Genomic DNA, 134,582 nt, shown 5'->3' with positions numbered 1-134,582 from the left:
GCTCTTCATTATTTTGACCTGATGGTGGCGCTAGAGGATCAAGGTCATTGCAACACTTGGTTAGGGTTAATAGGGTTAATCTCCCAGGAATCATGAATGCACTGATCAAGTTTCATGACAATCTGTCCATTACATTTTGACACATCTTGTGTCCAAGTGGAGAGTTTGGCCAAAAGATGGGGATTAATCTCTGCAGCATTAAAGTATTTTTATCTCTCTACTCGGATAGTAATTGTCTTCATGTCTGACGTCTTCCTCCAGAAACACATTGCTACAGAAAGGAAAAGGACCATATAAGGTTGTGTTTGCTGTTACTTAATTAGTTCCCAGTTAGTTAGTGTGAGTGGGGTTGTTTTTAAGGACAGGATGGTCCCCAGACTCTGCCTGGGTTTTGGGCTGGTGTCGTCTGGGACCTGGGAGAGTGAATACCAGGAGAGTCACCAGAAAGAAACTCACCTGGGCTGATTGATTGATTGATTGATTGATTGATTGATTGATTGATTGATTGATTGAGGTATTTATTAGAGGTTTTGGATAGGAAAAGGTACAGTTTCATGACAGTACAGTTCACTGATACAATGTCAACTAAAAGGAAACTTGGGTAAAGCAAGGCTTATTTGTTATTTTCCATTGAGATCCTTAATATCCTTATATACCTCTGTAAACTATGCCTAAACAGTTAAACCTAACCCTATTCCTATCTTAACCTCAGAAAGATATGTGTAATCCTCAAGTTTATTTCTAACCTTATTCTCAGTAAAACAAACAGAAGAAGGCGACTACCGGTTACTGGGACAGCAACCACACTCTGTTAGTGTGGTTGTTGTGCTTTTAACCAAAACATAAAACTTAAACAGCAGTGGTTTCCAAACCTTTCAGCTCAAGACCCAAAAGAAACATTAGACGTTTTCCCAGGACCCATACTAGTGAAAATAGCCGATCTACAAGCTCACAAAGTGGAGCGAAGCGACGCTTTGTGAGCTTGTAGATCTGCTAATTTCACTACTACTTAACTATATATTTTTAAGATGTGTTTCATTAGAGGTTTGCATAAGAAAAGGTACAGTTCTGTTCACTGGTACAAGGTCAACTAAAAGGATACACCTTAACACCTTAAAAAACCTATGGCTTGTTTCCATTGAGATCCTTTCTTCTTTTCTTTTTTTTAACTCATATCAGCCTACAATAGAAAGGTGTGTGGAGGTAAGGATAGGCTTTGTTTTCATTCAGCAGTTTCGAGCAGCAGCCTCCTCTAAGTGTCTTTTCAGTGCTGATATAATATTATATTGTCAGTGCATAATTATATGACAACAACAAAAAGGAAAATAAAACAACAAAAACAACATTACCTTCTCCCAGAATGTCTCCTGGTAGAAAACACACTTTCACTCTCTTTCGACAGACTGTTGTGCAACGACTCTCTCTCCTCCACAAAGCTTTGTGAGTGAAAAGCTCTATTATTGTATTTATAACTCAGTGAAAAGCTCTATTATTGTATTTATAACACAGTGAAAAGCTCTATTATTGTATTTATAACACAGTGTTCGTTCGTTCGCTCTCTGCTCTGTTTACGCTGTGTTTCAACCCGGACGAGAGAGAGGGACGGAAACGCTTCCCGTCCTCCCCTCTATCTTGTCCGGGTTGAAACACAGTGCACAGCCCCGGAGTTCCCCGCAGAAGTAGACCTAGCAGAAATGCTGCTTTAGATCATAAACAAACTGGAAACATTATTTTAACCAAACACAAACAAACTCCCAATGAATTATAATGTAGTAGACCTGAATATCACACTTTATGTAAACTAATTGCGACCGTAGGTCGCATTTACTACCAAAACCTCCCCGGGCTGTCTGTCTGTCAGTGAGTGAGTGAGTCAGTGAGTCACACTTTTGCCCTGCTCATATCTCCACAACCGTTGCCTCCATCCATGCCAAATTTTGCACACACACTCCTTGACTGCCAAACTACAACCTCCAAGGACCCCCGGAGCCCCAGGGACCCCCAGGTCCCTGGGGGACCCCCAGATGTAAAAAATGACCAAATGTGCTCACACGTCACACTTTTTCCCTGCTTATATCTCTGCACCCGTTGACCCGATCCATGCCAGATTTTACACACACACTCCTTGCCTGCCAAACTACAACCTCCAAGGACCCCCGGAGCCCCAGGGACCCCCAGGTCCCTGGGGGACCCCCAGATGTAAAAAATGACCAAATGTGCAAAAATGACCAAATGACCACCCCAACGGGGCTGCTCACGGGGAATTCCCGGGGACCACCGACTCCTGGTGCTCCAGAACGGATGCAAAAGTGGTGGCGCCCCCAGTGGAGGACCCCCTGCCACTGCAGCGCACATAAAATGCCGTACCTCGGGCTAGGAGCGTCCGGGAGAGCCGGGGCCGGTACCTATTCGTCCGCCAAGGCAACACGGAGACCCCACCCCTCATTTCTCACATGGCCCTATTCTATCGCCACCTTCAGGCCGATTTTTAAAACACATTTTTGGACACTACTCCTACAGTTTTTGCCCTAAAATCACGAATATCACTACACAGCATGTCTACACTCATGTCATCAACATGGATCAGGAAGATTTGGGCAAAACAAATTTTTGCCCTATTTGTGGAGATAAGCCACCTACGGTCGCTTATCTCCCGATTAGGGAGTCTTACTGGTATACAATGAATTATAATGTAGTAGACCTGCCATGAATATCACACTTTATGTAAACTAATATACAATGAATTATAATGTAGTAGACCTGCCATGAACATCACACTTTATGTAAACTAATATACAATGAATTATAATGTAGTAGACCTGAATATCACACTTTATGTAGTGTCACGTAGCCAGACAACTATTCCACAATCTCTGAATGCTATATAGAGTATGTAAACGGGCATTACCGTTCAAGAAAATATATTTTAAAATGTCATTTCTGCTAAGAAGCAAGCTAAACATGCTTATATGATTTTTATTTTTATAATGATAAATGTGTGCGATGTGAGACTGAAACGGAAGTGACAAGGGGGCTTCACTTCCGCTTCATCTCGCACTCATCGTTTCTATTTCCCTTTACCAGACTGTATGACTGGAGCATTTGACCAAATCTCAGAGGCAACAGTCTGGCCACGCAAGACTACACTTTATGTAAACTAATATACAATGAATTATAATGTAGTAGATCTGAATGTCACACTTTATGTAAACTAATATTCAATGAATTATAATGTAGTAGACCTGCCATGAATATCACACTTTATGTAAACTAATAGCCTTGGATCCAGAAAGGCTATCGTTGATTGATTGATTGATTGATTGATTGATTGATTGATTGATTGATTGATTGATTGATTGAAGAATTAATTAGAAGTTTGCAATAGGAAAAAGTACAGTTTCATAACAGCACAAACCACCATAGTACAAGGTCAACTAAAAGGGCATCCTAGTAAAGCTTTACAGCTTATTTACACAGGAACCACTTTATGTATCTCATATAACATTGAGTGTCTAATAAACACTTACAGGTCCTTGAGGGTCCTCTCAACAAAATTAAATGTTTTTTTTTTATATATTTTATTAATAATGTAATTTAAATTATTATTTTACTGTCTTTAAGTCAATGGTTCTCACACAGGACCCCCACCTGAACGTACGTAGGCCTACTGTACAGGACCTGTAAGGTATGTCAATAATACCCTGTAAAAGTAAAATTTCTTCTGTAATTAATCATAATATTCCTGGAAACGTAAAGAAAGGATGGCTCACACTTTTAGTAAACCTATGAAACGAGCTCAGTGCGGTGCTTCTCAAACTGGGGTCCAGGGACCCCCAGGGTTCCTCCAGTGGGTTCTAAATGGACCCTCACAGGTCCATGTGTTTCCATTTATTCATTCTCCAGAACCAACCGTCTCAGTTCAGTCAGTGTGTTGGTGTTTGCATGACTTTTATTATTGACATATTATCATTGTGGTCACTGAAGTGCAGATACCCAACTTGACCAACAGGTGGCATCTCAGTGCAGCATCGTGTGGCAACAAAAACAGATAGTTATTGTAGAAGAGGCATATTTGTCATCAGTAGTAATACTGTGGTGCCATAGGTTTGTGTGTTGTTGTTTTTTTCCCCCCAGTTTTGTATCTCTCTATATGGTAGGGGTCTTCAACGTTTTCAGGCCAAGGACCCCTTAGTTGAGATAGAAATGAAGCAGGGACCCCCACAACCTGTTCATAGATTCCATATAGGTCTAGTTATATTGTTTGACAGCACAATCATCAGTGTATTTTGGATTCATGTCAATTTGTGTTTTCAGATATTTAACCACTTGAATCGTCAACACTTAGTAAACTTGACCTTTCACTCAGTACTAGTCTGCTCTTTTTCCCCTCCAAAGATATTTGCAGAAAATAGTTGATCTACAAGCTCACAACGCCGTTATGAGCTTGTAGAACTGCTATTTTTGGCCAAAGTTCTCAGAATATGGACAAGGGTTCAAGTGGTTAATATAAAAAAGGATGAAAAAGCTTATATCACACAAAGATTTGGAGGACCCCCTGTTGAAGACCCCTGGTCTATGGAGTTAACATTACTCTAACAGACCCCCAGGTGTGGTTATAATATGTTTTGTATGTGTCTATGGAGTTAACATTACTCTAATAGAACCCCAGGTGTGGTTATAATGTTTTGTGTGTGTCTATGGAGTTAACATTACTCTAACAGACCCCCAGGTGTGGTTATAATATGTTTTGTATGTGTCTATGGAGTTAACATTTCATAGACCCCCAGCCAGGTGTGGTTATAATATGCAAATATGTCTTCTCTGTGCGTGTTTGGTTTCTTCCTGAAAGCTGAAAGCCTCTGAGTCAAAAGGCCCAATCAGAATACACCTCTTCACTGAGAGAGAGACGGTGTAGGAGAGACAGACACTACCAAAAAAGGCCGCACCTGTGTGTGTGTGTGTGTGTGTGTGTGTGTGTGTGTGTGTGTGTGTGTGTGTGTGTGTGTGTGTGTGTGTGTGTGTGTGTGTACTTCCTCTCTGTCTCAGCTTTACCGCACAGGAAGTGAGAGCCGTTGCAAACAGGAAGTCTCCCTGCATCTTGTATCTTGCATTTAAGGGGAAAATGGTGCTTTATAAAACACCTTATTGGATTGTGTTCATCAAATGGTGCATTATAAAACACCTTATTGGATTGTGTTCATCAAATGGTGCTTTATAAAACACCTTATTGGATTGTGTTCATCAAATGGTGCATTATAAAACACCTTATTGGATTGTGTTCATCAAATGGTGCTTTATAAAACACCTTATTGGATTGTGTTCATCAAATGGTGCTTTATAAAACACCTTATTGGATTGTGTTCATCAAATGGTGCTTTATAAAACACCTTATTGGATTGTGTTCATCAAATGGTGCTTTATAAAACACCTTATTGGATTGTGTTCATCAAATGGTGCTTTATAAAACACCTTATTGGATTGTGTTCATCAAATGGTGCTTTATAAAACACCTTATTGGATTGTGTTCATCAAATGGTGCATTATAAAACACATTATTGGATTGTGTTCATCTTTGTGAAAAAACGCACAGCGTTTACTCACTGAGCGAGTGTGTTTGTGTCTCACTGCGGCACGGCCGCCTCTGATCCTAGGGAGGAGTGAGAGAGAGAGAGAGAGAGAGAGAGAGAGACAGACAGACAGACAGACAGACAGACAGACAGACAGACAGACAGACAGACAGACAGAGCGAGAGAGAGGGATAGGGAGAGCGGGAGGGAGGGAGGGAGGGAGAAAGAGAGAGACAGAGGCAGAGACGGAGACAGAGAGAGGGAGGGAGAAAGATAGAGACGGAGAGAGGGAGAGGACACCAGACTAAAATGCATATAAAACATGAGTAATTAACCTATAATTAAACACAAGTTGGACACATTATATAAAGTAGGGCAATCACACACACAGAGTAGAGATGACCTGTGATGGGACCCTAGAATCCCATTCCAATGTTGTCAGACCAACTCAAATGGACTGACTGTTAATGTCATGTGTGTTCCTGAACTTTGTTGTAATGATTGTAACTGTTAATGTCATCTGTGTTCCTGTATTTCATAACGTGTGGAGGACTCCCCTCATTATGAACTGTGGGTAATTCTCTCATAGCGGGAGAGACAGACAGACAGACAGACAGACAGACAGACAGACAGACAGACAGACAGACAGACAGACAGACAGACAGACAGACAGACAGACAGACAGACACCCTCTCAGACTTCACATGAACGCGTTCCTAAGTCAGTGAGTCACTAAAGGGAGCGGTTTGGAATTGGGCCAGAGACTGCAGAGCGCTGCAAGGGCTGCAATTGTGTATGAATGTTAAAAGAATAAAGAATAATGGTGTGGCATATTGAGCTCATGGATGCATGCATTTTCCTTATGGTTCTGTCTTCTGTGACTGGAGCTGATTACTGTTGATGATGATGTGATGTATGGACAGTCTGTTGATGATGATGTGTTGTATGGTCAGTCTGTTGATGATGATGTGATGTATGGACAGTGTGTTGTTGAAGATGTGATGTATGGACAGCCTGTTGATGATGATTTGATGTATGGACAGTGTGTTACTGTTGATGTACCTAAACGTACCAAAATATTATGCACAATGTCCCATTTCAATTTATTATTATTATTATGATTATTATTGTATTTTTAAAGATTTGTTTCTGGGCTTTTAAGCCTTGACTGATAGGACAGTAGACTGACAGGAAATGGGGAGAGAGATGGGGAGTGACACACAGCAAAGGTTGTCGGCATCACGGGTCAAATGGACATATTTTAGTAAAGTTAAAGTTCCTCATAATTGTACTTAAGTACAGTAATTACTTAAGTAAATGTAGTTACTGTAGGTGCTTTCCACCCCTGGAGTCAGTAATAGAAAACAGAAGTGTTTGCCAAAGAACTGGTTTAGCTGGTAGAACATGATCCTGTACAGTATGTCCTCAAGTGACCTGGATTCACCACACTTTGAGCACCAGCAGGTCTGTCTGGTTGAATTTCACCCTACCATGAACAATGTGGCTTTGATCCTTACATTTTCCCACTCAAACTTTCCATGGTTATTGAAGTTGTCTGCAGTTTGGAGATTTGCATTCTATAGCTGAGACTGAGAGAGATGAAGCAGGGGCCCCTTAGCTGAGAGAGAGATGAAGCAGGGACCCCTTAGCTGAGATAGATGATGAAGCAGGGACCCCTTAGCTGAGAGAGAGAGATGAAGTGTAGCAAAGTGACTCACTTCCTTGGCCTGATGGCCTCAAAAGTGTAGTATCTCCCTTAGTACAAAGGGATATCCTTTTGGATCAATGGTTAAGATGTTGGACTTTAATGCGGGAGACCAGGTTCGAAGATAGAGAGAGAGAGAGAGAGAGAGAGAGAGAGAGAGAGAGAGAGAGAGAGAGAGATACTGCAATGCAAATGAACCTTAGCCTAATGGCTGTGTCTGCATATCTGTGAGCAGGAGAGTTGGCAGGTAGTAGGGTTGCCAACTCCCAGAGTTTCAAATACGGGACACTTTATAAGGAAACATGCGCCGCCGAAGGCGGCGCCGAAAAATCGCATATTTTCTGTTATAAAGTTGGCTAAAACGGGCATTTTCCTATATTAAATCATATTTTTCCTTTCACAATATTAATTCGGGTGTCTTTGGGCCGAAAAATCGCATATTTTCGGTTATAAAGTTGGCTAAAACGGGTATTTTCCTATATTAAATCATATGTTTCCTTTCACAATATTAATTCGGGTGTCTCTCAATTTTCCAAAACATATCGCCTAGGTCTACCTGGTCCTTATGTGCCCACTCTCTGGTACCCAACACTAGTTTAATCATATTGGCATACAGCAATAACCATTAGGTTTTAAAAACAAAATCAACGCATGCTTATGTTATTTCACATACCAGCCTGTCTGGGGTCGCTTTAGTTGGCAGACAAGATTACTGTAGTGCTCCCAGGAATACCAATATCCATGGCTTATTTTCTGTTGCTTGCCTGCTTTTTCACCTTTTTGTTTAGCCTATCACCTATCATGGATTCATGTCTAATATGTTTGTACACAATCTTCTGTCACACGTTTTTTTAAGACATTAAACAATGTTCTGAGCCGAGCACTGTCGTATCGTATGGTCGCTCGCACGCACTCGTATCGTCTCTCGCAGGCAACTTGTGGAGTGAACCTACAGCCCATGCTTGGGAAGGGAGTGTGTAGGGGGCGGAGACTGTGTCTTAGCAACACTCAGAGCCGTATGTTAATAAGCCAATCAGCTGCTTACAAACAGCGCAGCGCCTCTCACAGCAATGGGATGCAGCACTTATCGTCTCAGAGGAGAGCAGAGTGGAAGTGGAAGCTCTCTGACAGGCAGAATCGCTGTCATTTCTCAATTAAATCATCCCGTCATTCATATTTATCCCCCAACCTTAAAATACGGGACAAAGAGCGTCCCGTTTCAGTTCACTACGGGACACGTCTTTTAGTTTCCAAAAAAGGGACGATCCCGTATTTTACGGGACGGTTGGTAACCCTAGCAGGTAGCCTAGATACAGTACACTTGTTTCACTGCCTTACCTGTGGAGGAGGCGGGGCGACAAGGTGTACAGTCTATAAAAGAAACACAGTGCGTGAGGCAGGCAACCATTTTGATCCAGACACAATAACTGAACTTAACATCTGGACAGGCTGGACAACATAGGCCTAGTGGGATTACACAACAAAACAGAACGGCTAAAACTTTTGTAAAGTAAGTGTTGTTTTAATATCACTATCTAGCCTAATATACAACCATTTAGTTTTACACAGAACGAGAAGCAGTTTCTAAAAACTGTTTCTAGTCTACCATGGTTTCTACTACAAAATAATAATACCTCTCTCTGTGTAGTTTGCTTGTCTTTATTTGCTCTTTAGGGTTATGATGCATCATGTCACCAACAGTCAGAGCAGAACATAAGCGTAGAGCATTCTGAAAATAATGATCTCTATGTTTTAATGCTAAATGACACGTGGATTTGCTATAACGATGACATTTACATTTTATGACAGTTATGGTAAATTAACCCGCGGCAGATTTCCACTAAACACTGATCTTTCTAAACGGCTGAAACCTGATTGGTTTCCATTGTGAGTTAACAGTAACATCCGGTCTAGAGCCCGCCTACTGTATCCGGCCATTTGCACACAGACACATGCATACATGCAGTGTTTCCGTTCCATACCGGATCTTTATCCCCTCCTCTATGGTGGAACTACTTCACCAGTTTACTGTAAACCACGTGATTTAGGAGGAGATGTGTCGTTGTCAGTAGGGTGTGGTTTACTTTGAGTATTAAGTGTTTGTGAATGTAGCATCTTACAAAGAAAAGTTTTAGGCTACAATCAAACTAATCCGACCATGAAATTAATTAATAAGCCTATATTAAAGTAATTAAAATTGAATTACTTTAATACAGGCTTATTCAGCAGTTTAATTATTAAACTGCTGAACCATTCAACATCTCAAAGCTGCAGTCCATAACTTTGTTTAGTAGAATAAAACGTCATTTTAACCAGAGTATGTTAATTAATAGTATTATTAACACGAGAGAACTATTCCACCGCTGGTAGTTCTGTTGTTGCAACAGCTGTCTCCCCCTGCTCTTCTACTCTGTGGTCTAGTAGGACCCCTGCTGGTTGACAAGAGCTACTGCATGCATCTGCATCTACTGTAGTCTCAGCATTATGTTGGTGATATTGTTGTCTCATAGCGCGCAAAATGGCTGAAAGGCTACACTAAAGGATGCTGATGGTTAATGTCATGCATCTCTAGTATGTTGTGTTTTCTGATGTGTTTTATTGACAGGTTTAATAAAGAGCAACATGGAGAGCAAGAAGGAGAAAGCTGACAAACATCCCATCCACAGAGCAGAGTCTCCAACACCCAGCTGTGTGTTTGTGAAGAGTGACTGGTCTAAAGGAGAACCTCCTCTCTTCAGTGATCAACCTGGACCTCCACACACACAGTATGTCAATCCTCCTATACAATATATGGGTGCATCTCTCCATCCCGACATGTCTCTTTCCGACAGACACTAACCCTATCTCTTACCCGAACCCTAACTTTAACCTCCATGGAAGTGTCGCCACTCCGACAATAAGAAGTCACTGTCGGAATGGAGAGTGCCCCCCACAATATATACCACTATGTGTGCAGTTTGTGAATGAAGTTGTACAAATCACAATGTGGTGTTCAGTGGTGAAGCTGCACTCTACAGACTGACTGCTTGTGTACACGACCTATCTACAGTTTGTTATATCTATATTTATTACCCGGCTCGTTTGAATGCTTGATTCTGATTGGTCAATCGCTGAAATCAGAGGTCTGATATTCCCTGATAACAAACCACTCCACACAATAACAGACCGCTGCTAATCATAGACTCAGAACACCTGCTGCAGTCCAGCTGCACTGCATGAATCTTGTGTTGTATCCAACATGTCAGCCATGTAAACAAACACACAGCAACATTTACAACTAAACGTTGCTCTCAAGAATGTTTTAAGTGAGAAATAGACAACGTAGTATCAGAAAATGGATTTCTATCTAATGAGCACTTCCTTGTTTTCCAAGGCGACCGTATCACGCTCACATCACATCGTTGTGACATCAAATTGTGATCACATTCAGTCCATGTCCCTTGTATGCCCATTGTATGCCCATATATGGAGATCCCAGATATCCATATACGGTACTTATATTTCTATAGCTGACCTATATGACGTCACATTGTTGTGACATCACATTCTGTCTGTGTCCCTTGTATGCCCATATATGGAGATCCCTGATGTCATCAATATTAAGCCCATAGCTTGGAATGCCCATATGTGAACATATTTTAAGTCTCTTGTGGTCTATAACATAAAACAATCTATGATGTCATATGTCAATTGTGAGTCTCTTGTGGTCTATAACATAAGACAATCTATGATGTCAGATGTCAGTCATATCCATATTTGGGAAAATATTTTGTACACATTTTGTCCAACTTAAAAAAACAACCACAACTCGAATCACACTTGCAAATGAATTCTGTCCTGTGTGAATTCCATCCTTTTCGCCCTTAGGGGTCTTACTGGTATCTATCAGGTATATCTATGTAACAAACCATGTTATATCTAACTGGAATATATCTATGTAATAAACTATGTTACATAGGTCATGTACACAAGCAAAACCACCAAAATGACTTTTTCTTTCTTTTCAAATCTTTTTATTATATTTTCACATAGAAATAGCCCAGAGGCAGGTAGACAATCTCAATTAAAAAAAAAACATCATCACATGTAGATATCTGAGTACATCATTATGAGAGAGACCAAAACCCGACCCCTATCCCCCCTCCCCCCACCCTCAATCCCCAGGACGGTTGCACACCAGATTCAATAAAACAAGAAATAAGATAAAAATTAGTACAGAGAAAAGAGAGAAAGTAAGAAGAAAGCGGAATAGATATTCAGAACTTGCTACGTGTTGGGTTGGTCAGAGCAGGTAAGCGCCACACTACGCCATTTGGGTATTACGGTAGAACATCATAAAAGGGCTCCAAGTCTTATAGAATTTCTTTTCAGAGCCAGCAATTGAGAACCTCAGCATCTCCAGCTCCAGACAGGACATCACAGTGCAAAGCCACTGATTAAGCCAGGCGGGGCAGCATCTTTCCATTTAAGCAGAATGGCACGTCTAGCAATCAATAACGTGAAGTCAACCATACGACTCTCTGTCCGTGTTAGGGGAAGACCCTCAGTTCCGACTGTACCGAACAGAGCCAATAGGGGGTCCGGGTCTAGATCACGGTCTAAAATGTTGGACAGTGTATCGAATACGCCACTCCAGAACAACTGTAGCCGTGGGCACGACCAATATTGGTGTATAAGCGTGGCTTCACCATTACATTTGTCACATCTAGAGCTCACGTCAGGGTATATGCTTGCAAGTTTGGCTTTAGAGATGTGGGCCCTGTGAACTATTTTGAACTGTATTAGACAGTGGCGGGCACAGAGGAAGGATTTATGTATAGAGGAAAAAATTGAATCCCACTTTTCTTCCGATAAAGCGAGCCCAAGATCCCGTTCCCAGTCAGCTCTTATCTTGTCCAATGGCGCGGATTTCAGATTGGAGATGGTGTCATATAGGATTGATATAGCGCCTTTTGTCGTCGGATCGAAAGATAAAAAGGTATCTATGGGATTGGTTCAGGGAAGTCGGGTATTACAGGTATTACAGATTCCACATAATGTCTAACTTGGAAGAACCTAAAAAGGTCCGATCTAGGCAGGCCGTATTTCCTTGTCAATTGTTCGAAAGAGGCAAAACCCCTATCTATAAACAGGTTCTTGAAATTTCTGATGCCTTTTCCAAAATGACTTTTTCCATTCAAATGATAAATGTATAATTTGTATGATTCCAGAAGTCACAGAGCAGAGTCTCCAACACCCAGCTGTGTGTCTATGAAGAGTGACTGGTCTAAAGGAGAACCTCCTCTCTTTAGTGATCAACCTGGACCTCCACACACACAGTATGTTAATCCTTCTACAACACTATAACATGACAAGGTTATCTGTCTGTCTGGCTTGCTGTCTGTCTGTCTGTCTGTCTGTCTGTCTGTCTGTCTGTCTGTCTGGATGGATGGATGTGGCTAATCTAGCAAGCTACTTGAGAAGATACACATTTATTGTGCACACTGCTAATAGGCCAAGAAAGCCATTCCTTACAATATGTTTATATTTTTCATGGTGGCGCTATAACAGCACACTTTACATTTTGGCCTATACGTCTTGAACCACTGGTCAAAAACAGAAGCTGTAGCCAACCCGGCCTGGTGGAGATATGCTCTCTGTTCTACTTATTCTCATGCCATTTTGGACAGTCATGGTGTCACATGTCATTTACATGGGTTCTGTTCCCAGTCTGGTTCTGTACAAACATTATGGACACAAGCAGGCCTAGAATTTCGTCATTTTAGGGGCAAGGCCAGTTGGCCTTTAGTGTTGTCAAATATTTGAGGGCACAAAGGCCAAGTGCCAGGGCAAGAAGGCCATCAATTAAAACAGTGATTTTAAGTCCACGCCTCGACAGTCATAATTAATTTTGCTTAAAGATTAAGTACAAACAAAAACTGTTGACATTTTAGACTAGTTTTAGTCATCATGACAATTATTTTACCCCTTTATTTACCCCTTAATTGGACAAAGATTGCCATGTAATCATAATTATTTCACACAACATTAACTCTCATCCTTTTGATGAAAAAAACTATTTTAGGAATACAGTACAAGAGAACACAGAACACCTGTCCTGGTTATATAACCAATGTCTATTCAACCAACTGATCTCAGTACATTACAGTAGTACATTACATACAGTACAGTACAGTACAGTACAGTACAGTACAGTACAGTAAGACAATACCAGCTAGTAGACAATGTCCAGTTCATCCAACTGAACCCACAACCCAGTAGCCACAGCCTAACATTACTAAACAACACCTGCAGAAATTGCAGAACCACCAGTCCAGTAGCCTATAGGTAAATAAGCATGTACACCACACACACACACACACACACACACACACACACACCTGCGCGTGCACGTGCATACACGTGAGCGTCGCACGCAAACAAGGGGGCTAGTCGTTTGAGTTTGTGTTTGTTGTTGCTACACGCTAGGCTAACAGTAGACCAACATGGATTTAACATTTTTGTATGGATTCTTTTTTTTTGGCCTAATGCTAGAGTTCAGGTACGTGTACACAGCCGTTCACTCACATTCTCTCTGTCTCCACACATCTGCGCAGGGGGATTATTTCCATCACATCAGCTGGTTCCCTGTTCTAGCCTTATATATTCCTTTATTTTGTCGCGTGTTGGACGTATGGCTTGAATTTAGGGTTACCAACCGTCCCGTAAAATACGGGATCGTCCCTTTTTTGGAAACTAAAAGACGTGTCCCGTATTGAACTGAAACGGGACGCTCTTTGTCCCGTATTTTAAGGTTGGGGGATAAATATGAATGACGGGATGATTTAATTGAGAAATGACAGCGATTCTGCCTGTCAGAGAGCTTCCACTTCCACTCTGCTCTCTCTCCTCTGAGTAGAGATGCAACGTTCGCGAACGAATCGAATCTTTTGAACGGCTCTTTGAAGTGAACGATGGGATCCGGTTCGCGGAGTAGGGAGCCGTTCATTTGGCTGAATTGGCTCGCGACGCGGTGCGGCGACGCCGGCGCAGCGTTGCGCGGTGCGGCGCGGCAATGTGCAGCTATCTAGGAAGCAAATTAAGACACTACAGTTTGATTTGATCATGGCTTAGACAATTATTAAGCGATTTCTATAATTAAAACATCTCCATATTGCTTGGGAAGTCCACTTCCATGACAAATGACTGTATTATGTCCCTGTAAATATTTAAATGTTTGCTATTTTAAAATAGCCGATGTACAAGCTCACATTGTGCCAGGCCTAGCCAGTTGGTAAATCCTGGCTATACACCGCTAGGGAGGAGCGAGTTGATTGTTGCCTGCTTGGTTTTTTTAAGGTGTTGCATGAATAACATTAGTCAAGGTAGCTTAATTTACACACACATGTTTTATAAAAAGGGTAAATACAAAATTGTGATCTCAACTGTCAGCAGAGGAATGTGGTGCCAGACCGTGCCACCTTGTGGATTCATGTTTCAACGAAAATATTTTAAATATGCATTGAGCCAAAAGAGCCAAATGAGCCATTCTTTTGAACGGCTCTTTTAAGTGAGCCAGAGCCATGGCTCTGGCTCACTTCAAAGAGCCATAAATTGCATCTCTACCTCTGAGACAAGTGCTGCATCCCATTGCTGTGAGAGGCGCTGCGCTGTTTGTAAGCAGCTGATTGGCTTATTAACATACGGCTCTGAGTGTTGCTAAGACACAGTCTCCGCCCCCTACACACTACCTTCCCAAGCATGGGCTGTAGGTTCACTCCACACAAGTTGCCTGCGAGAGACGAAACGAGTGCGTGCGAGCGACCATACGACAGTGCTCGGCTCAGAACATTGTTTAATGTCTTAAAAAAACGTGTGACAGAAGATTGTGTACAAACATATTAGACATGAATCCATGATAGGTGATAGGCTAAACAAAAAGGTGAAAAAGCAGGCAAGCAACAGAAAATAAGCCATGGATATTGGTATTCCTGGGAACACTACAGTAATCTTGTCTGCCAACTAAAGCGACCCCAGACAGGCTGGTATGTGAAATAACATAAGCATGCGTTGATTTTGTTTTTAAAACCTAATGGTTATTGTTGTATGCCAATATGATTAAACTAGTGTTGGGTAACCAGAGAGTGGGCACATAAGGACCAGCTAGACCTAGGCGATATGTTTTGGAAAATTGAGAGACACCCGAATTAATATTGTGAAAGGAAAAATATGATTTAATAGAGGAAAATACACATTTTAGCCAACTTTATAACCGAAAATATCCGATTTTTCGGCCCAAAGACACCCGAATTAATATTGTGAAAGGAAAAATATGATTTAATATAGGAAAATGCCCGTTTTAGCCAACTTTATAACCGAAAATATGCGATTTTTCGGCGCCGCCTTTGGCGGCGCATGTTTCCTTAGAAAGTGTCCCGTATTTGAAACTCTGGGAGTTGGCAACCCTAGGCTTGATAACGTTGGAACATGTTGCAAACATCCTCCATGCCTCTGTGACAGATAAACATTGTCGCTTAGTAGTTTTGTAACTTTTACTGCTGTGTCCATTCAACTCTCTCTCTCTCTCTCTCTCTCTCTCTCTCTCTCTCTCTCTCTCTCTCTCTCTCTCTCTCTCTCTCTCTCCAGTGGCAGAGCTGCTTGCCTGGTTAAAACCAGACTGCACTCAACACAACCCCCTAGTGGTAGTGGTGTTCTCTTCCCAAAACGAAGTGTGTGATAGAGTCTGATAGTCCGGGAGCCGTGGGGGTGAACGTGGATTCGCCTGTAAAAGTTTTTTTCTCAACTGATTCTTGTAGCTTGGGGTCACCTCTTAAGGATTCAAGATGATGACCAGTGATATCCATTGAGATTTTTTTTTTATTATTAACCCCTTAATGCCTGAAACACAAGAAATCCACCCAGGAGGAAAATACCCAGAAAAAGATTTTTTTTCTGGGTATTTAAGGAGGATCTGAGGGGTCTAACTAGGGGTTTGTCATGATGCTGAATCCATTGCAGGCATTTGTTTTGCACAAAAAACATTCTGTGGGCAAGAAATGGCCTCAGAAAAGAATACACGTATGGGTGAGTATTCATGTTAGTCGAAGGCCTTAGGGTTTTTTTTTCTCGTGCTAATCAGTCTAAAAGTGCAAAATTTTGCACAGATGTAGCTCTACATGAATAACTAACATGAATACTCACCCATACATGTATTGTTTTCTGAGGCCATTTCTAGCCCACGGAATGTTTTTTGTGCAAAACAAATGCCTGCAATGGATTCAGAATCATGACAAACCCCTAGTTAGACCCCTCAGATCCTCCTTAAATACCCAGAAAAAAAATCTTATTTTCCTCCTGGGTGGATTTCTTGTGTTTCAGGCATTAAGGGGTTAATAATAAAAAATGCTCAATGGATATCACTGGTCATCATCGTGAATCCTTAAGAGGACCCCAAGCTACAAGAATCAGTTGAGAAAAAAACTTTTACAGGCGAATCCACGTTCAGCCAAAAATCACCATTTGGCTCCCGACTATGACGCTTGCAGTCAGGCTAGCGCTCTGCCACTGGAGATGGGATTTATGGCTCTTTGAAGTGAGCCGGATCTCTAGGATCCGTTCATTTCAAAGAGCCGTTCAAAAGACTGGCTCATTCTAGTCACTAGTTGTAGTTACTTTGTAGATTTTGATTATAATTATCACTTCAACCCTATATACATTTATTTCGGACATAATAGGTACATAGGCCTACCTGCCATTTGAAAATAGCCGATCTACAAGCTGTGAGCTTGTAGATCTGCTATTTTCAAATGTTTTTTCCCCCTACATTTTATTCATTGGAAAAATTGTGAAATGGGACATTTTGCATAATAAGTACTTTCTACTTTAACTACATTTTGATACCAATACTTTGATATTTTTACTCAAGTAGTCTACATTTTTTATTCCAAACTTCAACTTGTGGCAGAGTATTTCTACATTGTTGTACTTTTCCCACCACTGTTGTTCATTAAAGGAACGGCTCCCTATACTGCGATTGCGAACCGGATCCCATCGTTCATATCAAAGAGCCGTTCAAAAGACTCGATTCGTTCGCGAACGTCCCGCCTCTATCTGCCACTGCATGTCAGAAAGCAGCAGGTGTTAGTTTGACCGTAATGCGCATCGCAGGACATATTTCGTACTCTCTTTGTTCGGGAACTAAAATGAAGACAGATTTTAGCCCAGTCTTTATTTTGTAGTTAGGGTTACATTTTCGTCTCCTCTTTATTCCTCAATGAAATTGTGAACTGCTGTGGGCGCTGGGCACTGCATGGGACAGCAGGGGCACCACGGCCACTGTGGCCGTTTGAGCATGTCATTTTTCGAGGGGGCACACGGCCAAAGAGAGGGGCAACGACGGCCATGGCCGTCGTGGCCGCCGTGAAATTCCTGCCCTGGACACAAGACTTTAACTAATCAGCATTGTAAACATTTCCTCGCACGCATGCACACACGCATGCACACATTGCACGCACGCACACGCACATGCACGCACGCAAAATAATCAATCACAATTGATTGATTGATATTATGTCATTTAGACAGATCCTAGGTGATCTACTGGTATCCTATAGTTCACATTTATTTTGGATAGTATATTGTTTATAATAGTGATGCTAGGTTGATAAATAAGTCTATTTTAATCCTATTTTGCAGCCATGCAGTAAACTACCGTGAGGAATATCTCTGCAGAAAACTGTCTTCCAACTCAAATAATAATTTCATAAACATGTGTGTGATTCCAGAAGTCTTCACCACAGAGCAGAGTCTCCAACACCCAGCTGTGTGTCTATGAAGAGTGACCAGTCTATGGGTTTCCCTATGAACTTCAGTAATGAACCTGGACCTTCAGACACAAAGTAAGATCACTGATCTATGTACCGGTATGTGATCTTGAAACTGGAAAGACACAAATAATGAATCTACCGTAATTTCTGGACTATAAGCCGCACCTGAATATAAGCCGCACCAGCTAAATTTAGAACAAAAAACAATTGTTTACATATATAAGCCGCACCTGACTATAAGCCGCAGGTGTCCTTCCTGCTTCCCGCTAGAACGCCCCTGGTGGCCGTTAGCTGTAAAAATCTATATATAAATCCTTGTTAAAGACCATTGTAAAACGAACTAACTGGCCGTTGGCTGTAAAAATCTTTATACAAGCCGCACCATTGTATAAGCCGCAGGGTTCAAAACATGGGAAAAAAGCCGCGGCTTATAGTCCGGCAATTACAGGTACATGGAATTAATGAAAAATAGTTCTACATTATTTTCCTATTTTTAATTGATGATAAAAAAGAAAAGACCCCCCGGCTCCACTGCAGCCATCGAGCATAGCATCATCGTCAACGCAGGGAACGTTCCCTTTTTAATCAATGAAGGGTGCTCTATTGCCAACGTTGCGCTGCGTTCGGTGCCGGACACCCAATCGGTGGGAACGTTCCCTTTTTAATCAATGAAGGGTGCTCTATTGCCAACGTTGCGCTGCGTTTGGTGCCGGACGCCCAATCGGTGCCGGCGCCGGATGCCCCCGGCTCCACTGCAGCCATCGAGCATAGCATCAGCAACAACGCTGGGAACGTTCCCTTTTTAATTAATGAAGGGTGACAATACATTCCGTCCTTGTCCCTTGTATAGACCTACCCTTTGTATGCCCATATATGGAGATCCCGGATATCCATTATATGTCTATAGCTGACCTATGACGTCACATTGTTCTGACATCACATTCTGTTCTTGTCCCTTGTATGTCCATATATGGAGATCCCTGGTGTCATCAATATTAAGCCCATAGCTTGGAATACCCATTTATGAACATATTGTGTGAGTCTCTTGTGGTCTATAACATAAGACATCTATAATGTCAGTCAGTCATATCCATATTTGGGAAAATATTTGGTCCACATTTTGTCCAACTTAAACAACCAACCACAACTCGAATCACACTTGCAAATTAATTCTGTCCTGTGCGAATTCCATCCTTTTCGCCCTTAGGCGTCTTACTGGTATCTATCAGATATATCTATGTAAAAAAAACATGTTACATAGGTTGTGTACACAAGCAAAACCACCAAAATAACTTTTTTCATTCAAATGATAAATGTATAATTTGTATGATTCCAGAAGTCACAGAGCAGAGTCTCCAACACCCAGCTGTGTGTCTATGAAGAGTGACTGGTCTAAAGGAGAACCTCCTCTCTTCAGTGATCAACCTGGACCTCCACACACACAGTATGTCAATCCTCCTATACAATATACTGTATAACACTATAACATGACAAAGTGATCTGTCTGTCTGGATAGATGGATGGATGTGTCTAATCTAAGAGCCACATTTCTTGTGCATACTGCTAATAGGCCAAGAAAGCCAATCCTTGCAATATGTTTATATATTCATGGTGGCGCTATAACAGCACACTTTACATTTTGGCCTAGATACGTCTTGAACCACTGGTTAAAAATAGAAACTGTATCCAACCCGGCCTGGTGGAGATATGCTCTCTGTTCTACTTATTCTCATGTCATGTTGGACAGTCATGGTGTCACATGTCATTTACATGGGTTCTGTTCCCAGTCTGGTTCTGTACAAACATTATGGACACAAGACATTAACTATTAGCATCCTTTATTGTAAACATTTCCACGCACGCACGCGCACGCACGCACGCACGCACGCACGCACGCACGCACGCACGCACGCACGCACGCACGCACGCACACACACACACACACACACACACACACACACACACACACACACACACACACACACACACACACACACACACACACACACACACACACACACACACAGCAAATATAGACAAACATTAGATGAAATGTGAGCTTGTAGATAGGCTAGACTCATTATGGAAGCAAATTAGAACATTTTGATGAGGTTGCAGCTGATGTTGCATGTTGACATTGCATAACTGGAATGTGTTTATTAGCTGGGGAGGAATTGGTAAAGTTTGTGCACTTGGTGAGTAGTTAGGTATGGGCATAAGGTTTTCAAAAACCATCACAAACAAGTTGGGCTCGCCCCCTAGTGGTCTGTTTGCAATGAATCAAATATTAGATAGATCAGTATATGGTTGAAACCCCAAATGTTTCAATGGATTCTGTTACTATTGGGTATGCAAAATAATCAATTACGATTGACTGATGATAATTTCATAAACATTTGTGTGATTCCAGAAGTCTTCACCACAGAGCAGAGTCTCCAACACCCAGCTGTGTGTCTATGAAGAGTGATCAGTCAATGGGTTTCCCTTTGAACTTCAGTAATGAACCTGGACCTTCAAACACAAAGTAAGATCACTGATCTATGTATGTGATCTTGAAACTGGAAAGACACAAATAATTAATCTACATGGAATTATTTAAAAAAGAGTTCTACATTGTTTTCCTATTTTTATTTGATGTTAAAACATTTTATGAGAGATTACACTGAATAGAGCCATATTTATTCTAGCAGCATCTACATGGTGAGGTCTGCATAATGTACAGTAATGTACAGTATAAATACAGTCACATGTACAGTATAAATATACAGTAGTAAAGTAGCTGCCCACCACCACCACCACAGAGTCTGGGGGTTTGAATTCAACATGGAGTTTCACTTTAATTTCACAAGGTATTTCACTATTTCAAAAGTAGCCTCACTGTAATCCTTTACTAGGAGTATCTGTGCAGCAAACTGTATTTCAACTCAAATGATAATTTCATAAACATTTGTGTGATTCCAGAAGATACTGGTCTTGCCTTTCAGCGAGCCCACAATAATAATAATAATTTGTGTGATTCCAGAAGTCTTCACCACAGAGCAGAGTCTCCAACACCCAGCTGTGTGTCTATGAAGAGTGATCAGTCTATGGGTTTCCCTTTGAACTTCAGTAATGAACCTGGACCTTCAAACACAAAGTAAGATCACTGAACTCTGTGAACTTTAACTGGAAAAACAAAATAACTAATCCACAAGGAAATAATGAAATATATTTACTTTGGCTGTACTAATAAAAGGGGAGAAAATAACTTAAAAAATGTGAACATGAACGATCACCAAAAGCAGCACAATGTGTCGCAAATCAGCTACAAGCAGTTAGGCTATGCATTAGCTGATGAAACCTGTGACAGAAACAAGTTCATTTTACTTGGAAAAACCTCTAAAATGACTGTTCAAGCCTCTCCTATCTATGTTCAACAACAACCTCATGTATACTGTCCATCCTTCGTTCATTACAAGCAGTGTTGTGTTGGTGATTGTTTAGCCTCGGGATAAGGCTTTTAGTGATTGTTTGATGGGATGCACGTTATTGCGACCGTTAGGGAGCAGTTTACTACCAAAACCTCCACCGGCCGTCCGTCCGTCCGTCCGTCGGTCACACGTCACACGTCACACCTTTGCCCTGCTCATATCTCCGCATCAGTATGACATCACACCACATGTGTACACAAACCTTTGTGTACGTTGCTGTGGCAACAGTCTGTTGTTGCTGGTCTGTTAGTGTACGTTAGCAACCACCTTAGCAACCATGGTTTTACCCTAGCAACCAACTGTTTACCCTAGCAACCAACTGTTTACCATAGCAACCATGTTTTTTTACCCTAGCAACCAACTGGGCATAAAAGGGATTCTGTTAGGGATCTCCATATATGGGCATAAAAGGGATTCTGTTAGGGATCTCCATATATGGGCATAAAAGGGATTCTGTTAGGGATCTCCATATACCGTATGGGCATAAAAGGGATTCTGTTAGGGATCTCCATATATGGGCATAAAAGGGATTCTGTTAGCTGTTAGTGATCTCCATATATGGGCATAAAAGGGATGCTGTTAGGGATCTCCATATATGGGCATAAAAGGGATTCTGTTAGGGATCTCCATATATGGGCATGAAAGGGATTATGTTAGGGATCTCCATATATGGGCATAAAAGGGATTGTATCCCAGATGATGCCCTGTTAGGAGATCCACACTAACAGAATCCATATATGGTCCTACCGACAGCTGCTATAAGCCAACCCTGGCGATAAGGTCTGAGTCGAAGAAATGCTTCTTTCCTGGCAAGAATTGACCAACGGTCGCTTATCTCCCGATTAGGGAGTCTTACTGGTGTTAATGACTTCACATGCATGTCGTTAACACCTATGCTACTTAACAGATCACAAGACTTTCAATGTTAATGAAAGCTGGTGTGATTCAGCCGATATACAACAGACAAGGCTAAGATGCATTATGATTACATGCTATGCAGTATAATTATGTAACACAAAAGCTTTAAAAGATCATCAATTCCACTCCAATCCGTGTCATGAAATCATAAATAAAACGCTGGACGCGTCACGCGTGTACCTTTGGATAAGATAAGACAAAGTTGAATATGAAGCATGACATCAACACAAGTTGCGGTGATGCGCTGTCCGCAAGAGCTACTACTGTAACGTGAAGAGTGTCCTCTAAACTTTAAGTATCACACACTTTTGTCAGCAATGAGCATTGAGCTTGACTTTTCTGGAGCTCTGGAGTGCCCCTCCCCTCCTACACTCACTGAGTGACTGTGCCACATCTATGGTGATGGGCCGGCCGTGTATATGACGGCACATCATTACATAGGCTACAGTGTGATATGATTGACAACAATCAACCATGAATGGATTAGGAGAAATACAAACACCAGAGCTCACGGCTGCATGTCTGCTGTAGAAATATTGTCACGGCTTAGAGAGAGAGAAAAAAAAAAGAAAGCAAAAATAATATAAAAACGTATTTTGGCGAATACTCGACTTTGATGTACGGTACTCGAATAGTGATTTGGTATTCGAATGCTCGAATACTTGAGTATTCTGTGAATGCCCTAGTGTGAACATATCAATGATGTTATGTCATATTATAATATTAACATATTACATACTATTATACAGTAATATAATGTCGTAATGTCTCCACAGAGAGAGGAAGGGGATTGGTTGTGTTGTGACAGAGCAGGCTTCCAAGGAATCCAGAACCACACCTGGACTGAAGACACTCAGTCACACCAGCAGTGGACAAAGTAAGACTGGACACAATGTACATTAATTAACACAGTTAATAACTGAAATGTTTGAAATGACAGAAGACATTGTCAGACTAAATGTCCACAATGTGTCATCACAGTATCCATGTTTAAATAATGATGCTAAACATGTATCAACTCTGTATGAAAACCAGTGATCCAATGTTTCTTTAGCCTGTTTTTCTTAGTTTTATTAAACACTTAAACCCCTTATGTCAGGGGTCGGCAATAGGCGGCCCGCGGGCCAAAACTGGCCCCTTGGAAATGATTTCTGGCCCCTCAGATTATTTTGAGATTTTCTTTTTTTTTTATTAATATTTCTTTTTTTTTACAATACTGGACTGCCAGTATCAGGCCCGGGGAAAAAACCCGGCCTCAGCACTAACAGGCTGAGGGAAAAAACAACCCAAAAAATATTCACTAAAAGAGTGGTAGGTAACCCAGGTGCAGAGGCCCAATAATAATAATCCAATTCCAGAATTGAACAAAGGCTTTAATCTCAAAATCCCAAAAGTTCACAGTTCTCCAAAACTTGGTTCAAAAACACACAGAAGGCTACAAGCCAATAAGTCCAAAACTCTCATGAAAGGTATGGGAGCACAAAGACCAAACACAGTGTTGATAACTCAAAGACTAAGCACTGTGCAGAGGAGAAGGCAGGGTTTAAATACTCCTGCAAACAATAAGCAATCAAGGGCACAGGTGAGGTGGGAAACAAGGAGGAGGGGCAATCAATAATGAGGCAGGCAAAAATAAACCACAGTAAATAACAGAGAAAAGTCCTCAAAACCCCCCAAACCATGACAGGACCCCCCCCTCTAGGAACGGCCCCTGACGTTCCCAGGACTGTCAGGGTGAGCACGCCGAAAGTCTCTGATAAGGTCCTTATCCACAATGTCCCGGGCCGTAACCCAGGAGCGCTCTTCTGGGCCGTAGCCCTCCCAGTCTACTAGATACTGGACGTGTCCGCGAGCACGGCGGGAATCCAGCAAACGGTGCACAGTGAAAGTCTGATGTCCGTCAATGACACGAGGAGGGGGCGGGGGCGTGGGGGCGGGAGCCAGGGGGGAAGTATGCAGTGGCCGCAAGAGGGACACATGGAAGGTAGGGTTGATCCAGAGGGTGCGGGGCAACTGGAGGCGATAGGACACAGGGTTGACCCGCCGGAGAATCTTAAAAGGGCCAACGTAGCGAGGAGCCAGCTTGGGTGACTCCACACGTAGGGGAAGGTCCTTGGCAGCCAACCAGACCTTCTGCCCGGGGCGAAAACTAGGAGCAGGTCTGCGACGGCGGTTGGCCTGAAGCTGGTTCTGTTCAGAGGTCCGCAGAAGGGACCGCCGAACCTGTTTCCAGGTCCTCTTGCACCGCCTCACGAAGTGGAGAACAGAGGGCACCCTCACGTCCTCCTCCTCCTCCGGAAACAATGGCGGCTGGAACCCGAACTGGCACTGGAACGGGGACATACCAGTAGAAGAGGATAGAAGAGTGTTGTGGGCATACTCCACCCACAGCAGTCGGGAGCTCCAGGTCGATGGATTATCAGCCACCAGACTCCTCAGGGCAGCCTCCAGCTCCTGGTTGACCCTCTCCATCTGCCCATTAGATTGGGGTGGAACCCAGAGGAGAGACTTGCCGTGGCCCCAATGAGTTTGCAGAAGGCCCGCCACAGCCGGGAGGTGAACTGGGGACCCCTATCGGACACGATATCCTGGGGAAGACCAAAGACTCTAAAAACATGGTCAAACACCAGCTTAGCAGTCTCTAAAGCTGAAGGTAATTTAGGCAAAGGTATAAAGCGACAGGCCTTCGAAAACCTGTCTACTGCTAATAAAATAACACTATTACCTTCCGAAGGTGGCAGGCCCACGATGAAGTCCATGGAGAGAAGGGACCACGGGCGAGCAGGAATTGGGAGGGGGTGGAGCAACCCCTGGGGGCGTTGATGTTGGCTTTTACTCTGGACGCACACCGAGCAGGCTGCCACAAACAACCTGGTGTCCTTCTCCATTTCTGGCCACCAGAAACGCCTTCTCAGGAACTCAAGGGTCCTCTTGGATCCAGGATGTGCCGTGAGGTGTGACGAGTGCCCCCACTGAAGCACTTGAGACCTCACACCTTGTGGAACAAAGAGACGGTTTGCAGGACCTGTGCCTGGCCCTGGGTCTTGTTGGAGTGCCTGTCTGACCACCGTCTCAATACCCCAGCGAACCGGAGCTATAATTCGGGAGCTTGGGATTATAGGCCCCGAATCCTCCACAGGGTCAGTGACCTGGAACTGCCTGGAGAGAGCATCTGGCTTTTTGTTCTTAGTGCCTGGCCGATAAGAGAGGACAAAGTCAAAACGGCTAAAGAAAAGCGCCCACCGCGCCTGCCGAGGGTTCAAGCGTCTAGCTTGTTGGATATATTCCAAGTTCTTGTGGTCAGTCCATACTAAGAACGGATGTTGAGCCCCCTCAAGCCAATGCCTCCACTCTTTAAGTGCCAATTTGACAGCCAGCAATTCCTTGTCCCCAACATCATATCTGGTCTGTGCAGGGGATAGACGTTTAGAGAAGAAGGCACAAGGATGTAACTTGCCACTCTCTGAATGTTGGGACAGGATAGCGCCAACACCCACATCCGATGCATCCACCTCGACAATGAATGGGCGTGAAGAGTCAGGCAACACCAGGATGGGGCGGAAGAAAAGCGCTCCTTGAGGAACTGAAAAGCACTCTCTGCTTTAGGGGCCCAGTTAAAGCGGACCCCACTCTTGGTCAAAGCAGATATGGGGGCTGCCACAGAACTGAAGTTCCTTATGAACTTCCTGTAAAAATTAGAAAACCCCAAGAAACGCTGAACATCTTTAACTGACTTAGGGGCAGGCCAGTCAAAAACTGCACAGGTCTTTCTAGGATCCATCTTAACCTGACCTTCTCTCAGGATAAAACCAAGAAAAGACACCTCAGTGACGTGAAATTCGCACTTCTCTGGTTTGGCAAAGAGGTGGTTCTTCAGTAACCTCTGGAGGACTTGGCGGACATGATGACGGTGCTCCTCAAGGGACTGGGAGAAAATCAATATGTCATCAAGGTAGACAAAGACGAAATGGTTAATCATATCCCTGAGGACATCGATAATGAGTGCCTGAAACACTGCGGGTGCGTTAGTGAGTCCAAAGGGCATGACTTGGTACTCATAGTGTCCTGTGGGGGTGTTGAAGGCGGTTTTCCATTCGTCACCTTGTTTGATGCGAATGAGGTGGTAGGCATTTCTTAAGTCTAGCTTAGTGAAGATTGTGGCGCCCTGAAGCAGATCAAAAGCAGTAGCCATTAACGGAAGGGGGTAGCGGTTGCGAACAGTTATCTTGTTTAGGCCCCGATAATCAATGCATGGCCGGAGCCCGCCATCCTTTTTTCCCACGAAGAAAAAACCAGCGCCAGCTGGAGAGGTGGAAGGTCGGATGAAACCAGTGGCCAGTGCTTCCTTAACACTTGGGTGACTGAACTGAAAAAACTACCCCTCCGCCTGCATTTACCGTTCATTTAGACCGTTAGATTTTCTCCCTTTTGGCCGAGCTGCGCAACACCTCCTCCCCCTGCTGCCGGCGGGGGTTCTATTGTCTTCCAAATGTGAATTAGCATTTCAATTGACCTCTCAAAATACGACGGGACAACAAGCTCACCAAAGCCACACAGTTTGTGAGCTTATATAATTAAACATTTGTTTGGCAAAGCTTTCATATATGTCCCGACTTTATTATTATTATTACTAGAAATTGATATAAGTTAGTTAATTATAAAGAGAACGTTGATCAGTAGGCTCACTAGAGCGAAGCCGTGGCGAGCGAAGCCGTGGCCCAACACAAAGTTAACAAAGAAATTACATAAACAAGGGAAATAACAAATAAAGAATGGTCTAAACACAACTTATAAAGCAACGAAAATAATAAGCTAAATAAGAGGAAACGAAAAATACAATAACTTAGCCAAACAGAACCTTTCCGAAGCGTTCAGAACTCAACAAAAACTCAACACATCTTAAAAATAAATAAATAAATAAATCCCGTCCTGTCCCACTCCTGTACAAGGACTCCTCATACCTGGAGTTGTTGTCTTATGTCTTTCTCTGCTTTACTGTAGCCTACTCACTACTCAGGGATTAGACACAAGTTCATAGGACTACTCTTCTCGGACCCCGAAAACTTTAAAGGTAGAAATGTATTTTATTCACGGCTTTTATGCGCAACTCTATTGTTGCGCTGACGGCGCCTGGTTTGTGCTGCGTCAGCCTGCGTGCATCTCTTAGTTTTCACTTGAGTTGAGAAACAAACCACTTCAATATGATGGACGTTATGTAACATTTTGTCAACAATCTCTGCACCTTTGGAGTAATATAAAAGTTCACTTTGAGTCTTTGACACTTATTTATATCCATCGCGCTGTTCAACTCTGCACAACGCGGCACAAAGCGTTGCAGCGTGATGCGATCTATAGGCCTATATAGAGAGAAAGAGAGAGAGAGAGAGAGATAATTCACATTCTCTTCACTCTGTAAAATGTTCACGTAGTGTTTTTTGCTTAGGCATGTAACAATAAAAAGCAAATGATTATCCATTAGAAATTAAACGTGCAGGACACAAGTGTCGGGTGCCTATACTGTTTGATCGCACCCATGTCACCGTGACATGCGTGCCGTCTAAAAGCCGTCTCCACTCGGACAGAACAGGCGCAGCGTGTGCGCAGCGTGTGCCGTGTAAGCATATCTATACAAGATATTCATTTTGGCCGATAACTTATAGATCACCCAGTTGTTCTTTATATGTATTATTAGCTGAAATGATGCTTAGCTTTTAGAAACACGCTGTGCAGTGGCAGCAGCGTCGCACTTCTCCCGGTCAGCAAGAGCATCATCTCCCCGCAAATGATTGCTCCTGCACGGCTAAAATAATAATAGGCCTACATTATATACACCATAGCGATTCTCATAATTAATATTATATTGATACTATTTATGAAATAAAACATTTCCAGGTAGTGGTTTTAATGTCTTTGCTAAGCTGACAGTGAAATGCAAATGATCCATTACCTTGAACAAAGGCGCACAACGGGAGCGCTAAACGTGTGAATTCTCTTAGGAGGGGGAGAATGGGGGAGAGCGGTCTATTCTGCCGATAATTACCGTCAGAGTGGTATAATTGTATTTTATTTCATAATTAGGAAACGTTTCAGAAGGGGAAAAAAAACGAGAACATATATCTTGAGTATTTAGGAAAAGTCATGGAAGGGGAAATTTCTGAGACCTTCACAGGGAGAGTTATTGCACTTTGAAATCTCAAAATCGGCCTAAAGGACCGGTTAGTCACCCGTGTGTTAATGTACTTGTCCATAGCTTCTCGTTCAGGCCGTGACAACGAGAAAATATGCCCTCTCGGAGGGCTAGTTCCAGGCAATAACTCAATACTGCAATCATAAGGCCTGTGTGGAGGAAGTGCAGAGGCCCTTTTCTTGCTGAAAACCTCTTTAATATCCAGATACTCAGTGGGGACACTGGATAAATCAGAAGGTTCAAGAGACTCTGCAGGTTGCAGGGAGGGGCTAGAAAAGAGGCAGGTAGCGTGACAAGTAGGGCCCCACTCTAAAATGGTGCCGGTGACCCAATCTATGTGAGGGTTATGGCGGTTAAGCCAGGGAAACCCCAGAACTACAGGAAAATCGGGAGAGTCAATCAAAGGAAATTAAATTTCTTCCTGATGAAGCTCCGCTTGAAGGCGCAAAGGAATGGTGGTTAAAGTCACTTTGCCCTTCCCCAGAGGGCGACCATCAAGGGCAATGACGGGAAGAGGTGGCTCGAGCGCTACTTGAGGGACCTGCAGTCCATGAGCAACATTAATGTCCATGAAATTATTAGCGGCGCCCGAATCAACAAAAGCTTGAAAAGTGTGTGGCTTCTCACCCCAGGTTAAAGTGACTGGCAAAAAGAAACCTGCACCAGGGGAGGTTGGAGAATGAATGGCCCCGGTTACAACCCCCTCCCTGGTTGCCGGGGCTCGCCTTTTCCCTGAAGCTGAGGACATGCGGCCAGGAAATGGTCCTTCTTACCGCAGTAGTGGCAGCAGCCCTCCCTCCTGCGGCGATCCCGCTCCGCCTGAGCCAAACGAGTGCCTCCAATCTGCATCGGCTCGGGTCCCTCAGAAGGTGCCTGGTTAGAACGCCAGGGCAAAGCAGGGGGTTCTGGTACTGCCTGGGATTGGGCCCGGTCACGGCGACGCTCACGGAGGCGATTATCCATCTGTATTGCCAGGGAGACGAGTGATTCGAAATTATCGGGATAGCCCACAGAGGCCAAACCGTCCTTCAGAGCCTCGGACAAGCCGTTGAGGAAGGTAGAGGTGAGGGCTGCCTGGTTCCACCCACTCTCAGCGGCCAAGGTCCTAAAGGTAATAGCATAGTCTGCTACACTGCTCTTTCCCTGGCGGAGTTGGAGAAGCTGTTTGGCGGCCTCAGGGCCTGCAGCTGACTGATCAAAAATACACAGCATATCTGCGGTAAAAAGCTTGTAATCCAAGCACACTGGAGACTGTTGGTTCCATATAGCAGTAGCCCAGGCGAGGGCCTTGTCAGTCAGTAGAGAGATAATGTAGGCAATGCGGGCACGGTCAGATGGGTAGAAGGAAGGTTGCAGCTCAAAATCCCAAAAGTTCACAGTTCTCCAAAACTTGGTTCAAAAACACACAGAAGGCTACAAGCCAATAAGTCCAAAACTCTCATGAAAGGTATGGGAGCACAAAGACCAAACACAGTGTTGATAACTCAAAGACAAAGCACTGTGCAGAGGAGAAGGCAGGGTTTAAATACTCCTGCAAACAATAAGCAATCAAGGGCACAGGTGAGGTGGGAAACAAGGAGGAGGGGCAATCAATAATGAGGCAGGCAAAAATAAACCACAGTAAATAACAGAGAAAAGTCCTCAAAACCCCCCAAACCATGACAGCCAGTCCACTATACGCTATCGTATAATGTCCAAACAGAGAACACATTCCCACCCAAAGGATCAGATGCTTTTAATATTCAACGTAATCATGCTGAGAGTGAATAGCACAGGGAGCACGCAGTGACGGCGGTGCTGCTGCTGCTGCTTGCTGCTGCTGTGAGCTTTTACCTGTGGTCAAAGTACGTGGAAACTAACTTTGGAGGTGCCATCCATGCTTCATCTTGGTGCTGTCTAAAATGATTTCCTTTCAAGCAGCCAAAAAATGTCACGGCAAAGCCGTTGTGCTTCTTAATTTAAGGGGCTTTGCATTGATGATTCCAGGTAGGATAAACGCATACGTTTTCTGTCCATATTCCTCTATAAACACCCCTTTCCAATGTCTCCTCTTCTTTATGCTTTTGCATTGTGTTCATGTGTCATTTCTTTTGCCTACTTGTGGGATAAGGAGATAAGGCTGATGTTTAGCGTTCTCTAGCAGTCTGTCTGTCTTTCTGCACAAGTAGCCGAGCAGCTGCGATCACTTTACATAACGACCAATTCTTCAACGTGCAGCGGTGTTGCGCAATTTGCGCACAGCATATTGAATCTACTAACTCACAACGTGCTGCACAGAATTGTGAGATGTGCAAAGTGATTTATTATGAATCATGCTTAATTTATGTGATGTTGTATTCTACGACTGGCAGCAGAGAAGAAGGAAATAATTATGAACTTAAAGGCTAATTAACTAAGGCATTAAAAGTAAAGGCTCCTTTACATCAGTCCATCAATAGGCCTATTTGCAAATAGAAAGGGGGGAAAACCGCTCGTTTTTCCACATATATATTATTTTCTTTTTATCACAGATGCCTATGTCTTGTAAGGCAGTCTGTCTTGGGGTTCCAGTAACATTGTTTAACTATGAATTTCTCAAATTAGCCTTTTATTATTATGTCTGGCCCGCCATCTAACGGCTTAGAAAAAAATTGGCCTGAGGCCAAATCTAATTGCCGACCCCTGCCTTATGTTGTTTAGACCCTCAGGGCTCTATACTAGTGTATTTTCTGCTTTCACACAACATGAAATATATTCGCTGAAAATAGCAGATCTACAAGTTTACAGATCAGCTTGTAAGCTTGTAGATCTGCTATTTTTTGTAAAGGATTTTCCCAGAATACGGAAGCTGCTGTTTAAGTGGTTAAATTAATAATGTGCATACACAGATATAAGGATGTAAAGTTATAAATTCAACTGAATGTTTAAAATGTCTTCATTGTCTTCTCATAGCAGGTGTCAGTCCGCAGGAGGTTCTAAAGGTTTATAAGGTCGGCTTGAACCGTCTTGATCGTGTGACATACGTCACTGAAGTGCCCTCCCTCAGCAGCATCTACACAGAGCTCTACATCTCAGCGGGAGAGAGTGAAGGGGTTAATACCCAACATGAGGTCTGGCAGCTTGAGACAGCTTCCAAGAAGAAGACCCTCCATGATGATCCAATCAAATGCTGTGACATCTTTAAGCCCCTCCTCCTTGGCAGAGACAAACCAATCAGAAGAGTTCTGACCAAAGGCATCGCTGGCATTGGAAAAACATTCTCTGTGCGTAAGTTCACTCTGGACTGGGCAAAGGGTTTGGAAAATCAAGATATCATTCTCCTGATTCCCTTCTCATTCCGGGAGCTGAACTTGGTAAGAAATGAGCAGCACAGTCTTCTCTCTCTGATCCATCGTTTCCACCCAGAATTAAAGAAGGTCACAGCAGAGCAGCTCGCTGTCTGGAAGGTTGGCTTCATCTTTGATGGTCTGGATGAAAGCAGGTTTCCGCTGAAATTCCAGAACATTCGCATTGGTTCTCGTGTCTTCCAAGAGAATGAAATTGTTTCTGATGTCACAGTGACATCATCAGTGGACTTGCTGTTAACAAACCTCATTGAGGGGAATCTGCTCCCCTCAGCCCTCCTCTGGATAACTACCAGACCTGCAGCAGCCAATCAGATCCCTCCTGATTGTGTTGACATGGAGACAGAAGTACGAGGGTTCACAGACCCCCAGAAGGAGGAGTTCTTCAGGAAGAGATTCAGTGATGAGAAGCTGGCCAGCAAAATCATCTCACACATGAAGACATCAAAGAGCCTCCACATCATGTGTCACATTCCAGTCTTCTGTTCCATCACCGCTACCGTCCTGGAGGACATGTTGAAGACAGACAAGAGAAAAAAGCTGCCCACGACCCAGACTCAGATGTACAGTCACTTCCTGTCGGTCCAGACAAAGAGGAAATGGAAGAAGTATGATGACAGTCATGATATGAATCAACAGCAGCTCATGGAGAAGGACAAGGAGGGTCTTCTGAAGCTGGGCAGGCTGGCATTTGAACATCTGGAGAAAGGCAGTGTCATGTTCTACCAAGAAGACCTGGAAGAGTGTGGCCTTGATGTGAAAGAAGCCTCACTGTACTCAGGAGTGTGCACAGAGATCTTCAAAGAAGAGACTGTTCAGTCTGAGAGAAAGGTCTACAGCTTTGTTCATCTGAGCATCCAGGAGTTTATGGCCGCAGTCTACCTGTTCCACTGTTACACACAGAAGAACATGACGGTACTGAAGACATTCCTGGGAGAAGAAGACAAATGGGAGAAGATGACGAGGAGGAGGGTGATGGGAGGAGGAGGAGGAGGTCAAGAAGAAGAAATGACCCTGGAAGTCTTCCTGTACAGAGTCATGGTAAAATCCCAGGAGAGTAAAAATGGACACCTGGACCTCTTTGTCCGCTTCCTTCATGGCCTCTTACTGGAGTCCAACCAGAGTCTGTTAGGAGGCCTACTGGTTCAGAAAGAGAACTGTCCAGAGACCATCCAGAGAGTCATTAACAACCTGAAGAAGATGACCACTGAAGAAGAACACTCTCCTGAGAGAATCATCAACATCTTCCACTGTTTGATGGAAATGAACGACCACTCAGTACTTCAGGAGATCCAAAAGTACCTGGAGTCAGGGGACAGTCTGACTCCATCCCAGTGTTCAGCTCTGGCCGCCATGCTGCTGATGTCAGAGGAGGTTCTGGATGAGTTGGACCTGGACAAATACAAAGCATCAGAGGAGGGGCGATGGAGACTGATCCCAGCTGTGAGGAACTGCAGAAAGGCTCGGTTAGTAGTCATGTGAATAGAAACATATAATTTGAAACTAAGGTTGACACAAAAGCTCCAATAATACTGTATGTGTAACAGTGACTGGTGGTATTTTGTGTTTGTGCAAAGTCCACAATAAAGCAGGAAAAAACCAGAAAGATTCAATTCAAGGAAATTGGAAGTGTGGTTGCCATGACGCGAGTCACACGGAATCTGCTGGGAAATGAATTATGTCTTACCATTTATATTAGATACTGTGATGTCATTTATATTAGATACTGTGATGTCATTTATATTAGATACTGTGATGTCAAGTGAAGCATGACCAAAAGCGTCACGCTTTTGGCCTTTTGTTGTGCAATCGTCCAACCTGGATAACATTACTAAAAAAGCTTACAAAACACAGGTTCACTTTGATGGGAAAAAACTCTCTGACCGAATATATAATAGTGTGTTGCCTATAGCAACCACACTAACTAAACTAAGAGTGTAAAATCCCTGCTGGTTGAACCCACCAGACCAGTGGTTTGAACCCACTGACACTGGTTGAACCCTCCAGACCAGTGGTTTGAACCCACTGACACTCAGTAGTGGAACTTAAAATAAAAAATCACACCCAGTGTGAAGTGAGCAGTGCCTTTTATGAATTACTTGTCCGGATGGACACACACACAAAGCCAAATGTATCTATGGACAACTTATAAACAATGTATGTGTGTGTCGGTGCTCCGCCTCAAAGCCAGATCAAAGCCTGCAGCTGTGGCCCAGCTTGAGGAGACAGGGATGAGTAATAGAGAGACTGAATGCTGGTCTCTAGCAGCTTGTTTGTAAAGCTTTTACACAGTTTAGGCAGTAAATATGCAATGTAGTTCAGTCTTCATTTCACACCTTTAACAGCTGGGTGAAAGTTTTGTTATCAAAATTGCTCTTCCTGTGTGGTGTTGTCTATTCCACACTCTGCTGTTAAATACTGTTTATGTCTGGATAACTAGATACATATTTTATTTAACTTCCATGGCAGTGAACTATGTATAATTTGTTTTGATAATCTCTGATTTAATCTGCATTTACAGACTTGTTGGCAGTAAGCTCAGACAGACAGAGGTTGAAGTTGTGGCTTCAGCTCTCAGCTCTAATCCTTCCCATTTGAGAGAATTGGACCTCAGTGAAAACAACCTGAATGACTCAGGACTAGTGGAGCTGCTCTGTGAAGGACTGAAGAGTCTGCACTGTAGGCTGGAGATTCTACGGTAAGATACATTTACCCAATTTATTTTGATCACTTCTGTATTATTATGTACTGTATTATGTGAATATAATATGAATGCTGTGGTGAGAATGTATTAATATGATTGATATCATGATAACCCAAGCTTATGTGCCTGAGTAGACGTTAAAATTACCGCAAACATATATGTTTGAAAGTGTAATATCCCTTTAACGCAAATTTATAGGCTACTTTGTCATACCACGGGATTGCACATCCAAAATAGCTGATACATTACAAGCTCACAACGCGCCGAGGACGCAACGATTGTGAGCTTGTAGATCGGCTATTTTTGACGTGTGACCCCAAGGGGGTCCCCATATTATTTTGTGGAGTCCCCAGATGATTAATTAATTCATTTAATGACTTTTGAAATTGTAAAATATTACGGAAGAGGAAAATATTGTGAAAATAGCCTATCTACAAGCTCACTGCAAAGTTCCAAGTGCTTGTCAGGTTTGGGGTTCCCAGTTCAAATATGATTATCAAGCAATCAATCTGGTGTTTCATTCTTCATTCAGACTGGCTCACTGCTACTTGTCAGAGAGATGCTGTGAACTTCTGGTCTCAGCTGTAAGCTCTCATCCCTCTCTAAGAGAGCTGGACCTGAGCTCCAACATGATGGTGAATGTTCCAGTCCTGGAGAACTGCAAGTGAGTAGACTTGAGCTGTGTCCATGTTAGTGCACTGAATGTGCACTGTTTCCCTCATGTGTATTTAGTTTAGGGCTGTCAGTAGTTCACCTCCAAAAAATTTTTTTGCTATTGATTACTCACGCCATGGAGACAGCAATATTTTTTTTGCCACATTCCTAAGACAAAACATGTATGACAATAAATGTACCCCCATTGATTCTGGATGGGTAACCAAATACATTCGGGTCCCCATCCGGAATCAATGGAAGTAAATTTACTATAATCAAATTGTCTTAGAAATGCGACACAACACAAAAATATATTATTGAACTCAAGTCTCCATGGCATGAGTAATCAATTTTGGGGGTGAACTACTCTTTTAAGACGATAATATCGAGTCAACGCACATTCCTTTCAACTGCACTTTTTTGGGATGTGCGATTAATGTTTGAACCGTGGTCCACTCCAGGCGCTGAGGTAAACGTGTTGTAGTTTGATTAAACATAACATGAGGTAAACGTGTTGTAGTTTGATTAAACATAACATGAGGTAAACGTGTTGTTGTAGTTTGATTAAACATAACATGAGGTAAACGTGTTGTAGTTTGATTAAACATAACATGAGGTAAACGTGTTGTTGTAGTTTGATTAAACATAACATGAGGTAAACGTGTTGTTGTAGTTTGATTAAACATAACATTGTTTTAGTTTGATTAAACATAACATGAGGTAAACGTGTTGTTGTAGTTTGATTAAACATAACATGAGGTAAACGTGTTGATGTAGTTTGATTAAACATAACATGAGGTAAACGTGTTGTAGTTTGATTAAACATAACATGAGGTAAACGTGTTGTTGTAGTTTGATTAAACATAACATGAGGTAAACGTGTTGTAGTTTGATTAAACATAACATGAGGTAAACGTGTTGTAGTTTGATTAAACATAACATGAGGTAAACGTGTTGATGTAGTTTGATTAAACATAATATGAGGTAAACGTGTTGTTGTAGTTTGATTAAACATAACATGAGGTAAACGTGTTGATGTAGTTTGAACATGCCACCGAAAAAAAGATCATAGCTTATTATCTCCCAAGTAGAGCCTGTCCATAGTGTCTCCAACCACCAAACTTTTCATCAGAAAGTTCCTACTTTCCGACGTGCAGCCAAAACGCGTCCGTTGTTGCTACCTGCTCTGCAGCATACCATGCCAACTTATATAGAAAAATAAAAACGCCTTTATAATGGATAGACCTGTGACTGCTGGTCTTTGAGTTGTTATTGTAAACCTAACCACAACCGTAAACTTAAACTAACAATAAAACAATCTCGCCATGGGAACCAAAGCGCTCAGTAAAAGGGGTGGGACCCCGTCACTGACGGCTGTTTGCTTAACAATTTGGACCGCAACGGCGATTGCGTCATAGCAGCCGTAGTCTGCTAGTAGTAGAAACAGGCTCCTTACATGTTAGACACTTAGATGTTGATGCATTGTTGTTCTACTTCCTACAGAGTGAAACACGGAGGAGAAGATTGGCTTAATCCTCAACTCGTTACCAGATGTGAGTATCTGTCTGTCTGTGTCAATATCACACATTGTCATTTTATACACTGTTGTATGCTTGGTTGGCTCCTCCCCAGATGCTGTTCTGAAAACTCTTCAGGAGAGCTTCCAGGGAATTCAGGTTTCTCTGCTCTTGGCCTGGTCCTTAACACCAGCAAGACTAAGTTTAAACACACCACCAAATAACAGGCTAATAAAACATGTTTTTTATTAAAGAATGCTCACATTTGACTGAGTTGATATATATATATATATATATATATGTTACAGTTAGTTTGGGTAACTCAGTTAGATTGGGGTAGGAGCGCTTGTTCACCTGGATGTTCAACCCTAACCCTAACCCTAACCCCAAACCTAACCCTAACCTCAGTAAAACTATGCCTAAACCTAACCCTCAGTCAAATTATTCCTAGTTCCCTGAAGGAGGCGGCGCCTGCTCCACCTTGTGCACAAAAACGAACGCTCCTGTTCTCAATCTAACTGAATCTCAAACTAACATATATATATATGTGACATATATATATATATATATATATATATATATATATATATATATATATATATATATATATATATTGTTCCAAAAACAACCAATCTACAAGCTCACCATGCATTTTGGAGCTTTTGGATCGTCTACATTTGAAAATTAGACAAAAATCGCAGATCTACAAGCTCAAAATATGTAACATTGTGACAGGTTCTGAATTTGTAAAGTATGTTTTAAAAGTACAAAAAAAATGTAAATTAAAAAAGTAGGGGTTGCCACCCGTCGCATAAAATACGGATTTGTCAATTATTTGAGAATTAAAGCCATACTATGTAACTTTTTAAATACAACTAATCTTAAAATTGTCCTAACTATTAAATCGCTAAAGTTTTAGAACCCCAACTCCGTTTTTAATTTCAGCCCCTAAAGCCTTCTGTAAATATGTTTTCTATGATCCTGGCAGGGAACTGGATTTCCCCGCAAAATTACGTCATCTGCATCATCCGTATACGTTGTGTATAGGTTGGCCAATCACATCGCGGATCATACACACATGATACACATGATACGGCCAATCACAGCGTGTGCTGTGTCTCTTCAGGAAGTAGCCTCCCTCAGCAACAGTGTTTACGATGGTGAAGGATTCTTGCCTCTTACTCCCCAAATACTGGTCAGAAAATTAAGTTCTACCCCTCTACGGATTCGTATCGGTCGCGGTGGTTTGCGGCCCCACTCCGGTGGTCTGCGGCGTAAAAATTGCCAAAAAAAGCAATACCGCTACTGACCACTAGCTGAGGAACTTACACAGTATAGCTTTAAATGTTCGTATCGAATCAATACGGAACGGGGTTTTGTCTGTATTTTCCCAAATGCCCCATAAAGGACTGTCAAAATGTTATGGTGGGGGAGGTAGAGCCCTGCAAGCCCGCCGGGACCCGACCAGGGCCCGGCCCGGCCCGCCAAAAACGGGCCGGGCCGGGCTGTATTCTGTATTTCGCCGTCGGGCTTAGGGCCGGGCCGGGCTCGAACTCACAAGCCCCATTATAATCATTACCGTAACATTTTGGGCGGTGATTTTTATCCTAGTGGGGGCATGTCTTAAGCTGCACGCTGCTTCCTAGTCACGTGACAAAAACACAGCTCAGTCAGAGAGCGAGTTCACAACATACAGACAGACACACACACAACAGCGTACAGTCTGACACTAACTTCCGACGCACAGCACACGTCGTGTTGTTGAACGATTAATGATGGATCATGGATGCTCTTAAAATAAAAGAGAAGCTGGCTCGAGGGGAGCTCCAAGCAGGAGCAAATGAAGCAGGACAATCGCAGGTTTGGAAGCAGTTTGATCTGATTACTACACTAACAAACGAGCAAGTAGGTTGGGTACAGTGCCGAAACTGCAAGCACGTCGACCTAACATATAACAGTAAAGCAACGGGAACGTCTCATTTAGTGCGACATGTGGAGCGAGGCTGCCCTTTCAAAAGCGCTGCAGAGAGCAGCAGCAGTGCCAGTGCTGCACGACAAACATCTATTCCTGATTATGCCTCTAAGCCAGTGCCAGCTAGTGCGAAATCCAAAATCACTCAGAGGTGTGTCCAATTCTGCTGCGAGGACATACGACCATTCCTAACAGTGGCTGGAGGAGGATTTGAAAAGTTAGCGCAGGAACTAATTAACATCGGCGCAACTTATGGTCGACTGGAGGCAAAAATGTTACTACCTGATCCCACAACTGTCTCTCGTAACTGCCTCGCGAAGGCAACAGAAAAAAGAGAAGTGCTTGTTGCTGAAATCAAAGCGGTGATGTTCAAAATTCAAGTCGGGATGACCACAGATATGTGGACCGACGACTACCGTAAGGTTAGTTATATGACCATCACATGCCACTACATAACGCCAGATTTCCAACTCAAGAGTGCTGTACTCACCACGCCAATGTTTCCCGTCGAGGACTCCAAAACAGGCGATAATATCTGCAGGGAATTGCAGAAGCACCTCGTGTCAGTTCTCAAGTTTGATCCCTCTGTGATGAGCAAGGTGGTCTGGGTGACAGATCAGGGGTCTAACATCATCAACGCGCTGCGACAGTACCGCCGCTTGGACTGCCAAGATCATGTTTACAACACAGTCCTCCGCCATGCATTGGATATCAAGGAGCTGTCTGAACTAGTCCCAGAGGTTAGTGCAACGCTGCTGGCAGTCAAGAAAGTTGTCCGGTTTGTAAAACAAAGTGGGATGGCAAGCCAGTTATCCAAGACCGTTCAACAGATGGGGGAGACACGTTTTAGCACTGTGTATCTTACACTGAAATCTGTCCAGGACGTCTATGGTGAACTAGTGGAAAGGCTGGACCGCCGTGGAGAGGGCGATAAAATGGAAGACGTGTCCCCCGATGTAGTGGACTTTTTGGTCAGTTTTCTCAAAGAGTTCTATGACGCTCAGCGGGAGATGGAAGGCGAAAAATACACTACACTGAACCTGGTTGTGTGGTGGCACGAGAGGCTGAAGCGTCATTGCCAACCATCAAGCACAGACCTGCCTTATCAGGCTACCATCTGCCAGCGCCACTTGGAGTGGATTGATAAGAAGATTGAGATTCAGCCGCAGCATAAACTGGCAATGTTCTTATGGCCAAAGTTCAATCAGCTCCGTATGTTCAGTGCCACTGAGAGAGTTGCCATCCTGCAGTACGCAAGGAATTGGGTAGCGACCTATAAAACAAGTGATGAGGAGCAACAGGAGCCAGGTGCGTCAGACACCCAGCCGCCAGCAGCAAAAAAGAGACCAGCGGCTGATTTTGAAGCGGAGTGGGAGAACGTCACTATAGGAGGAGACAACACAGACGTGGATGAAATCAGAAGATACCTGGACCTTAACCCCACCATGGATGATGATGATGATCGAGACTTGCTGGCTTGGTGGCATCAGCACGAGAACACCCTTCCTTTTCTTTCACGGCTTGCCCGTCAGGTGAGAACGCTCAGTAACAAATTGTCTAGTTAAATCATAGCATAGTGATTTATTTTAGACCTCAAGTTAATAAAATGAACGAATTTCCTATGTGTTTTTAAATGTTTTGAAATAGTTATGATGTGTAGACTTTGTGTAAATAATAATAATAATAATAAGGGTAATAATAATAACTAGAAAAGAAAATTTCGAAGAAATTTTAAGTGTGCCTGCAGCTCGCTAAGTGTGTGCAACCTTGTATGTGTTAACATTAGCATCTTTGTTAGCATTAGCATTTGTTAGCTTTAGCATGTGTTAGCATTAGCAATATGGTTTCTTGTTTTTAAGAAATAGGCTCCTCCCACAAGTTCCGCAAGGCGATTACATTGTCCCGTCGCTCCCGAGATCGTTTGTGTTTCGTTTTGAGAGGGTCGTTCCCCCTGAAAAACACATTTTGGCATGAAACGGTTACGTTTTGCGCGTTTGTGGTGCCCCCTATGGGTCGAAGTGGAAATGCTTTTGGTTATATGTTCAGTATAGCGCCCCCCACTTGTGGTTAAAATTTGGTGTTGACTGGATGTTTCGTTTGTGATTTATGGCTACTTCTTACAAAACGGGCTCCTCCCGCAAACTTTGGAACCCTGTTACGGAAGAACGGTATGGACTATCAAAATATCGCTTAAATATATTTATCGCATGAGTCCATAGATCGTGTGTATCGATTTTTGTGACATTTGGAGAAAATATGTAGGAAAAGGAGCAAAAAGTGTGTTTTGAAGAAAATTCAAAATGGCGGAAAATCTATCCTGACGCAAATGGGCGTGGCCTATATGAGGAGATGCGTCATGACCCAAGGACTCCAGGGAAAAAGGAATTTTAATTTTCCGACCCACGGTTCAAGAGTTACAGGCCGAAAGGTAAAGTGGACTGTTATAGCGCCACCATGACGCCAACTGACGAAATTATTTTTTATTTAATCTTTGATATCATTATAAATCTCCTCTCCAAGTTTTGAAACTGTAGCCCCTATGGTTTGCGAGAAAAAAAATATTGAATGTGAGTTTTTGCGATTCCCATTATAAGTCAATGGGTAAAATGAATTCACTAATAAATTAATATCAATTAAACGATACAACTTTCCTCTTAGAAAAGTAATAGCACACCATTCCCGGCCGAGCCGCACGTTTTGATGTATATATTGCGGCGGTGGCGTAAATTGTGCGGCAGTTATTAGCGCACCAAATTTGTGGGATCGTCATTAATTAAGTATGGCGGATTACAATAAGTGTTTTGCCATTGCATGGCAGGCACACTTAATAATGTAATCTAACTCCCCAGGTGCTGAGCATCCCTGCTAGTAGCAGCAGCAGCGAGCGTGTCTTCAGCGCAGCAGGAAGGACAGTGGAGGAAAGGCGAACTGGATTAAACCCTGAAACTGTTGATGCAATTCTTTTTCTTCACAGCGCTCGTGGCGCAAAGGAGATTCCTCAGAATCAGGAGGATTAACTTTGTTTGTTTGTGATGTATGGACTATGGACTGGATTTGGACTATTTTTGCAATTTTGTTCTTCAAAGAGAGAGAGAGATTGTTTACCTGTGTTACCTCAGCAGCTCAAAGGTAAGGCTGTGATTTGAAGTTATTGCTGCTGGCTTGAGCCGTGATGTGATCACGTTGCCTATACTTGATTTGATTAGGCCTGTCGCTATTATAAGATAGTGAATATGTTTGTTTGTGGCACTCTATGTTCATTTAGGCCTACCTAATACAATTTTATGTTGTTGGTTTTATTTATTTTAGTGTTTAAGCATTTCTCAGCCTGCTTTGTTTCCTATCCTCCTCCTGGTCTCATCAGATGGATCACGCACGTTGTTTAACAGTTGTATTTTTGCTTTATTGTTTACTGACTAACTACTTACTTGGATGGTTGCTACTTGCTGCTAGTTTATTGTGGCATTCAGTTGTATTATTGTTCGAAAAATGACGTTTATAGGCCTAATAGGCCTCTCTGTTCTCAATAGTCTGCAACGCGTGCAATTGCAATTTAACGCATGCCAGGAGCTTAATAGGCCTACGAAATATCTGTACATGTTGTAGTTATGTTTAATAAAACTAAAACTACACTACTGTTTAGTTTTATGTGTGTTCTTGACTTGTTGTGGGGTTGTTTTTATCTGAGCGCAAGAGCGCAGCTGCTATGCGCGCTTGAAAGAGAAAAAAGGAAAAAAAAGTGACAGGCTTCGGGCCGGGCCGGGCTGCATTCTGTATTTCACCAAAGGGCCTAGGGCCGGGCTAGAATGCCACGGGCCAGGGCCGGGCCGGGCTCCACATTTTAGGCCCGTGCAGGGCTCTAGGGGGAGGGGGTCCCCAGATGATTAACTTAATGTGGAACATTGTTTTCTCAAAAGTAAACGAACCAACATACATTATACGTGTATAGTTAAAATTATTGATTGATTATTTGGGGGGTTCCCAGTTTAATAATGATTATTGTGGGGGTCCCCAGTGTGTATTTTCCACATTGATGTCATTTCACATAAACTTCATGTAAACATATTTTCTCTCAGAATGTCACTTCTCAACTTGGAGGCTTTAAGACATCTTACTGTGTTGTCATCAGACACAGACCTGGTTGTGAGCTTGTAGATCAGTTATTTTCACTATTTTAAATGTTTAGAGTTTCCACCCAACAGTGACGGTGCATTTTAATTAGTTTGAGTGAAAACAAACAAACAAACAAACAGTTGCTTGTTGATGATACTATTTCAAAAATAACTGATCGACAAGCACGCGCACGCGCGTGTGTGCGTTCTCCAGCCAAAACACACAACTCCACGTTAAAACAAAACCATCGTAACTGCAGGGAAGAAAGTAGTGTTGATTTTGACAGCAGATTTTATTTTGTTTTAGTCATAGCGGTTTGAATAAAACTCCATTCAGTTTTAGTCATATTTTAGTCTCTGAAATGTTTTAGTTTTGGTCTAGTTTTAGTCGACTAAATATCATATGATTTATTTGACCAAATCTTCAGTTGATTTAGTCGACTAAAATGTATTCTGGCAGACCTTGATGATATAATACTGGCTGATTTTACGCTTGGCTGCATGCTGAAAATTGCAGATCTACAAGCTCACAATGTGCTGCAGCGTGACGTGTTGTGTGCTTGTAGATCTGCTATTTTCAGCAACATTTATTTTATTTCTACTGCATCTCTTCTCCACTAGTCCCTCCCTAACATTTTAGCCTAGTTTTTATTTGTTGACAAAATTGTAAACATATTTCGTTTTAGTTTTAGTCAAAGTGTAGTTTTATTTAGTTTTCGTCAGTGAAAAAAAAAAGAGTCGATGAACATTTAGTCATAGTTTTAGTCAACAAAATCAACACTAGAAGAAAGGTTACCAATATGTGTGTGTGTGTGTGTGTGTGTGTGTGTGTGTGTGTGTGTGTGTGTGTGTGTGTGTGTGTGTGTGCGTAGTGTGGCGTGTGTGTGTGTGTGTGTGTGTGTGTGTGTGTGTGTGTGTGTGTGTGTGTGTGTGTGTGTGTGTGCGTGCGTGCGTGCGTGAGTGAAAAAATAGCAGATCAACAAGCTCTCGGTGCCGCACTGCAAGCTTGTAGATCTTCTTTTTTTGAAAAATCGTGAACATTTGTGCAGGTCTTTGAATATTTTTGACCCGATTCCATTCTAAACCGTGATTCTAAATCAGTGGTCCTCGAACCTTTTCATGTCAAGGACCCCCAAAATTACATGGATTTGGCCACAGACCCCCATCTCAAAATGTGTTGTTCCAGGGACCCCCAAAATCAAAGTTGGCTTTAAAAAATACACCATTCAAAGGTTTGCACAAATGTTCATGCTTTAAAAAAAATACAGATCTACAAGCTCAGAGGGCGTCATTTGGTCATTTGGTGCCAGAGTAGTTGGCGGGGATCCCTCCCTGGTCCGCGGACCCCCAGGGGTCACGGACTGTGCACCAGGGGGTCCCCAGTAAACTAGTTTGTGCCAAATTTTATACTAGCATATTCTTCTCTATTGACTATTCTAAAAATAGCAGATCTACAAGCTCATAGTGCGTAATTTGGTTGTTTGGTGCCAGACTAGTGGGCGGCGACTTCCACCCGTCCGCGGACCACACAGGGTCACAGACTGTTTTTTTTGATTGATTGAAGACTTTATTAGAAGTTTGCATAGGAAAAGGTACAGTTTCATGACGGTACAGTTCACTGGTACAAGGTCTACTAAAAGGAGATCCATGAAAAGACTAAGCTTATTTCCACTGGAAACCATTGAAGTATCTCATATAACATTGAATGACAGACAGATAGAACACAGTACTATGCAGTATATGTAAAGAAAAACAAAACAAAGACAGTAATTCTTAAACAAACAGTATATACAAAGAAGGGGCAGGGGAGGGTAGGGTTGGGGCTAGGTTCATTATTACCAGTTGCGAACGGCTGCTGCCTGTAAGTGGCTTTTCAGGGCAATTTTAAAGGATGCAAGTGATCCACACTCCTTTATGGCCTTCGGTAAGGCTTTCCACATTTTGGTGGTATAGCAGAAAAAAGAGTTTGACCCTTTGTTGGTTTTGACTCTGGGTTGAAAGTGATCTGTGGCGCTGCCTCTGGTGTTGTAATTATGGACATCCTTAATGTTTATAAAGTATTTTGACAGGTACTTGGGTATCATAGTGGTGTAGTGTATCTTGTACACCAGGCCCATTGCAAGCTGCTGTACTCTGTCATCTACTCTGAGCCACCCCACTCTTAATTGGTGAGTAGCGGTGAGGTGAGTCTGATAGGGAAGGCTAAGCAGGACCCTAATTAGTTTATTTTGGGCTGTTTGGAGTTTAGTTTTCAGGGCTTGTGGGGCGTCACGATACCATACGTGGACTCCGTAGTCAAAGAGGGGCTGGATTATTGCACCAGCTATGGTCTTCAGTGTGTTAAAATTGACCATCGGGGCTATCCTCTGTAGGAAACGAGTTCGTTGGTTGATTTTATTTATTACTTTAGAAGTCATCTTTTCACTGGAAAGATTAGCTTCCAGGATACATCCTAAGTAAGAGATTTCGTTTTTTCGTGTTATGACCTTGTCACCCACTTTGATTGTGAAGTTATCGACCTTTTTGAGGTGCTCCAGGGGGTCCCCAGTAAACTCGTTTGTGCCACATTTTATACTTTGGGCAGGGTTGGCTATTCAAAAATACAGATCTACAAAAAGAAAATACAGATCTACAAGCTCATAGGGCATAATTTGGTCATTTGGTGCCAGATTAGTTGGCGGGGATCCCCCCCTGGTCCGCGGACCCCCAGGGGTCACGGACTGTGCACCAGAGGGGTCCCCAGTAAACTACTTTGTGACACATTTTATACTAGCATTTTGTTCTCTATTGGCTATTCAAAAATAGCAGATCTACAAGCTCATAGCGCGTCATTTGTTCACTGGGTGCCAGACTAGTGGGCGGCGACTTCCACCCGTCCAGGGACCCCACAGGGGTCCTTGGGGCTTACCAGGGGGTCCCCAGTAAACTAGTTCACGCCACATTTTATGCACTTTATCCATATTGCTGTGTATTGGCTATTCAAAAATAGAAGATCTACAAGCACGTCATTTGGTCACTGGGTGTCAGACAAGGGTGCGAGGACCCCCATCTGTCCGCTTCACCCACAGGGGTCAGAATAGCAAACGTACAAACTCATTTTGCACTGCGAGCTTGTAGATATCCTCTTTTTGGAAAATCCTGAAAAGGTGTGAATATTTTCACCCCATTCTATAAATGTCTTCCAAATCAGTGCTTCTCAAACTTTTTCATGTCAAGGACCCCCAAAATGACACACGTTTGGCCGCGGACCCCCATCTCAAAATATCTTGTTCCAGGCACAAATGTTCGCTTTTAAAAAGATTTAAATAAATAAATAATGAAAATATGATAAATAGCAGACCTACAAGCTCGCAGCGCGGCACTTGGTGCCGCGCTGTGAGCTTGTAGATCTGCTATTTTTCAATAGTTAAAGCATAAAATAATTAATAAAGTGGTTCCATGTCTTATTTCAAGTGTGTGTGTGTGTGTGTGTGTGTGTGTGTGTGTGTGTGTGTGTGTGTGTGTGTGTGTGTGTGTGTGTGTGTGTGTGTGTGTGTGTGTGTGTGTGTTGTTTGTCAGTCAGTGAATGATGTATTTAATGTTTACTGTGTGTTTCTCATCAGATTTCCAGCGTCTCATTCTGGACACAAACACAGCAAACAGAGCCCTCTCTCTGTCTGAGAACAACAGGAAGGTAACATGTGTGTTGGGACAGGATCAATCATATCCTGAACATCCTGACAGGTTTGATGGATGGTATCAGGTTCTGTGTACAGAGGGTCTGACTGGACGCTGTTACTGGGAGGTAGAGTGCAGTGGAGGGGTTTCTATAGCAGTGACTTATAGAGGGATCAGCAGGAAAGGAAGTGGTGTTGACTGTGGGCTTGGATACAATAACATGTCCTGGAGTCTGGAGTGTGATGGTCACAGTGGTAACAGTTACAGTGTCAGACACAATAATAAGCAGACTGTCCTCCCTGTCAGGGCCTCTAGGGGGGGCTCCAACAGAGTAGCAGTGTTTGTGGACTGTCCTGCTGGTACTCTGTCCTTCTACACAGTGTCATCTGACTCACTAGCACACCTGTACACCGTCCAAACCACATTTACTGAACCTCTCTATGCTGGGTTCTGGTTATGGACCGCCTCCTCCTCCTCAGTGTGTCTGTGTGAGCAGAGATAGAGTCTCTATGTGAGGGTGACATCAGGTCGCCATGGTTACTCAACAATAACATGTTTGAGTGAGTGCAGGTTGTCATGGCTACCACGTCATGGACTCCATATTTGGGCATGAGTGACTCGTGGTGACATCACAGTGACATCATCATGATGATGTAATCAGCAGCACAGTGACATCACACATTACAGCTCCTGTAGTTTCAGTGTTTCTCTGACGTTGTCATGACAACACCCCCATGTGTTTGACCTTTGACCCCGGACCCCCATGAGAAAAGATTTGTGTAGTTAAAAATCAAACCTCGGTTCGAAGTGAAGCGGTGGACAGATAAAACCTCTATTCTGAATGTATTTGTGGCTTACTACATATTTTAAACCCTGAAGGCCAAATTATCATGTGAAGCTTGACCAATCCTCAAAGTATCCATTCATCTAACCGGGAGGGACATCAACATTTTGCTTTTTGAAAAAGCCTATTCATTCTGGACTGATATTTTACACGTACGGGACAGGAAAAACCTGTTCATCCTGGCCTGGAGTGACCATATATGGACATAAGGTAACATACTTTGTGTTTTTGAAAAACCCTGTTCATTCTGGACTGAGATCACCATATATGGTAATTAAACGGACTTTCTGTTTTTGGAAAAGCCTGTTCATTCTGGACTGAAATGACCATACGTGATACACACAAAGCCATTCATTGGAAGCGGTTTTCACCGCTTCAAAAATGTTACAAATTCTATAAAAGAAACACAAACATTTTCCCTAAAATAGCAGATCTACAAGTTCACAGCGCGGCACTGAGTGCCGAGTCCCCGAGCTTGTAGATCTGCTATTTTTGAAAAATCGTGAACACTACTTTTTTTTTACCAGATTCTGCTAAATCAGTGGTTCTCAAACCTTTTTCATGTCAAGGACCCCCAAAATGACATGTAATTGGTCGCTGCCCCCCCCCCCCCCCCCCCATCTCAAAATGTGTTGTTCCAGGGACCCCCAGAAGCAAAGTTTGCTTTTAAAAATATACATTCAAAGGTTTGCACAAATGTTCATGGTTTAAAGAAAATAGCAGATCTACAAGCTCACAGCACGTCATTTGGTCTTTTCGTGCTAGAGTGGTGATCGGTGACCTCCATGTGTCTGGGGACCCCACAATGGTCGTGGACTGTGTACCAGGGGGTCCCCAGTAAAAACAACATTTTAACCACTTTAAGATTATCGTTTTGAGGTGGGTGGGGTCTGGCTATTAAAAAATACAGATCTACAAGCTCACAGCGCGTCGTTTGGTCGTTTCGTGCCAGAGTGGTGTTCGGTGACCTCCATGCGTCTAGGGACCCCACAAGGGTCGTGGACTGCGTACCAGGGGGTCCCCAGGAAAAGTAGTTAACATAGCATCACAATCATTTGAACCACTTTATCCATTTGTATGTTGGCTATTCAAAAACACTGTATTTTTTAATAGCCAGACCCCACCCACCTCAAAACGATAATCTTAAAGTGGTTAAAATGTTGTTTTTACTGGGGACCCCCTGGTAAACAGTCCACGACCATTGTGGGGTCCCCAGACACATGGAGGTCACCGATCACCACTCTAGCACGAAAAGACCAAATGACGCGCTGTGAGCTTGTAGATCTGCTATTTTTTTTAAACCATGAACATTTGTGCAAACCTTTGAATGTATATTGTATATTTTTAAAAGCAAACTTTGCTTCTGGGGGTCCCTGGAACAACACATTTTGAGATGGGGGGGGGGGGGGGCAGCGACCAATTACATGTCATTTTGGGGGTCCTTGACATGAAAAAGGTTTGAGAACCACTGATTTAGCAGAATCTGGTAAAAAAAAAGTAGTGTTCACGATTTTTCAAAAATAGCAGATCTACAAGCTCGGGGACTCGGCACTCAGTGCCGCGCTGTGAACTTGTAGATCTGCTATTTTAGGGAAAATGTTTGTGTTTCTTTTATATAATTTGTAACATTTTTGAAGCGGTGAAAACCGCTTCCAATGAATGGCTTTGTGTGTATCACGTATGGTCATTTCAGTCCAGAATGAACAGGCTTTTCCAAAAACAGAAAGTCTGTTTAATTACCATATATGGTGATCTACAAGCTCAAAAAAGGTTAAACTTTCTTTTAAATATACAAATGTTTTTTGGGGGTCCCTGATACAAATATGTTCAAATGGGGGTCCCTGGTCAAATCCATATTAATGTCAAACTCTATGGTATAAAATGAGTCATCACCACAGGGAGCTTTAGATCTTAGATTAGATCAGATAGAAGTGCACAAACCTCCACTCCACACATTTATAAATATGTATCATAAATACTGTCCATCAATGATGATGATGTAAATATCAGTGTCATACTTGTGTCTCTTATGTTGATATAAACTCATATCTTATTTGTATTTTATTTTTTATATTTGTATACAATAGACAGAGATAAAGTGTATATGTGATCATGTAATTGTCACAGTATCAATATTGTTTCTTGTATATAAACCTTTATACTGAACCACTTGAACCCCATATACTTTATTGACTGGGGTTCCCCAGGGTTCTGTAATTGGTCCCCTGCTTTTCCCCCACCTCTACACCAGATCTCTTGGGTGAAAATGACAGATCTACAAGCCATCTAATAGCTAAGATCTACATCACAAAGTGACACATTGTGAGCCGTGTTCATTTTGATAGCAAATTATTGTGTCATATTTTAATCATACTGTTTGTCTTATTATTATTTGTTTTTGTCTAGTTTTAGTTGACTAAATGTCATAGCATTTTAGTTGACTAAATGTCATAGCATTTTAGTTGACTAAATGTCATAGCATTTTAGTTGACTAAATGTCATAGCATTTTAGTTGACTAAATGTCATAGCATTTTAGTTGACTAAATGTCATAGCATTTTAGTTGACTAAATGTCATAGCATTTTAGTTGACTAAATGTCATAGCATTTTAGTTGACTAAATGTCATATCATTTTAGTTGACTAAATGTCATATCATTTTAGTTGACTAAATATCATATCATTTTAGTTGACTAAATGTCATATCATTTTAGTTGACTAAATGTCATATCATTTTAGTTGACTAAATGTCATATCATTTTAGTTGACTAAATGTCATAGCATTTTAGTTGACCAGATCAACGTTTATTTAGTCGACTAAAATGATAATGAAAATTCTTGGAGGGCTGTGATGGCATCTTAATGCCTGATTTATACTTACTGTCTGTGCCAAAAAGAATGTTGATCTACAAGCTCACAGCGTGTCTGTGACGTGTTGTGAACTTGTGGATCGGCTATTTTCAGAGAGAGCAACACCCGAGTGCAACCAAACATAAAATGACTTGTCTTTTAGTTCTACTGGATCTCTTCTCCTCTTGTCCCTCCCTGACATTTTAGTCTAGTTTTTATTTGTTGATGAAATGTTCAATATATTTTGATAGAATGTTGTCAATCACTCTGGATTCAAACATCTGCTGAATGTGTTGTTAATGAACTCAAATCAATCATTGTTTATTCATTGATTAATTATCAGATCATTATTTCCTCACTCATTCCATTATTGTGCTTTCATTGAATATTAATGTGATGCTGTTCTCATTGTTCACATGTTATTGTATGATCATGTGTAGAAGTAATAATTGTTTAATAAATTGATCGTTGACAGTCTGTCGTTGTTCCTGTGTATTAATATTCATAGTGTTGTCATGACAACATGGCCACAGCTCATTGGTCATGTATACTAGGTTGGATCCTCACAGCTCATTGGTCATGTATAATAACTAGGTTGGATCTCATTGGTCATGTATAATAACTAGGTTGGATCCGTTGGAACAAAGGTTATTTATTTTTCCATTTCATGAAAAGACAACACTGCTGATGACCTGCATTACACCTGCACTATCCTACTAGGGAGGAAGTGGACTCATATTGAATGAAGCAGCACACAGAGGAAAACTCAGTGGCGCCGCCCTGTAGGTGGGCCAAGAATGAGGTGAATAAACATCTGAAAGCCCAAATGAGACACAACTTTATTTTATATCCATCTACCATCTGTACTGACACCTATGAGTAGCTATTCATGTACCTTTATGTACATGGTACCTATCTACCATCTGACACCTATGTGTAGCTATTCATGTACCTTTATGTACATGGTACCTATCTACCATCTGATACCTATGTGTAGCTATTCATGTACCTGTATCTACATCTGACACCTATGAGTAGCTATTCATGTACCTTTATGTACATGGTACCAATTTACCATCTGACACCTATGAGTAGCTATTCATGTACCTTTATGTACATGGTACCTATCTACCATCTGACACCTATGTGTAGCTATTCATGTACCTTTATGTACATGGTACCTATCTACCATCTGACACCTATGAGTAGCTATTCATGTACCTTTATGTACATGGTACCTATCTACCAGCTGATATCTATGAGTAGCTATTCATGTACCTATAGAGCAAGGGGTTTTCAAAGTGGGTGACGGGGCACCCTGGGGTGCCACGATTGCAGTCCAGGGGTGCCGCGAGATCATTTGATAATAATTGAAATGTATTTGGACATTTACAAATATATTTAGTATCATTTTAAACTTGAAGCACAAAGTTATTTTCAGTCAGTTCTAAACAAAATGGCTATTATCTTTTTTTTTCCTCGCACATATAATCACTAAAATATCCTATATTAATATAAGGTGGGAGTGAAAATTGGGAATATAATAATGTAGGGGTGCCTCGGATGAAAAAAATATTTATAGGGGTGAACCGAGCCAAAAAAGTTTGGGAACCCCTGCTATAGAGCATCGCAGCGTAAGTGTTTTACTGGTGCCACTTAGAATCTCCCATTCATTTTCCCCATAGACTTTTACAAAAATATTTATAACAATTATGTTAAGCCTCGAACCAAGCCATCCAGGATTGCAGTGAATCATGATGACCATACAACCATTGATCCTATTATATGTGAAAACATGTTTTAATATTACATTATTTGATATACTACATTTAATAAATAGCCTTTGTTTATCGATTTTGAAAACGTTCTTTTCATAGAAACAAAGGTCTCATGTTCATGATTCACTGCAAACCTGGATGGCTTGGTTCGAGGCTTAACATAATTGTTATAAATATTTTTTGTAAAAGTCTATGGGGAAAATGAATGGGAGATTTTAAGTGGCACCAGTAAACCACTTCCGCTGCGATGCTCTTATGTACATGGTACGTAACGTAGCGATAGTAGGCTACTGCAGGGGTCTTCAACGTTTTCAGGCCAAGGACCCCTTATCTGGCACAGAGAGAAAGCAGGGACCCCCACTACTTATCTGGGACAGAGAGAAAGCAGGGACCCCCACTACGTATTGTATAACATTGTGTTGCAGATTAAACATGTTCATAGATTTCGGAGACAGCTGAGACTTGTTTGACAGCAATCATCAGTGTAGGTTGTTGGTTTAATGTGTATTTTTAGACATTGAATCGACTTGAACCGTCAATACTTAATCTGCTTTTCTTTTCACTTTACACCAAAATTATTTGCGAAGAATAGCCGATCTACAAGCTCACAACGCCTCGCGCTATTCTTGGCTAATGTTCCACACAGAATAGGGATACTAGGGTTCAAGTGGTTAGTGTAGAGTAGACAAAATAAAGTTCTTATCACACAAAGATTTGGAGGACCCCCTGTGGTAACTCTGAGGACCCCCTAGGGGTCCCGGACCCCCTGTTGAAGACCCCTGGGCTACTGTATCTACAGTAGCCTGGGTCATAGCAGGTCACAGGTCACTCGATACAAAGCTTACTACCAACTGTAAAGTGGTCAAACTGTTAACTTATTCACTGATGGATACAGAAGCACACAAAGATAAGAGTTGTCTAAGTGGTGACTTATATTCAGAAATCCTTACTCTGTGCTGTTTAGAATAGACGCCTCATTAAAATGATACGCTGTGCACAATGATCGGAAAACATGTTTTTCTGCTCACAATCATTCAAAGATATGATGTTTATTCATAAACTAAAGCCAGCTCTCATTCCACGTCAGTGCATTCTGGAACCAGACCAATGTCATAATGGTAAGATATTTTATATCCATGTCATATCCCATCATCATCCTTACTTACCATGTAGAAGTTAACCACGCCCCCTGTACTGTATCCCATTGCTACACTGCAGTTCTCCTCTCACAGACCCACAGCCCAATTCCCCCAACATTTCACCCACAGCTCTGTCATTACTGTCACTTTAGCGTCATCGATATCTCATTGATCCATATTCATTCTTTTTGGTTGTTTGTCCCCATTGCTGCCTCAGCTGTGAACGCTGCTACGTCACAAATCCTTCTTCCTGAGACGTCACTAACTTGTCCTTTTTACACGTCTCCTTCTTCCCAGTCGCTCTGGATTAAGAGCGTCTGCCAAACTGTAAGGTATATAATAAACTTGACATTTAAGTTATTCTTATTCTTATTATTTATTGAGTTATTCAGTATTTTATATTTTCACATACATTTTTTTGTATTTATTTCTTGTTTGGTATGGAGTTAGTATGATTTTGGAGTGGGACGATAAGTGATAGTATCGTTTATTGTGATAAAAATCACTCATGATAATCGTATAGTGAAGATCTAGTTTTCATATCTGGTACCACTTAAACCCTCTATAATTGGTAAAAGGTACGAGTACTTATAATACGTACTTGATACAGTCTTTTTTTCAATCAATTGTCTTATGCGGCGTGTTGTGAGCTTGTAGATCTGCTATTTTTGGCAAATGTTCTGCCCCAGGATAATGGATTTTGATTATCGCGATAATAACGTAAATCATGATTTATTTTGTCACAATAATCGTGATATGAAATGTTCATATCGTCCCATCCCTAGTATGATTACAGGCATAGCATTTCAGTCATTAATAAATGCCCTGATGAAGACCTTGTGGTCAAAACATGTCGGCTTTTAACTATTTTGCAAAGCAATACATTTTTTACACCCGTCCTCCTCTGCTGCCACCTTTGAGCTCCTAGTTTGCCTTTGTTATCATTTCAGTCAATTTGTGTTACAGCTTCAGTGCTTTTATTTTGAAGGTGTTGGGCATTATAATACAGGTTGTAACGCTCTTTTAGATCAGTGGTTCTCAACAGACCCCCCCCCCCCCCCCCCCCCCCCCACCACCACAGTGATGAGCACTAAGAATTGAGACATTACATTTTGCGTAACAAATATTGTGAAAATCGCAGATCTACTGCGAGGCGTTGTGATCATGTAGATCGGCTATTTTCAAAATGTCTGCCTCTAATATTTGACAATTTGGCCAAAGTTTAATTTGTCATTTTAGAGGTATTGAAAAGGGGAGCGTGTTCATATTGTGACATAGCATCTGTTGGACGGTTCATTCTTTCGACACAAGTGAATGTTAATCTGGTGAAATGCTAACCTGCCTACGCAGGTGAGTAGCTACCCTGCTGACGTGGGTGAATGTTAACCTCTATGCCTAAACCTAAACCTAACCCAAACCCTAACCTCAGTAACTGTGACACGAGCGAGTAGCTAACCTGCTGATGCTCATAGTCGAAAGTGTGACTTGTCGAAAGAGCGAGATTTCCCCTTAAATGCCCATATATGGAGATCCCTGATGTCATCCATATTAAGCCCATATCTGTGAATATCTATGGGTACCAGGGGTCTCCATATATGGGTAACTGGTCCGATATACATCACTGGCCAGATGGACAAGACATGGTGCTTTTCACCCTTAGGCATCTTACGGTTACAGTTAGTTGTTTTTACTGTATGACAGTATAAGTTCCATGTATAAGGTCCATGATGAGATCTATGCAGAGATTCATGTGGAGAAGAAAAGCATGGAACAAATGAGGATACTGTATTCAAACGTGCTATGACCAGGTGGACCAGCCATCAAAGCAGCATTTTACCATGCACTTAAACAACACCAACCCCACCTGTTGGAGACACCTGGTAAGTTCAGATGTACAGTAGGCCTACTTCTAATGTGTATTTGTTCATTCCATGACAGGTATCAGTTTAATTAAAAACACAAAGGGACAGTTTTTTTGGACAGAAGATAAAACATGTTAATCAGACAGAAAATTGTTAACTGATTCATACAGTATATAGTAAAATAATATCCTCCCGTCGACATATTTTATTTTGGACCAGAGCTAACAGCGCCAGGTTATCACCAGGTTATTTCTTAAGGTAAACCAGTCGTGTCTAACACAACTAATATTAGAGTCATAGAGTGCACTGGCAGCTGATGCTGTAGCACCTTAAAGGAGTTGTTCAACCCCAAAGATTACTTTTTTTCTATTGATTACTCACGCCATGGAGACTTGAGTTAAAAAAAATGTATTTGTCGCACTCCGAAGACAAAAGAAATGATTATTGTAAATTTGCCCCATTGATGCCCCCATTGATGCCCCCCTTTGTTTCCCGAAGGGTTTCCAGTTCGATCCCGGGCTCCCCAAGAGTTAGTGTGGAAGAGTCCTTGAGCAAGACTCTGAACTATGGCTGCACCATATGGACACATTTTCATATCACGGTATTCATGCCAAATATTTCGATATCGATGCGATATACAATATTACCATACACATTTCATACTAATATTTTAAGTGTTGCAACAGTGAAAACTAAGCATTATTCAAAATACAAGTCAATAAGCCTGTCACTCTTGATTTTAAAGGCTATTGGGTTCCCATACTTGTTATTGTGATATTCTAAGTGTAGCAAAAGGCAACGATAAGGATGATATATTGATAAGGATGATATATTGATAAGGATGATATATTGATATGGATGATATATTGATAAGGATGATATATTGATATGGATGATATATTGATAAGGATGATATATTGATATGGATGATATATTGATAAGGATGATATATTGATAAGGATGATATATTGATAAGGATGATATATTGATAAGGATGATATATTGATATGGATGATATATTGATAAGGATGATATATTGATATGGATGATATATTGATAAGGATGATATATTGATAAGGATGATATATTGATATGGATGATATATTGATAAGGATGATATATTGATATGGATGATATATTGATAAGGATGATATATTGATAAGGATGATATATTGATAAGGATGATATATTGATATGGATGATATATTGATATGGATGATATATTGATAAGGATGATATATTGATAAGGATGATATATTGATAAGGATGATATATTGATAAGGATGATATATTGCCCCGGGTGATATATTGCGATATCGTTTCCTTGCGCGATACTGATATTGCACATGGTCATACATCGATAACGATACGATAACGATATATTGTGCAGTCCTACTCTGAACCCCTAGTTGCTCCCGGTGAGCAGGTTGGTGCCTTGCATGGTTTCCTCTGCCATCGGTGTATGAATGTGTGTTTAAACGGGTGAATGTAATGCACAATCTCTAAAGCTCCTTGGATAAAGGTGGTATATAAATGAACCATTTACCATTTACCACCAGTTATTTACATTGACAATCAGCCAACAAAAACAACTTCAACTTCACTTTATTGGTCAAATCACAGGTTTACAAAGGTAAAAGTGTGTGTTTCAAGCTACCCACAAATTACAGATACACAATTAATAATAGAGAAGAAATCAAACATGAAAACATAACAGTATAATATCAAACTAGAAGGGTCTGAAAATCTAGCGTGGAGCATAATATCCATTGTTTAATTTAGGGGTCGACCGATATGGGATTTTCATGTTAGATTTTGATATCGATTTGTTGTGATCAAAGAGGCCGATAACCAATATTAAGAACCGATATGCATTTTAATTAAACAAAATAAAATAAATCCCCCATTTATAAATGGTGGTTAGGTGGTTAATTCATTTATATATTTTTCTCATCCTAATTGTTCTAATCTAGAGGCTCACATCAAGTTGCCGCATCACCCTAGAACAGGGGTGGGCCACTTTGATGATGGAGAGGCCACTATATTTTCACACTCACTCCAGAGGCCACATTGCATAATTATACAGTTAAACATAGCAAAAATAGTCAATCTACAAGCTCAAAGCGCGTCACAGTGCGACACATTTTGAGCTTGTAGGTCTGCTATTTTTAATTGTAATCTTGAATAGTTTTTAGCTATTTTAATAACGGTTTTTCCGATATCGATATTTTTCTATATTAATAAATTGTATGAATATCGAATTCGATAATCGCCCCGTTTTGATAATCAGTATATCCCTAGTTTAATTCATCAGCATAATACTACAATGTCATACAACATTATACTGTATCATCACATTTAAATAAATGTACATCATGAAACACATGTTCATTAACAGCCAGTGGAAGTGGAGCTGCTGCAGGTCCTTCATCATCTACTGATGATGTTAGTGAGAACCAGAGACAAGGTGAGTTCATAAGATGATGTTTAAAACGGTGTAAACATAGCCTCTCACAGAGTTTAAATGTGCTACAGTAAAGTTCTTTCTACTGATGATGTTAGTGAGAACCAGAGACAAGGTGAGTTCATAAGATGATGTATAAAACGGTGTAAACATAGCCTCTCACAGAGTTTAAATGTGCTACAGTAAAGTTCTTTTGAGACATTTAGGTTAAAAACCTCTTTTACAAGTGAGACCTGGTCAGAACCCTATATAACCACTGCAGATTATGTTTAGAACATCAGACACTACTGATAAGAGCTATCTGGCCTCACCAGTTATCAAACTTTCTGGTCACTATGGATGTTGATTCTCTCTATACGAATAGAGATCATAATGATGTCCTCCATGCCTTAACACAGGGGTCTTCAACAGGGGGTCCGGGACCCCTAGGGGGTCCTCAGAGTTACTACAGGGGGGCCTCCAAATCATTGTGTGATAGAATCTTTTGTTTCTCCTTTTTTATATTAACCACTTGAACCCTAGCATCCATATTCTGAGAACTTTAGCCAAAAATAGCAGATCTACAAGCTCACAACGCCTCGCGCTGCGAGGCGTTGTGAGCTTGTAGATCGGCTATTTTCGGCAAAGAGGTTTGGTAAGAGGGGAAAAAGAGCAGACTAAGTATAGAGTGAAAGGTCAGGATTATTAAGTATTGACGGTTCAAGTGGTTAAATATCTGAAAACACAAATTGAATCCAAAATATGCTTATGATTGTGCCGTCAAACGATGAAACTATATGTATCTATGGGTTGTGGGGGTCCCTGCTTCTTCTCTCTTTCGACTAAGGGGTCCTTGGCCTGAAAACGTTGAAGACCCCTGCCTTAACACATTTCCTTTCTGATAGAGACGCTTCACCTTCCACTGACCTTATTATTTATTTAACTGGTCATAACAATGTGTTCATGTTTACAGATGAAATGTATAAACAACAGATTGGCATACTCATGGGCTCGTGTTTTCCCCTAACTATACTTGCCTGCCTCTATTTGGGCTACTGGGAAAGGATCTTTGTTTTTAATCCTTGGTATCAGTGTATCACTATCTTTGGCAGGTATATTGACTTGTTGCTGCCATTCAGTTGTTCGGAGACTCAACTTCTTCAGTTCCACAGGTAGGCTACTTAAACTCTCTAAATGATATTAAATTATTCCCAGGACTTAACGATGTTTAAAGATGAATCTGGTATTCTCCACACGACATCGTAGGAAGGAAACCTTGAGAAAAGCTGCCGACATGACAAGTAGATTTAGTGAGAGAGACGACACGCCGGGTAATGTGGCACAGGTGTGCAATAGAGCACTGGACATTAATCACTCAGATTTGCTAAACTAGAAAGAAACAGAGGCCTGCGCTAATACTTCTCAATCCTGGCCCTTTTTTGTCAGTCAATAAAGTACTATGGCTTAACATTCCACACATGTCCAACACATCATCAATATGATCCTGCCCTCAGAAGAGTGTTTCCTGAACCTCCCATGTTCTCCTTCAGAATAGATCCCACATTACAGGATAATGAATGGAGCATTTTGTGCAAGATGTCATTTGCTATAAATTAATTGACCACGTTTAAAAAATATATATTTGTTTTTAAAATAAAAATCCTCTTTCACATTTCTGCCTGTGTGCTGGTGATCACCCTCCCCTGTGCCAATGTTGGCACCGTGCCTAAGGTTGCCCACCCATGGATTAGAGCAGGGGTTTTCAAAGTGGGTGACGGGGCACCCTGGGGTGCCACGACGGCAGTCCAGAGGTGCCGCGAGATAATTTGATAAATTTGGAATTTATTTGGACACTTGAAAAAATATTTAGTATCATTTTAAACCTTAGGTACACAGTTATTTTCAGTCAGTTCTAACCAAAATGGCTATTATCTCAAAGTTTTTCTTGCAACATAATCACTAACATATCATTACTGTCAGGCAGAAACCTCTGTCGCACAAAACTAATGAAAACAGCCAATCTACAAGCACACAACGCCTCGCGATGTGAGGCGTTGTGTGCTTGTAGATCGGCTGTTTTCACTAGTTTTGTACATTTTATAGATGATAAATACAAAACGAACAGTTTTGGTCATACAAGGTTTCCACCCGACAACAAAGATATAAATATAAGGTGCTGGGAGTGAAAATTATAATGTAAGGGTGCCTCGGATTAAAAAAATATTTATGGGGTGCCCTGAGACAAAAAAGTTTGGGAACCCCTGGATTAGAGAATAATGGAACACAGTTTAGAGTTTGGTTATTGTGCCAGAACGTTCTAGTTAACAGGAAAGAAAACTGTACTGTACTGGGTCAGGTTGACCTCAAATGGAGTAACTTATCATGAGATTTCCTGTGCCAAGATGTAGGGCCACAAGAAGTATAAAAACACGCCCACAATCCTGATTCATCAGTCCTGTCTGCAGTTACGTTGATATATTAACGTGTGTTAACACTTATAAAACACATTGAGTAAATGAAGAGCTACGGAGGCCTCTGTTGACAGGATCAGTATGAATATCCATAATATTTATGCTTTTCAATCCACCTCCCTACCAACATACAGGTGTTTCATTTGATCCTCCCAGTGAGCTGTTTTATAGTAGAATGTTGGTTTCCCTTGGTGTGAATAAACCGCTTTATTTTTAACTCTCAAATACCCGGAACGCGCCCGAGTCGCGTTAGATTTTAAACACTTTAACCATTATTTTATGCTTTAACTTTAGAAAAATAGCAGATATACAAGCTCACAGCGCGGCACCGAGTGCCGCGCTGCAAGCTTGTAGATCTGCTATTTTTGAAAAATCGTGAAAATGAGTGCAAGTCTTTGAATATCTTTGACCCGATCTTTGACCCGACTTCTAAATCCTTCCTCTAAATCAGTGGTTCTCAAACTTTTTCATGTCAAGGACCCCCAGAATTACAGGTATTTAGCCACGGACCCCCACCTCAAAATATGTTGTTCCAGGGACCCCCCAGAAGCAAATATTTGAGTTACAAATGTTCGCTTTTAAATAGATATATTCAAAGACTTGCAAAGAAAAACCATGATTTTTCAAAAATAGCAGATGTACAAGCTCGCAGCGCGGCACTCGAATAGCAGATGTACGAGCTTGTATATCTGCTATTTTTCAATGGTTAAAGTAGTCAATAATCTAGGCCTAAATGGGTTAAATGACTACAACTGGAACTGAAACTCTACACTGCAAAGTTTTTTTTCTCCTCCAGTGTGCCTTCAGACTACTTGACACACTGAAACACTTGTTATACTGGTGTGTGAACTTCGTTTGAATCGTTTCAAGTGCTGCGCGGATTGGATATTTGTTAAACCCACCCCCACCCCCCGCGCTCATTTGAGGAGCCGCAATTTTGGTTTGCTAAACTGCAGATTCATTTCCTCAGCTCCAGACCAGAGAAACAGTCCACTCTGAGAGTATAGTTGATTTTTAACTAACCACAGCAAACGTGGTTGAACTCACTGAAGTGTAGCTGATCTTCAGGTTCCTCCTGTCTAATAGAAACGGCCCTGGCTGAGTCTGGAGAGTTCATCTTCACCTGCAGTCTGGACTCCACACACTGCTCTGAAATGAAGCAATTCAACAAGGACTTTAATGACTTCACACCTAGTGGGGTCAAGAACATGCAAATGACGATCTAAAGTGAATGAGGTTTGTGTAAATAAATGTACCCACTTGTACCCATAAATGTACCCTGCACATACATCTAGATGTATGTGCAGGTTAACACACTCTGTGAACAGTATCATTGTAAACCTTATGTATAGATGTATGTGCAGGTTAAAACACTCTGAACAGTATCATTGTAAACCTTATGTATAGATGTATGTACAGGTTAACACACTCTGTGAACAGTATCATTGTAAACCTTATGTATAGATGTATGTGCAGGTTAACACACTCTGTGAACAGTATCATTGTAAACCTTATGTATAGATGTATGTGCAGGTTAAAACACTCTGAACAGTATCATTGTAAACCTTATGTATAGATGTATGTACAGGTTAACACACTCTGTGAACAGTATCATTGTAAACCTTATGTATAGATGTATGTGCAGGTTAACACACTCTGTGAACAGTATCATTGTAAACCTTATGTATAGATGTATGTGCAGGTTAACACACTCTGTGAACAGTATCATTGTAAACCTTATGTATAGATGTATGTGCAGGTTAACACACTCTGTGAACAGTATCATTGTAAACCTTATGTATAGATGTATGTGCAGGTTAAAACACTCTGAACAGTATCATTGTAAACCTTATGTATAGATGTATGTACAGGTTAACACACTCTGTGAACAGTATCATTGTAAACCTTATGTATAGATGTATGTGCAGGTTAAAACACTCTGTGAACAGTATCATTGTAAACCTTATGTATAGATGTATGTGCAGGTTAACAGACTCTGTGAACAGTATCATTGTAAACCTTATTCATAGATGTATGTGCAGGTTAACACACTCTGTGAACAGTATCATTGTAAACCTTATGTATAGATGTATGTGCAGGTTAACACACTCTGTGAACAGTATCATTGTAAACCTTATGTATAGATGTATGTGCAGCTTAACACACTCTGTGAACAGTATCATTGTAAACCTTATGTATAGATGTATGTGCAGGTTAACAGACTGTGAACAGTATCATTGTAAACCTTATGTATAGATGTATGTGCAGGTTAACAGACTGTGAACAGTATCATTGAAGCACTTTCTAATCCTGCTAGGAGCTCTGGTAGGCTGTCATCTAAGCCAGGGGTTTTCAAAGTGGGTGACGGGGCACCCTGGGGTGCCGTGACGGCAGTCCAGGGGTGCCGCGAGATAATTTGATAATATTTGGAATTTATTTGGACACTTGAAAATATATTTAGTATCATTTTAAACACAAAGATATTTTCAGTCAGTTCTAACCAAAATGGCTGCTACCTTAACGTTTTCCTCGCAACATAATCACTAAAATATCGTCACTGTCGGGCAGAAACCTTGTATCTCCATGTTTCCAATGTGTACGTCTTTTGGTAAAGCAAAGCCCTGCTTCATCATACAAGACTGTCACACAAAACTAGTGTAGTGTAAAAAGTGTACTAGTAATTACTAAATTTCCCCCTTGGGATAATAAAGGTATCTATCTATATCTAGTGAAAACAGCCGATCTACAAGCACACAACGCCTCGCGATGCGAGGCGTTGTGTGCTGGTAGATCTGCTGTTTTAACTAGTTGTGTACATTTTATAGATGTTTAATACAAAACGAACGGTTTTGAACATACAAGGTTTCCACCCGACAACGACGATATGCTATAAATTTAAGGTGCTGGGAGTGAAAATTATAATGTAGGGGTGCCTCGGATTAAAAAAGATATTTATGGGGTGCCCTGAGACCAAAAGGTTTGGGAACCCCTGATCTAAGCTATGGAGCCACTGGAGCTCTAGCCTGTATGTGCAGAGACAAGGATGAATGTCCTGCCTTTTATGTCCTCCTTGTTTGTTCATGCTTTGTTTATTTGGTGTGTTTTTTCTTCTTTTTTTGCTTCTATGAATTATGAATGACCCCATATGAGTGTCTTGAATAAATTTTGAATTGAAAGTGAATAAGGTGAAAGTAGCCAATCTGCTTTTAATGTTTCTACAAACATGCTTCCTTCTATGCCAACCTCACCTCACCAACAATTATAGTATACTCCCCACCCTTTACTATAGACAGTACTTTGATGTGTCATGTGTTTTACAAAGGGTTTCATGTAAAACAGAGGAAGCATAGAATACAACCAATTGTAGTTCAAAAACTGGGCTGTGATCCAAAATATATCCCCAAACTAACAGGTGGGTATGAGAGATGGTATTTGGTTCATTAGTCCGAATCTGTTAAGAATACTATGCCTAACCATAACCCCAACCCTAACCCTAACCTCATTAACCCTAACTAAATGAATCTGTTAAGAATACTATGCCTAACCATAACCCTAACCCTGACCCTAACCTCATTGACCCTAACTAAATTCGGACTAATGAACCTTCGGACTTATGGGCAGTCTCCTGTAAGCAGCCTTTGATGATCTGTGTTGTGAGCTTGTAGATCAGTTATTTGAGCAATTTAAAAATGTTTTTTCAAAATTGTAAAACCAAAAAACAGAGGAGATAAGCCCTGTATCTCCTCTGTTCTCCTCTACCATTTTCTACAGACATGCTATATTCAACAGCCCATGGTGAAAAGTACAAAAGCAACATAGCGCTTAGTTGGCACCGCTTGAGTCAACACCACGCCATATTTAAGAATGATTTTTAAACTAAAAGGTAATGTTGTTACACAGTCTCAATGGGTTCACTTCATCATGAAGTTATGAAACAATATTAAAAACATAATACTCAACAAGTTGTGAGCTTGTAGATGGACTACTTTCAGCACATGTTCCCCCTGCATAGTGATGCTAGGGTTCAAGTGGTTAAACTCACTGAAGTGTGGCTGATCTTCAGGTTCCTCCTGTTTAATAGAAACGGCCCTGGCTGAGTCTGGAGAGTTCATCTTCACCTGCAGTCTGGACTCCACACACTGCTCTGAAATGAACCAATTCAACAAGGACTTTAATTACTTCACACCTAGTGGGGTCAAGAATATGGAAATAATGGTCTAAAGCAGGGGTCTTCAAAGTTTTCAGGCCAAGGACCCCTTAGCTGAGAGAGAGATGAAGCAGGGACCCCCATATTCCATATAAATTTAGTTTCATTGTTTGACAGCACAATCATCAGTGTATTTTGGATTCATGTCAATGTGTTTTCAGATATTTAACGACTTGAACCGTCAATACTTAATCTTGACCTTTTACTCTGTACTTAGTCAGCTCTTTTCCCCCCTCTACACCAAACCTTTTGCCGAAAATAGCCGATCTACAAGCTCACAACGCCTCCCAGCGCGAGGCGTTGTGAGCTTGTAGATCTGCTATTTTTGGCTAAAGTTCTCAGAATATGGACTTTAGGGTTCAAATGGTTAATATAAAAAAGGAGAAAAAAGGTTTCTATCACACAAAGATTCGGAGGACCCCCTGTAGTAACTCTAAGGACCCCCTAGGGGTCCCGGACCCCTGTTGAAGACCCCTGGTCTAAAGTGAATATGATGAGAGTAGCCAATCTGCTTTCAATGTCTCTGCAACCATGCTTCCTTCTATGACCAACCCCACCAATAGTTATAACCACCACCCTTTACTGTAGGGCCGAACACACTTTGACGTGTCATGTGTTTTAGAAAGGGTTTAATGTAAAACAAAGGAAGCATAGGATACAACCAATTGTAGTTCAACAACTGGGCTGTGATCCAAAATATATCCCCAAACTAACAAGAGGGGATGAGAGATGGTATTTGAAAAGATCATTATTTTACATCTGTGCATTTTCACTCACTAAAAACCTAAAAAGACAAACTCAATCTCAGTCAGACTGTGAGATGTTTAGTTCTGATCTGAGCCAAGATGATGGAAAGAGAGCCTTTTGGTCAACAAGAAAGATAAAACCACTCCATGTGTTTGATAACACTTTGGTTTCAAGGAGTAAATAATCATATTGAGCAAAAATAATTGTGTTACGTTTTTGCCATACTCGAACAGCTCTTCATTATTTTGACCTGATGGTGGCGCTAGAGGATCAAGGTCATTGCAACACTTGGTTAGGGTTAATCTCCCAGGAATCATGAATGCACTGATCAAGTTTCATGACAATCTGTCCATTACATTTTGACACATCTTGTGTCCAAGTGGAGAGTATGGCCAAAAGATGGCGCCAGAGGAAAGGCCATTCTAGGATTAATCTCTACAGCATTAAAGTATTTGTATTTCTCTAATCAGATAGTAATTGCCTTCATGTCTGACGTCTTCCTCCAGAAACACATTGCTACAGGAAGGAAAAGGACCATATAAGGTTGTGTTTGCTGTTAGTTAATTAGTTCCCAGTTAGTTAGTGTGAGTGGGGTTGTTTTTAAGGACAGGATGGTCCCCAGACTCTGCCTGGGTTTTGGGCTGGTGTCGTCTGGGACCTGGGAGAGTGAATACCAGGAGAGTCACCAGAAAGAAACTCGCCGGGGCTGATGGTTTATGCCTTTTGATTGATTGATTGATGATTGATTGATTGATTGATTGAGGTATTTATTAGAGGTTTTGGAAAGGAAAAGGTACAGTTTCATGACAGTACAGTTCACTGATACAATGTCAACTAAAAGGAAACTTGGGTAAAGCAAGGCTTATTTGTTATTTTCCATTGAGATCCTTAATATCCTTACATACCTCTGTAAACTATGCCTAAACGGTTAAACCTAACCTTATTCCTAACCTTAACCTCAGTAAAAGGGTGACAAAACCTAACCCTATTCCTAATTTTAACCTCAGAAAGATATGTGTAATCCTCAAGTTAATTTCTAACCTTATTCTCAGTAAAACAAACAGAAGAAGGCGACTCTACCGGTTACTGGGACAGCAACCACACTCTGTTAGTGTGGTTGTTGTCCTTTCAACAAAAACATAAAACTTAAACAGCAGTGGTTTCCAAACCTTTCAGCTCAAGACCCAAAAGAAACATTAGACGTTCACCCAGGACCCATACTAGTGAAAATAGCCGATCTACAAGTTTACAAAGTGGAGCGAAGCGACGTCTTGTGAGCTTGTAGATCTGCAAATTTCACTACTTCTTAAATATATTTTTAAGATGTGTTTCATTAGAGGTTTGCATAAGAAAAGGTACAGTTCACTGGTACAAGGTCAACTAAAAGGATATCTTAAAAAAGCCTATGGCTTGTTTCAATTGAGATCCTTTTTTCTCCTTTGTTTTTAACTCATATTAGCCTACACACAAAAGAAAGGTGTGTGGAGGTAAGGATAGGCTAGCCGCAAATTGCAACACTAGATTTGTTTTATTCGGATGAATCTAGGGTTGCAATACCTCCCATAGGCAGCCAATGCATGAAAACAGTTTTTTGCTATCTGATTGTATTAAACAACGTCAAACTCACCAATACTGGGGCTGTATGGAAAGCTTGGATTATCCTCTTTCTATCTGCAAAGTGTTTGTTTCAGAAAAACCCGCGTAGACCTGTTATGAGTTATATCTGTCAATAAATCCGAGCAGAGATGTTTTTTTTTTTCTAAGTGTTGAACTTCAGAAGCACGTCCTCTATAACGCCATGTCCCGCTGCCTCCTGCATTATGTGACATTTAGAACCAGGTGGTGCACAGGACCACTGAGTGACTTCCCACGAGCGCTTCCAAACTCCAGCACATAGAAAAAATAATCACCTGAACTGAATTTCTTGATAAAGTAGCTCATAACATGTCTATGCTGGGTTTTTATGAAACAAACACTTTGCAGATAGAAAGCGGATACTCCAAGCAGTCTATGCTGGGTTTTTATGAAACAAACACTTTGCAGATAGAAAGCGGATACTCCAAGCATTCCATACAGCCCCAGTATTGGTGAGTTTGACGTTGTTTAATACAATCAGATAGCCAAAAAAAACTGTTTTGATGCATTGGCAGCCTATGGGAGGTATTGCAACCCTAGATTCATCCGATTAAAAAAAGAATCTAGTGTTGCAATTTGCGGCTAGAGCTACCCATGGCTCCCCTTCTCTTCCCCTCTCTCTGTTTTATTATTTCTGATATGCCAGTCATGTGGATTAGAATAATTGTTCAAGAATTACAAAAACATATATACAGTCATGACTAATAGGCTGACATATCAATTTGGGGGTCCCATATAGAGCGCGCCCACGTAAAAGTGTCCTCCCTTCTGAGGTCCTGCTGGTGGCCACCCTATTCATGACAGTACAGTACACTGGTACAAGGTCAACTAAAAGGATACACCTTAAAAAAGCCTATGGCTTGTTTCAATTGAGATTATTTTCTTTGTTTTAAACTCATATCCTAGAAAGGTGTGTGGAGGTAAGGATAGGCTTTGTTTTCATTCAGCAGTTTCGAGTAGCAGCCTCCTCTAAGTGTCTTTTCAGTGCTGATATAATATTATATTGTCAGTGCATAATTATACGACAACAACAAAAAGGAAAATAAAACAACAACAACAACATTACCTTCCAGAGCTGCCAACCCTCACGCAATGAGCGTGAGACTCACGCAAATGACCCTCTTCTCACGCTCTCACGCCACACATCGTGTTTCTCACGCCGTCATAGCACCAGCCGTCAAAAAGTGGAAAACTGCGTCAACTCAAGTGTCACTGAGAGTCTCTGAGACATCCACTTCGGCCGCGATTTGAGCAATTAAAGGGCTTAAAATACTGTATCTGATTCTGAAGTAATGATGCGTCGCTGTGTGTGCGTGAGCGTCTGGTGTGAGGATTCTGAGGAACGCTGCGCCTGCGTGCACGTTCCTGCGCACATCATTCTCTACAGTTAGGCGACAGGAGGATGATGAGGATCTACAACATTAATTCAACACGTGACACGTCCCATTGCTTACTAGCAGGCAGTTTAAATGAGGAGGGACTGCGTGTGCAAAAAGAACAGATCTTCAAGCAAAAGACGTGTTACTTGCAGCTTAATGTAAACATTTATCCATAATTTTCTCATCCTAGTAAAGCCAGATAAAAGTATCAAACTCCCTGTAAAATGGAATACAGGAAATAACATCTACTCTTTTAATTTTTTCTGGGGGAGGACCCCCAGACCCCCCACCAAAAGGATCCACACATTCCACTATTAATTACGTTTCTGCCTCAAAATTACATAGGCTGTGCATTATTGAGGGTTAGATTTGGAGAATTAAATAACACCCACCCAGAGCAACATACTGTACCTGGTTGGTGTAATAGAGACTCCAAGGGACGATAAAATTATAATAATAACCAAAATGATTGTAATATTTGTTTAACATACAGGCCTGTATATCATAAATCACACTTTATGTAAACTAATATACAATGAATTATAATGTAGTAGACCTGCCATGAATATCACACTTTATGTAAACTAATAGCCTTGGATCAAGAAAGGCTATCATTGATTGATTGATTGATTGATTGATTGATTGATTGATTGATTGATTGAGGAATTTATTAGAAGTTTGCAATAGGAAAAAGTACAGTTTCATAACAGCACAAACCACTGGTACAAGGTCAACTAAAAGGAGATCCTGGTAAGCTTTACGGCTTAGTTACACAAGAACCACTTTATGTATCTCATATAACATTGAGTGTCTAATGGACCCTTACAGATCCTTGAGGGTCCTCTCAACAAAATTAAATGGTTTTAATATTGTATTAATAATTTAATTTCAATTTATTAGTTCTCACACAGGACCCCACCTGAACATACGTAGGCCTACTGTACAGGACTTGTAAGGTCAGTGACTGTCAATAATACAGTGTAAAAGTTCATTTTCTTCTGTAATTAATCATAATATTCCTGGAAACATAAAGAAAGCATGGCTTCCACTTTTAGTAAACCTATGAAATGAGCTCAGTGCGGTGCTTCTCAAACTGGGGTCCAGGGACCCCCAGGGTTCCTCCAGTGGGTTCTAAATGGACCCTTACAGGTCCATGTTTTTTCCATTTATTCATTCTCCAGAACCAACCGTCTCAGTTCAGTCAGTGTGTTGGTGTTTGCATGACTTTTACTATTGACATATTATTGTGGTCACTGAAGTGCAGTTACGAACTTGACCAACAGGTGGCATCTCAGTGCAGCATCATGTGGCAACAAAAACAGATAGTTATTGTAGAAGAGGCATATTTGTCATTAGTAGTAATACTGTGGTGCCATAGGTTTGTCTTTTTTCCTATTTTGTATATGTCTATGGAGTTAACATTACTCTAATAGACCCCCAGGTGTGTTTATAATATGTTTTGTATGTGTCTATGGAGTTAACATTACTCTAATAGACCCCAAGGTGTGGTTACAATATGTTTTGTATGTGTCTATGGAGTTAACATTACTCTAATAGACCCCCAGGTGTGGTTATAATATGTTTTGTATGTGTCTATGGAGTTAACATTACTCTAATAGACACCCAGGTGTGGTTATAATATGTTTTGTATGTGTCTATAGAGTTAACATTACTCTAATAGAACCCCAGGTGTGGTTGTTATAATATGCAAATATGTCTTCTCAATGTATTTTATTTTTGGTTTCTTCCTGATAGCTGAAAGCCTCAGAGTCAGTAGTGAGCGTATAGGTTTGTACTGATTGACTCTAGTGTAGTATAACACTCTGCAAAAGGTGTGTGTGTGTGTGTGTGTGTGTGTGTGTGCGTGTGCGTGTGCGTGTGCGTGTGTTTGTGTGTGTATGTGTGTGTGTGTGTGTGTGTGTGTGTGTGTGTGTGTGTGTGTGTGTGTGTGTGTGTGTGTGTGTGTGTGCGTGTGAGAGAGAGAGAGAGTGATATGGCTGCAGGTCAATGTACCACATTGTTTCATAATGGGGCGGGGCAGTCCGTACTCTAGATATATCATAACTCTATGGTTGAGAACAACACAACTGTTAGTGAGTTGATTCACCTTCACTCGAAGAGACTGGACTCCATTTTGTTTTGCCACGTCAAAGGATCAAAGCATAAATATTGCCGCGTAAGTGATTTTAAACACTATACTATGTCTGGTGTTAACTCACAAAATGACATCGATTGATTGCTATGTTTTTGTCGCAGGCTTTTTGTGTCTCCATATGGAACCACTGCTGGTCATCAAATGCAACAAAAACAAGACGAATGAATTAAAATCTCCATGAGGTGAGTAATCTAAAGTATTTTTTGGGGGTGAACCATCCCTTTAATAATGTTAATAAAGACACCATTCTGGAGAGGAAACGTGTGGCATTGTGACGCATTGTGAACTTGTAGATTGGCTATTTTTGGCAAAGAGATTTGGTGGAGAAAGAAGGGGGAAACATTTTGTTTTTCTATTGATAATTTTCAGTGGAGACAGACAGGAAAGAGGGAGAGTGAGAGAGACAGAGAGAGACACACAGCAAAGGACTCAAACCCACGACACACTGTCAGGCTACATTAGAGCCTACGTGAATCCGGACAGGTGAGTAATGCCTGGATCCAGAGGCTAACATGGTGTCATATCTTACCAGCCAGCAGCCACACAATGTGGTTGAACATTGACCTGGTGTGTGTGTGTGTGTGTGTGTGTGTGTGTGTGTGTGTGTGTGTGTGTGTGTGTGTGTGTGTGTGTGTGTGTGTGTGTGTGTGTGTGTGTGTGTGTGTGTGTGTGTGTGTGTGTGTGTGTGTGTGTGTGTGAGAGAAGTAATAAGTAACTGTATTAGAGCCAGCCTGCACCTTTGACCCTAGTTTGAGAGGAAGCTTTTATGACCACAGTCATTAAACACCAACCACTTCTACATACATAGGGCCTATCATCTCAGAGCAGCAGACTATTTGTTTTTATATTTGGCAGCCTTGGACATTACACACACAGGCTGGTTGTTAGAGGGTTTCAATAACTTGGGATGCCCCAAAAACGAGTCAAAAAGAAGTATTGTGCTGTCTCTGCCATAATTGGCAACTGTTACTTATATAGGCCTACTTATGATAACATGGTATACCGTATGTATACCCAAAGAGTACTGAGTGACATGCCTATTGTATCATGAAGACGACATATGCCATTATTTTGCAGTTGTGGACATTGCTCAAGTACATTTACTTATACTGAACTTATAAGTAGGCCTACAGATTCTCTTACTCTTACTCAAGTAAATTTCTAGGAAGGCTGAAAAGTACTGAGAACTTTTAGGTTGTCTGTTTTGTTTTTGTTTGTTTTTTTGTTTTTTTGAATAATCTTTCCCCCTATAATGCAATTTACAGAAGGGGGCATGGTGGTGCAGTTGGTAGCGCTGTTACCTCAGAGCTAACCTCGCGTCACCAGGCTTTCTGGGGGAAAGCCTGGTATCCGTTTACTAAACAGGACGGTTGATCCGGTCTAGACTGGATGGCATCCCACATCATTTTGTAGTCAAAACGGACTACACTTTGGCTGGAACTATCAAACCGGAATGAGTTTTAACCCAAAACACTACTGCATGCACTAACTACTTGCGCATGCGCTAGCTGGGTTAAAACTGTTTCTGGTTTGGTGTTTCCGGCCAAAGTGTAGTCCGTTTTTACTACAAAATGACATAGGACGCCATCCACTTCTGACCGGATCAAAAGCCTGAAATTGGAAGCGATCCCAGGCTACCTCAGTCACAGCTAGAAGGATGCAATGCACATGAACCTTATGGCTGTGTCTGCATCAGTGAGCAGGAGAGTTGGCAGGTATACAGTAGGCTATCATATCAGTGAGCAGGAGAGTTGGCAGGTATAGTACTAGCCTGATTTCAGACTCAGCTCACGCTTTAGTCTGAAACTGTGCTCCATTCTGAGCGATTTACGGGGGACTTTTTTGCGAGCGTGCACGCGCGTGTCCGCGCGCGAGTGATCGCGACGCACGGTGGACGCGACGCACCGTCGGGGAGTGTGTGTGTGATTGTGTGTGTGTCTCTGTCTGTGCCAGTGACTGCTTCCACACAGAACTGCGACCAGAAACTTGTAATCAACATTAAACAGCTTGGTGAAATCAGTGCGCTCGTGCGTGTGTGTGTGTGTGCCTTCCTCTGTGTGTGTGAACTTCGTTTGAATCGTTTCAACTGCTGCGCGGATTGGATATTCGTTAGACCCACCCCACCCCCACCCCCACCCCGCGCGCTCATTGGACAGCCGAAAATAAAAACCGATTCATGTACTAAGCTCCAGACCAGAGAAAGAGTCCACTCTGAGAGTGGGCGGGGTCTCTGGTCTGGAAGCAGGCTAGTATAGTACACTTGTTTCACTGCCTTACCTGTGGAGGAGGCGGGCAACAAGGTGTACAGTAAAAGAAACAGTGCGTGAGGCAGGCAACCATTTTGATCAAGACAATAACTGAACTTCTGGACATAGTGGGATTACAAAACAAAAAATAAGAGCTAAAACTTAACGTAAAGTTAGTGTTGTTTTAATATCACTACTACAACCACTTAGTTTTACTCAGAACGAGAAGCAGTTTCTAAAACAGTTTCTTGCCTACTACAAAATAATATTAGGCCTAATACCTCTCTCTGTGTAGTTTAATTGTATTTAGTTTATTTGCTCTCTCTCTTCATGTCACCAACATAGACAGAGCAGGACATAACAGAGCATTCCAAACATAATGATCTCTATGTTTTAATGCTAAATGACACGTGGATTTGGTATAACGATGACATTTTATGACGGTTAGGTAAATTAACCTGTGGCAGATTTCGACTCTGCGATCTTTATAAACCTTGTTGGTTTCCATTGTGAGTTAACAGTAACATCCGGTCTAGAGCCCGCCTACGGTATCCGGCTATTTGCGCACACACATGCATACACGCAGCGTTTCCGTTGCAGACCGGATCTACAACATGCAAAGAGACTTTATACCCGCCTCTATGGTGGAACTACTTCACCAGTTTACTGTAAACCACGTGATTGAGAAGTAGTTTTCAGTAGGGTGTGGTTTCCTTTGAGTATTTACTGTTTGTGAATGTAGTATTTTACAATGAAAGGTTTTAGACTACAAGCATAATAATCTGTAAAAAAAAAAAACAAGGAAAAAAACAATTTTAATAAAGGAACTGCTGAACCAGTCGACATCTCAAATCTGCAGTCATTAATTAACTTTGTTTAGTGAATAAAACATTATTTTAACCATGGTAGAGGATGTTGATTAATAGTATTATTAACATGATAGAACTAATAACTATACCGTCTATCTCAGACCAGTGAGACCACAGCTGTTAGTTCTGTTGTTTACAACAGCTGTGTCTCCTGCTCTTCTACTCTGTGGTCTAGTAGGACCCCTACTGGTTGAGAAGAGCTACTGCATGCATCTGCATCTGCTTTAGTCTCAGCATTATGTTGGTGATATTGTTGTCTCATAGGGTGTGTGTGTGTGTGTGTGTGTGTGTGTGTGTGTGTGTGTGTGTGTGTGTGTGTGTGTGTGTGTGTGTGTGTGTGTGTGTGTGTGCGTGTGTGCGTGCGTGCATGCGTGTGTGTTAAAGGGCACTGGTCAAATGGCTGAAAGGCTACACTAAAGGATGCTGATGGTTAATAGCATGTTGGGTTTTCTGATCTATTTTATTGACAGGTTTAATAAAGAGCAACATGGAGAGCAAGAAGGAGGAAGCTGACAAACATCACATCCACAGAGCAGAGTCTCCAACACTCAGGTGTCTGTCTATAAAATGTTATAATTTTCAAATATTTTCTAAATATGAAAATCCTACCTTAATAGCATCCTTAAGACTTTGGTACTTTAGCACCTATTCCAGACTGTGGTGGGATGTACATCTCACTTCTAAAATGGTCACTTGTAATGTCTGAACATGTATAATTTTCATTATTGCACAGTTTGAACATGGCAGTTGAAACAAAAGAGTTATATACATGTTGACAAATATATAAAATATGGACTACTGTGTACTTAACTAATACATCAACAATGCTGTCATGCCTAGCAATGTATATTCCCTTATACATAGCAGCCAAAAATATATGTTAAAATTTATGTTAACACGGTGGAATACTGTATACCACTGTGTTTTGTTTGTTTTTGATACCGTACTGTAATGTATAAACTAATAGCCTACTGTTGCATGCCTAACTGGGAACCAGGTGAACTGTCTAACTAGATCCTACCTACAGTATATGAGCTCTATGGCCCAACCCTAGTCTGACCCTGATCAGTCTATTCTGAGCTGACAGTAGCTTGGTTTCGAGAGGTTTGTTTGTTTAGGCTCTAAAATACATGTAATGTTTCACGTTGTGTGTCAGGATTGACCAGCAGAGAGCAGTGTCTCCTGTGCCCAGCTGTGTCTCCATGAAGAGTGACCAGTCCAAGGGAGGATGGATTAACTTCAAAGATGGACACCACTCTACTGATCAGAGGTCAGTAAAACTGTCAGACAACAACACATGGTTTAGAGTCAGGTTTGTCTTGTTTCTATTTATAGATTTGTCCAATAAAAAAGTTAATTCTGTCTTCAAAGTAATGTTTTCAATCTTAACACAACCCTAGTGTCCCTTTTCTTGGGTGATTATTAGTTAATGTGTTGTTGTAAAAGTCAAATTAATAGTAAATAGTTGCACAAACTGACTCCCAGTTCACCGTAAACACATGGAGATAAGCAATAGTTAGCTGCCTACCACGTCTACACTGCAGTGTGTCTGTCCACTCTTCATCAACCTCAAGCTCACAGTCACAACTCGAATACACTGCAGTGTGTCTGTCCACTCTTCATCAACCTCAAGCTCACAGTCACAACTCATCTACACTGCAGTGTGTCTGTCCACTCTTCATCAACCGCAAGCTCACAGTCACAACTTGTCGCGGATACGTCAGGTTTTGATCCAATGTCTACTTATTTGTGTGACTTTAGGACAGAACTTTTCTGTCTAGCTTATTAAACAAAATGATTTGCACAGGACAGATATGACAAATAAATATACACAGAAACAACTGTCAATGACCATTATCCATAATCAAAATAAGTTTTGTAATATGGTAAACAGGCCATATATTAATTAATTGTATATTTAAAAAAATAATCTAATTGTGAAAATGTCCGATCTCCAAGCTCAAAGCTTGACACAGATGCATTTGTACAGATGAAGAGAAATAATTCTCAACTGTCTCACACACACACACACACACACACACACACACACACACACACACACACACACACACACACACACACACACACACACACACACACACACACACACGCACGCACAGAGACACATTTTTGTTGTCCTAATTTAAATATAAGTGATTTAATAATGACTAGTTGATGAATAAATGTTTGATGTTGGTTGTCATGGTGTCAGGGTTGACCAGCAGAGATCAGTGTCTCCTGTGCCCAGCTGTGTCTCCATGAAGAGTGACCAGTCCAAGGGAGGATGGATTAACTTCAAAGATGGACACCACTCTACTGATCAGAGGTCAGTAAAACTGTTAGAAAACAACACATGTTTTAGAGTTAGAAAAGGCCACTTTGTCTTGTTTCTATTTATAGATTGATCCAATAAAAAGTAATGTTTTCAATCTTAAAGGGATATAACACTTTCAAAACTTTTTTTTCGTCTAATCAGGCTTGTATGAACACCCTGAACAGTTTTTAATTTGCTTCATTCAGTATTTAGATATTTGATGTAAATGTTACCAGCTCCAACACGCCCAGGCCCTCTCCACATACACACCCATTGTAACTTCAAACTCCATTTTAACCATGATAGATTCATTAAAAACACACATTATTTTTTCTGGTGACTCATAATACCCTCCTAATACGTGAGCAGACCGTGTTTTTTCAATAACCTTTTTCATTTGTTTTTAATAATTCTTTGGGAAAATGGAAAACATTAAATACAATAATATTTTATTGAAAATAAATGAAAAAAGTTATTGAAAAAACACGGTCTGCTCACGTATTAGGAGGGTATTATGAGTCACCAGAAAAAATAATGGGTGTTTTTAATGAATCTATCATGGTTAAAATGGAGTTTGAAGTTACAATGAGTGTGTATGTGGAGAGGGCCTGGGCGTGTTGGAGGTGGTAACATTTACATCAAATATCTAAATACTGAATGAAGCAAATAAACCCTTTTGCAAATCCCGCCCCATTCTGCCCTGTTACTATGATGGGACATTAACCCTGGGCAGATTGTTTTTATAGTGGAAGTGGATGGGATTTTTTTTCCCTTCATAGCCTCATTACAGCTATATAAAGTACCACAAAAAACACATCTACGTGATATTAATAAAAAGGGAAGAAAAAGGTACAGTAATTACATAGCAAAACAGTAGTTTTCCCCCGAAAAATAAATGTTTTAATTAGTTTAATCCTCTGGATCAGAGATAGAAAGAGAAGCGCATTGCATCTTGGGTACTAGGAAGAGGACAGAGAGAATGTTTCTCCTCACATAATAGGCTGGCTTTTCGTAATTCTGCCCATTTAAATTATATGTACCCAATCGTGACTCTTAGACCATTGATAAGGTACATGTGAACTAGTTTGTTGAAGCTTATTCGTTATGATGAGCGAGATCGCTTGACGCTTGCCGTCGCTATCACCGTACCGGCCGATCTCCGTGTCACGCACTGCGGACAGTTGTTGAAAGCCACATTCAATATTCTCCACTGCACAAACTCCACCCCCGATAGCAAAAAGTGAATGTTTTTTTCTGGTTGGCCAGTCAGGGAGTCTCAGGGACCAATCAGAAGGCTGACAAACGGTCTATTAAAAACTGTTCAGGGTGTTCATACAAGCCTGATTAGACGAAAAAAAAGTTTTGAAAGTGTTATATCCCTTTAACACAATCCTTAGTGTCCCTTTTCTTGGGTGATTATTCTAGGAAAATATCAGATCTGTAAGTTAATAATACATCAGCATGTGTTGAGGTTTGGTGTAGAGAGGAAAAGGAAAATAGCCATGAAGTATAGGGTTTAAACCTGTGGTCCCAAAGGCCTTGTCTGTGGAGGCCTTAAAGAGATATTACACTTTCAAAGTCATTTTATCGTCTAATCAGGCTTTTATGAACACCCTGAACAGTTTTTAATTTGCTTGATTCAATATTTAGATATTTGATGTAAATGTTACCAGGCCCGACACGCCCAGGCCCTCTCCACATACACACCCATTGTAACTTCAAACTCCATTTTAACCGTGATAAATTCATTAAAAACAACCATTATTTTTTCTGGTGACTCAAACTACCCTCCTAATACGTGAGCAGGCCGTGTTTTTTCGATAACTTTTTTCATTCATTTTTAATAATCCATTTTTGTATTAAATATTTTTCATTTTCCCAAATAATTATTACAAATTAATGAAAAAAGTTATCGAAAAAACACGGCCTGCTCATGTATTAGGAGGGTAGTATGAGTCAACAGAAAAAACAACGGGTGTTTTTAATGAATCTATCATGGTTAAAATGGAGTTTGAAGTTACAATGGGTGTGTATGTGGAGAGGGCCTGGGCGTGTCGGGCCTGGTAACATTTACATCAAATATCTAAATATTGAATCAAGCAAATTAAAAACTGTTCAGGGTGTTCATAAAAGCCTGATTAGACGATAAAATGACTTTGAAAGTGTAATATCCCTTTAAAGCTCATGATGTTAGTTTGATTGTTAATTTTTATTGATAATGAGCAGCTTATCGATCCTGCTTATTGAGCCAGGCTTTTATCCAGCACACTATTTAACATTTTCTGTTATATTGTGGAAAGACGTGAGACAACAATACATTCAGATTTTTTTATTTATTTTATTAGCCACTATTGAGTGACTTGAGTCTGTCTATGTTTAAAAAAAAACAAAAAAACAAAAAAACAATGCTTAAGTACATAACTGGTCACCGTTAAGCCTTATCGGCTACACAACCGCTAACCATTAAGGAAATGTGTTAAGAAATGCGCTATTTTGCACCCATTTAAAAAAGGGAAAATACACCCGTTGTTTCCAATAATAAAGTTCTCTATTTACACATTAAAAACAACAGTACAACGAGGAGGAAGAAGAAGAGGAAGAATAAAAATGCTTTCTATAAGAAATGTGTTTTTTACAACAGTAGGATAGACATAATCACATGTCTGTAATGTAATGCGGCTGCAACAGCAGCAGCACGAGCCCTAGAACAGATCAACTCCCAATGTGTAAATATGTTAATGTAACAGTCAAATTAATAGTAAATAGTTGCACAAACTGACTCCCAGTTCACCGTAAACACATGGAGATAAGCAATAGTTAACTGCCTACCGCGTCCACACTGAAGTGTGTCTGTCCACTCTTCATCAACCTCAAGCTCACAGTCACACAACTCGTCGCAGATGCGACAGGTTTTGATCCAATTTCTAATGATTTGTGTGACTTTAGGACATTATTTTCTGTTTAACTTTTTAAACAAAACAATTTGCACAGGACAGATATGACAAATAAATATACACAGAAACGACTGTCAATGACCATTACCCATAATCAAAATAAGTTATGTAATATGGTCAAAAGGCCAGTATTAATTGTATATTTTCAAAAATCTAAAATTGTGAAAATGTCCGATCTCCAAGCTCAAAGCTTGACACAAATGCATTTGTACAGATGAAGATCATTATGACGATTATGCAAAATAAATGTGAAATCTCAACTGTCACACACATGCACGCTTGCACAGAGACACGTTTGTGTTGTCCTAATTTAAATATAAGTGATTTAATACATAGATGTGTAGCAACTAGTGTGACTAGTTGATGAATAAATGTAATGTTTGATGTTGGTTGTCATGGTGTCAGGGTTGACCAGCAGAGAGCAGTGTCTCCTGTGCCCAGCTGTGTCTCCATGAAGAGTGACCAGTCCATAGGAGCATATATTAACTTCAAAGATGGACACCACTCTACTGATCAGAGGTCAGTAAAACTGTTAGAAAACAACACATGGTTTAGAGTCAGTAGAGGCCACTTTGTCTTGTTTCTATTTATAGATGTATCCAATAAAAAAGTTAGTTATGTCTTCAAAGTAATGTTTTCAATCTCAACACAATCCCTATTGTCCCTTTTCTTGGGTGATTATTCTAGGAAAATATAAGATCTGCAAGTTAATAATACATCAGCATGTGTTGAGGTTTGGTGTAGAGAGGAAAAGGAAAAGAGCCATGAAGTATAGGTTTAAACCAGTGGTTCTAAAGGTCTTGTCTGTGTGGAGGCCTAACAGCTCATGAGTCATAACTAGGGATGAAGCTTGTTAATCTTTATTGATAATGAGCACCTTATTAATCCTGCTTATTGAGCCAGGCTTTTATCCAGCACATTTATTTTATTTAGCATTTTCTATTTTATTGTGGAAAGACGTGAGACAACAATACATTCTGAAGCTTTTCTTTTTATTTTTTATTAGCCACTAGTGAGTGACTTGAGTCTATGTAAAAAAGACAGTGCTGAAGTACATTTCTAAAACGGCTAGTTCCATTCCTTGATTCTTATTGGCTGGTTGCTGTGGTATATGAGACTATAACCTACACCTTGAATCAGTTTATATCAAACCCAGGTGTGTTATTTCTTTCCACAGTGTTCCACAGTGCACCAATTAACTGCACCTGTGTTGTTTCTGCAGCCTGGCCAGGAACTACTTTCTTGTAGCTGGGGACTACTTTCTTGCAGAGCAGACCTTATCACAACAATGTGTTCAGTGGTGAAGTGATTGTTATTTCTGCCAGACTGTAGGCCAAGTGTCTGTCTGTATGTCTGGGTGGATGGATGGGTGGCTAATATAGCAAGCTAACAGATTGACAAGAGCCAAATGTCTTGTGCACACTACCTTAAGGCCAAGGAAGTCAATCCCTGCATTATGTTTATGTTTTCATGGTGCCGCTAAACCAGCCCACTTTACATTTTGGCCTATAAAAAGGCTTTAACCGGGGCGCCCGGTGGCTTACTGGTCTAAGCGCATACCATATAGGCATTGATGCCTGGCGGCGTCGCCGGTTCGATTCCCGATCTGGACGACCTTTGCCGCATGTCTCTCCCCATCTCTCCCCCCATTTCCTGTCAGTCTACTGTCCTATCAATAAAGGCATAAAAGCCCAAAAACAAATCTTAAAAAAAAAAAAAAAAAAAAAAAGGCTTTAACCATCGGTCAAAGCCTGAAACTGTAGCCAACCTGGCCTGGTGGAGATATGCTCCCAATGTATGAATGAATGGAACATTGTAAGCGATTTGAGTTCGCAACTTGCTTAGAAAAGCGCTATAAAAATGCAATCCATTATTATTATTACCCTTATAGGCCTACTACTTATTCTCATGACATTTTGGACAGTCATGGAGTCACATGTCATTTCCATGGGTTCTGTTCCCAGTCTGGTTCTGTACAAACATTATGGACACAAGACATTAACTATCAGCATCCTTTATTGGAAACATTTCATCCCATTTGCACTGAGCCTTTTCATACGGTACACACACAACACCAAAACAATGTCACCACATGACACACACACACACACACACACACACACACACACACACACACACACACACACACACACACACACACACACACACACACACACACACACACACACACAGCTAATATAGACAAGGAAATAGATTAGAATATCTGTCTGTCTGTCTGTCTGTCCGTCCGTCCGTCCGTCCGTCCGTCCGTCCGTCCGTCTGTCTGTCTATCTGTCTGTCTATACAACAAAGTACTTTTTATTACCGTTTCTATTGCTATTTGTCCACACAGTTTTATTCTCTCACAATACATACAAATAAAATGACTTTTTCTTTCACATGATACATTTTTAAACATTTGTATTTTTCCAGAAGTCACAGAGCAGAGTCTCCAACACCCAGCTGTGTGTCTATGAAGAGTGACTGGTCTAAAGGAGAACCACCTTACTTCAGTGAACCTGGCCCTCCACACACACAGTATGTCAATCCTCCTGTACAATATATAACACTATAACATGACAGTAATATCATGTTAAGTTACATTTGCAAATTACTATAAAACAAGACATGTTCATATTCAATCGTTAGCTATTAAGTTAGTGTTCAGTTTGTGAATGAAGTGGTACAAATCACAACAATGTGTTCAGTGGTGAAGTGATTGTTATTTCTGCCAGACTGTAGGCCAAGTGCCTGTCTGTATGTCTGGGTGGATGGATGGGTGGCTAATATAGCAAGCTAACAGATTGACAAGAGCCAAATGTCCACTGCCTCAAGGCCAAGGAAGCACATCCCTGCATTATGTTTATGTTTTCATGGTGCCGCTAAACCAGCCCACTTTACATTTTGGCCTATAAAAAGGCTTTAACCATCGGTCAAAGCCTGAAACTGTAGCCAACCTGGCCTGGTGGAGATATGCTCCCAATGTATGAATGAATGGAACATTGTAAGCGCTTTGAGTTCGCAACTTGCTTAGAAAAGCGCTATAAAAATGCAATCCATTATTATTATTATTATTATTATTATTACTATTATTATAGGCCTACTACTTATTCTCATGTCATTTTGGACAGTCATGGTGTCACATGTCATTTCCATGGGTTCTGTTCCCAGTCTGGTTCTGTACAAACATTATGGACACAAGACATTAACTATCAGCATCCTTTATTGTAAACATTTCATCCCATTTGCACTGAGCCTTTTCATACGGTACACACACAACACCAAAACAATGTCACCACATGACACACACACACACACACACACACGCACACACGCACACACGCACACACACACACACACACACACACACACACACACACACACACACACACACACAGTATGTCAATCCTCCATGACAAAGTTATCTGTCTGTCTGGCTGTCGTCATTATGGAAGCAAATTTGACAGTTTTGATGAAAACATGTTTACAATGTACAACTGGACCATGTGTTTGTAGTATGCCGAGCAGTTGCTGTAATTTGTGTTTGCATACTTATATTAAGTATGTTTCAGGCCTTGGAGTGATATTGATATGTATTGATATGTATTGATAAGTCATTGTCTATATTCATAAAAAGTTGTCTATTCATCTCCACAGAGAGAGGAAGAGTGGTTGTGTTGTGACAGAGCAGGCGTCCAAGAGATCCAGAACCACACCTGGACTGAAGACACCCAGTCACACCAGCAGGGGACACAGTAAGACTGGACATAATGTACATTTTAACACAATTAATAACTGAAGACATTGTCAGACTAAATGTCCACAGTGTGTCATCACTTATCCATGTTGAAATAATGATGCTAAACATGTATCAACTCTGTATGAAAACCAGTGATCTGATGTTTCTTTAGCCTGTTTTTCTTAGTTTAATTAACCACTTAAACCCCTTAAGTTGTTTAGTGGAGACCCTCAGGGCTCTATACTAGTGTATTTTCTGTTTTCACTCAACATGAAATATCCTCGCTGAAAATAGCAGATCTACAAGCTTATAGATCAGCTTGTACACTTGTAGATCTGCTATTTTCTGTCAAAGTTTTCCCCAGAATACGGAAGCTGGGGTTTAAGTGGTTAAATTAATAATTTGCATACACAGCAAGTTATAAATTCAACTGCATGTTTAAAATATCTTCATTGTCTTCTCATAGCAGGTGTCACTCCGCAGGAGGTTCTAAAGGTTTATAAGGTCGGTTTGAACCGTCTTGATCGTGTGACATACGTCACTGAAGTGCCCTCCCTCAGCAGCATCTACACAGAGCTCTACATCTCAGCGGGAGAGAGTGAAGGGGTTAATACCCAACATGAGGTCTGGCAGCTAGAGGCAGCTTCCAAGAAGAACACTCTCCATGACCAACCAATCAAATGCTGTGACATCTTTAAGCCCCTCCTCCTTGGCAGAGACAAACCCATCAGAAGAGTTCTGACCAAGGGCATCGCTGGCATTGGAAAAACATTCTCTGTGCGTAAGTTCACTCTGGACTGGGCAAGGGGTTTGGAAAATCAAGATGTCATTCTCCTGGTTCCCTTCTCATTCCGGGAGCTGAACCTGGTAAGAAATGAGCAGCACAGTCTTCTCTCTCTGATCCATCGTTTCCACCCAGAATTAAAGAAGGTCACAGCAGAGCAGCTTGCTGTCTGGAAGGTTGGCTTCATCTTTGATGGTCTGGATGAAAGCAGGTTTACGCTGAAATTCGAGAACATTCGCATTGGTTCTCATGTCTTCCAAGAGAATGACATTGTTTCTGATGTCACAGTGACATCATCAGTGGACTTGCTGTTGACAAACCTCATCGAGGGTAATCTGCTCCCCTCAGCCCTCCTCTGGATAACTACCAGACCTGCAGCAGCCAATCAGATCCCTACTGATTGTGTTGACATGGAGACAGAAGTACGAGGGTTCACAGACCCCCAGAAGGAGGACTTCTTCAGGAAGAGATTCAGTGATGAGAAGCTGGCCAGCAAAATCATCTCACACATGAAGACATCAAGGAGCCTCCACATTATGTGTCACATCCCAGTCTTCTGTTCGATCACAGCTACCGTTATGGAGGAAATGTTGAAGACAGACGAAACAGAACAGCTGCCCACGACCCAGACTGCAATGTACAGCCACTTCCTGTTGGTCCAGACAAAGCGAAAGAATCTGAAGTATGACGAGACACACGAGGCAAAGAATGAAGACAAGAAAAAGAAGGCAAACAAGATGCTCAAGGCCATGACTAAGATGTACAACCACTTCCCGTTTGTCCAGACAAAGGAGAAGAAGTATGTTGAGCTCATGGAGAAGGACAGGGAGGTTCTTCTGAAGCTGGGCAGGCTGGCATTTGAACATCTGGAGAAAAGCAGTGTCATGTTCTACCAAGAAGACCTGGAAGAGTGTGGCCTTGAAGTGAAAGAAGCCTCGCTCTACTCAGGAGTTTGCACAGAGATCTTCAAAGAAGAGACTGTTCAATCTGACAGAAAGGTCTACAGCTTTGTTCATCTGAGCATCCAGGAGTTTATGGCTGCAGTCTACCTGTTCCACTGTTTCACACAGAGGAACATGAAGGTACTGAAGACATTCCTAGGAGAAGGAGACGAAGAAAAAGAAAAAGGGGGAGGAAGGGGAGGAGGAGGAAAAAGGGGAGAAGGAGAGGACATGACTCTGGAAGACTTCCTGTACAGAGTCATGGAAAAATCCCAGGAGAGTAAAAATGGCCACCTGGACCTCTTTGTCCGCTTCCTTCATGGCCTCTTACTGGAGTCCAACCAGAGTCTGTTAGGAGGCCTACTGAGTCAAAAAAAGTGCAGTCCAAAGAGCATCCAGAGAGTCATTAACAACCTGAAGAAGATGACCACTGAAGATCACTCTCCTGAGAGAATGATCAACATCTTCCACTGTTTGATGGAGATGAACGACCACTCAGTACTTCAGGAGATCCAAAAGTACCTGAAGTCAGGGGACAGTCTGACTCCATCCCAGTGTTCAGCTCTGGCTGCCATGCTGCTGATGTCAGAGGAGGTTCTGGATGAGTTGGACCTGGACAAATACAAAGCATCAGTGGAGGGGCGACGGAGACTGATCCCAGCTGTGAGGAACTGCAGAAAGGCTCGGTTAGTAGTCATGTGAATAGAAATACCCTAGAGTCAATCTGACATTACAGTACACTATAATTAGAAACTAAGGTTGACACAAAAGTTAGAAACTAAGGTTGACACAAAGGCTCCAATAATACTGTCTGTGTAATAGGGACTGGTGGTATTTTGTGCAAAGTCCACAATAAAGCAGGGTAAAAACCAGAAAGATTCAATTCAAGGAAATTGCAAGTGTGGTTGCCGTGACACAAGTGACGAGGAATCAACTGGGAAACAAATTCCATCTTACTATTTATATTAGATACTGTGATGTCATTTATATTAGATATTGTGATGTAATTTATATTAGATACTGTGATGTCATTTATATTAAATACTCTGATGTATGTGATGTCATTTATATTAGATACTGTGATGTCATTTATATTAGATACTGTGATGTCATTTATATTAGATACTGTGATGTCATTTATATTAGATACTGTGATGTAATTTCTATTAGATATTGTGATGTCAAGTGAAGCACGACCAAAAGCTTCACTTTTTTGTTGTACAGCCTCCCAACCCAGATAACATCACTAAAAAGTTTACAAAACACAGGTTCACTTTGATGGGTAAAAAAAAAACTCTCTGACCGAATATACAATAGTGTGTTGCTTATAGCAACCACACTAACTAAACTAAGAGTCTACAATCCCTGCTGGTTGAACCCACCAGACCCGTGGTTTGAACCCACTGACACTGGTTGAACCCACCAGAGTAGTGGAATAAAAATCACACCCAATGTGAAGTGAGCGGTGGTCGTGCTTGCATAACGTCTTCAGACTAGGATTTAAGTCTAGGATGTACAGGCTATGCTACACACACATGTTTTGCTATGGCAAAACACTGAGGAAAAAGGCTACAGACATACAACATATGACATCACTAGACAAACATGATGCTACGTACACAACACATTTTGCTACTGTAAAACGCTGAGGAAAAAGGTTACAGACACACACACAGCCACTCTATGGAGCGGTTTACCACCACTCAAACATCACACCCAGTGTGAAGTGAGCAGTGCCTTTCATGAGTTACAATGACAGTCCGGATGGACACACACACAAAGCCAAATGTATCTATAGACAACTTATAAACAATGTATGTATGTCGGTGCTCCGCCTCGAAGCCAGATCAAAGCCTGCAGCTGTGGCCCAGCTTGAGGAGACAGGGATGAGAAATAGAGAGACTGAACGCTGGTCTCTAGCAGCTTGTTTGTAAAGCTTTTACACAGTTTAGGCAGTAAATATGCAATGTAGTTCAGTCTTCATTTCACACGTTCAACTGCTGGCTGAAATCTCTGATATCAAAATTGCTATCTTCCTGTGTGGTATTGTCTATTTAATTCCACACTCTATACTGTTTATATCTGGATAACTACATAGGAGATATTTTATTTAACTCCTATGACAGTGAACTGTGTGTAATTTGTTTTGATAATCTCTTATTTAATCTGCATTTACAGACTTGCTGGCTGTAAACTCAGAAAGACAGATGTTGAAGTCGTGACTTCAGCTCTCAGCTCTAATCCTTCCCATTTGAGAGAATTGGACCTCAGTGGAAACAACCTGCAGGACCCAGGACTACTGGAGCTGCTCTGTGAAGGACTGAAGAGTCCGTATTGTATCCTGGAAATTCTCAGGTCAGATTCATTTACCATAATTAATTTTCATTAGTTCTATTTTCTTGTGATTTTAACATGAATATGGTGGTGTCTTTATTTGAGCAGTGCCAACAATGTTGATCACATGCAAACCCATAGGGTGGGAATCAGTTATAATCTATTTCCATTGCATTTGGAACATAGTAGCCCACCTGAAATTAACCTAGAGAATAAGTCAGTTCCGACTGTGGTGGCATCCATCCATCCATCCATCCTGCTTGTCCTAGCATATAAATGTATCCAGGAATAATAACCTTTTTTTGGATAAAATACAAACGTTGTAATATTACAACCGTAGAGGGTTAAACATCAATAAGGGATTCATTTTAAACCTGCTGTAGAGGTGGTTTAAATGCAAACATGCCATTGACATGAATGGGGTCCCCCTCCTGTGAGGGAAGCCTCACAATTAAGCCCTGCAGGCTTGCAACTGTAAGCTGCAGACAGCGTTTCACAGCTGAAAACAAACATCTCATTATATTGTTGTCTTCAATACATCCTTGTAGTACTGTACATCGGCTATTTTAAATTAGCGAACATTTAAATATTTGCTGGGACATAATACAGACATTTGTCATGGAAGCTTGTGGACTTCCCAAGCAACATGGAGACGTTTTAATTTTCGAAATCGCTTCATAATTGACTCAAATGTGAATGTGATCAAAACTTGAGTCTTTTCTTGCTTCCATAGATAGCCGCGCATCGCCGCGCCGCACCGCACTGCACCGCACTATAGCGCCAGCGTCGTATGACGGAGCGTTATATATTTTTTTGTTTTTGTTTTGTTTTGGCTGCAGGCGCTCTTCTTAACATAGCCTGCCCACATTCTCCTAGAAGTGAATAAAAGAGTAACGCTAATGATATTAGGCTCAAGAGAATAGCATATAGTTTGTTTACATTTGAAATCCAAGATGGAGGACATTTAATCCATGAATTAATCACAGTTTATGGTTTTAATCACAGGTTAAGGGTTTAATCACAGATTTATTAAGCAATGCTTAGATTTAAGTGGTGCAACGCACCTCGATTTAAAATAAAACCTAGATCAACAAACCCTTGATTAACCCTAAACTAAGATTTATTTAATCCCTCTTGGTGCAAGCCGCCCTAAGAGTCTAAAATCCCTGCTGGTTGAACCCACCAGACCCGTGGTTTGAACCCACTGACACTGGTTGAACCCACCAGAGTAGTGGAATAAAAATCACACCCAATGTGAAGTGAGCGGTGGTCGTGCTTGCATAACGTCTTCAGACTAGTCTAGGATGTACAGGCTATGCCACACACATGTTTTGCTATGGCAAAACACTGAGGAAAAAGGCTACAGACATACGACATATGACATCACTAGACAAACATGATGCTATGTACACAACACATTTTGCTACTGTAAAACGCTGAGGAAAAAGGTTACAGACACACACACAGCCACTCTATGGAGCGGTTTACCACCACTCAAACATCACACCCAGTGTGAAGTGAGCAGTGCCTTTCATGAGTTACAATGTCTGTCTTGATGGACACACACACAAAGCCAAATGTATCTATGGACAACTTATAAACAATGTATGTGTGTGTCGGTGCTCCGCCTCAAAGCCAGATCAAAGCCTGCAGCTGTGGCCCAGCTTGAGGAGACAGGGATGAGAAATAGAGAGACTGAATGCTGGTCTCTAGCAGCTTGTTTGTAAAGCTTTTACACAGTTTAGGCAGTAAATATGCAATGTAGTTCAGTCTTCATTGCACACGTTCAACTGCTGGCTGAAATCTCTGATATCAAAATTGCTATCTTCCTGTGTGGTATTGTCTATTTAATTCCACACTCTATACTGTTTATATCTGGATAACTACATAGGAGTAATATCTCCTATGACAGTGAACTGTGTGTAATTTGTTTTGATGATCTCTTATTTAATCTGCATTTACAGACTTGCTGGCTGTAACCTCAGAAAGACAGATGTTGAAGTCGTGACTTCAGCTCTCAGCTCTAATCCTTCCCATTTGAGAGAATTGGACCTCAGTGGAAACAACCTGCAGGACCCAGGACTAGTGGAGCTGCTCTGTGAAGGACTGAAGAGTCCGTATTGTATCCTGGAAATTCTCAGGTCAGATTCATTTACCATAATTATTTTTTCATTAGTTCTATTGTCTTGTGATTTTAACATGAATATGGTGGTGTCTTTATTTGAGCAGTGCCAACGATGTTGATCACATGCAAACCCATAGGGTGGGAATCAGTTATAATCTATTTCCATTGCATTTGGAACATAGTAGCCCACCTGAAATTAACCTAGAGAATAAGTCAGTTCCGACTGTGGTGGCATCCATCCATCCATCCATCCATCCATCCATCCATCCTGCTTGTCCTAGCATATAAATGTATCCAGGAATAATAACATATATTGTATTAAATATCCCACCTCAAAGCCATGCATGATTTACTGCTATAGTTTTTAACTATTTTATAATTAGTTTTCTCTAATGTTTATCCCCCTGTGTGTGTGTGTGTGTGTGTGTGTGTGTGTGTGTGTGTGTGTGTGTGTGTGTGTGTGTGTGTGTGTGTGTGTGTGTGTGTGTGTGTGTGTGTGTGTGTGTGTGTAAATAAATGGTATGCATTCTTATTCATTCAGACTGAAGAACTGCTGGTTGTCAGAGAGATGCTGTGAACTTCTGGCCTCAGCTCTTAGATCTAATCTCCATCTCAAAGAACTGGACGTGCGTTTCAACGTCCTGAAAGAATCAGACCTGAAGACTCTAATCTCTGCTGGACAGCAGACTGTTGAGTGAGTAGACCTGGATGTGTCCATGTTGGATAGAGCACTGTTTCTATCATACTGTGTAAATAGTGCAATGTGTTTGCAGTGGGATCAGTGGGGTGAGAGGCCCATACCCAGTGTGTTTATGTGCCTATCACCCACTGGTACCAGTGGGTGATAGGCCCATACCCACTGTGTTTATGGGCCTATCATCCATACCCATCACCCCACTGGGATGATAGACCATGGATACCATGAATATGTTAGTCTTCATCACAACTAAGTCTCGGTCAATATTTGTGATTAAAAATGTCCTGTAATCTCCTTAGATTAGGTATTTATAGGCGAAACCCTGTAGTGTCAGTTAGTGGAGACATTGTGTTGACAGTTAGACATTGATTCATTGTTGTTCTACTTCCTACAGAGTGAAACATGGAGGAGAAGATTGGATTAAACCTGAACTCCTTAAAAGATGTGAGTATGTCTGTCTGTCTGTCTGTCTGTCTGTCTGTCTGTCTGTATCTACTGTATGTCACACATTGACATATTGTACACTGTTTTATAATCTGTTGGCTCCTCCCATGTTTTACTCCCTGAATTCTAAACTGAAAACATTTTCCTGGGAATTCAGAAGTATGATAATTATACATAACGTGTTGCCACTAGATGGTAACAATGCAGCCGTGGAGAGCACGGAGATGCATTACAGAAATTACATATTCAATAGCGTGCTGGAAACAATGTGTATGTAAATGACTGTGAGTGAATCTGATAGCCATGCATCAGCTGCACTTAGAGCTTAAAAGTTCAGCCCGAGCCCGACGGGACCCGACGGGTCGGCATGGCGCGGGCTGGGCCGGGCTCAATTTGTCACGTATATGTCGGGCTTTGGGTCGGGTCGGTCTTTTATAATCCGGTAGGCAAGCGCAGCACGGTAACGTGATGTCTCTGTGACTGTCACTGTGTACGCTGCGCTGCACCGCTGCGGCGCAACTTGACACAGTTGAGCGTGTGTGACTGTATGTGCGCTGCTGTGCAACTTTCAGACAGTTATTGAGTGTGTGAGTGTGCTCCCGTGTGTGTGTGTGTGTGGCGGTGGCTGCTGTGGCCAGTGGGTGCTTCTCGCTGTGGCAGAGCAGAGCGGAGATCATTGAAACCATTCACAGACACTTTTGGATATCCTAATAATATTATAGACGTAGTGTGAACGTTGTAGCTATAACAGCCTGTACGCCTGCTTCCTGAATCCTGATTTAGCGACGGCCGTCAGCTGTATTTTCCAGCGAGGCTCCGATGTGTGTTTTATTTTTTTTATTTTTTTTATTCCATAATTAGGACGGTGCTTGCTACAATGTCTTTTATATATATAAAGACAGTTGGAAAATGGTAGAATGACACTGTTCTTAACGAATCACCAATATTGTATGAGGAAAAAAAGGCTGCTGCCATCATATAAGCTTGTTTAGAATGTCGATCTTCGGGCTGGGCCGGTCTCCAATTGTCAATTATGTATCGGGCTTGGGCTCGGTCCGGGCTGAAATTCTCTAGGGCTGGGTTTGGCCGGGCTCACTTTTTTAAGCCCGATTTAAGCTCTAGCTGCACTTACACATAACAAAGGTTTGCATCGTGAAGAGTGAACTTGTAGATCTGCTATAAAAACTAGACAAAAAACTCTGATCTAAACGTAACGCCTTGCGTCGTTATGGGTTATGAGGTTGTAGATGGTTATATTTCAAAATGTGGCAATATTTAAGATAAAGCTGATCTACAAGCTCACGTGTCACATTTCGACATGTTGCGCTTGTAGATCAGCTCTATTAAAACATCATAAGAGTCATTCTACAAGCTCACAATATGTTGCATCATGACGTGTAGTGAGCTTTTAGATAGACTGTTATTTAAATGGTTTTTAAATAACCAATCTACAAGCTCACAACGCCTCCCATTATGACGCGCTCTAACTTGTAGATATATATATTTAAAAATCAGCTGATCTACAACCTCACAACATTTTGCAATGTGACATGTTGTGAGCTTGTAGATCGGCTATATTTCATACACAAAAAAATAGCAGATTGACAAGATCAAAATGTGCCATGATGAACTGTGATCTTTTAATGGTGTATATTTAGAACAAATCACTGATCTTTAAGCTCAAAACGCCTCAACACATTATTATGAGCTTGTAGATCAGCCATATTTCAAAGATAAACAATCTACAAGCTCACGTGTCCTAATGTGTCATGCTGTGAGCTTGTAGATCAGTTAGTTTTGTATTGCAAACATAAAAAGAGACGATCTACAAACTCATAATACACATCATGACGTGGTGAACTTTTATATGGACTATTATTTAAACAAAATGGCTGATCTACAAGCTCACAATGTGTCACATTGTTACAGGTTGTGAGCCAATCTGCAAGCTCACATCAAGTTGATTAAGTTGTGTTCTTTTACATCTGCTATAGTACAGGCAAAAATAGCAGATCTACAAGCTTGCAACTCATTGTGATGTGTTGTTGGCACCGTGGCAATTTAATGACTTTTAAGACTTTTTAAAAACTAAATTGGCCAAATTAGCAAATATTATGTAAGAAAGCGGCAAATGTGAAAATATCTGATCTACAAGCTCTCAACGCTTCACAATATTCTATTCTCTGTCAAACCACTGTAAATGTAATGCCTACAAAAGTACTTGCAGGGTGGGGGTCCCCAGTTCAAATATGATTATTTTAGGGGGTCCCCAGTGTGTATTTTCCACATTGATGTCACTTCTCAACCTGGAGGCTTTAAGACATCTTACTGTGTTGTCAATGTCATCAGACACAGACCTGGTTGTGAGCTTGTAGATCTTACTGTGTTGTCATCAGACACAGACCTGGTTGTGAGCTTGTAGATCTTACTGTGTTGTCGTCAGACACAGACCTGGTTGTGAGCTTGTAGATCAGTTATTTTCACTATTTTAAATGTTTAGAGTTTCAACCCGACAGTGACGGTGCATTTTAATTATTTTTAGTGAAAACAAACAAACAAACAAACAAACAAACAAACAAACAAACAAACAGTTGCTTGTTGATGATACTATTTCAAAAATAATTGATCGTCAAGCACGCGCGCACGCTTGTGTGTGCGTTCTCCAGCCAAAACACACAACTCCACGTTAAAACAAAACCATCGTAACTGCAGGGAAGAAAGTAGTGTTGATTTTGACAGCAGATTTTATTTAGGTTTAGTCATAGCGGTTTGAATAAAACTCCATTCAGTTTTAGTCATATGAAATGTTTTAGTTTTGGTCTAGTTTTAGTCGACTAAATATCATATGATTTATTTGACCAAATCTTCAGTTGATTTAGTCGACTAAAATGTATTTTGATGGACCTTGGTATCATAATGGCTGATTTTACGCTTGGCTGCATGCTGAATATAGCAGATCTACAAACTCACAACGTACCACAGCGTGACGTGTTGTGAGCTTGTAGATCTGCCATTTTCAGCAACATGTATTTTATTTCTACTGCATCTCTTCTCCACTAGTCCCTCCCTAACATTTTAGTCTAGTTTTTGACTAAATTGTCAATATATTTAGTTTTAGTTTTAGAGTTTAGATTTTATTTAGTTTTCGTCTATCTATCTATCCATTTCAATATGTTTTAGAAGTCTAAATAACAATAGACAACTTTAAGCGTATATTTGCAACGACTCGCTCTGAAATCTAACTACATCCATCTCTCAGTCCCTCCTAATTTCAACATCAGAAACCTCTGCCTATGACCCAATGCAGTGGTCCTCCTCTGTAACCTGAGATTAACTGTAGCTCGCTGCTGGATCTGACTGTTGGTTGTATTATCAGAGTAGTTATTTTGAATCTAGGATAATTAGATCCAAGGAGGTGTTTTTGAATATTAACTAAACCTTCGAATCAATATCCCAACAAGTTAGGCCACACTTAGATTATAGGTTCAACACTCCCTATTTAAGCAGATCTCTATGGTTATACATTTCATAATGATGCTTATAAAAATCAGATTTTGAATGATATATTTTGCAGGTAAATTTATTAAAGAAATAAAAGCTTTTACAGAAATAGAAAAAGGCAAAAGCATTCAAAGTACATTTCAATGTTCCCAATTTAGTCTAAATCATCGTTTCCATTTTTACACTATAAATAATGATAATAATCATCATAGTAAGAAAGCAGAATAAATTCTTATTACCCTTTCAAAGGTTAGAGATGCACCAACCGGTTGATCATTTCCATTCCATACTTTCTTTTACAGAATTAAAATTGTTAATCCTGGGGGCTCTCTCTCTGTCAGATTGGTGCAAGAGGTCTTTTGGCGTGCGACCTCTCGCTGGGGTAGAGAGCCCAATGTTCCTTCTGAAGGGGACAGTATACTGTATATACACCTCTGCCAGACTTTGTCTGAATTCACTTCCCCATAAGTGTGCTCCAAGTCGCTTCTGCATATTTTGCATCCAGCATTTAAGCAGTACAAAGATGCTTATCTTCGGCTTGATCTAAAATTAAGGGAAAACAGGGTTGAAACGCTGATCTAAAAGCCCAGTCTTTTAGACAAGTTTTAGTCAACAAAATCAACACTAAAAGAAAGGTTACTAATACGCGTGTGAGAGTGTGTGAGAGAGTGCGTGCGTGCATGTGTGAAAAATAGCACATTAACAAGCTTGCGGTGCCGTGCTGCAAGCTTGTAGATCTGCTATTTTTGAAAAATCGTGAATATTTGTGCAGGTCTTTGAATATTTTTGACCCGATTCCATTCCAAACCGTTCTTCTAAATTAGTGGTCCTCGAACCTTTTCATGTCACGGACCCCCAAAATTACATTGATTTGGTCGCGGACCCCGTCTCAAAATGTGTTGTTGCAGGGACCCCCGGAAGCAAAGTTGGCTTTGAAAAATACACCATTCAAAGGTTTGCACAAATGTTCATGCTTTTAAAAAAATAGCAGATCTACAAGCTCACAGCACGTTATTTGGTCACTGGGTGCCAGAGTAGTGGGCGGCGACCTCCACCCGTCCGGGGACCCCACAGGGGTCCTTGGGGGCTTACCAGGGGGTCCCCACTAAACTAGTTCACGCAACATTTTATGTATTAATGCATATTGCTCTCTGTTGGCTATTCAAAAATACAGATCTACAAGCTCAGAGGGCGTCATTTGGTCATTTGGTGCCAGAGTAGTTGGCGGGGATCCCCCCCTGGTCCGCGGACCCCCAGGGGTCACAGATTGTGCACCAGGGGGTCCCCAGTAAACTGGTCACTGGGTGCCAGACTAGAGGGCGGTGACCTCCACCCGTCCGGGGACCCCACAGGGGTCCTTGGGGGCTTACCAGGGGGTCCCCAGTAAACTAGTTCACACCACATTGTATGCACTTTAACCATATCGCTCTCTATTGACTATTCAAAAATACAGATCTACAAGCCCATAGGGCATCATTAATTGGTCATTAATGATTGGTCATCATCATTTGGTCATTTGGTGCCAGAGTAGTTGGCGGGGATCCCCCCCTGGTCCGCGGACCCCCAGGGGTCACGGATTGTGCACCAGAGGGTCCACAGTAAACTACTTTGTGCCACATTTTATACTTTGAGCATTTTGTTCTCTATTGGCTATTCTGAAAATAGCAGATCTACAAGTTCATAGCACGTCATTTGGTCACTGGGTGCCTGAATAGTGGGTGGAAACTTCCACCCGTCCGGGGACCCCATAGGGGTCCTTGGGGGCTTACCAGGGGGTCCCCAGTAAACTAGTTCACGCCACATTTTATGTACTTTATCCATATTAGCCGGGGAGCCACAGGCCCAAAAGCTCAAAGAATAGGATGTTACCTGTGATGTCATGACATACTTTTAATTTTTGTTTTTTCTATTAATTTGGTCATCAAGGTCCACAGAATGAGAGGCCTGCTCTGCCGGAAATCCTGCGAAAAAAAGTTATGGCCATTTGTATATTCGCTCCATCAACTTCAATATAAAGGAAAGAAACACACCAAAAACAATATGCTTTAAGTAGCATGTGAGGGGTCAAACTAGAGATTCTTGATGATTCTGAATCCATTGCAAGCATTTGTTTTGCATGAAAAACATTCCTTGGGCTAGAAAACGGACCAAAATAACGGTGAAAAGTGATGACTCATCACTTTTCACAGGTTTGAGAGGCTGAAATCTAGCCCAAGGAATGTTTTTCATGCAAAACAAATGCTTGCAATGGATTCAGAATCATGAAGAACCCTTAGTTTGACCCCTCACATGCTACTTTTTTTGGTGTGTTTTTTTTCCAGTATAGTGAAGTCAATGGGAAACTTTTTTTCGCAGGATTTCCGGCAGAGCAGGCCTCTCATTCTGTGTACCTTATTGACCAAATTAATAGGACAAACAACGATTTGGAGTATGTCATGACATCACAGGTCCTCTCTCATTTTGGCCCAGTGGCTCCCCGGCTATATTGCTCTGTATTGGCTATTCAAAAATACAGATCTACAAGCTCATAGGGTAATATTTGGTCATTTGGTGCCAGAGTAGTTGGCGGGGATACCCCCCTGGTCCGCGTGCACCAGGGGGTCCCCAGTAAACTAGTTTGTGCCACATTTTATACTTTAAGCATTTTCTCTGTTGGCTATTCAAAAATACAGATCTACAAGCCCATAGGGCATCATTAATTGGTCATTAATGATTGCAGTGACGGCTCCAGAAAATTATGACTGGGGGGGCTATGGGGGAGCCGACTTTTTTAGAGCAGGGGCGAATGAATTTTGGCAACAAATAATAATGAATAACACTAATACAACAAACGAGATTCAATGATCCTAATTTAAGGGGCCACATAAAGAAAATACACGTTACAAATTGTTTATTGTTAATAATAGGGTTGTCAGTCGAAAAAAATGTGATCCCATTAATCGCATGATTGTCCATAGTTAATCGCACGATTAATCGCAATTAATCGCATATTTTGTATTTGTTCTAAATCTACCTTAAACAGATATTAATACTCATATCAACATGGGAGTAGACAAATAGCATACTTGCTTTATGCAAATACAGCATATTTATTATTATTTGGAATAATAACAAATACTGTCCATAATACGCCTAACAAACATACAACAACTTGAGAAAATATCTGCTTCCATTAGGACAGATTAATAGTGAAAGGACCACCGCTCATCGAGGTGCTGCATGCCTGAAGGTCTATGACCAAAAGCTTGCACTTTAATAACTGAAAATAAAGAACATGATTTTGCTCACTTTTGAGTGTGCGGAGGCTCCCTTGAATCTTTCATTAGGACAGATTTAAAATAAACTTGGCATTCAATCACTAAACCTCAGCATCCCTATTCTAAGGGGATATTCACCAAAAGTAGCAGATTTAAAAGCTCATTACAAGATGCTACAAGAGCTTGTAGATCGGCTATTTTTGGTGAAGAGAATTGGTTTATAAATATAACTCAAGTACAGTGCAACTCAGGGGTGTTTTACAAAGCAAGCATGAGGCATTAGAGGGTCTGAATTGGTTTAACTGAAGTAATATTGATACATTCTAAATATTATCAAAGTATTCTGAGGCACCCTGGACTGGTGTTATTGGGCACCCTAGTTCACTGTGAGAAACCCAGCTGTTATGATGTAGAGTGTACTAGAGACACTGATGGCTCGTTGAAGATGTGTGGCACACAAGCCATAGTCACAAGCCGATTTCAGCCGGATTTGGGCCATAACAGGGCCCAAACCTGTTTGCCACTGAGGCAGCCAACTGGTGACACTCTTAACTGCTAACCACTGTATGTGGGTTCTCTGGCTGTTGTTGCAAGCATTTGGTGGTCACTGTTAGCATGTTGGTGCGGGGGTCTGGGGAGGCAGAGCACTGTATAATAAAGGACGTCGTAGGCTACTATGTGCTCGTGTACAATTTGGAGCGTTCCTATTCTTGGGAGCGTGTGTGTGTCTGGGGCTCGCACTGTCTGCAGATGTGCCGTTTCAACACTTCGGTATTTGATGCGCGTGACGCCGTGAGCGGTGATATTGTGGTTGTCTGCTGCAAAAATCTCCGCCGTTTTGTCTGTCTCATACATAGAGTTATGGGGTCTCATACTATGACTAGCCCTGCTGCTAGCCGCATCACACACTGACTGACTGTTTATAGTTATCTTGACAGCCACCAGGAAGTAGACTAAATAGTGTTACATTTTCAGGAACCAATCCAAGACTACCCCTAGCAGCACGCAAGATCATGTGACATGCAGACTCATAGCAAAGAATTATCTTTATAGAAAATACATTTTATTGTATGATTTTACATAGAAGCAAGTCCATTTTCTTTCACATATTTATTATCTTTTATTTATTTATTCTGTAAATATTTTTCATTACAATTGGGTCTGTGGGGAGGGGGGGCTGAGCAGGGGCTAAGCCTCCACTAGAGGGGGCTAGAGCCCTCCCCCGCCCCCCCCCTCCCGCCGTCCCTGAATGATTGGTCATCATCATTTGGTCATTTGGTGCCAGATTAGTTGGCGGGATCCCCCCCTGGTCCGCGGACCCCCAGGGGTCACGGATTGTGCACCAGGGGGTCCCCAGTAAACTACTTTGTGCCACATTTTATACTTTGAGCATTTTGTTCTCTATTGGCTATTCTAAAAATAGCAGATCTACAAGCTCATAGGTTGTCATTTGGTCGTTTGGTGCCAGACTAGTGGGCGGCGACTTCCACCTGTCCGGGGACCCCACAGGGGTCCTTGGGGGCTTACCAGGGGGTCCCCAGTAAACTAGTTCACGCCACATTTTATGCACTTTATCCATATTGCTCTGTATTGGCTATTTAAAAATAGCAGATCTACAAGCACATCATTTGGACACTGGGTGTCACACTAGTGTGAGGACCCCCATCCGTCCGCTTCACCCACAGGGGTCAAAATAGCAGACGTACAACCTCAGGGCATGCTGCGAGTTTGTAGATCTGCTCTTTTTGGAAAATCCTGAAAAGGTGTGAATATTTTCACCCCATTCTATAAATATCTTCCATAAAAAATAAGAAATAGCAGACCTACAAGCTCGCAGTGCGGCACTCGGTGCCGCGCTGTGAGCTTGTAGATCTGCTATTTTTCAATAGTTAAAGCATAAAATAATTAATAAATTGGTTCCATGTCTTATTTCAAGTGTGTGTGTGTGTGTGTGTGTGTGTGTGTGTGTGTGTGTGTGTGTGTGTGTGTGTGTGTGTGTGTGTGTGTGTGTGTGTGTGTGTGTGTGTGTGTGTTGTTTTATGTGTCAGTCAGTGAATGATGTATTTAATGTTTACTGTGTTGTTTTCTCATCAGATTTCCATCGTCTCACTCTGGACACAAACACAGCACACAGACTCCTCTCAGTGTCTGACAACAACAGGAAGGTGACACGTGGTGAGGGACAGGATCAATATCCTGAACATCCTGACAGGTTTGATGTATGGTCTCAGGCTCTGTGTACAGAGGGTCTGACTGGACGCTGTTACTGGGAGGTAGAGTGCAGTGGATATGTTAGGATAGCAGTGACTTATAGAGGAATCAGCAGGAAAGGAAATGGTGATGACTGTAGGCTTGGAGACAATAACATGTCCTGGAGTCTGGACTGTGATGGTCACAGTGGTAACAGTTACAGGGTCAGACACAATAATAAGAAGACTGACCTCCCTGTCAGGGCCTCTAGGGGGGGCTTCTACAGAGTAGCAGTGTTTGTGGACTGTCCTGCTGGGACTCTGTCCTTCTACACAGTGTCATCTGACTCACTCACACACCTGTACTCCTTCCACACCAAATTTACTGAACCTCTCTATGCTGGGTTCTGGTTATGTCCCTCCTCCTCCTCAGTGTGTCTGTGTGAGCAGAGATAGAGTCTCTATGTGAGGGTGACATCAGTTCGCCATGGTTACTCAACATGTTTGAGTGAGTGCAGGTTGTCATGGTTACCACGTCATGATCTCCATATTTGGGCATGAGTGACTCGTGGTGACATCACGGTGACATCATCATGATGATGTAATCAGCAGCACAGTGACATCACACATTACAGCTCCTGTAGTTTCAGTGTTTCTCTGACGTTGTCATGACAACACCCCCATGTGTTTGACCTTTGACCCCGGACCCCCATGAGAAAAGATTTGTGTAGTTAAAAATCAAACCTCGGTTCGAAGTGAAGCGGTGGACAGATAAAACCTCTATTCTGAATGTATTTGTGGCTTACTACATATTTTAAACCCTGAAGGCCAAATTATCATGTGAAGCTTGACCAATCCTCAAAGTATCCATTCATCTAACCGGGAGGGACATCGACATTTTGCTTTTTGAAAAAGCCTATTCATTCTGGACTGATATTTTGCACGTACGGGACAGGAAAAACCTGTTCATCCTGGCCTGGAGTGACCATATATGGACATAAGGTAACATACTTTGTGTTTTTGAAAAACCCTGTTCATTCTGGACAGAGATCACCATATATGGTAATTAAACAGACTTTCTGTTTTTGGAAAAGCCTGTTCATTCTGGACTGAAATGACCATATATGGGCGTGATACACACAAAGCCATTCATTGGAAGCGGTTTTCACCGCTTCAAAAATGTTACAAATTATATAAAAGAAACACAAACATTTTCCCTAAAATAGCAGATCTACAAGTTCACAGCGCGGCACTGAGTGCCGAGTCCCCGAGCTTGTAGATCTGCTATTTTTGAAAAATCGTGAACACTACTTTTTTTTTACCAGATTCTGCTAAATCAGTGGTTCTCAAACCTTTTTCATGTCAAGGACCCCCAAAATGACATGTAATTGGTCGCTGACCCCCCCCCCCCCCCCCCCCCCCCCATCTCAAAATGTGTTGTTCCAGGGACCCCCAGAAGCAAAGTTTGCTTTTAAAAATATACATTCAAAGGTTTGCACAAATGTTCATGGTTTAAAGAAAATAGCAGATCTACAAGCTCACAGCACGTCATTTGGTCTTTTCGTGCTAGAGTGGTGTTCGGTGACCTCCATGTGTCTGGGGACCCCACAATGGTCGTGGACTGTTTACCAGGGGGTCCCCAGTAAAAACAACATTTTAACCACTTTAAGATTATCGTTTTGAGGTGGGTGGGGTCTGGCTATTAAAAAATACAGATCTACAAGCTCACAGCGCGTCGTTTGGTCGTTTCGTGCTAGAGTGGTGTTCGGTGACCTCCATGCGTCTAGGGACCCCACAAGGGTCGTGGACTGCGTACCAGGGGGTCCCCAGGAAAAGTAGTTAACATAGCATCACAATCATTTGAACCACTTTATCCATTTGTATGTTGGCTATTCAAAAACACTGTATTTTTTAATAGCCAGACCCCACCCACCTCAAAACGATAATCTTAAAGTGGTTAAAATGTTGTTTTTACTGGGGACCCCCTGGTAAACAGTCCACGACCATTGTGGGGTCCCCAGACACATGGAAGTCACCGATCACCACTCCAGCACGAAAAGACCAAATGACGCGCTGTGAGCTTGTAGATCTGCTATTTTTTTTAAACCATGAACATTTGTGCAAACCTTTGAATGTATATTGTATATTTTTAAAAGCAAACTTTGCTTCTGGGGGTCCCTGGAACAACACATTTTGAGATGGGGGGGGGGGGGGTCAGCGACCAATTACATGTCATTTTGGGGGTCCTTGACATGAAAAAGGTTTGAGGACCACTGATTTAGCAGAATCTGGTAAAAAAAAAGTAGTGTTCACGATTTTTCAAAAATAGCAGATCTACAAGCTCGGGGACTCGGCACTCAGTGCCGCGCTGTGAACTTGTAGATCTGCTATTTTAGGGAAAATGTTTGTGTTTCTTTTATATAATTTGTAACATTTTTGAAGCGGTGAAAACCGCTTCCAATGAATGGCTTTGTGTGTATCACGTATGGTCATTTCAGTCCAGAATGAACAGGCTTTTCCAAAAACAGAAAGTCTGTTTAATTACCATATATGGTGATCTCAGTCCAGAATGAACAGGGTTTTCCAAAAACAGAAAGTCTGTTTAATTACCATATATGGTGATCTACAAGCTCAAAAAAGGTTAAACTTTCTTTTAAATATACAAATGTTTTTTGGGGATCCCTGATACAAATATGTTCAAATGGGGGTCCCTGGTCAAATCCATATTAATGTCAAACTCTATGGTATAAAATGAGTCATCACCACAGGGAGCTTTAGATCTTAGATTAGATCAGATAGAAGTGCACAAACCTCCACTCCACACATTTATAAATATGTATCATAAATACTGTCCATCAATGATGATGATGTAAATATCAGTGTTATACTTGTGTCTCTTATGTTGATATAAACTCATATCTTATTTGTATTTTATTTTTTATATTTGTATACAATAGACAGAGATAAAGTGTATATGTGATCATGTAATTGTCACAGTATCAATATTGTTTCTTGTATATAAACCTTTATACTGAACCACTTGAACCCCATATACTTTATTGACTGGGGTTCCCCAGGGTTCTGTAATTGGTCCCCTGCTTTTCCCCCACCTCTACATCAGATCTCTTGGGTGAAAATGACAGATCTACAAGCCATCTAATAGCTAAGATCTACATCACAAAGTGACACATTGTGAGCCGTGTTCATTTTGATAGCAAATTATTGTGTCATATTTTAATCATACTGTTTGTCTTATTATTATTTGTTTTTGTCTAGTTTTAGTTGACTAAATGTCATAGCATTTTAGTTGACTAAATGTCATAGCATTTTAGTTGACTAAATGTCATAGCATTTTAGTTGACTAAATGTCATAGCATTTTAGTTGACTAAATGTCATAGCATTTTAGTTGACTAAATGTCATAGCATTTTAGTTGACTAAATGTCATAGCATTTTAGTTGACTAAATGTCATATCATTTTAGTTGACTAAATGTCATATCATTTTAGTTGACTAAATGTCATATCATTTTAGTTGACTAAATGTCGTAGCATTTTAGTTGACTAAATGTCGTAGCATTTTAGTTGACTAAATGTCATATCATTTTAGTTGACTAAATGTCATAGCATTTTAGTTGACTAAATGTCATATCATTTTAGTTGACTAAATGTCATATCATTTTAGTTGACTAAATGTCATATCATTTTAGTTGACTAAATGTCATATCATTTTAGTTGACTAAATGTCAAAGCATTTTAGTTGACTAAATGTCATACCATTTTAGTTGACTAAATGTCATATCATTTTAGTTGACTAAATGTCATATCATTTTAGTTGACTAAATGTCAAAGCATTTTAGTTGACTAAATGTCATACCATTTTAGTTGACTAAATGTCATAGCATTTTAGTTGACTAAATGTCATAGCATTTTAGTTGACCAGATCAACGTTTATTTAGTCGACTAAAATGAAAATGAAAATTCTTGGAGGGCTGTGATGGCATCTTAATGCCTGATTTATACTTACTGTCTGTCTGTCCAAAAAGAATGTTGATCTACAAGCTCACAGCGTGTCTGTGACGTGTTGTGAACTTGTTGATCGGCTATTTTCAGAGAGAGCAACACCCGAGTGCAACCAAACATAAAATGACTTGTCTTTTAGTTCTACTGGATCTCTTCTCCACTTGTCCCTCCCTGACATTTTAGTCTAGTTTTTATTTGTTGATGAAATGTTCAATATATTTTGATAGAATGTTGTCAATCACTCTGGATTCAAACATCTGCTGAATGTGTTGTTAATGAACTCAAATCAATCATTGTTTATTCATTGATTAATTATCAGATCATTATTTCCTCACTCATTCCATTATTGTGCTTTCATTGAATATTAATGTGATGCTGTTCTCATTGTTCACATGTTATTGTATGATCATGTGTAGAAGTAATAATTGTTTAATAAATTGATCGTTGACAGTCTGTCGTTGTTCCTGTGTATTAATATTCATAGTGTTGTCATGACAACATGGCCACAGCTCATTGGTCATGTATACTAGGTTGGATCCTCACAGCTCATTGGTCATGTATAATAACTAGGTTGGATCTCATTGGTCATGTATAATAACTAGGTTGGATCCGTTGGAACAAAGGTTATTTATTTTTCCATTTCATGAAAAGACAACACTGCTGATGACCTGCATTACACCTGCACTATCCTACTAGGGAGGAAGTGGACTCATATTGAATGAAGCAGCACACAGAGGAAAACTCAGTGGCGCCGCCCTGTAGGTGGGCCAAGAATGAGGTGAATAAACATCTGAAAGCCCAAATGAGACACAACTTTATTTTATATCCATCTACCATCTGTACTGACACCTATGTGTAGCTATTCATGTTCCTTTATGTACATGGTACCTATCTACCATCTGACACCTTAGCTATGTGTAGCCATTCATGTACCTTTAGAGCAGGGGTTTTCAAAGTGGGTGACGGGGCACCCTGGGGTGCCGCGATGGCAGTCCAGGGCTGCCGCGAGATGATTTGATAATATTTGAAATGTATTTGGATATATACATTAGTATCATTTTAAACTTGAACCACAACTTTATTTTCAGTCAGTTCTTACCATAATGGCTATTATCTTTTTTTCCTCGCACATATACTCGCTAAAATATCGTATATTAATATAAGGTGGGAGTGAAAATTAGGAATATAATATTGTAGGGGTGCCTCGGATGAAAAAAATATTTATAGGGGTGAACCGAGCCAAAAATGTTTGGGAACCCCTGCTATAGAGCATCGCAGCGGAAGTGGTTTACTGGTGCCACCTAAAATCTCCCATTCATTTTCCCCATAGACTTTTACAAAAATATTCATAACAATTATGTTAAGCCTCGAACCAAGCCATCCAGGATTGCAGTGAATCATGACCATACAACCTTTGATCCTATGTGAAAACATGTTTTAATATTACATTATTTGATATACTACATTTAACTCATCTGCTGCCATTTAACAAAACCTTCGTACTCTCATAGGCCAAACTGTATCCATAGACTTCCATGTAATTCATAGTGCACGGATCATGCACACCCATGCCTAGATAATGCACCGCGTGTGTCCACATTGCTCACAGCTTTCAAACAAAAAAATCAGAATGGAAATCCGTTCAGGCATTCATGAGATAGCAGCCATTATGTTTTCCTAAAATGTAAACAAAGATGGCTGCCATGTTTGAAAGATGGGGTTGCTATGGGGGTTAAACATGCAATTTCGCGATCGCTATCATGCCTACTAAATGTTTTGGGGTCAAAAAAAAATTATTTTATTTTTTATTTTTTTCAAAAATTCTCGGGTTCCTCGGGCGTGGCAGGGTGGTACATCGCGAAATCTCGGGTTCCTCGGGTTTGGCAGCATATGAGTTTTAATAACTACCCTTTGTTTAGCGATTTTCAAAACGTTCTTTTCATAGAAACAAAGGTCTCATGTTCATGATTCACTGCCATCCTGGATGGCTTGGTTCGAGGCTTAACATAATTGTTATATATATTTTTGTAAAAGTCTAGGGGGAAAATGAATGGGAGATTTTAAGTGGCACCAGTAAACCACTTCCGCTGCGAGGCTTATGTACATGGTACGTAACGTACCTATAGTAGGCTACTGCAGGGGTCTTCAACGTTTTCAGGCCAAGGACCCCTTATCTGGGACAGAGAGAAAGCAGGGACCCCCACTACTTATCTGGGACAGAGAGAAAGCAGGGACCCCCACTACATATTGTATAACATTGTGTTGCAGATTAAACATGTTCATAGATTTCAGAGATAGCTTAGACTTGTTTGACAGCAATGTCATCAGTGTAGGTTGTTGGTTTAATGTGTATTTTTAGACATTGAATCGACTTGAACGACTTGAACCGTCAATACTTAGTCTGCTTTTCTTTTCACTCTACACCAAACTTCTTTAAGAAGAATAGCCGATCTACAAGCTCACAACGCCTCGCAGCGCGAAGCGTTGTGAGCTTGTAGATCAGCTATTCTTGGCTAATGTTCCACACAGAATAGGGATACTAGAATTCAAGTGGTTAGTGTAGAGTAGACAAAATAAAGTTCTTATCACACAAAGATTTGGAGGACCCCCTGTAGTAACTCTGGGGACCCCCTAGGGGTCCCGGACCCCCTGTTGAAGAACCCTGGGCTACTGTATCTACAGTAGCCTGGGTCATAGCAGGTCACAGGTCACTCGATACAAAGCTTACTACCAAGTGTAAAGTGGTCAAACTGTTAACTTATTCACTGATGGATACAGAAGCACACATAGATAAGAGTTGTCTAAGTGGTGACTTATATTCAGAAATCCTTACTCTGTGCTGTTTAGAATAGATGCCTCATTAAAATGATACGCTGTGCACAATGATCGGAAAACATGTTTTTTCTGCTCACAATCATTCAAAGATATGATGTTTATTCATAAACTAAATCCAGTTCTCATTCCACGTCAGTGCATTCTATGGAACCAGACCATACATGGGCAACTGGCGGCCCGAGGGCCACATGCGGCCCCCACCTTTATTTAATGCGGCCCGCAGGTAAATACTGGAATACTGATATTATAATTGATTTCAGCTGGTACAATTCCAAACATGACCTGATTTAATTCTGTCAGTCTATATTAGTAGCCTAATGACTAGTATAGTAGTACTAAAATGTATTTTTTTTTTAATGTCCAATGTATTTGTATTTAGGTTCATAAAGTTAACATGAGTATATAACTAAATGCGTTTGAAATTAAATCAAAATGTTACATTTCAGGATTCCAATTCAAAAACAACAAAACAAATTTCAGGATTCCATTTCAAAAGAAGCAAAAATAGCCGATCTACAAGCTCAAAACGTTTTGAGTTTGTAGATCTGCTATTTTTTATTCTTTTGTATGAGATACTAGAATGACAAAGTAGGACTTGGCAATAGCAACGTGGCCCTCTGGAGTGAAGGTGGAAATATAGTGGCCCTCACCATCATCAAAGTTGACCACCCCTGAACTAGACCAATGTCATAATGGTAAGATATTTTATATCCATGTCATATCCCATCATCATCCTTACTTACCATGTAGAAGTTAACCACGCCCCCTGTACTGTATCCCACTGCTACACTGCAGTTCTCCTCTCACAGACCCACAGCCCAATTCCCCCAACATTTCACCCACAGCTCTGTCATTACTGTCACTTTAGCGTCATCGATATCTCATTGATCCATATTCATTCTTTTTGGTTGTTTGTCCCCATTGCTGCCTCAGCTGTGAACGCTGCTACGTCACAAATCCTTCTTCCTGAGACGTCACTAACTTGTCCTTTTTACACGTCTCCTTCTTCCCAGTCGCTCTGGATTAAGAGCGTCTGCCAAACTGTAAGGTATAAAATAAACTTGACATTTAAGTTATTCTTCTTATTATTATTTATTGAGTTATTCAGTATTTAAATTTTCACATACATTTTTTTGTATTTATTTCTTGTTTGGTATGGAGTTAGTATGATTTAGGAGTGGGACGATAAGTGATATTATCGTTTATCGTGATAAAAATCACTCATGATAATCGTATCGTGAAGATCTAGTTTGCATATCCGGTACCACTTAAACCCTCTATAATTGGTAAAAGGTACGAGTACTTATAATATACGTACTTGATACAGTCTTTTTTTCCCCAATCAATTGTCTTATGCGGCGCATTGTGAGCTTGTAGATCTGCTATTTTTGGCAAATGTTCTGCCCCAGGATAATGGATTTTGATTATCGCGATAATAACGTAAATCATGATTTATTTTTTCACAATAATCGTGATATGAAATGTTCATATCGTCCCATCCCTAGTATGATTACAGGCATAGCATTTCAGTCATTAATAATTGATATGCCCTGATGAAGACCTTGTGGTCAAAACATGTCGGCTTTTAACTATTTTGCAAAGCAATAAAGTTTTTACACCCGTCCTCCTCTGCTGCCTCCTTTGAGCTCCTAGTTGTGGGCTCGCCTGTAAGGCGAGCACACTTTAGATATTGTCATTATTGCCAGACCCAGAGGGTCGGCCTACAAAAGGCTTTGTCGGTCGGTCTGTCGGTCGGTCCCTCTTTTCCTCAGTGTGCACACACACACACACACACGCACGCACGCACACACACACGCACACGCACACGCACACGCACACGCACACCCACACACACACACACACACACACACACACACACACACACACTCACACACACACACACACACACATACACACACACACACACACGCACCCACACGCACGCACACACACACACACTCACACACACACACACACACACTCATACACACACACGCATCTGCCCCTCCCTTCCCTTGCTCGGCTGATTGCCTTGAGTGCCGTCACCTGTACGGGACCAGCTGAGTTGAGTTGGCTGACGAGCTGCTGAGACTATAAATTCCTGTGTGTTCATGTGTTAGTTCAGTGCTGCACCCCTTCCTTGCATTCTGATTTTCATTGCGGGTCTGGCAGAACCAGGTGACCTGGTCTAGTTTATCTACCAGAGCAGTCAGTCAACAGTTCTCCTCAAAACGTCAGTTCCTTTCTACTCCTACATACTTAGACAGAAAATGAAAATAAAAACATCAATGTGTTCAGCTTACAGTGGCGAAGTGTGCTATTATTTTTTACAGCAATCGGCCAAATGGTGGCGCTGTAGGAAGCCTTCGAAAGTGCGAACTTTGAACAGATAGAGCTCATGCTCTGTTTGAGGTACAGCCATGAAACCTGTATACACGTATGCGTCTCCTCATGCCGAACAACTTTTACGCTCTGACTTTTAACCTCTGACCTTTAGATCCCCCAGAATTTTGAATTATATGAAAAACTGTAAAAAATCTATCTCCTCCTGGGATTTTTGCGTTACGCGCATGAAACTTTTTTCACATGAACTTTGGACGGATTTCTTTCAAAGTGAAATATAATTTTTTAATAATTCAATCGATATTGCGGTTTTATGCAAATTATTCTTCGGCCTCTAAATCATACATGCAAAGTTACACGTTCATGGCATTTGGCAAAGATGTAGAGGGTTAGTCAAAGTATCAATGAAACCAATTTTATTCCAATCGGCCAAAGGGGGGCGCTATACGAAGCGTTTGAAAATTCAAACTTTAAAGGGGCATAAGTCATGCCTCGTTTCGTTTGAAGACATGCAACTTGCTTACACGCGTGCTTTGACTCAAGCGGAAGACATCTGTGTCTTTGTTAAGTAAGCTCCGCCCTTAGATTTTCTGCCATTTTGAGCAGTTTGTAAAACGCTTAAACCCGCTTTTATTCTGGAATTTTCGCGTCACGTCCACAAAACTTTTTTTACATGAACTTTGGACCAATATCTTAAGATCTGTCAGATTAGATTTTTTTAAATTAAAACATGCTTTTCTAATAATTCAATTAATATTGCAGTTTTATGCAAATTATTATTCTGCCTCTAAATCATACATGCAAAGTAACATGTTCATGGCATTTGGTTAGTCCAAATATCACTAAAACCAATCTTACTCCAATTGGCCAAAGGGGGGCGCTATATCATTTTGAGCAGTTTGTGAAACGCTTAAACCCGTTAGGATTTTTTTAGCAATTTGCATGAAACATTCTACACACAATCTAAGGACCTTTATCTAATATGCCTATGAAGTGCACACACACAAAAAAATATAATAATAATAAATATAGCTGCAAGCAGCGATAAAGTGGCCAAAGCCAAAAACACCTCAAATCATGAACACAGCTTGCAATGTGCGTGAAATCTTGCAAGCACATTCCCAATAGGTCAAGGAACAGATACCACCCTTCTCAAATTGGCCTATTATAGCGCCACCAGCGGGTCAACTTTTGCACAACACATTTTTGGAACAAAATGGACCTTTGACGTCAGTAACATCAAAGAGAGCACTTTTTGTACTTTTATAGCCATTGTTTTCTGGCTTGAAGCGAGCCCACAATTGTTTCGAAGGAACAATATTTTCTAGTTTGCCTTTGTTATCATTTCAGTCAAAGACCCCCCCCCCCCCCCCCCCCCCCACCCCCCCCCCCCCCCCCCCCCCCCACCGTGATGAGCACTAAGAATTGAGACATTACATTTTGTGTAACAAATATTGTGAAAATAGCAGATCTACTGCGAGGCGTTGTGAGCATGTAGATCGGCTATTTTCGAAATGTCTGCCTCTAATATTTGACAATTTGGCCAAAGTTTAATTTGTCATTTTAGAGGTATTAAAAAAGGGGAGCGTGTTCATATTGTGACATAGCATCTGTTGGACGGTTCATTCTTTCGACACAAGTGAATGTTAATCTGGTGAAACGCAGGTGAGTAGCTACCCTGCTGACGTGGGTGAATGTTAACCTCTATGCCTAAACCTAAACCTAACCCAAACCCTAACCTCAGTAACTGTGACACGAGCGAGTAGCTAACCTGCTGATGCTCATAGTCGAAAGAGTGACTTGTCGAAAGAGCGAGATTTCCCCTTAAATGCCCATATATGGAGATCCCTGATGTCATCAATATGAAGCCCATATCTGTGAATATCTATGGGTACCAGGGGTCTCCATATATGGGTAACTGGTCCGATATACATCACTGGCCAGATGGCCAAGACATGGTGCTTTTCACCCTTAGGCGTCTTACGGTTACAGTTAGTTGTTTTTACTGTATGACAGTATAAGTTCCATGTATAATAAGGTCCATGATGAGATCTATGCAGAGATTCATGTGGAGAAGAAAAGCATGGAACAAATGAGGATACTGTATTCAAACGTGCTACGACCAGGTGGACCAGCCATCAAAGCAGCATTTTACCATGCACTTAAACAACACCAACCCCACCTGTTGGAGACACCTGGTAAGTTCAGATGTACAGTAGGCCTACTTCTAATGTGTATTTGTTCATTCCATGACAGGTATCAGTTTAATTCAAAACACAAAGGGACAGTTTTTGGACAGAAGATAAAACATGTTAATCAGACGGAAAATTGTTAATTGATTCATACAGTATGTATAGTAAAATAATATCCGCCTGGTGGATATATTTTATTTTGGACCAGAGCTAAGAGCGCCAGGTTATCACCAGGTTATTTCTCTACAAGCTGCGAGGCGTTGTGAGCTTGTAGATCGGCTATTTTCGGCAAAGAGGTTTGGTAAGAGGGGAAAAAAGAGCAGACTAAGTACAGAGTGAAAGGTCAGGATTATTAAGTATTGACGGTTCAAGTGGTTAAATATCTGAAAACACAAATTGAATCCAAAATATGCTTATGATTGTGCCGTCAAACAATGAAACTATATGTATCTATGGGTTGTGGGGGTCCCTGCTTCATCTCTCTTTCGACTAAGGGGTCCTTGGCCTGAAAACGTTGAAGACCCCTGCCTTAACACATTTCCTTTCTGATAGACGCTTCCACTGACCTTATTATTTATTTAACTGGTCATAACAATGTGTTCATGTTTACAGATGAAATGTATAAACAACAGATTGGCATACTCATGGGCTCGTGTTTTCCCCTAACTGTACTTGCCTGCCTCTATTTGGGCATCTGGGAAAGGATCTTTGTTTTTAATCCTTGGTATCACTGCATCACTATCTTTGGCAGGTATATTGACTTGTTGCTGCCATTCAGTTGTTCGGAGACTCAACTTCTTCAGTTCCACAGGTAGGCTACTTAAACTCTCTAAATGATATTAAATTATTCCCAAGACTTGACAATTTTTAAAGATGAATCGGGTATTCTCCACACTACATCGCAGGAAGGAAACCTTGAGAAAAGCTGCCGACATGACAAGTAGATTTAGTGAGAGAGATGACAAGCCGGGTAATGTGGCACAGGTGTGCAATAGAGCACTGGACATTAATCACCCAGATTTGCTAAACTAAAAAGAAACAGAGGCCTGCGCTAACACTTCTCAATCCCTGCCCTTTTTTGTCAGTCAATAAAGTACTATGGCTTCACATTCCACACATGTCCAACACATCATCAATATGATCCTGACCTCAGAAGAGTGTTTCCTGAACCTCCCATGTTCTCCTTCAGAATAGATCCCACATTACAGGATAAATGAATGGAGCATTTTGTGCAAGATGTCATTTGCTATGATTTAAACTTCATTTAACTGACCACGTTTAAAAATATATATTTGTTTTTAAAATAAAAATCCTCTTTCACATTTCTGCCTGTGTGCTGGTGATCAGCCTCCCCTGTGCCAATGTTGGCACCGTGCCTAAGGTTGCCCACCCCTGGATTAGAGAATAATGGAATAGAGTTTTGAGTTTGGTTATTGTGCCAGAACGTTCTAGTTAACAGGAAAGAAAACTGTACTGTACTGGGTCAGGTTGACCTAAAATGGAGTAACTTATCATGAGATTTCCTGTGCCAAGGTGTAGGGCCACAAGAAGTATAAAAACACGCCCACAATCCTAATCCATCAGTCCTGTCTGCAGTTACGTTGATATATTAACGTGTGTTAACACTTAAAACACATTGAGTAAATGAAGAGCTACGGAGGCCTCTGTTGACAGGATCAGTATGAATATCCATAATATTTCTGCTTTTCAATCCACCTCCCTACCAACATACAGGTGTTTCATTTGATCCTCCCAGTGAGCTGTTTTATAGTAGAATGTTGGTTTCCCTTGGCGTGAATAAACCGCTTTATTTTTAACTCTCAAATACCCGGAACGTGCCCGAGTCGCGTTCGATTTTAAACACTTAAACCATTATTGTATGCTTTAACTTTAGAAAAATAGCAGATATACAAGCTCACAGCGCGGCACCGAGTGCCGCGCTGCGAGCTTGTAGATCTGCTATTTTTGAAAAATCGTGAAAATGTGTGCAAGTCTTTGAATATCTTTGACCCGATCTTTGGCCCGACTTCTAAATCCTTCCTCTAAATCAGTGGTTCTCAAACTTTTTCATGTCAAGGACCCCCAAAATTACAGGTATTTAGCCACGGACCCCCATCTCAAAATATGTTGTTCCAGGGACCCCCCAGAAGCAAATATTTGAGTTACAAATGTTCGCTTTTAAATAGATATATTCAAAGACTTGCAAAGAAAAATTATGATTTTTCAAAAATAGCAGATGTACAAGCTCGCAGCGCGGCACTCGGTGCCGCGCTGTGAGCTTGTATATCTGCTATTTTTCAATGGTTAAAGTAGTCATTAATCCTAGGCCTAAATGGGTTAAATGACTACAACTGGAACTGAAACTCTACAATGCAAAGTTTTTTTCTCCTCCAGTGTGCCTTCAGACTACTTGACTCAAATGAAACACTTGTTACACTGGTGTGTGAACTTCGTTTGAATCGTTTCAAGTGCTGCGCGGATTGGATATTCGTTAAAACCCACCCCCACCCCCACCGCGCTCATTTGAGGAGCCGCAATTTTGGTTTGCTAAACTGCCGATTCATTTCCTCAGCTCCAGACCAGAGAAACAGTCCACTCTGAGAGTATAGTTGATTTTTAACTAACCACAGCAAACGAGGTTGAACTCACTGAAGTGTGGCTGATCTTCAGGTTCCTCCTGTTTAATAGAAACAGCCCTGGCTGAGTCTGGAGAGTTCATCTTCACCTGCAGTCTGGACTCCACACACTGCTCTGAAATGAAGCAATTCAACAAGGACGGCAGTCCAGGGGTGCCGCGAGATAATTTGATAGTATTTGAAATGTATTTGGACACTTGAAAATATATTTAGTATCATTTTAAACACAAAGTTATTGCCAGACCCAGGGGGTCGGCCTACATAAGGCTTTGTCGGTCTGTCGGTCGGTCGGTCGGTCCCTCTTTTCCTCAGTGTGCCTGTGTTTGCCTCTGACTGCTCATCTGCCCCTCCCTTCCCTTGCTCGGCTGATTGCCTTGAGTGCCGTCACCTGTACGGGACCAGCTGAGTTGAGTTGGCTGACGAGCTGCTGAGACTATAAATTCCTGTGTGTTCATGTGTTAGTTCAGTGCTGCAAAACATTTGCCCCACAGCCATACTAGTGAAAACAGCCCATCTACAAGCTCACAAACATTTCCAGCTGCTCAGCCTATAAAATCCTGTGTGTTCATGTGTTAGTTCAGTGCCATACTAGTCAAAACAGCCGATCTACAAGCTCACTACGCTTTGTTGCTGAGACTATAAAATCCTGTGTGTTCATGTGTTAGTTCCGTGCCATACTAGTGAAAACAGCCGATCTACAAGCTCACTACGCTTTGTTGCTGAGACTATAAAATCCTGTGTGTTCATGTGTTAGTTCAGTGCCATACTAGTTTTCATTGCGGGTCTGGCACAACCAGGTGACCTGGTCTAGTTTTCAGTCAGTTCTAACCAAAATGGCTATTATCTTAACGTTTTCCCCGCAACATAATCACTAAAATATCGTCACTGTCGGGCAGAAACCTCGTAACTCCATGTTTCAAATGTGTACGTCTTTTGGTAAAGCAAAGCCCTGCTTCATCATACAAGACTGTCGCACAAAACTAGTGAAAACAGCCAATCTACAAGCACACAACGCCTCGCATCGCAAGACGTTGTGTGCTTGTAGATCTGCTGTTTTAACTAGTTTAGTACAATTTATAGATGATGAATACAAAACGAACGGTTTTGAACATACACAAGGTTTCCACCCGACAACGACAATTGCTATAAATATAAGGTGCTGGGAGTGAAAATTATAATGCAGGGGTGCCTCGGATTAAAAAAGATATTTATGGGGTGCCCTGAGACCAAAAGGTTTGGGAACCCCTGATCTAAGCTATGGAGCCACTGGAGCTCTAGCCTGTATGTGCAGAGACAAGGATGAATGTCCTGCCTTTTATGTCCTCCTTGTTTGCTTATGCTTTGTTTGTTTGGTGTTTTTTTGTTTTCTTCTTTTTTTGCTTCTATGAATTATGAATGACCCCATATGAGTGTCTTGAATAAAGTTTGAATTGAAAGTGAATAAGGTGAAAGTAGCCAATCTGCTTTTAATGTTTCTACAAACATGCTTCCTTCTATGCCAACCTCACCTCACCAACAGTTATATTATACTCCCCACCCTTTACTATAGACAGTACTTTGATGTGTCATGTGTTTTACAAAGGGTTTCATGTAAAACAGGGGAAGCATAGGATACAACCAATTGTAGTTCAACTAGACCAGGTCACCTGGTTGTGCCAGACCCGCAATGAAAACTAGTATGGCACTGAACTAACACATGAACACACAGGATTTTATAGTCTCAGCAACAAAGCGTAGTGAGCTTGTAGATCAGCTGTTTTCACTAGTATGGCACTGAACTAACACATGAACACACAGGATTTTATAGTCTCAGCAACAAAGCGTAGTGAGCTTGTAGATCGGCTGTTTTGACTAGTATGGCACTGAACTAACACATGAACACACAGGATTTTATAGGCTGAGCAGCTGGAAATGTTTGTGAGCTTGTAGATGGGCTGTTTTCACTAGTATGGCTGTGGGGCAAATGTTTTGCAGCACTGAACTAACACATGAACACACAGGAATTTATAGTCTCAGCAGCTCGTCAGCCAACTCAACTCAGCTGGTCCCGTACAGGTGACGGCACTCAAGGCAATCAGCCGAGCAAGGGAAGGGAGGGGCAGATGAGCAGTCAGAGGCAAACACAGGCACACTGAGGAAAAGAGGGACACTGAGGAAAAGAGGGACCGACCGACCGACCGACAGACCGACAGACCGACAAAGCCTTATGTAGGCCGACCCCCTGGGTCTGGCAACAAAAACTGGGCTGTGATCCAAAATGTATCCCCAAACTAACAAGTGGGGATGAGAGATGGTATTTGGTTCATTAGTCTGAATCTGTTAAGAATACTATGCCTAACCATAACCCCAACCCTAACCCTAACCTCATTGACCCTAACTAAATTCGGACTAATGAACCTTCGGACTTATGGGCAGTCCCCTGTAAGCAGCCTTTGGTGATCTGTGTTGTGAGCTTGTAGATCAGTTATTTGAGCAATTTAAAAATGTTTTTTTTTCTTTTTTTTCAAAATTGTAAAACTAAAAAAAGTCAAAGAATTTTAGGCCCTGTATCTCCTCTGTTCTCCTCTACCATTTTCTACAGACATGCTATATTCAACAGCCCATGGTGAATAGTACAAAAGCAACATAGGACTTAGTTGGCACCGCTTGAGTCAACACCACGCCATGTTTAAGAATGATTTTTAAACTAAATACAAGTAATGTTGTTACACAGTCTCAATGTGTTCACTTCATCATGAAACAGTTATGAAACAATATTAAAAACATAATACTCAACAAGTTTTGAGCTTGTAGATGGACTACTTTCAGCACGTTCCCCCTGCATAGCGATGCTAGGGTTCAAGTGGTTAAACTTACTGAAGTGTGGCTGATCTTCAGGTTCCTCCTGTTTAATAGAAACGGCCCTGGCTGAGTCTGGAGAGTTCATCTTCACCTGCAGTCTGGACTCCACACACTGCTCTGAAATGAAGCAATTCAACAAGGACTTTAATTACTTCACACCTAGTGGTGTCAAGAATATGGAAATAATGTGAATAAGGTGAAAGTAGCCAATCTGCTTTTATTGTTTTTGCAACCAAGCTTCCTAATTAGCCTACCTCACCTCACCAACAATTATATTATAACCCCCACCCTTTACTGTAGGGCCGTACAGACTTTGATGTGTCATGTGTTAACCAAATCACCAAACTAACAAGTGAGGATGAGAGATGGTATTTGATCACATACTGTAAGCAGCCTTTGTTGACCTGGGTGAGGGGAGTGATCAAAGTAGGGCTGAAAAGATCATTCTTTTACATAAAAAAAAACTAAAAAGCCAAACTCAATCTCAGTCAGACTGTGAGATGTTTAGTTCTGATCTGAGCCAAGATGATGGAAAGAGAGCCTTTTGGTCGACAAGAAAGATATAAAACCATTCCATGTGTTTGTTAACACTTTGGTTTCAAGGAGTAAATATATTGACCAATTTTAACTGTGTCTTTTTTTTTGCCATAATCAAGCAGCTCTTCATTATTTTCACCTGATGGTGGCGCTAGAGGATCAAGGTCATTGGAACACTTAGTTAGGGTTACTATGGTTAATCTCCCAGGAAGCATGAATGCACTGAACAAGTTCCATGACAATCTGTCCATTACATTTTGACACATCTTGTGTCCAAGTGGAGAGTTTGGCCAAAAGATGGCGCCAGCATAAAGGCCATTTAATCTAGGATTAATCTCTTAAAGTATTTTGTATTAATATCTCTCTAATCAGATATCAATTGCCTTGATGTCTGACATCTTCCTCCAGAAACACATTGCTACAGGAAGGAAAAGGACCATATAAGGTTGTGTTTGCTGTTACTTAATTAGTTCCCAGTGTGAGTGGGGTTGTTTTTAAGGACCGGATGGTCCCCAGACTCTGCCTGTGTCACGGTTTGAGTCAAGGCAGTGTGTAGGACCCAAGTGCAAGATGAGAGGCAGAGGCAGCACAGTTCAATTCAAGTATTTATTTTCACCAAATCAAGAGGAGTAGGCAGCAATCAAAGTCCAGGTACAGGCAAGGGTCAATACCAGTAGGCAGTCATCAAACACAGAGAACTGAGGGGAAAACTAAACTGGGAAAACTAAGGGGGGAAATATAAAGCCAGGTAACAAGGCGTAGAGAAACAAACAAATCTTACGTGACGATATGCAACGAACCAACAGAGAACTGAAAAAAACAGGGGCATATAAATAGACATGGACTAACTAGACACAGGTGAACACAACTGACAATCAACACTGGGATAGGCTGGGGAGCTAAGAGGACACAGGTGGAGGAAACAACACTCATAGAGAAGCGAGACAAGACAAGACAGGAAACAAATACTAGACAAGGACAGGAAATACTAGGACTAGTACTACAAAATAAAACACATGACAGAAAAGTAAAACCCAACAAGGAATGCAACATTACTTTAGAGTACAAGAAACACAACAGAAAGGCAGCTGTCTCAGAATATCTGTCAACAGAATTATATTCAACACATTCAATAAAGGAACATAAAAGAAAGGCAGCTGGCACAGACCATATTATGTCAACAGAATCATAAGGCGCATTTCCAATGCAGGGCCAAGCCAGAACCAGAACCAGAACTTTCCAGAACCAAGAACTTTCAAGAACCTGTGAAGTTCCAGAACCAAGTTCTGCTTTTGTTTCCATATAACCAGACCCAACTGGGAAGCTCCACTGGTAGCCTGATTTGGCTGAGACAAAACAGCTGGTCATTTGAACAGCAGCACATTCGGGAATCTAAAGTCTAAAATAACAGCTCAGCTGTAGTAAGAAATACTTCTGGATAAAAAAATATTAGGGCTGGGATGCGATTAAAAATTTTAATCTAATTAATTACAGGCTCTGTGATTAATTAATCGCAATTAATCGCATTTTAATCGCACATCGATATTTGACCTGAGAAGCATTTTTTTCAAGTAAAACACATCTTGTTGTACGAGTGAATCAACAAGTGACTTTTTTAAATCTAAATTTCGCATCCACTGGGCCAAGCAAAGCGCTCTGATTGGCTACTTCTCCCTTAGCGTTTGTTGTCTCTTCTTGGTTGGTGCATCGCTATGATCGGTATGCCCGAAACTGAAGGTTCTGTGGTGCAAAAACTAAGTGCGATTAAAATGAGTTAATTTTTTTAATCGCGTTAATTTTCTGTAATTAATTAATCGCAATTAATCAGTTAAAGTCCCAGCCTTAAAAAATATAGAACAATAGAACGTTCAAACAAGCTGCTATTATAACTGTACTGAGCGTTTGCTCGGTACGCTGCCTGTGCTCTAGGGAGAAGCACCTCCTTATTCCCGTGTGTGTGCGTGCGTGTGTGTCCACAGTGTGTGTACACGACAGCGCGAGCCGCTGTTTCCACCGCGTGGTCCACGTTGAGCTTTGCAATCCCTTTATTTTAGTCCTATTTTCATTGAACGGAGTGAGCGCACATCACACTCGTAAAGATTATTAAATAATTAATGCAATGCGATGCAATGCAAACAGCGTCTCTCTCTCGCACGCGCGCGCACACACACTGTGTAGTGACACAAGGAAACAGTCATGTCCTGAGCTCGTCTGCGGGCTGCCTTGCGAGTCGTGCGAATGAATGTAGAAGTGTAGACTGGCGTCGCGTCCATACTGTTTGTGTGTTTCTGTCTGTCGGACTCGGAATAGGATTTTAAAAATGACGGTGTTGTGTTGTGAGAGATTTGGGATTTCTCCCAGTTCTCCTCTGTGTTGTGTAGTCTCCGCTCAACCAATCAAGAGCAGGAGCGCTGCTAGCCCCGCCCATAGGTTCCCAGAACTCAAGTTTAGTTCTACCTCAGGAGCAGGGCTGAAAAAAGGTTCCAGGAGGTTCCAGGAACCTCGTCTGGAACCGGGCCGTTCGCAATGGAAACAAAACCAGAACCAAAAAAATAGGTTCTGGTTCCTGAAAGTTCTGGTTCCACCTTGCAGTGGAAAAGCACCTATATTCCATACATTAATTCTATCAGAATACAAGACTGAAATAGAACGGGAATACACAAGATAACCAAAAACCAATAAACACTGACAAAGTCACGGTCCTTGGGAGCGGACCGTGACAGTGCCCCCCCCCCTTAAGGGATGGCTACCAGACATCCCACAATATAGACCATAACATCGAGCTGGTGGGTGGTGGGGGTCAGGAAGGTGGGCCCATGGGCTACAGAACTAGACTGGCAAAGAATTACTGTAAACTGAAAGTACAGGGCCTTACAGAACTGAAGTAATACAAAAATACAGAGGCTAACGGACTGGGCAGGGTGAAAAATATACAAAAATGCAGAGGCTAACAAGGACTGGGCAGGGTGAAAAATATACAAAAATGCAGAGGCTAACAGGGACTGGGCAGTTTGAAAAATATACAAAAATGCAGAGGCTAACAGGGACTGGGCAGGGTGAAAAATATACAAAAATGCAGAGGCTAACAGGGACTGGGCAGGGTAAAAATATACAAAAATGCAGAGGCTAACAGGGACTGGGCAGGGTAAAAATATACAAAAATGCAGAGGCTACCCACATAGCAAAATAGGTCTGGGCCAGTTATGGCCCACATAAACCACTTACAGTTGGCCCACATACCGCAAGGAATGACGGCCCAGAGATGGCCCCATCATGGCTTGCCGGAGCTGGCCAACTCATGGGCCGGCTCCGGGCCAGCTGTGGACGCACCATTCTGACCCAGGCCCGGCCCAGAAGTGGCCCAGTTCCGGAAGAAATGTTCTGGGCCACTTATGGCCCACATAATCTACTTACAGTCGGCTCACATACCGCAAGGAATGACGGCCCAGAGATGGCCCCATCATGGCTTGCCGGAGCTGGCCGGCTCCGGGTCAGCTGTGGACGCACCATTTGACCCAGGCCCAGCCCAGAAGTGGCCCAGTTCCGGCAAAACTGGTCTGGACCAGTTATGGCCCACATAATCTACTTACAGTCGGCTCACATACCGCAAGGAATGACGGCCCAGAAATGGCCCCGGTATGGCTTGCCAGAGCTGTGGACACTGTTCTGACCCAGTTCTGGGCCAGCTCTGGCAAGCCAGATATGGGCTTTATACCTTAATTATGCCATATCCAGCCACACCATTGCACCTCCGAAATAGTTTGGATAATCTAATACCATTGATGAACCACCTGAATACACATCATAACTCCACACACTTTTGTTAAGGTAGTAAATAATAAAAGGCAGAAACAGTTATTTATTTATTTAAGTACAAAAGGTTTATTTACAAATCTCACTTACATGATCAATCAAACTGAATACATTTGCAGTGACATTTCGATAAAAATAGAACAGAGTAGATGGGCTACGCAATACCAGTGCTGGGACTATAGTATAGCGGCACTCCATTAAAAACACAAATTGCAAAAATAAATAAATTAACACAGCAAATGTTAAAACACAGCAAATTATAACAAACACACAGCAAATTACAAAAAACAAACCAATTACCAACCAAAGAGGGGGCAAAGGCACCTGGCACCCCAATAAATACAAACAGCAAAAAAAATAAACTAAACAAAAAGCACAAAAGAGGGTTTGATAGACACAGACGGCCACCAGAGAAAGAGTCAGTTTGTCTACTGGGATGGTGCATTCTGTTGTATGTCCTTAGACATTCAGCTCTGTTGCAGCAAGCCAATCCAGTGTGTCATTTCTATAGGTCAATTAAGCAAAGATCACCATTCGGTGGCCGATATATAGGCCAGCTGGTCATCACATGCTCCACAGTCTGAGATGGATCCTCACATTCGCATTGGGCACTGTCTTTGAGACCCACCTGTGCATTGCTGCACTGAAACATCAATTGAGGTTGTCCACTCCTTACGGGGGAGGTGCTGGCCAGGAAGATCTGTGGGATCCTGGATGGTTCTGCTGCCTTCCACTGGTCTGTCCATGCCTTCGCCCAGGAAGCCATGGTGGTGCCGGCTGGTGTTGTAGGGAACAGTTCCTGGGCCTGTGTGGCAAAGGGGCGCTGGGACTTGAGACGCCACTTCCAGCGACCACAGTGCTAGCGCTTCTCCAGATCATCCAGTTGAGGAAGCTGTCTGACCTCTAACTCCACGTCTTTCTGCATCCATGTGGGGCAGCATTGTTCTTTAGTCGCCCTGAAATAAATGACAAGAAGCAAACTGTTATGATGATAGCATTATGAAACCTGAGTGACATACATCAGTTAAAATATTTTGAAGATTTATTGTGTCCTGTGTCCATAGCTATACATATATGCTGTGTTTGGCCTTCTACTGTTATCCATTAAATGTTTTACTATATTACAACTTTTAAAGTAAGAAAGATTGGAAAAGTTACACTGAGCAATTCAAATTTACCTATACAAGGTCCTCGTCCTCAGGTCCTCGTCCTCAATGAACCCTGATGTCCAAAAAGGTTGTCTGTTAGTCATCCAGTGAAGCGATATCTCCAACATGGCAATTCTTGAATTTATGGTAAAAGTCAAAGAAAAGAAAAGCCACAAGATATAAATGTAAAGTAGGCATTCTATCTTTAAACACACTTACACTGGCTCCCCCTCCCCCTCTCATTAACAAATACAAGCCTATTTTCTTAGAAAATGTGGTGGTCTTTGTTCTCTGAGCTTTAAGTTACAGCACTCAAAGGTTTCAACTACTGTTGGCAAACTTGTATTGGATGTTGAGATGTAGAATAAACATTTAACTGCAAACAGTGGTATCTTAATCAAATCTGTCCCTTCCACTAGTTAGCCAAGCTCAATATCCCAACAAAATCACAAATATTACTTATGTTGACCAATGAGCACACATTATTTGTACTTAGTCTGCTCTTTTTCCCCTCTACACAAAACAAACCTCTTTGCCGAAAATAGCCGATCTACAAGCTCACAATGCCTTGCAGCGCGAGGCATTGTGAGCTTGTAGATCGGCTATTTGGCTAAAGTTCTTGGAATATGGATGCTAGGGTTCAGATGGTTGATATAAAACAAATGAGAAAAATGTTTCTATCACACAAAGACTTGGAGTAACTCTGACCCTATAGGGGTCCCGGACCCCCTGTTGAAGACCCCTGATCTAAAACATGTAATATATAACAGTCTTGGCCTGCAGTTAATGTGTGATATCAGAAAATACAATAGGCTCTAGATTATAGGTAACAAAACATGTACAGTATAATGTCCTCAGTTAAGTTCACAGAAACAACAAACCAAAAGTTAAAATTGCTCCTAGGCTAGTTTGAGAAGATTTTAGAATATAGAGTAGCTAAAGAGGCCACTTACCATATTGAATTTAAGTTCCATCCGTGTGGTAAACTAAATAGCAAGAGCCACAATAGTAGATGTGTCTACTCTAACTCCCTGCTCCAAATGAAACAGTTAAAGACCAGTTTAGATTTCAAAAAATGGTGGGAAGCACAGTGATTGGTTAGACAGGACAGTAGGGGCTTCCTGTATTCACATGGTAATGACATTCTAACACCTCATTGGTCTACTCTGTGTGTGTGTGTGTGTGTGTGTGTGTGTGTGTGTGTGTGTGTGTGTGTGTGTGTGTGTGTGTGTGTGTGTGTGTGTGTGTGTGTGTGTGTGTGTGTGTGTGTGTGTTACACGCCCCAGGGCGTGTAACACAGATAAGATTGTATACAGATAAGATTTTTAAAACGTTCACCTGAATAAACAGGAAAAGGGAGACAGAGACAGTTTCAGGTGTAGTTCGTTTCTCCTTCCTTGAGCAATGTAGAATAATCTGTACACGTCCAATAAAAATGTACTTGAGTAAATCATTTATACAGTATAGTGCTTTTATCCAAGGCTGCGCTTTAGATAGATTTTGCATTACATTAACCCATTCACACACACACACACACACACACACACACACACACACACACACACACACACACACACACACACACACACACACACAACACACACACACACACACACACACACACACACACACACACACACACACACACACACACACACACACAGCAGAGACACCATGGAAAACCATGCAAGGCACCAATCTGCTCATCAGGAGTAACAGGGGTTCAGAGTCTCAATGACTCTTCAACACTAACTCTGGGGGAGCCTGAGTTTGAACTCTCTGGGAATCCTCCGTGTTCTAATGCTGGTTCCTCTACCCCTAAGCCACTGCCACCTTGTAAAAGTACAAATAGTATCAAACATACTTGACACAGGCCAGAACAGACCTTTTAATAGCTTCCAAAATAGCCAATCTACAATCTTGTGGTGATATAGTGATGTAATGGTGTGTAGACAGGCCTGTATTTAGGGTTGATTAGGCCCCACTACCAAAACATGATTAACTAAAACTACCCAAACTAGGAATTATGACACATACATTTGGCATAATTTAAAGCACATGAGGAAAAAGCAAAGCCGTACACTGAGAATGACAGGAAAAAATGAATAATATAGGGCATTAATGACTTTTTGCAAGTCAACTTGTCTTTTGATTAACCAAAAGATATGTGGGTCAGTTAATATATGGATAATATGGGCCAAATAAACCCAAAGCATCTGTGGACCAGTTAAACATAAGGCTAATATAGGCCAAATTAACCAAAAACATATATGGGCCAGTTAATATAAAGCTAATCTGGGCCAAATAAACCCAAAACACACATGGGCCAGTTAACTATATGGCTAATCTGGGCCAAATGAACCAAAACACACATGGGCCAGTTAACTATATGGCTAATCTGGGCCAAATGAACCAAAACACACATGGGCCAGTTAACTATATGGCTAATCTGGGCCAAATGAACCAAAACACACATGGGCCAGTTAACTATATGTCTAATCTCGGCCAAATGAACCAAAACACATATGGGCCAGTTAACCATATGGCGAATCTGGGCCAAATAAACCAAACCACAATCGGCCCACATGTGGCGTGCCATAACATAAACAGTGCCGTCATTGCCAGACCTGGCCCACATCCGGTTCACATACCACTTGCCGAAGCCAGAGGTAGGCCAGACATGCCGGATTGCAGCCACGTTTGGCCCAGACCCCTCTGCTATGTGGGTAACAGGGACTGGGCAGGGTGAAAAATATACAAAAATGCAGAGGCTAACAGGGACTGGGCAGGGTGAAAAAATAGAAAAACACAAACAACTACACAGGGAAAACACACAAAGTCAGGCAGGAAAACACAAAACAGTCATACAAACCAGACAGGTTAGGAAGCATACAATTCACGTACACGGAAACAAGCATACAGGAGACATTCAAACAGACACAGATAGAAACAAAGCCAACAGACAGCACAGACTAGCTGACAGGCAGACAACTAGCTGTAAAGCTGACAACCGGGCAGAAAAACAGGAAGATGCAGGCATACAGAATAAAGCAAAACAGTCAAAGATCACAGAAAACACACTGTAAAGAATCACACAGAAAGACAGACGGGCAAACACGCAGACAAGCACACAGACAGACAGACAGGCAGAAGGTGACACAAACCAAGAGCGAGACAGATCAACTGACACACAAGCAGGCAGGCAGACAGACATGAAGTTTGACACAATAGGCGAGTGAATGGGTCAGAAGGGAGAGAGGAGGACAGGGGAGAAGAGAGACGGACAAACAGACTGGCAGACACACTAGCAGCCACACAGGTAGAAAGACAGGCAGATAAACAAATAGAGTGTGCATCTAATGGGGGAATAGGTGGAACTACACCCTTAGCCAAATATCTGTGTGTTCCAGCATGGAACTGGGGGGATTTAACAGATTGGCGAAGAGGGGAATTTCGCTGAGAAACAAGAGGGTTAGGAATGGGGCTACAAACAGTGCTGGGACCAGGGCTAGATAAAGGGCTGACATTGTCCTTACAACTGATGGACAGGGGTACCTGAGGACAATGAGACACTGGCACTGGCAGAAAGCAGGGGTCAGGTGGTTGCCGTGCAAGCCCAGAACTCAACACTTCGGGTGCCGGTGTTATAGTTTAGCTCGAGACCAGTTTAACTTGAGAAAGCATACTTTATTTATTTATTTATTAACATAGCCCATGGACGGCCGGTGAGGCCGTTTGATCCCCTTACTGCTCCAAAACATGCACAAATGCAAAATATAAGGTGCTCCATTCTTGCTCCAAAAGTGTAATATATCCACCAGGAAGCTCTTCGAAATGTCTAAGTACATATTTTTGAGAGGTGGCACGGTCTCCTTAGCTTGTTACCAGGACGCCGACTGACGCCGTCTCGAGTTAAACTGGTCTCGAGATAATCCCAAAATAGTGAAAATAGCCGATCTACAAGCTCACAAAGTTGCAAGAAGCATGGCCTAGTGACATTCATAACGTTGATTGATTGATGCAAGACTTCATTAGAAGTTTGCATAAGAAAAGGTACAGTTTCATGACAGTACAGTACACTGGTACAAGCTCAACTAAAAGGATACACCTTTAAAAAAGCCTATGGCTTGTTTCAATTAGGATCATTTTCTTTTTAAACTCATATTAGCCTAGAAAGGTTTGTGGAGGTAAAGATAGGCTTTGTTTTCATTCGGCAGTTTCGAGCAGCAGCCTCCTCTAAGTGTCTTTTCAGTGCTGATATAATATTATATTGTCAGTGCATAATTATACGACAACAACAAAAAGGAAAATAAAACAACAAAAACAACATTACCTTCTCCCAGAATGTCTCCTGGTAGAGAACACACTTTCACTCTCTTTCCACAGACTGTTGTGCAACGACTCTCTCTCCTCCACAAAGCTTTGTGAGTGAAAAGCTCTATTATTGTATTTATAACACAGTGAAAAGCTCTATTATTGTATTTATAACAGTGAAAAGCTCTATTATTGTATTTATAACTCAGTGAAAAGCTCTATTATTGTATTTATAACTCAGTGAAAAGCTCTATTATTGTATTTATAACTCAGTGAAAAGCTCTATTATTGTATTTATAACAAAGTGAAAAGCTCTATTATTGTATTTATAACTCAGTGAAAAGCTCTATTATTGTATTTATAACTCAGTGAAAAGCTCTATTATTGTATTTATAACTCAGTGTTCGTTCGCTCTCTGCTCTGTTTACGCTGTGTTTGGTTTCAACCCGGACGAGAGAGAGGGACGGAAACGCTTCCCGTCCTCCCCTCTATCTTGTCCGGGTTGAAACACAGTGCACTGCCCCGGAGTTCCCCGCAGAAGTAGACCTAGCAGAAATGCTGCTTTAGATCATAAACAAACTGGAAACATTATTTTAACCAAACACAAACAAACTCCCAATGAATTATAATGTAGTAGACCTGCCATGAATATCACACTTTATGTAAACTAATATATCATGAATTATAATGTAGTAGACCTGAATATCACACTTTATGTAAACTAATATCCACAATTTTCCCCGGGGGTTTACTGGAGACTATCAGGACCAAACTTCCGGGTTTAACAGCAGACATACAAGCTCACGTCGCGTCGCAGATGCAACCCGTTGTGAGCTTGTAAATCGGCGGCGGAAGATCGGTGCAAACGTCTGCGCAATGCACTATGGGGCGTAGGAAAATCGTGGTTAGAATGTAGTAGACCTGAATATGTTGGAATATCACACTTTATGTAAACTAATATAGGCTACAATGAATTATAATGTAGTAGACATGCCATGAATATCACACTTTATGTAAACTAATATACAATGAATTATAATGTAGTAGACCTTCCATGAACATCACACTTCATGTAAACTAATTACCTTGGGATAATAAAGGTATCTATCTATCTGTCTATCTGTCTATCTATCTATCTATCTATCTGTCTGTCTGTCTGTCTGTCTGTCTGTCTGTCTGTCTGTCTGTCTGTCTATCTATCTATCTATCTATCTATCTATCTATCTAATATACAATGAATTATAATAGTAGACCTGAATATCACACTTTATGTAAACTAATATATCATGAATTATAATGTAGTAGACCTGCTATGAATATCACACTTTATGTAAACTAATAGCCTTGGCTCAAGAAAGACTATGATTGATTGATTGGTTGATTGATTGATTGATTGATTGATTGATTGATTGATTGATTGATTGATGAATGTATTAGAAGTTTGCAATAGGAAAAAGTACAGTTTCATAACAGCAGAAACCACTGGTACAAGGTCAACTAAAAGGAGATCCTGGTAAGCTTTACGGCTTATTTACACAGGAACCACTTGTATGTAGGCCTGAGTGTCTAATGGACCCTTACAGGTCCTTGAGGGTCCTCTCAACCAAATTAAATGGTTTTAATATTTTATTAATCATTTAATTTAAATGATTATTTTACTGTCTTTAAGTCAATGGTTCTCACACAGGACCCCACCTGAACGTACGTAGGCCTACTGTACAGGACCTGTAAGGTCAGTGACTGTCAATAATACCCTGTAAAAGTTCATTTTCTTCTGTAATTAATCATAATATTCCTGGAAACGTAAAGAAAGGATGGGTTCCACTTTTAGTAAACCTATGAAATGAGCTCAGTGCGGTGCTTCTCAAACTGGGGTCCAGGGACCCCCAGGGTTCCTCCAGTGGGTTCTAAATGGACCCTTACAGGTCCATGTGTTTCCATTTATTCATTCTCCAGAACCAACCGTCTCAGTTCAGTCAGTGTGTTGGTGTTTGCATGACTTTTATTATTGACATATTATCATTGTGGTCACTGAAGTGCAGTTACCCAAATTGACCAACAGGAGGCATCTCAGTGCAGCATCATGTGGCAACAAAAACAGATGGTTATTGTAGAAGAGGCATATTTGTCATTAGTAGTAATACTGTGGTGCCATAGGTTTGTCTTTTTTCACTCCCTATTTTGTATATGTCTATGGAGTTAACATTACTCTAATATACCCCCAGGTTAACATTACTTATTATGCAAATATGTCTTCTCTGTGTATTTTATGTTTGGTTTCTTCCTGATAGCTGAAAGCATCAGAGTCAGGGAATTAATGTTATCTTGCTCAATACTGAGCGTATAGATTTGTACTGTTTTACCCTAGTGTAGTATAACACTCTGCTAAAGGTGTTTAACTGGGGCATGCCTGCAGAGAACTGTGTGTGTGTGTGTGTGTGTGTGTGTGTGTGTGTGTGTGTGTGTGTGTGTGTGTGTGTGTGTGTGTGTGTGTGTGTACTTCCCCTCTGTCTCAGCTTTACCGCACAGGAAGTGAAAGCCGTTGCACACAGGACGTGGGAGAGCTTGTAACTTGCCTTTGAGGGGAGAATGGTAAATGGTGCATTCATATAGGGCCTTTATCCAAGGCAGGCGCTTTACAGAGAGTGTGCATTACATTCACCCATTCACACACACATTCATTACATTCACCCATTCACACACACATTCATTACATTCACCCATTCACACACACATTCATTACATTCACCCATTCACACACAAATTCATTACATTCACCCATTCACACACACATTCATTACATTCACCCATTCACACACAGATTCATTACATTCACCCATTCACACACACATTCATTACATTCACCCATTCACACACACATTCATTACATTCACCCATTCACACACACATTCATGCACCGATGGAGGAGGAAACCATGCAATGCACCAACGGGCTCACAGGGAGGGTTAAAAAACGTCCGGGCCTTGGGGGTCCCAGCTGGCCTTGTGGTCCAGGTGCATACCACACCACATAGGCCTATTGTAGGCTCTGTTGTATAGTGTTTTATAGTGTTAAATCTAGGTTGAATATCACACCACATAGGCCTCTTGTAGGCTCTGTTGTATAGTGTTTTATAGTGTTAAATCTAGGTTGAATATCACACCACATAGGCCTATTGTAGGCTCTGTTTTATAGTGTGTTATAGTGTTAAATAGGTTGAACATCATAGCACATAGGCATAGTGTTTTATAGTGTGAAATCTAGGTTGAACATCATAGCACATAGGCCTATTGTAGGCTCTGTTGTATAGTGTTTTATAGTGTTAAATAGGTTGAATATCATAGCACATAGGCCTATTGTAGGCTCTGTTGTATAGTGTTTTATAGTGTTAAATCTAGGTTGGACATCACACCACATAGTATTATAGGCCCTGTTGTATAGTGTTTTATAGTGTTAAATAGGTTGAACAACACACCACATAGGCCTATTGTAGGCTCTGTTGTATAGTGTTTTATAGTGTTAAATAGGTTGAACAACACACCACATAGGCCTATTGTAGGCTCTGTTGTATAGTGTTTTATAGTGTTAAATAGGTTGAACATCACACCACATAGGCCTATTGTAGGCTCTGTTGTATAGTGTTTTATAGTGTTAAATCTAGGTTGAATATCACACCACATAGGCCTATTGTAGGCTCTGTTGTATAGTGTTTTATAGTGTTAAATCTAGGTTGAATATCACACCACATAGGCCTATTGTAGGCTCTGTTGTATAGTGTTTTATAGTGTTAAATCTAGGTTGAACAACACACCACATAGGCCTATTGTAGGCTCTGTTTTATAGTGTTTTATAGTGTTAAATAGGTTGAATATCACATCACATAGGCCTATTGTAGGCTCTGTTGTATAGTGTTTTATAGTGTTAAATCTAGGTTGAATATCACATCACATAGTCCTATTGTAGGCTCCGTTGTATAGTGTTTTATAGTGTTAAATCTAAGCTGAATATCACACCACATAGGCCTATTGTAGGCCCTGTTGTATAGTGTTTTATAGTGTTAAATCTAGGTTGAATATCACACCACATAGGCCTATTGTAGGCTCTGTTGTATAGTGTTTTATAGTGTTTAATCTAGGTTGAATATCACACCACATAGGCCTATTGTAGGCTCTGTTGTATAGTGTTTTATAGTGTTAAATCTAGGTTGAATATCACACCACATAGGCCTATTGTAGCTAGGCTCTGTTGTATAGTGTTTTATAGTGTTAAATCTAGGTTGAATACCACACCGTATAGGCCTATATTGTAGGCTCTGTTGTATAGTGTTTTATAGTGTTAAATCTAGATTGAACAACACACCACATAGGCCTATTGAATCCCATTCCCGACAACCTTCTCTCTGTCTCTGCCCCCACCCTCTGGAGCGCTCCCTCCCTCCCCTCCTTCAAAGCCTCACTCAAAACCCACCTCTTCAGGATAGCCTATCCCAGCTGAGGTCTGGAAATTATGCCTCCCGAGCAGGGCCGGTTCCTGGCATAAGCAACGTAAGCGGTCGCTTAGGGCCACAACCATAAGGGGGCCACATCACAGGGAGAAGACTGCAACGCATTTTGAGCTTGTAGATCAGCTATTTTTCACTATATGCATTGTGGAGTGAGTGTGAAGTGGCCCTCTCGACATGTGGCCAAGACCCGCAGGTTAATATCGGAATACAATATATTATTGATTTCAGCTGTTACCCACTTTAATTGTTGCGACCGAAGGTCGCATATACTCTGAAGAATCGAGTCGCTTGAGTGTCCTTCCTTCCTTCCTTCCTTCCTTCCGTATCCTCGTGACCGTCCTTCCGTATCCTCTGTGATGTCAGTGTGATGTCAGCGAGTTGTGACATCACTTCCTGTACAGGGCGGCTACACGAAATGTGGATAACACTATATGGAGATAGTCCAGTCCATCATGTCATATGGGACTACCGTCATAGAAAGTAGCCATTGTTAGGCCGGAGTCATTGGCTGTCTAAACATGGAGATGTGGATAACACTATATATGGAGATAGTCTAGTCCAATATGTCATATGGGACTACCGTCATAGACAGTAGCCATTGTTAATCCGGAGTCAATGGCTGACTGTCTGTACAGGAAGTGATGTCACATGACATACTTTTTATGCCCATATATGAGTCCTAACATGGAGATGTGGATAACACTATATATGGAGATAGTCTAGTCCAATATGTCATATGGAACTACCGTCATAGACACAGCCATTGACTCCGGCCTAACAATGGCTACTGTCTATGACGGTAGTCCCATTATGACATGATGGACTGGACTATCTCCATATATAGTGTTCTCCACATTTCCATGTTTAGGCCCCATCGCTCACACCCTCGATGGGGTTGGCGATAGGGCCTTTCTGTGTGGAGTTTGCATGTTTCCCCGTGTCTCCTAGGGTTGATACCCTCACAAAAACATGAACAAACTCCCCCCAGAATGATAACAACTAGAATCGTCAGAGAAACACTGTGGTTGGCCAGATAGTCAAGAATTGGCGAGGTCGCATGTCACCCTGAGGTGTCTTACTAGTTACTTCAGTCTATAGTAGTAGCATAATGACCAATGCTATAGTCTTTTTTGTCAATGTATTTGCATTTCATAAAGTTAACATACGAACATATGTATTTGATATTAAATAATAATGTTACATTTCAGGATTCCAGTTAAGAAAAATAGCTAAAAAGAATACAGGATTCCAATTAAAAAAAGAAATTGAAAATAATGGATCATCGCAATGCTTGTCGATCATTTTTTTTACAATATGCATTGTGGCCCTCTGGAGGGATTGTGAAATATAGTGGCCTCTCCATCATCTAAGTTGCCCACTCCTATACCCTATCCAAATGCTACTTATTATTTTAATGTGCAATAAAATTAAGATCTCACACAAGACACAACAGAGTTGAAAATATGCCACATACTGAGTTGAATAGGCCTACAAGTTGCAATTTGAGACCAAAAGAACACAGGATGAAGGTGTGTGATGTTTTGTATGAATCTGATTCAAATCAATTGTTGTTTTTTCTTGTTATAACATTACACTCATGTTTTTGGACAAATTAAACAGTGTCTAGAAATAGATATGTATTATAATAGTTATATCTTGGTTTTGAAATGTTTTTCATTAGAGCATAGGCCTACATGTTTCTGTTTTAATAGCTTTTAACTAACCAGAGAGAATAATCTAATAATGTTTTATCTGTGCCAAAATGCAGATTTCTATGCATTTCTGGGGTTTTGACCGCCCCTCAAAACCCCCATTTTTTTCAGGATGTATCCCGTATTTGAATCTCTGGGAGTTGGCAACACTATGTGTGTAGTTAGTAGATACATGATTGAGTGCTAACAACAGACACCACATGTTCTACTAGATAGAAGACGACGTTATTATTTATAACTTTGGTTTTGGCGATTCAAAGACAGTTAATAAGTGCGCGCGTCCGTCAGTGGGGGGCCACCTAAAATAATCTTGCTTAGGGCCACCTGAACCCTAGAACCGGCCCTGCTCCCGAGTCCCTGACTGACTTTTATCTTTTTAATTGTTGAATTTACTGTTTTTATTCTAATAAAGTTGTTTTTTCCTTTGTTGTTAAGCGCTTTGGGTACCTAGAAAAGCGCTATATAAATCCAAGCTATTATTATTTTATTATTATTCCTTCGTGTCACTCCCCATTTCCTGTCAGTCTACTCTCCTATCAATAGAGGCGTAAAAGCCCACAAACAAATCTTACAAAAAAAAAAAGATGTCCGGGCCTCAAAGTGAACTGAAGTGTGGCCTACATCTGTCCTAGATATCATTATGGCCTACATCTGGCCTAGATATCATTATGGCCTACATCTGGCCTAGATATCATTATGGCCTACATCTGTCCTAGATATCATTATGACCTACATCTGGCCTAGATATCATTATGGCCTACATCTGGCCTAGATATCATTATGGCCTACATCTGTCCTAGATATCATTATGACCTACATCTGGCCTAGATATCATTATGGCCTACATCTGGCCTAGATATCATGACCTACATCTGTCCTAGATATCATTATGGTCTACATCTGTCCTAGAGATATCATGGCCTATGTCTGTCCTAGATATCATTATGGCCTACATCTGGCCTAGATATCATGGCCTATATCTGTCCTAGATATCATGGCCTATATCTGTCCTAGATATCATTATGGCCTACATCTGTCCTAGAGATATCATGGCCTATGTCTGTCCTAGATATCATTATGGCCTGCATCTGGCCTAGATATCATGGCCTATATCTGTCCTAGATATCATTATGGCCTGCATCTGGCCTAGATATCATGGCCTATGTCTGTCCTAGATATCATTATGGCCTGCATCTGGCCTAGATATCATGGCCTATATCTGTCCTAGATATCATGGCCTATATCTGTCCTAGATATCATTATGGCCTACATCTGGCCTAGATATCATTATGGCCTACATCTGGCCTAGATATCATTATGGCCTACATCTGGCCTAGATATCATTATGGCCTACATCTGGCCTAGATATCATTATGGCCTACATCTTGGCACAAACGTCTCAAAGTTTGTTGGACAACCAGGGTCCCATTGGCCAAGCTATGCAGGATGCGCTGTGATTGGCTAGTGGGGCGCTTGATGAATGACTATATGTTAAATGAATAAAGAATAATGGTGTGGCATTGAGCTCATGGATGTACACATTTATTTATGGTTCTGTGACTGGAGCTGATTACTGTTGATGATGATGTGATGTATGGACAGTCTGTTGATGATGATGTGATGTATGGACAGTCTGTTGATGATGATGTGATGTATGGACAGTGTGATGATGATGTGATGTATGGACAGTGTGTTGATGATGCTGCACCTTCTCTTTACTGTACTGCTCTCTTTTTTTTCTTCCTCTTATCTATCTTTTTTCTTACTTCTCTGTAACTTTGTAAATAACTGTATACTGCTATGCTACAACTGGACAACTGAATTTCCCCCTTGGGATAATAAAGGTATCTATCTATCTATGTGATGTATGGACAGTCTGTGGTGAAACACAGACAAAGGTGGAAACAGTACTCACATGTTTTACTTAAAGGGGAAAACCACCCATTTCCAATATTGAACTGTCATTAATATACCTTAGGAGTTGTTTGGAAATAAATAAATAAAAAGCGACCCAGTCAGATTCGACACACAGCAGGTCTGTCTCGGTTGAATTTCACCCTACCATGAAGAATGTGGCTTTGATCCTTACATTTTCCCAGTCAAACTTTTCATGGTTATTGAAGTCTGCAGTTTGGAGATCTGCATTCTCAGTGATGGAAAGTTATAACCCCACGGTCAGGACCTGGACCAATCAGTGACGTCTCGATTGGGGCCAGGTGAAGTCAAACCAGAATATCACCTGATTTCAACCAACAAAAATCCTGCCCACAAAAACGGACGTCCTGGATTAATCAGAGGGTCCGATCGAGGCCAGATAAATATCATAACTAGCCAGATATGTCCCAGGATATATTTCAACTAACATTACAAACAATAACAATAATCCTATAGTCCATATGATGTCCTGGTAATGACGTTAAGATCATCCATATGGGCTGTGATCTGGCCTAGATCACACCGGAGGACGTTATCATAACGTCATCGTGATGTCATTTGGCTTGAGGGAACTAATCTTACTTATTGCAGTTTGTGTAAAGGCCCTTAGCTGAGAGAGATGAAGCAGGGACCCCTTGGCTGAGAGACAGATACAGATGCAGCAGGGATCCACTAGCTGAGAGAGGCAGATGAAGCAAGGACCCCTTTAATAGCTGAGAGAGATGAAGCAGGAACCCCTTTAATAGCTGAGAGAGATGAAGCAGGAACCCCGTTAATAGCTGAGAGAGATGAAGCAGGAACCAGCAGGGACCCTTTAATAGCTGAGAGAGATGAAGCAGGGACCCCTTTAATAGCTGAGAGAGAGATGAGGCAGGGACCCCTTAGCTGAGAGAGAGAGATGAAGCAGGGACCACTTAGCTGAGAGAGAGAGAGAGAGAGAGAGAGAGAGAGAGAGAGAGAGAGAGAGAGAGAGAGAGAGAGAGAGAGAGATTTGGGGAGTTTGGTACTTTTATCATGCTTTTCTATAGGATCCATTAAAAAGCTAAAAGTAGGCCTACAAAAGAGAACAATACAGTCATAATGATTGTTTCATTGCCTTCCCTGACTGTGTGGAGGAGGCGGGGCGACAGCATGTACAGTAGGTCTAGTCTATAAAAGAAACAAGAACAGACAGGGAAGTGAGGGAACCATTTTTTATCGAGGCCCATAACTCTGAACTTAACATCTGGACAACATAGTGGGATTACAAAACAAAACAG

At 41.2% G+C, this 134,582-nt stretch overlaps 1 protein-coding gene across 1 annotated transcript; it reads left to right on the top strand.

Annotated features, from left to right (window-relative positions):
- Positions 1–29,970: 29,970 nt before the first annotated feature.
- On the top strand, positions 29,971–120,573 carry LOC308292810 (protein NLRC3-like; the record flags this gene model as incomplete). Its single annotated transcript, XM_080735235.1, has 8 exons — positions 29,971–29,981; positions 31,678–33,441; positions 86,125–86,301; positions 88,245–88,421; positions 88,947–89,099; positions 89,497–89,546; positions 98,399–98,577; positions 120,394–120,573. The coding sequence occupies 8 exons, from the start codon at positions 29,971–29,973 to the stop codon at positions 120,571–120,573; spliced, it is 2,691 nt and encodes an 896-aa protein (XP_080591361.1).
- Between the last annotated feature and the right edge of the window lie 14,009 nt (positions 120,574–134,582).

Source organism: Nannobrachium achirus, assembly GCF_963921795.1.
Source record: "Nannobrachium achirus genome assembly, chromosome: 10".
NCBI classification, from domain to species: domain Eukaryota; kingdom Metazoa; phylum Chordata; class Actinopteri; order Myctophiformes; family Myctophidae; genus Nannobrachium; species Nannobrachium achirus.
This window is presented reverse-complemented; position numbering and strand designations above follow the sequence as displayed.